Below are 110,494 nucleotides of genomic sequence, written 5' to 3' on the forward strand. Positions count from 1 at the left end.
GATTACTGTTTGTCTCCTGAGGTTAAGATATGAAAGTGTGTTACATTTCAGCAGGTCATTTCAACACTACAGCATTCTCAGTGTAGCATTTCTGAGGCCCGGAGCCAGTTGCACATTTGTGGATCCTCCAGAAGGGGGCGCCCAAGATATGAAGAATAGAAAAGGAGGCTCATACTTACATCCTCTATTCCAGCAACTTTTTCCAAAGCTCTGAGATTCATCTTGCTTTAGTCACCATATGACCTCTACCGTAATGGTGGGGTTTAATGAACAGATTAGCTTTAGAGGGAGGTTTACAGTTTGTTCATGCACTTTTTGTGTGGTAAAACTAGCCTGAACTGGTCCTGCCCATCTGCTGCCACTGTTTCTCTGATTGGGAACAATCTATGAGGCTTCTGCCCTATCTTTTCTATAACCATTCTAGAGAACAGCTTCTAATGCTGTCATCTAACAAATTTTTAAGCCTCCATTTTGTTAGATTTAACGCTTAGATGCTGCTAGATGGGGGAAAAAAACACAACAAAAGTGGCATTATTTTTAATAAATGTCAATAATGATGTTTCTTGGATTAGAAAATTGCCCAGCGCAGCTGTCTAAAATGGGCAGGATATATCAAAGTTGTACTACAGATTTATTTGTGTGAATTTACTCTATTCAGGTGTAGTTTCAGTTATAATAATGTGGGTTTAGAGTACTCTAGATGTGGCCGTCTTCAGTCCACAGACTATGCTAAGAAAAGAAGAGAGAGAAAGGAGTAGAAAAGGAGTGTGTTACCTTGTGTGTGTCTCTGAATTTGCTAATCTCTCTGGAAATCAGGTCTCGCTTGTCATCCTCCAGCTCCATGGCATTTATATCATCCTGGGGAAAAATATTATAGCAAGATCTGTTAGTCCATCTTAGCAGAAACAGATAGATTCAACCTTTAAGAGCAATAATCAGAATTAGTTTTCCAGACATTCCTAAATACATCTAGAATGGATTAGTTCAACCATAAACTAAAATTGTCACCATTTATTTACTCTCATGTTGCTCAAGACAGATATGACTTTCTTTCATCCATGTAACAAAAAATAAAATATTCTTAATAATTTACCATTTGATCTTTTCCATACAATTATAATAAAGGGAACTTTCAACCTTAAAAAAAGAGACACTAAACACCTTAAAATAATCATAAACTCAGTCCATATGATTTAAGTGCTATATTCCAAGTCTGAGAAAGTAAGTGTTATGGGATTGGAACAACATATGGGTGAATAAATGATGTCAAAATATTTTCTGCAAAAACTTTCTGCAAAATGTCCCAGCATTTCAGTGATGTCATTGTGACAGGCCTACCAGGTCAGTGTGGTCATATACATAGTGAGAGCAAAATACCTCCTTCTTCTCTTTACGTTTCTTGCGTTGATGGGCTTCAGCATCCTGTGAAGAAGCTGAGAGCTCACTGGAGTATTCCCGGATCAGACTGTCTATGGCACCCTTCACCATCTGATCACGCCGCTTCGTCTCCTCGTCCAGAACCTCTTCTTCCTCTTCGTCTTTAGGCTCTTCTCCAGACTGAGTAGCCTGTATAGAGGAGATATGCACATCTGCCAATTATCACTTTTTACAAACTCCTCTAAACAGGCAAAATCTCTGGACAACTTTAGACTGACATGATCCACAAAAGCTCTTTCAATCAATGAAGCAAATAGAAATCTCAGAGGAAAAACACTGGAAAAAGAAGGGCTAGGATCAGGCAAGAGCTTTAGGACCTGCGTTAATATTATCTGTTCGTTCGTCACCTCCTTCGCTTTATTTTTTTGCAAATATTTTTGCTTTGCTTCTGCTATGATAAAAGAGACACTCTTGCATTGCGTGTTTGTGCATTTTGGGGGCGGAGCAATGAAGGGAGGGGTTTATTTGTTTGGGTTGATTTCAATTATCAACAGTGTTCAACAACAATTTTGAGAAGTTGCATACTGCACCTTTAATATTAGAAATTAATATCTTTAATAATATTATATATATATATACAAACCCGATTCCAAAAAAGTCCAAAAAAGGACACTGTACAAATTGTGAATAAAAAAGGAATGCAATAATTTACAAATCTCATAAACTTATATTTTATTCACAATAGAATATAGATAACATATCAAATGTTGAAAGTGAGACATTTTGAAATGTCATGCCAAATATTGGCTCATTTTGGATTTCATGAGAGCTACACATTCCAAAAAAGAATCTGGAACAATCTCTGTGCGTAAGGGTCAAAGCCGGAAAACCATACTGGATGCCCGTGATCTTCGGGCCCTTAGACGGCACTGCATCACATACAGGAATGCTACTGTAATGGAAATCACAACATGGGCTCAGGAATACTTTCAGAAAACATTGTCGGTGAACACAATCCAATGTGCCATTCGCCGTTGCCGGCTAAAACTCTATAGGTCAAAAAAGAAGCCACATCTAAACATGATCCAGAAGCGCAGGCGTTTTCTCTGGGTCAAGGCTCATTTAAAATGGACTGTGGCAAAGTGGAAAACTGTTCTGTGGTCAGACGAATCAAAATTTGAAGTTCTTTTTGGAAAACTGGGACGCCATGTCATCCAGACTAAAGAGGACAAGGACAACCCAAGTTGTTATCAGCTCTCAGTTCAGAAGCCTGCATCTCTGATGGTATGGGGTTGCATGAGTGCGTGTGGCATGGGCAGCTTACACATCTGGAAAGGCACCATCAATGCTGAAAGGTATATCCAAGTTCTAGAACAACATATGCTCCCATCCAGACATCATCTCTTTCAGGGAAGACCTTGCATTTTCCAACTTGACAATGCCAGACCACATACTGCATCAATTACAACATCATGGCTGCTTAGAAGAAGGATCCGGGTACTGAAATGGCCAGCCTGCAGTCCAGATCTTTCACCCATAGAAAACATTTGGCGCATCATAAAGAGGAAGATGCGACAAAGAAGACCTAAGACAGTTGAGCAACTAGAAGCCTGTATTAGACAAGAATGGGACAACATTCCTATTCCTAAACTTGAGCAACTTGTCTCCTCAGTCCCCAGACGTTTGCAGACTGTTATAAAAAGAAGAGGGGATGCCACACAGTGGTAAACATGGCCTTGTCCCAACTTTTTTGAGATGTGTTGATGCCATGAAATTTAAAATCAACTTATTTTTCCCTTAAAATGATACATTTTCTCAGTTTAAACATTTGATATGTCATCTATGTTGTATTCTGAATAAAATACTGAAATTTGAAACTTCCACATCATTGCATTCCTTTTTTATTCACAATTTGTACAGTGTCCCAACTTTTTTGGAATCAGGTTTGTATATTAGTACACCACCATTCAAAAGTTTGGGGTCAGTAAGTGTCTCATTCTCACCAAAGCTGCATTTACTTGATCAAAAATAAGTTTTTACAATTATTACAATTTAAAATAACACTTTTCTATTTTAATACATGTTAAAATGTAATTTATTCCTGTGATGGCAACACAGCCATTACATCAGTCTTCAGTGTCACATGATTCTTCAGAAATCATTCTAACATGCTGATTTGGTGCACAAGAAACATTTTTTAGTATTATCAAATGTTGAACAGCTGCTTAATATTTTTGTGGAAATGCGATACATTTTTTCAGGATTCTTTGATGAATAGAAAGTTCAAAAGAACAGCATTTATTTGAAATATTTTGTACAATTTAATGTGCCCTTGTGGAATAAAAATATTAATTTCTTTAAAAAATATATATATTTTTTTTAATTACTGACCCCAAACTTTTTGAATGGTGGTGTATGTATTGTATCGATTTAGCAGTTAGTCCTGGAGGCAATCTTACCCCGTTTCGTCTCCTCTGACTGGCCTTCCAGGTCTCCAGCTGAGCTTTGGTCTTTGCATCCACCTTCACAAGTAACTTCTTATCACCCACTTGCAGCTCATGAAGCAGTCGGAGAGCTCTCAGCGTGGACTCTGGCTCTTTGTACTCACAGAAACCAAATGCTACAAACACAAGTAAGTTCAATATATAATAAGTTCACAACACCGGGTCAGACAGATGACAGCTAAAGGTCTGATCTTTTTAAACATATTACTGCTTTTTCTTTTCTAGGATAGAAAAACAGAGCAGAGGACACTTGTCTAAGAAATCACGTTTACAATTATAAAAATAACGATGGAGAGGGATTCTTCAGGAAAATTATTAAAAAGCAGTCAAAATCAATTTGAAAATAACCAAGTTTGTAAAAAATGGGTGCAAGTTGATAATTGTGGACTACAAAAGAAAAGACTGACAGGATATCCACTGAGAATTATTATAGTGTTACTTTATACCTTGCAGTTTTCCAGAAGCCCCCTGAACTCTTTTCCAGCTGAGGACTAAACCACATTTCTGCAGAAGAGAAGAAAATATGTTGAGACAAGCTAACTATGAAAAGATCCTGAGCTAAATGCTACATAACACCTAACATCAGGTCAAGTAATAGATGTGTTAATCAACTTAAAGCGATAGTTCACCCAAAAGTGAAAATTCAGTCATGATTTATCTTCCCTTGTCATCCCACACCCATAATTTTTTTATTCATCTTCAAAACCCAAATGAAGATATTTTTGATCAATGCACATACTATACATAGAGCACGTCAAATATTGTAAAGCTCAACTCTACCTGCTTGCTCGTACATCAAGCAAGCACATTTGAGCTTCCATTCTCCATATTTGATGTGCTCTATATACAGTATGTGCACCGATCAATGTTTATATATGAATGAAAGCATAAATTAAATCTGTTCATGATATAAAGCTCATGTCTCTTCAGAAGACTTGGAATAAACCGCTTGTTTCTTATGGATTACTTTTATGATGTCTTTATGAACTTTTGAAGCATCAAAGTTTTGGGTGAAAGGACTTTAAATGGAAGTATTACAAGATTTCATTAATTTGTGTTTCAAAGATGAACAAATGTCTTATGGGTTTGGAACAAAATAAGGGTGACTAAATGAGAGAACTAACCATTTAAAGGTGTCTAAAATATTTAATATAATTGTGCAGACAAAGTTGGTGAATAAAGTCCCCACACTTACCGCCAACAACTGCCGCACCAACATATCGGAGGCCTTCTCTGAGATGTTTCCCACAAACACTGTGGTGGTCGGCCCTGTGCTGGTTCCTGTACCTTCTTCTTGGTCCTTGTTACGGGTGGCAATGGTCTCCTTAGTCAACTTCTGAACCACTGGCACTGCAGTTTGAACCAAAACCTGTGATACATTTTAGGAACAATTAGTAGCGAGTAATTCACAGACAACAGACTATACCTGGCTCACAGATCCATGCATCTGAATTTGGAACCAGGCTTGATGTTTATTATTTGAAAATGTATGCATACTGCACCATGAGATCCTACATGGTCTCCCTGTAATTGGAACCTGTGAACTGAATAGCCTATAAGATGACATGCATTTTTTTTTTTTTTTTTTTTAAAGATTTGTTTATTGGGAATATACATACAAAATGTAAAATATGCAAATGCACAAGAAGTAACAGGTCATTCCCTTTTTTTCCATCATAACAATTAACAGGAAAATGAAGAGAGAAAAACTATATACAAACATAAATAAATAAAATAGAATAAAATTAAATAAATGAAATACACAATCATAAAAATTACCATTGGCCCCCACCCCCTCACCATCATCTGCATGGTTTGTTTAACACATCATTAACATTGTTAAAAGTAGAAATACAAATAATCAATGACAAAAAAATAAAAGAAAATAACAAAGTCCAGAAGTAAAACAAGAAAGAAGAGGAGGGAAAATGAATATGCAAATTAGTCATTAGGTTATCCAAAATTCTTATATAGCAGTAAACAGGACATTACACATATACAGCACAACATAACAGAATATTAGAAAAAGTTACACCTGCATGATCTCTCATTCTGGTTACAGGGTTAATATTCAAAACAGATATTTGGACTAAACTTTCGTTTACAGGAAACCAAAACAAACGTTTCAGCAGTGTTGGTACATACCGCTGGAGAGGGAGTCATCATTCCTACAGGGACTGGGATTATTGGACTTGCTGAGGAATAAATAAATAAAGATTAAGAACGCCATAAACACTTCATATGGCTATATGAATATACATCTCTCTCATCTTCATGACGTACCTGTAGGGACAGTGGCGGGAAACCCAGCAAACTGTGTGGGGGAAATGCCAGGGGGTAACTGGGCTATCTGGTTCAGGTGAGGAGGGAATGACATCTCTGCTGATACACCAATCTGTCAGAGAAATTTTTAAGTGTTTGGCCATACAAAGACTAACTGGGATTTCAATCTAGGTACATGCAGTAAACATAGGACCTATGCAGACTAAACATTCAATATTAAAACTGCCTGCTTGACAACTTATGCATGTTTTCATCTCTGTCCTACATCATATGAAAGCCAGTTGTCTTTCCACCTAAGATATTGTGCGGAAGAAATGCAATGCATCAACACTCATTGCATCCACATTTATTTTAAGAGCAAAATAAAATCACTACACTTCATTATATCCTAATTAAACTAGGAGGCCGGTTGGAATATTATTATTATTATTTGCCCTGTATTTACTATATTATTGATTAAGACTCACCAAATTCGGTTTTAGTATCAACTCCGCTTAAAATAATGTGACCTCCTATCAGCCACAGGAATGAATATACAGCTCCACGTTCAGTACAATAACTAATGTTTCTCTTTTGATTTGGTCATGCGTTCCTCTGATAATAACGAGCATCCATAGAAAACCCTAAGAAATATCGCCAGCGTCAGGAATGGAAATTTAGCATGAAACTGGGGTTATAGACGGGCGGGGCTTAGTGACCTGGTATGGTTATTTAAAATTATTATTCTCATGTTTTAAGTCTTCACTGAGAATTTTCAGTTTAGTGGTTATTAAAGGTTGTAAGTGTGATTATTTGGGTGAAAATTATTGTCAAGAATGCTGCTAAAATAACAGGATGACGGCCGTGGCGCGTGGTACCTGATACTTTTCTCAGCCCAAGTCAGGATTATTCCTGATTAAGGCCACGGTATTTATTCATCTTTTCGAGACAGATTATGCGGGTGTTTATTAGTGTCAGATATAAATCAATGAAATGAATTTATTTATTTGAATACCGTTTTTACATTAATAATGTGCTCAGTAGGACAAAACCACTATGAGATACTTTTTTGAGCCCACAAGCGCCCCCTAGAGGAATACACTTTTTGTGCATTGGGAAAAACCTAATAACATTCCGCTCAATGAGAACAATATCCCGGAACTGCTTTGACATACAAGGCACAACATCACATCATTACTACAGCGCCACCAAACCTCCAGCGGACTTTCCTTTATGCAGAAATAGTAATCTATTTCAAAGGAACAATAATATCTTCCAAATAATGCATTACCAAGGCATTCTGACATAAACACAGGCGAATTCAACATGAAATTAAATACCATGAAACTCTGCCATATGATTATAATAGCAATGTAGAGACCATAGGTAGAGACGTGTCTAAAACATATCTAAAAGAAAACCACCAGATGGAGCCAAAGTGCCAAATATGGACTACATCCACTGAACTCTATATATATTCCTTATTACAGTATCAGTGACTACATTAATGAGCTAACCAACTACCTAAACAATAAATCGACCATCTAAATTAACAGTATATGGTTATGTATTTGAGTCAACCTCGGTGCATTTGTTTTTGGTGGATACACTGAAAATAGGCCAAAGGACAATTTATGTTGGCACCCCCATCATACTAGGATTCCAGACGTTTCTATAGAACATAAATCTTAAGTCAAGCAGTCATGCTATGGACACTGGATCTGTTTTCCAATAAGCAAGATGGGAATTTGTTGACGAGACAGTAGGCAAGCAAAAAAAAACATATGCAGTCGGTAGTGCAGAGATGGAAATTTCCAACACCACAAAAAAGGCACCCCATCTCTCACGCCACTCATGTGTCGAAGCCACGCCCACCGAAACAAACCCACACTGGCAGAGCTTCTGATTAGCTGAGAGGAAGGTGTGTCATCGGGTGTGACGCAGGCTGTGGCCGCTCTATGAATAGAAAAACGTGGTTCGCGCCGATGTGAGCGAATGTATAACGAAGCTGCATAAGAAACAACTGGATGCTGGAGGACTCTTGGATTTTGGGGGGGCGGTCTTTATAAATTAATTGGAAGACTTAAATAAAAACGTCGTGCCAGTTCTTCGAGATTCAACAGCCAGATTCGAGCCAGAGGATTAAAAAGCCACACCGGTCGACAGACCATTTGTTTGAGACAAACCTTTTTTTTTTTATTTCGTTTCATAACTCTCCGGTTGAGTCAGCATGGCATTGAGAGGACCACTGTCCAGATTATTGAGATCCACGCTGAGTTCCTGCCAGCAGAACCGCTCGCATTCTGTTGCCATTTTGGGAGCTCCGTTTTCCAAAGGACAGGTAATACATAATTTATTTATTCAAGGAAAACTCTCATAAACTCACTGATGTATAACAAAATGATGTGACTGCATTTTTACGATTCTCAGAAAAGGAGAGGGGTGGAGCATGGACCCAAAGCCATCAGGGATGCGGGTTTGGTGGAGAGACTTTCAAATCTTGGTAAGTACATTATTAGTAGGCTATTTGTTTCATCTATCTGTCTCTCTCTATCTGTCTATATATATATATATCCATCTATTCAGATTTTTGAGACTATATAAAATTCTGTCATTTATGTACCCTCTGAACTTCAAAAAGATGTAAGCGACTGACAGCTTTAGTCACTTATTGCATCATTTTTCGTACAGTAATGAATGTCTAAGGTTGTCATTCTGCCTCATCAAATATTTAAAGGAATTCAATATATATTTAAGTTGAATATTCGATTTTAGCTGGGAGTGAAAATTGTAATTTTTGGGTGAACTATCTCTTTAAATAAATTCGTCGCGAGCTCACTGCTGAGAATCAAAAGGGGGCACTGAAATAGCTGTTACATCATCCAACGGTCAGATACCACAGACGTGAATGAATTTACAATGACGCATCACAATCTGTTTGTAGCAATAAAAATGTAATTGTATGTGTTTTTTAATACTTAAACTTTAAATTGGTCAATAAAGGAGTTTTGGATGTTGTCTGGCCGCAGAGAGAGGAGGAAGGGAAGGAGGGGTTAGATTTACAGTAAGTACGTGCGTCACTGCAGTTCACCATTCAGAGATGCCATGAGACGACCTGCCACATCACAACAATAGGGTATTATGTCATAAACAAAAGCCTGGGGATGGCTCAGTAGGGATCTTACATTTACATGTATTCATTTAGCAGAAGCTATTTTCACACAGAAGGCGTTTTTGCATTCAAAGAAGTACAGCAATGAGAAGTGACCCAAGAAAAAGAGTACGTGCTGGTAGAGATGCAAGACAGCAGCAAGGGTTGGAGAACGTTTTTTTGTTTTGTTTTATGGCCTTTGTGCTATTAGGTTTGTCGTAAGGATAACGTTTCAGAGGCGTTGACGGAGGCTACAGAGTCATGCAAAAATGATGTGAACCTGAATGTGTTTTTTCACCGGAGTGACACAGGCAGATGTTATTTTGGGTCTTTCCTCTGGCTAGTCAGGAATGAACCTGGTGAGGTAATGGGATTTCTGTCGTGGATTAACCACTGCCAGTAAAATGTGAAAGCGGTTCCCGCCGGAACGCTGTACAAAAAGCTCTGGGACGGCTGGCTTCAGACTACAGGGGAACATTAGTGGTTTTTAATTACAAGTTTCCATAATTAATTATTCCTTATAAACTAAATAAACAATGAATGCTGCATTCATTATTTCTCTTTGTCTGGAAATAAAGAGTTTGAAACGTTCACTGTCTACAGTTGTCACGATCCCAATATTTCTCGATTTTTCGATACCTAAGCAAAAACAATAATACTATAATAATAACAATAATATTTTTAAAGTACATGTTAAAGGCAAACCTTTAAGAGCATAGAGAGAGTTGTATCGTTACATCTTTTTTTAAACTTTAGTATCTACTTGCTACCAAAGCTTACTTTTGAAATGCTTATCGGGTACCACTACTAATAATAATAATTAAATAAAGGAATACAGTCAGTTGTTTCTTCTGAGTCATGAGATTCCAAAGTTGCTCGTCGGAATGTGCAAGTCACTTCATGAGTCTCGCAGACATTTAGTCAGCTGTTAATCACATAAACATCGTGCCGAGCTCAGTGTCGCTTTACGTAACTACATGTTCTCCATGTAATCCGATAGTTCCTGCTATCTTAAACCTGAACATTTTTCCGTCGGCGGTTATGTACAAATGGCATACTTATGACACAGCTTCGAAGACCCCGTTTCACCTTAGCTGTGGAGGTTTTTCACATGTTATCGCTGAAAATTTGTATACAATTTTAATATTGCATTTTTGTCTGTACTGGCTCACTATCTCTTTTAACAGAGAGATTTTTCTAGCATTTTGGGACGTTGAATTGCTTGAGAGAGGAAAAAATACCTAAATGTCCTTAAAGTTATACTTTTTTTTATTTATGACCAATGTTACTTTTTTATTATTATTTAAAAAAAAAAAAAAAATTTTAGAATCATAATTTTATTTCATCATGAATATTATTTATTTAATATAAAATATATTTATAACCTACTGATGCAATGTTGATTTGTTGCATCACTTTTACAGACGCTTGGCCGTTTGGAGCTATGGAAATAACCATACACCCTATATGGCAAGCATTCTTGACTAAACTATATCAGCGCTATATCCAATGCAACAAATATAGATGCTTGCTCCAGTTAGTAACTGTTGGTTGTGTATGTCATATGAACCTGCAGTTTTCAAATGCAGTTACAATCTAAACTTTAATCTCTGTCTTTGCTTATGACGACCAACCCCTTTGCTTCTATCATGGCCAAATCCCTAATTCCCTTGTAGTTTTCTTATTTTCAAGCAGAAAACGCATCTAGTATTTTAAATATACTTATTTAAACCTTAATCAGGTTCATCACGTTCACGTCTATTCCTGTTAAGAGGCCACTGTATGGTACACTGTACATCATATGTCGCTTTAAAATCTGAAGAGTAATTCAACACTTTCACTGAGGCTGGTCTGGTTCTGTCATGCTGGGCCCCATCAGCTGTTTATACCTTCAGTAGTGTCCTCCAATAGGAGTTTCAACCTACATTTCCATATGCCCACTACATGGCTTGGGCAGATTCATGCTGGGATTGAATGACAGAACTGTCACCTGCCAGCTTCGACCTGTCAGTCAAATAGTGTGGGGAAAGAAGCGAGCGTTTGGTCAGAGTTAGCAGAAAGTGTGGAAGCTTTAATGCCAGTGTTAGTTTATTTATATGTTCTGTCTTGTTGTAGACTACCCTGTACATGATTTTGGAGACCTGACCTTCAAGCATCTGGAAAAAGATGAGCACTTTATGCACGTGCCGTTCCCACGCACTGTTGGACGTGCCAATAAGCTGCTGTCGGGGGCTGTGAGCGGCGCAGTGGGGGCGGGACATACCTGCATCATGCTGGGGGGAGACCACAGGTACACAGTTTTACTGTGTATTTTTCCCATTTATCTTATAAACTAATCTAAAAAATCTGATTCATATATGATGGTCTTTATTGTTTGATAAACCTTCAATGAACAAAAAACTACAAAGCCTTTTATCTTGGTATATAGTTAAAGGATTAGTTTACCCAAAAATGAAAATTCTGTCATTAATTACTCACCCTCATGTCGTTCTACACCTGTAAGACCTTTGTTGATCTTCAGAACACAAATTAAGATATTTTTTAATAAATCCGATGGCTCAGTGAGGCCTCCATTGACAGCAAGATAATTAACACTTTCAATGCCCAGAAAGGTACTAAAGACATATTTAAAACAGTTCATGTGACTACAGTGGTTCAATCTTAATGTTATGAAGCGACGAGAATACTTTTTGTGCGCCAAAAAAACAAAATAACGACTCAACAATATCTAGTGATGGGTGATTTAAAAAAACTGCTTCATGAAGCTTCGAAGCTTTACGAATCTTTTGTTTTGAATCAGAGCGTGTATCAAACTGCCAAAGTCACGTGATTTCAGTAAACAAGGCTTCGTTACGTCATAAGTGTTTCGAAATGTTTTGAAATTTCAATGGTTCACGTGACTTTTGCAGTTTGATATGCGCTCCGAACCACTGTTTCAAAACAAAAGATTCGTAAAGCTTCGAAGCTTCATGAAGCAGTGTTTTGAAATGGCCCATCACTAGATATTGTTGAATAAAGTCGTTCTTTTGTTTGTTTGTTTTTTGGCTCACAAAAAGTATGCTTGTTGCTTCATAACATTAAGGTTGAACCACTGTACTCACATGAACTGATTTAAATATGTCTTTAGTAACTTTATGGGCATCTGAATGTGTTAATTATCTTGCTGGCAATGGAGGCCTCACTGAGCCATCCGATTTTATCAAAAATATCTTAATTTGTGTTCCGAAGGTTGTGTGGAATGACATGAGGGTGAGTAATTAATTACAGAATTTTCATTTTTGGGTGAACTAACCCTTTATGGGTCATTGCCAATGGAAAATGTCAGAGTTTATATTTAGTTACCTATTTCACAAGTCTTTCCATTTTTGTCTTTTTGGCACAAGCATGAAGTAATGTTTTGGCAGTCTGGCTAAGCTGAAGCCAGTTTTATCACTTCGCTTCTAAAAGGTCAAGGTTTTTCTTTTTGTTGCTGAAAGCTGTTTGCATTTCCAGCTAATTGAAGCCAAAATTTTCCAATCAAAACTAGTCTTAAAAAAAAAAAGTAATCTCAGACTGTTGAATTTGGTATACTAAAGGCCAAAATCAGCAAAGCAACGCTGCGTTTGTGACAAAATTTGTGATGATTTCATTCCCACAGCCTAGCGATTGGTTCAGTGGAAGGCCACGCTCAGCAGTGCCCTGACCTGTGTCTGATTTGGGTGGACGCTCATGCGGATATCAACACTCCTCTGACTTCACCTTCTGGAAACCTCCATGGGCAGTCTGTAGCATTCTTACTTAAGGACCTGCAGAACAAGGTGATTAACATTCATGCACAAAAGATATGTTGATATTGTGCAATCTCTGACATGACTTTAATACCTTTATCTCAAAGAAGGTAATACTTGTAGATGACTTTTTTTCCATTTGTCTCCAGAAATATCTGATAAGCTTTGTCCTTTAGAACATCTAAACTTAAAGCTGTTATATTCTTTGTAACTTGCAGATGCCAGAGGTTCCTGGATTTTCCTGGATGAAGCCTTTCCTGTCTGCCAGAGATCTGGTCTACATTGGCCTCAGAGATGTGGATCCAGGCGAGCAGTAAGCACACTATGTTCTGTCCCAAAATGACATCCAGGATTTACCACCATACCCTGTTCTTTAAAGCCTATGCTACTAAATCACCAATTGTCATTCCATAGGCTATTTATATAACTGACATTACCTGTAACCGCCAGCAGGGCACAAAAAACAGAAACTGTTTCTATTTTAGTGTATTAAAATATAATTAATTCCTGTGATGGCAAAGCTGAATTTTCAGCATCATTACTCCAGTCTTCAGTGTCACATGATCCTTCAGAAATCATTCTAATTTGCTGCTCAAGAAAGATGTATTATTATTATTGTGAGAGAGAGAGAAATTAGTTTAAAACTGCATTAATACTTATTGTTGCTAATTTGATTTTATTCATCTCAGTATAATCCTGAAGACCCTGGGAATTCAGTACTTCTCCATGCGGGATATTGACAGAATGGGCATTCAGAGAGTAATGGAGGTCACTTTGGATCACCTCTTGGCAAGGTACAGTGATATTGTGCAAAAACATACACACTTATTTAACTAGTAGTGGTGCTTCTGTAAACAACCAGCAACAGATTGCATGATCCTTGTGTACTGTAAAACTCTTTAAATGGGGGCTGAATAGTTTTCTGGGTGAACCAATGTCATACAAGATCACAAGCTGATTTATTTACCCTGACTTTTATGTCACCTTTAAATACAATGTGGCACTTTCTCTCAGTTTAATATGTGTATGCTACCTCACAATCAGACAACCAATGTAATTTGTCACTGTTACTTGTTTTTTATATCAGGAAACAAAGGCCGATCCACTTGAGCTTTGACATTGATGCATTTGACCCATCCCTGGCTCCCGCCACTGGAACTCCTGTTAATGGAGGACTGACATATAGAGAGGGCATCTATGTAACAGAAGAGATCCACAACACAGGTACAGATCTACTTTTCACAAATTAAATTAAATAAATCCTAAAACTGATGCTAATACAACCTTTACCAAACCACACAGGTTTACTCTCTGTAATGGACGTGGTTGAAGTGAACCCCACACTAGGAGCCACGCCGGAGGCTGTGGAGGCCACAACCAGCCTAGCCGTTGACGTCATCGCATCTGCTCTGGGTCAGACACGTGAAGGTGCACATGTTGCCTTCCCAAAGATTCCAGAACCAAAAGAGGACACTGAGCTGCGGTTGTAAAACACCAGCTAATCAAGGACTTTGACAAATGAACCACTTTGCATTCCAAAGTCTAAAAGAACAACACTGAAGGATTTGCAGAGAATGAGCACCAGACTAAAGATTGAATTTGAGCGTTACTGTAGTCTTGGTCAGAAAAAATTGATACCTCACTGGTAAAGTCCTGCTTTAAGCGCATGGGTGAGATTTATTATATACAGTACCTGCCACTAATTTTGGCTTAGCTTAAAAAAAGACAGCTGAGATCTGAATTCTTATATTTTGAGGACTAATATGTCTGAAAATTAAATGTTTTTAATGTTTGTCAGCTGTCATGGGATTAGTGGGTAACCCCTGATCACGCTCTGGGATTTGCTGCAGGAAAAAGTGGCATAAAAGAAAATGTGCATAACACATTTTTAAAGGCTGAGGTGACTCTTTACTGTGGTGGACTTTTACTTTCATTTGAGACATGTTTGCACTTTTGGACCAGAACTGGTTTATGTTGTATTTCTACGTTTGTTTGTTTCTTTGTTTTGTATTGTAGACTGCTTTTAATGGCTAATCTAATCCCACGGGTTTGGTTAGGTTGAGACAGAATGTTTTTTTTTTTTTAAATAGTAGATTTGAAATAAGTTATTTTAGTCATTTTCATATGTATTTAATTAAACCTTCTGAAAAATCATGTATGAATGCATTTCGTACAACTTTTCAGATCTGAATTCATCACCAGTACCAGTATCTTCTTAAGGAAGGGAGGGTTGATTTGTTGTATTTCTCTGTTTTGATGCAATAAATGAATGTACTGGAGAAAAACTGTAACTTGTCCTTGATTGAGTTGTTTTTAATACTCCTGATGACCTGTCAATAACTACATTAAATAAGAGAATCTTCTTAAGGATAAAATAATATTTAATGCTCTGCCTATGATTAGAATCCAGAAATATTAGGGTTTTTTGATTGTCAATTGGCATATAAAAACACTAACCCCCAGTTTCACAGACCAGGCTTAAGAAAATCCTAGACTAAAATGCATATTTGAGCTGTTTTATCTGAAAGGAACTTTCACTGATGCATCTTAAAATATGTCAGTGCTATTGTTGTGTCTCAAGATGCACCACAGTAATGTTTTTTTTTTTTTTTCTAGGGTACGTTTATAAAAGCTACTTAAATGCCCTAATTGAACTAAAGCCTAATCCTGCCTTAATCTAAGCCCTTTCTGTGAAACCGGGCCTAAGACACTTGTATCATAATAAGCCCACTAAGCTCAGAACCCCCTGAACCTCAGCCTGAGAAAAGAGTAATAGAGAAACTGCAGACTTTCTTAAAATAAGACATAAAAAAACAAGTTAAAGGAACCATGATCAAATTAAATAAACGTATTGGGGCGTTTTCCTGGACAGGGTTTAAATTAAGACTTAATCTAAAATAGTTAATCGTGGTTTAAAAATGGCTTTCTGAAACACAGATTAGGTACAGATTACTAACACCTGGACTACAGAGTCCTGAACTAAAATAAACAAGATTAATTTAAAACCAACTGTGCATGACACAGGTTGCCTATAAAACATGTAATGAACCAAGAAAAGCTTAAAATTGCATGGAACTGACAAGCAAATCCCATCAGAAAAAGACTGCAAAAAAAAAACGAGAAAAATATTTTCAAGCAAGCAAAATAAACTGCACACATTAGCTGCGGAATAAAAGAAAAGGAATGCCTGGAAATATATATATATATAGTTACTTTATTTGTCATATAGCCTGAAATCAAAACCCATTTTCCAGCTTTATTTCAAATTTTGCCTAACAACAACAAAGTAATGAAAGAAAAAGCAGCAATACTGAAAATTTATAAAAAACTGAAAAACAAGAATAACAGGGTTGGAAAAGTCATCAGTCTCCTGATTTAATACTTCATAGAGCTACATTTTGCTTTAATTCCATCCATGAATCTTTTTGGATATGTCTGTACTAGCTTTGCACACCTAGAATGAGGAATATTTGCCCATTCTTCCTTGCAGAATTGCTCAAGTTCAGTCAAATTCCATGGCACGCAGCAATACACTGCTCTCTTCAAGTTCATCCACATATTTTCTGTCAGATTTAAGTCAGGGCTCTGACTTGCCCACTCAAGGGCATTCACCTTCCTGTCCTTAAGCCATTGTGTTGTTCTTTTGGCGGTGTTTAAAATCATTGTTGCGCTGGAAGGTGAATGACCTGCCCATCTTCAGTTGTCTAGCAGAGGGACGAAGGTTTTCCTCAAGAATTTGGATGTAGGCTACTTGGCAGCATCCATTGTCCCTTCAATCCTGACCAATTGCCCAGTCCCAGCTAAAGAGAAACACCCCCACACTTCACAGTAGGTATGGTGTGTTTTGGGTGGTGTGCTGTGTTTGCTTTTCGCCAAACATGGCACTGAAATAAAGAAGCATTTCCTGAAAAAGTGCCACGCTTGGTCTCGTTTGCGCTATGCGAAAACACACCTGGAAGACTCTGATCATGCCATCTGGCAAAAGCTGCTATGGTCTGATGAGACCAAAATTGACCTTTTTGGACTGAACTCCAAGCAATATGTTTGGCCCCAATCTAGGTGTGCAAAGCTAGAACAGACATATCCAAACAGATTAAAGGCTGTTATTAAAACAAGAGGTGGCTCTACAAAGTATTAAATCAGGGGACTGATGACTTTTCCAAACCTGTTTTTCTAGTTTTTCCGTTTTTTATTAATTCTCGGATCTGTTGATTTTTCTTTCATTACTTTGTTGCTGCAAGGCAAAACTTGTAAATATAGCTGGAAAAGTTTTTTTTTTGGAATGGGTTTTGATTTCAGGCTGTACGACAAATAAGGTAACTATTTTAAAGGGGTATGATGATTTTCTATATATATATATACAGTGCTTAACAAATTTATTAGACCACCACCCAACGTAAGGTTTGTGCCACAGCTGACCTAAACTAACAGTATTGGTGATTACCAAAATCATTTTTTATGTTTCTGTAACGGTTAATCCACACCAGTATGTGTAAGCTCTTTAGTCACAGTTGTGTTTCTAATGCTATAAAATATAATTATTGTTGGGATTTAATGGATTCAAAGATAGACCTTACAAAAGTTTCATCAAAAGCAAGTCTTTGGGAACAACTAGAAACTATCTGGAAGTCAATAACAAAATAGACTGTGGAAAGGTACATAAAAACAATGCTTGCAAGAATGCAAGCTGTTATCAAAGCCAAAGAAGGCCATACAAAATAAAAATAAAATTTATATATTTTTTGGGTTATGTGTGAATAAAGACTATTTAGTTGTTTCAGTTTGTTATTTGTCTAATAAACAAGTTTTAAAAAAGTTTTTGACAGATTCCTAAAATATTTGTGGTCTAATAAATTTGTTAAGCACTGTATATATATATATATATATATATATATATGGTCAGATTTATTAGCACCCTTGATAAATATGTTCAAAGAAGGCTGTGAAAATAAATCTGTATTGTTTATCCTTTTGTTCTTTCATTCAAAAAACAAAAATCTAACCCTTTAACAAGTAAAACAAATAAACGTGTCACATTATGAAATAAATGTTTTTCTCTAATACACATTCCCCACATTTATTGGTATCCCTAGAACTTATTATGAGTAAAATCTCTGAAGATCTCAGAAGTATATTACCATTCATATTTACAATTTTTAGCATACCAGGGTGAAATTGTCCAGCCATGGCTTCCTGTTTCATGGGACAATTAATATGAGGAAACAAAAAAGTCAAATTTCCTTGATCATCCATCACAATGAGTAAAACCAAAGAATATAGTTCTGATGTGCAGCAAAAGATTGTTGAGCTTCACAAATTACAATGTCAAGAAATAGAAAATCAAAAAAATGTGTATGTATATATTTATTTCATGACAACTCTCAGAGAGATTGCAGACTGCCAATACATTCATAGACATGCTGTTGCTGCTGCACATATAATAACATACATGAAATGACCCCTGGCCGTAGCAGGTCTATACAGGTGGAGCTGGGGAAGGAGGAGGGTTCTGAAAGCTCGCTGCAGACTGCTAACAACAAACAATGCCAAGTATTTGAATGTTAAGCAGCAAGTTCATTGGCCACTGATGCAACAGCAACCAATCAGCTGTGCTATGTAGTTAATGATGTGACTGGTACCAAATAGTTAAGGATCTATCAGTCTGCGCCATCTAGAGTTTCATGACAGAACTTGGTATGTGTATATATATATATATACACACACATATATGTATGTGTGTATATATATATATATATATATATATATATATAATACATGTGTCTTCTTTGAAACAACAATAATCTGAAGTTAAACCTGCCACCTGGTGGGTTTACTTTAAGCCTCAATTTAGTCCTGGAGTAGCTCTAGTCTTCCTCCAGGAAATCAGCTTATTAAACTCTGGACTATACTAAGTCCAGGACTATTTAAAACCATGACAGAGAAAGCAGATTTCTGTTAATCTGGTTTAAAGTGCCATTTTGGTCTAGGACTAGGCTTAATCTCTGTCCAGGAAACCGCCCCCAACATTTAGAATAAACATTTATGCGTTGTTTTTCTTAGATGGATGATAAATAATAAAACTGAATCTGGCTAATATATGATCAGCAGTTTTTAATCAGTTAGGCTAAGCAATCAAACATTAATCAAAATTTTATTTACAAAATTTATGTTTGCATTTTTTTAATTAATCGTTTTTGTCATTTTATGCATTTCGATAAGGGATTAATCTTGATTTAATACTCAATTCATTGTAAGACTATTCAAGTTAGGTTAGGTTTACTAATTTGATAAAATTAACCGTTCAAATCCCTCACCCTGAGTATTGGTAACAATGACGTTTATTTTGGTAAGCGCCATTAACAAATCCGCCTAATGCAATTACAAAAAGACCTTTTGATTGGGTTTGTGATTGATTTGAAAGGGTAATCAACTGATTCACCTGTTATGCCCCTTTTATAATCCTATCAACACATCATAACATCTGTGTATGACTGCGGAATGTGATGGGGATTATAGATGGAGATTATAAACAACATGTAAAAGGTGAATCACCTGCTCACACCTCAAATCACTCACAAACATGATTGCGAATGACTGGTCTCCACTGATACTTCTGCTGTTTTGTCCTAAAATGACAAGAAATACCAACAGTCAGCTGGCAAAATGTCAGTGTGTCAAGGTGACCTGATAGCCATGGACATTGCTATTTCCACTATAACAGGTGTTCGTGTCACTTTATTCTCAGTCATGTTTATAGTAATGTCTACCCCCGTATCTGACAGGCTAAACACACCCCTTTCTCCACCAACCAAGGCTTATGAAGCAAGTGACGTGCATGTTTATAGCTGTCATTCTCTTGGCCTGGAGTACCCTCAGCTTTGTTGTGACAGATTGGTGGAAAAACTAAAGGAAAACACACACCCATTTAAGGAACGAACGAGAGCTGTTACATTTAATGCCTTGTTATCACTTGTCTCAAAAAAAGTCTAATACACAATGTAATTCTGATCACAGTTAAAAGTTCAGTAATAGTTAGAGGGAGAGTTCACTCAAAAATAGAAATTCTGTCCTATGGCATTCCAAACCTTTAAGACTTAATTTCTTTTATGAAAAACAAAAGAAGGTATTCTGAAGAATGTTTCAACCATTTTTTATCCATACAATGAAAGTCAATGGGGTCCAATGTTGTTTTTACATGAGGTTTGGAACAACATGAGGGTGATTACATTATGACAGAATTATATATATTTTTTAAATTGAACTATCCCTTTAAAGTGATTGATGTGTATAAAAATGCAGATAGATTGCATATATATTCTTTTTCCACTCTTTTCACTGGTTGCTTCATTTACACCATTCATCTGTCCATACATCTACATCTACACCTTGGCACCCTGAATAAGCCAAGGAGGGAGTAAGGCCATCTCTCGTCTTTATACAGGTCCTGATCCTCCAGCAGTCTGAATGCACAATAGTCACCATCTTCTTTTCACCCTGAGAGCACTACTTATGCTAATACAGTTTAGCGCTTAAAATAACCGCCCATACATGTCCATGTGACAAGTCACGAAAGCATCCAGTACACTGTCACCGGGCCAGACACCAGTGAACATCAGGAAGAAGAAAAGGAAGAAGTGGAGTCTTTTACAGCCTTGTGTGTCTCTTTGCCTACTTGCGAAAGAACTTCAAGTAAACCACCGCCCCTAAGATGGCCAGCTCCATGATGATAATGACTGATAGTAGGAGTTTGTTCGTCACCAGTCTGAAATGACGGGAAAGGAAGCTTGATTGAGTATATTCTCAGAAAGAGATTTGGAAATAATTCTAGTGATGTAAAATGTGTTTCACAAGTGTGCAAGTCTCACCGTCTGGACATTGTGCGCAGGATTTTCCTGCTGCGGCTCAAGTTCTCTCCAGTGTGAACCAACTGAAGAGAAAAAGAGAAGAAGTGAATTCATTCTAGACATTTCACTTGTGCAGTTTATTATCTGCTCGTTCAACAGTAACAATAATGGGGAATGGTCTAGATATCTCTTGCTTACTCTGTCTCTTGTGCGGTCCAGTTGTTCTCTCTGTTCTCCAAGCTCCTCAATGATGTCTGTGCCAATCTGGTCGGTCTCTGCCGCAATCTGTTGACTTCGCTCGATACTTTTTGACGCATTATTTAGAGACTCTGTCCCCTGGATGAGCAAAGCACGCTGGGACTGAAGATGAGTCTGCAAAAACAAACATAACAATTCGACAATTAGTAACTCTTTAACTAAGACCTGCTGCATACTCACTTATAATACCAGTGTCTGTCTTTAGCCAAAATTACTGATCTGGTTAAATGACATCAAATACAGATAATACTACAAAAGAGCACAACTTTTAGTTCATTTTTAAGACACTGTATAATCCTTAATAACATAATATAAGTCTATTATAGAATATACGTAATTGATTAAATAGTATATTACAACATAATAATGAATTATAATACATTGTTTCATCAATTACTTATATTGTATAATTGACTAATACTATATAATAATTTTATATAACAAATTTAATTTAATTACTTGATTCACAATACTTCATGAGATGAGTCTTTGTATTTTTGTCTGATTTTCAAACACTTTTTAGCTTAGACTTAAATGCTGTAATGTTGTATTTAATCTCAGTGCTGGTTGGTTTGGTTCCAGGCTTAGAACGACAGAAGCCGGAAAAAATGAATGGGAAAAATATATATGGAGCTGAAGATGGATGAAAAAGTGAGCAGGAACTGTTCCTCACTATTGCTCTTTTGACTGTCACTGAATCAAACAAGTGCCTCATGAATCCCTCATAAAGTCCACTCAAATGGAAGCATACGCTATTCTTTTCAGGTCTTTCTTGTTGACCTTCACTTGCTCAGTTTCAGAGAGTTCAGAAACAGGACTCTTGGGACATACTGCATGACCTTGCTCAAGGCAACCTCCTGTGTGCGCAACAAAAAAAAATCATTCCACTCTAGCGCAACAGGCATCTTTGTTTGTATAGTGGTAGGGAGTTAACCAGCATCTCATACTGTTGATTTGTGTGTGTATGTAATGACAAACTGGGTGGATTTGTTTTTGTTTTGTTTTTTAATTACAGGATAAGTAAAATGACAATTATTTTGAATGCATATTTAAGACTCCCCTCAATCAATCAATCAATCAATCAAATAAAACAACAAACCGAACGAATACCGTCTTTTGTTGAAGAACACACTATACATCATATGTCTGATTTCAGTTTACAAGCTTACGTATCACTTCTGGAATGCTAGCAAGGTGTGTCATTAAAAAACACGCAGGGAAGATAAGAGATCTGTGGTGTACTTAAGGAATTTCCTGTAGGAATACCCATTTGTTGAGGTGGGTTGTAGCCAGTTCTAGCCTGATGAAAACTAGATCCAACTGGAGAGATGTAGAAATTCTCTATCATCATTGTACCATTGAGCAAGACTTGTGTGTAATCATGGAAGAGTAGCTTGAATTTAAACACAACAGCCTCTCTAAGTACAAGGCAGTGTGTTTTCTTTCTTAATCCAAATCAAACAGAGATGCTAAAATTTGTCCATCCTCAGTAACACCAAGGTCACTATGATATAAACATGTTCTCTGCTGTCAAAAAGAAAACCATTTCATCAGCTGATCTTATTCCTACCATGAACATTTTTTCCACAACAAACAGACTTTCTAAGCCTAACCTTTGCAAAATGCATGTGAATGTGTGTAATTCATGACAGAATCTTCTACTTCTTTCTAATGAAGGATTGGCAAGACTTTACTTACACTCTGGTCATTCTGTGCAGCATATATCCCTTGTCTGCTGTCCCCAAGGTGACTTGAAAACCCTGGTGTTGCTGAGAGTCGTATGTCTCTCTGCAGTTTTGCCAAATCTCGCCGGTACAGTCGAATCTTTGTTGACATGGGGGTTCGAAAGGATGACGGAGCACCAAACAGCTCCTGTTCCATGCCCTGAAGCTGGGAGAGACATCACACATTCATTATTCTTTGATGAATAGAAAGAACAACACTTATTTGAAATAGAAATCTTTTGTAACATTATAAATGTCGTTACTGTCACTTTCAATCAATGAATTTCTTTCTTGTGCTGAACACAAAAGATATTTTGAAGAATGTCGGTAACCAAACAGCTGATGGGCCACACTGACTTAAAAAAAATACTATGGAAGTCAATGGGGTCCTATCAACTGTTTGGTTACCGACATTCTTCAAAATATCTTCTTTTGTGTTCAGCACAAGAAAGAAATTCATACAGGTTTGGAACAACTTGAGGGTAAGTAAATGATGACAGAATTTTCCATTTTTGGCGAGCTATCGCTTTAATGCGGGTTTGCATGTTCTAACAAGGCAGACTGTCACCGGTTGTCTGAAGCACTACTGCCACCTGGTGTCTCAAACTGGTCCAAAAAAAATTATTTTTGCAATGCAAATCATCAAAGCTTTCTGCCCTGTCCAAACACCCACACTTGCGGTCTTTGCACTTGACCACTTGTCTACTTACATGACGTATTTCCTGTATTTGGCTCAAGTGTTCAAGTAGGCGTAAAGACCGCAAGTGTGTATAGAACTTTTGATTACCTGATGGGACACACTTATAGTCTTGCAAAAAATGCAAGTTTACAGAGCTTTTTTATTTTCAATACTTTGTATTTTAAAATAAACTTCTAAATGTTTGTCCAGTAGTTGCTATGTAACTAGAGTAGATGCAATTATAAAATTGTGGTGCTTCTAATTAAGTGATAAAAAGCAGTTGCAAATGTTGTACAAAATACACAAACCCTACCCATATTTGCACCAATAAAATGTGCACCACTTTATGTTTTACTACCAAATTATATGCAAAATCTAATTAATTTAACTTACAGTGGAATGTTTTCCTCAACATCTTGCGATTTCGGGGCACATGAACTCCCGAACATAATGCATAATGGGATACGCTTAGCCTCGAACACTGCTCTGAAGCAGTATTCGATATAGTGTGGGTTTAGTGTGCATTAAGGGCACTGCACTTAGGCATTTTTAAGACATGGGACAGTCTTGCGCACTTACTTCCTGTCACGTGCACAAGCTCTCAAGTGGCCAAGATCGCAAGTGTGGGTATCTGGACACGGCATTCGTGAGAATTATGAAACTCTTCAAACCCTTCACCCTCTAGTGGAATGAGCTGCCAACCTCCACCCTATCTGCTGAGAGCATCATACATTTTTTACTAATATAAATTTCTAAGAAACCTTGCTTGGTTTGCATTAAAATACAAATGTAATGTAAATGTCATCAGGGTTCCCACTCTTAGTACATTTTTATGCAACAGTACTGTGTCAATGCCAAAAAAATTTCAATATCAGAATATCATAAAACTTTCCCATCGTTAACTATTGCTTGAAGGTAATGATAGCTGCCAAATCAAATGTCATTTGTTTTTGTTTTTTTATATTTGATAGAAATTGCATTTCTAAAAGAAAAAGGAAAAAAAAAAGCTTTTTCTAGCCTATTATTTATATAATAATATAAATTATATATTTATTTATTCATGATTTAATGCCATATTAGCAACAAAGGCTATATTCATGGCAATATTACCAGTATTTAAAAATTATCATTACAATATAATTTCAATGTATTATTTACAATAATATTAAGTCTTAAGGAACAATCAATATACAAAAACATACATAAATAACAATAACAACAATAGCAATAATAATAATAATAATAATAATATCATATAGAATTTTTTTAATTTAATTTGTGATAAAAAAAAAATTCTAGAATTCTTCCAGGAGAGACCTTTTTAAAAATGTCTATTAATACATTTTCTGAATAAAAACGCTGTGTAATAAAGACATTCTATTAAAATATGTTTTACACTTAAGACATTCTTACACAAGTCACAAACCAGTTTCTCTTCTCCTTTTAATAAATATGAATGAGTGAATGACCAATTCGACATCTTGTATACACAACCTGATCATGTCTATTTTCAAAATAATAACAGTGATTAATTCCTTGATTTATGACTGGATTCACCTCATATAATTTGTTATGTATACACTCATTCCATTCTATTTGCAATAAATATAAATTATATAAGAATTATAATATAAATTATATAAGAGGTTTAGAATTTACTATAGAAATTAACATGACTCTTTAATTTGACTTTTCTAGGACTAGTAATCACAGTTTTAAGATTGTGTCCAAACTTTCCTCTATAGTGTGAATTATAGGGTTAGTTCACCCAAAAATGAAATTTCTGTCATTAAGTACTGTGCGCAAAAACAAAACAAAAATAATGACTTTATTTGACAATTTCTTGTCTTCTATGTCAGTCCCCTATGCTGTTGACGTAGTGAACACAGTGCAGTCACTGTAGTAACGTGGACAATTTTAACAATGTCTTTACTACCTTTCTAGACCTCAAAAGGAGCAAAGACATTGCTGCCTATGTGTGGCTCAGAAAGCTCTTGGATTTCATCAAAAATATCTTAATTTGTGTTTTGAAGTCTTATGGGTTTGGGATGACATGAGGATGAGCACTTAATGACAGAAATTTCATTTTTGGGTGAACTAACCCTTTAAGATTGAGATTAAAGTTAACATTGTAACATACCACTTCTTCAGCCTCTGAAACACGCTCATCAAAGTCCCTGACAATCCTCTTCCTTTCCTCTGGAAAACAAAATTGGGTTTAGTCAGGTTGAGTCCAGAAAGCCACCTTATTTATATATATATATATATATATATATATATATATATATTATAACACAAGGCAGACAACTGACATTGGGGGACATCGGGGGTAGACTGACATCTTACTGTTTCCAGTAGCCTCCTGAGATATAATAATGATAATAATAATAATAATAATAATAATAATTTTGAGTAAAATAACATTGAAAAGCAAAAACGTATGCTAAAAAAATACCAAAACCGTATTTCTGTCCTGCTCTCATAAACACACTTGTACCTGCACTCAACTGTCCGAATACTCTGTGGGGAACCATTCTGCTGTCATTATTCAGTTCTAGATATAAAGAGTTTATTCACCTCCCTGGCACCTCTGCGCCCGTTCAGGTATCAACTTCACTTCGGCATATAGAGATTTATACATCTCGTGCAGCTTTTCAAACTCCTCAGAAGACATATTAGGAGCGATTTTAACGAAGCCTTAAGCAAACAAACGTGACTTTTCGATATCAATAAGAATGTAATAAAACAACAGTGAATTTGACATTTGCTGTGATCTGAAAATAATGAGAAAAATCGGCTTTTCAGGCAATAACAAGATCCTCGGGACAGCAGCTGAAGCTTCCGTGTCGGACCTCGTGATTATAGGTGGTTTTGATTTTGCCTGAAAACAAAAAGGGAGCGAAAGACCCAAGACATAGTTTTTTAAAAATTCTAACACCTAAAAAGCAGATATTTAGTAATATTTACGTGTATCACTTATACTTTAAGATGCGTTATATTGCAAAATTTAACAAAAATGTGCAACAGTTCAACAAGGCAAATCTATAGACAGCTAGTGTCACGAATACATTGTGGGATCTGTAGTTTACATTATCCAGAAAACCCAAATAAACTGGTTTTGAAAATTTGATCGGCCAGTCGAAACTTCAGCAGAAAAAGCGTACATATATCCGTAATTAACTTGCATAAACGACTTATTAAGATTGTACCACGGCTTTACCCAAATTAAACAAGAATCAGGTGTTCACAGTTGTTTTTATGATTTTAGTTCCTGAAAAAGTTTTATTTCAAAGTTTCATTTTCAAGACATTTTATTGCCATGTTTTGTTTATTTTACAATACTACAAAAACATAATCTCTCTCTCTCTCTCTCTCTCTCTCCTCTCGTGTGTGTGTGTGTGTGTGTGTGTGTGTGTGTGTGTGTGAGAGAGAGAGAGAGAGAGAGAGAGAGAATAATTATATAATAATAAAAAATAAAGTGCTAGTAAATGTAAATAAAATAATTTTAAAATAACATATTTTTTCACCAAGACATTAATGAATATTCATAATATATTGTCCAGACAATGGAAACTACAATCCCATCATTCCCTGGGACCACAGCTGTAGATGTGAGTGGGAGGCTGAACACATTCACACCGACAGAGACAGACGGGAGTAAAGCACACGGTTTCATGATGCTTATGCTCGTAGTTATCGCGGCTGGTTTAGGGTTGGTCGCGATGATTTTAAGGCTGCTGTCCCCTCAAATCAGGTAAGCAATTCTGCCTTTTTTGGAGAGAAAGATTTGAAAATGCTATTCAGTCTTATTTATTCTAAAAGGACTTTGCATGGAAACCTTCATTCTTTCTGTAAAACAAGAGCACAATGTGCGTAAGGGATGAGAGCATCATGATGACAGAAACATCAGTCTATGGAGGTAAAGCATTGCAGCCACTGAAGCGTGCAGCCCAGTGCAGTGTCTTAAATAGTCACAAGTGTTAATATAACCGAACTCGACCTTTTAATAATGGAAATCACATTCTACATACGACACGATATTATTTATCGATTGTAAAATGAGCGCTGTAATCGGCACTATATTGATGAAGGTTGGCGCTTGGTGGAAACGCCTCCTCTTGACATGAGCTGCTCTAGAAACTAACCAATAGAATGACAGCATGGGCGGATCACCCCGCCCCTTCGCGTAACCGCGCTACCTCATTGGCTGAAGTCTGACGGATCCCTTGACAGCTTTAAGTGTTGGATAAATGCATACTGTATAATCATAGTTTAGGACTATGGAATGCTAAATCAAGAATATAGAATATAAATCTATGAAATATAAATCAAGATTTTAGGATTTTTTTCTTATTGGTTATGGATGGATTACTGTGATTATAGTGAACTCACTGTCATTTTTAAGAAACCAGTTTGAGATGATTTGAGCTTGAGCGTCACATCCTGCTAAAAGTAGCCATCAGAAGATGGGGTACTGTGTGGTCATAAATGGATGGACATGGTCAGCAACAATACTCAGGTAGGCTGTGGTGTTTAAACAATGCTCAGTTGGTACTAAGGGACCCAAAGTGTGCCAAGAAAATATCCCCAACACCACCAGCCAGCAGCCTGAACCGTTGATACAAGGCAGGATGGATCTATGGTTTCATGTTGTTTATGCCAGATTCTGACCCTACCATCTGAATGTTGCAACAGAAATCAACACACATTAGACCAGGCAACGTTTTTTCCAATCTACTATTGTCCAATTTTGGTGAGCCCGTGTGAATTGTAGGCTCAGTTTCCTGTTCTTAGCTGACAGGAGTGGCACCTGGTGTGGTCTTCTGCTGCTGTAGCCCATCTGCTTCAAGGTTCGACGTGTTGTGAGTTCAAATACGCTCTTCTGCAGACCTCAGATGTAACGAGTGGATATTTGAGTTACTGTTGCCTTTCTATCAGCTCAAACCAGTCTGGCCATTCTCCTCTGACATCAACAAGGCATTTTCGCCCACAGAACTGCATATAACTAGATATTTTCTCTTTTTTGGACCATTCTCTGTAAACTCTAGAGATGGTTGAGCGTGAAAATCCCAGTAGATCAGCAGTTTCTGAAAGACCAGACCAGCCCGTCTGGCACCAACAACTATGCCATGTTCAAAGCCACTTAAATCATGCCTAAATGCATTGAGTTTCTGCCATGTGATTGGCTGATTAGATATTTGCGTTTACGAGCAGTTGAACAGACGTACCTAATAAAGTGGCTGGTAAGTATACACTTGTAGAGACTTGTTGAGTGCATCTCAATCAGCTGCCTAGTTCAGTAGTCAGGGCACTGATCAGGGAGTCCATTTTAAGGGCTGTCTCAATCACAAAGTCCTTCCAGTGCACTAAAACATTTGCTCCCTAAAAAGTCCCATAATGCACCATGAAAACCAGGGAGCATCGATGCTCACTAATGTTCCCTTGACGGAAGTTCTAAAGTGCAAAACATAAATCACGTGAGCCAGTAGTGACGTACAGTGAGGATGTTGTCATGTAACCAACAGTGTCCTAATGTGTAGTGAGCCAGGGTCCTTACTGTCCTTACCAGTGACTGAATTTGTACATGTGATATACTGATTCACAAACTAGGGAGCTGATTGAGACCATGAGACTCCATGAGACCATGGAGAAACAGATTCCTGATCAGTTACACACTGTTGCCACGGACAACAGTCCTTATTCAGATATTTGATATCTGAATGCCGTGATTAACCATAAATAAATCTATTTATATTAAATTGCAATGTCTGTGCAGGAAATATGCAGCAGGAGGAATGTGTCGATCCACAGCACGGTTAGATGGAAAAGTTGCCTTGATCACAGGAGCAAACTCAGGAATTGGGAAGGAAACCGCTTTGGATTTGGCCTCTCGAGGTCTGTCCAACTCCTCAACACCTTTACTAAATACCTTTTATCTTATATCTTTGGAAATGTCTAATGAAATTATTTTATTAAATCAGTTTAAATAAACCGTGAAAGGCTTACTGAAGTAACAGTTCAGACCTGTTTGCCAACAGGTGCACGTGTGATTCTGGCATGTCGTGATGTGGAGAAAGGTGAAGAGGCGGCGACAGAGATCCGTACACGAGTGGGAGGAGCTAAAGTGGAGGTGAGGGAACTGGACCTGGCCGACACCTGCTCCATCCGAGCCTTCGCTCAGAGATTCCTGCGAGGTACTGCCTTATGATATCTGATGCAATTCAACCACCTTCTGTGCAGAGCAACCACCAAAAAAAAAAAAAAAAAAGATATTTTTGATTTTTATTAATGATTTTTGTCTCTTCATTTAGAGGTAGATCACCTGCACATCCTCGTCAACAATGCCGGTGTCATGATGTGTCCTTATATGAAAACGGCTGATGGCTTTGAGATGCAGATTGGTGTTAATCATCTGGGTGAGTGTAAATAATACTTGTATTTATATTAAAGGGGGTCATGACATGCGAAATTAAATTTGCCTTGATTTTTTGACATATAAGAGGTCTTTGTACCATTACATTACATCCTGCAAGTTTCATAGCTTAAAATATCCTCATTATAAACAAAGCATGTATTTAATTAAGCTCCAAAAATAGCTTGTTTGGATATTGGGGGATCTGTGACGTCACATGGGCAAATACATTTGCATATGACTGCCTCTAGAGCAAGACATCGACGAATAGTTATACATCATCGCACCATAGGCTCCGCCTACTGGTGTTCAGTCGCTTAATGGCTGATATTTGCCTACAGTGGATGTGAGCGCTGCATCAGAAGCAAATAGAATGGCTCGAGTCTGCCAACAAGATGACAAATGAAGAGTGAAAGAACATTTGCTTTGACACGTCCATTTTAAACAGCTCATTTGCATCTCTGTACAGACTTAAGAAGGATCCCAGCGTCAGAAACAAGTGGATTTATTTATTCCCCTGAAACCTGTGTCAGGGGAATAAATGTTTGTTCGGAGTATTTTGTTTTGTAAATGAGGCACAGTATAATGGAGAGTTCACAAAGAAACTTGTGTTAAAGGATGAAGCAGTCAGTTGTATTGGACAGCAGCATCACAAACCGCAAGTAAATGATTTCATAATTCTTTATCTGTATATTATGGTTATATATGGATAATGTTTTCAAGACACTCATGTGCAATAGCGAGTGGGTGTTGAAATGACATTAGCCAATCATAACAGTGGCCGTTTATTGACAAGATTTAAAGGAGCTGCTCCTTAAAAATTGATAATTTCAGAAAGAGGGTCAGAATGTATGTTGAAAATAATCGTTTTTTCATATATATATTTGTTTTTTGTGCAAAAAAAACCCTTTAATAACATTATAAGTGAACCTCAAGGAACATATTAAAATGAAAAAAATTAGACGTCATGACCCCTTTAAGACATTTCACCAAACCAGAACATGAAAAAACAAAAGATCTTTTCTTACTCTCAAAAAAAGCATATGTAGCCCCCTGACAGGTATTATTTCGGGACATATTTTAGCAATATCTGTCAGTTAATAGGCATGTTTTATTAAAATATCAGAAGAAATAATAAAAACGTTTAGAAGGTGTTATTGTTAACTAAAATCATTAACATTTTTTATTGTTAACTGAAATAAGGCTGAAATAAAATATAAATATTAGCTGAAAAACTTACTGAACTAACTGATCTAACTAAAATAAATTAAGTTGAAGTACTAAAAATGCTAAAACAAACAAAAATAAAGCTAAATAAAAATTTAAAAAAAAAAAATTAAAATATAAAAATGAAATCTAATCGTCTAATTACTACTATAGTAAATAATAATAAAATAACACTGATGTTTTAACTCACGTCTGCGCCTCTTTTCATTCAGGTCACTTCCTGCTGACATATCTCCTCATTGGTCTGCTGAAGCGTAGCGCACCATCACGAATCGTGGTTGTTTCTTCCCTGGCACATAATTTCGGTTGGATTCGATTCCACGACCTGCACAGTCAGGGCAGCTACAACAGCGGCCTTGCCTACTGCCAAAGCAAGTTGGCTAACGTGCTTTTCACACGCGAGCTAGCGCGCAGGCTCCACGGTGAGTACTGTTGTGTTTCAAACATGGATCTAAAATGAAAAAAGAAATAGTACATTCTGAATCCTGTCTTGCAGCAAAAGTCAGTTTGACTTGTATTTCATCAGGGTCAAATGTGACTGTGAATTCTCTGCACCCGGGGACGGTGAGGTCAGAGCTGGTGCGTCATTCTACTGCAATGTCGCTGCTGTTTGCGGTCTTCTCCATGTTCCTGAAGACCCCGAAGGAAGGAGCTCAAACTTCTGTCTATTGCGCCATCGCTGAGGAGCTCGAGTCAATCTCAGGCAAACATTTCAGGTACAGCACACTTAAGGTTATTTTTTCAAGATATCCTGACCATTGTTATTCATATAAAAAAGTGGATGGGGGCAGGTGCGGTCAAACACCATAAAAGAATCATTAAAGGGTTAGTTCACCCCCAAAAATGAAATTGATCACTTCCTCACTCTTGTGTCATTCCAAACCTGTAAGTCTTTCTTCTCTGGAACGCAAAAGAATATATTTTCAAGATTTTTTTTTAAACCAAAAAAAAGCATTGGTTACCAATGACTTTCGTTGTATGGACTGAGACATTTCTCAAAGTACATTCTTTTGTGTTCCATAGAAAGTCATACAGGTTTGGAATGACATGAGGGTGAGCAAATGATGACAGAATTTTCATTTTTGGGTGAACTATGCCTTTAAACAAAGACTATAGTTATAGAAAGATGGTTTATTCCTGTTACTTGTGAATGGGAGAAATTGCAACGCGCAATATGGCAGAATACATCCCGCCTTCTAAGTAAAAGAGCCAATCGCTGACTGGTAAAGTCATTGCGTCACTGCAGCTGGCGTTAGAACAAAGCCACTGGAAGGCAAGCCTGCAACCTATAGCCAAAAAAGTGTAACGGCTAATGCTAACGCTCCGCCTCTGGCGGTACACAGGGAAGGAGACCAGAGGCTGTTTTTTTGAATGGATGTCAATGGATGAGAGGCTTCACTATGCTGATTAAACAGCTTTTGTGGGGAAATAGCTAATCATTTAATTAATCAACAGCCTGTTTGCTAATCTTCAGCATGTTTTACACTAAAAAATACTTTCGTTGGGAACTATATGTAGATTTTAGCTTGATAAAAGTGTATTTTTTTAAGAGAAGGCAGACTAGGGAATGTTGCGACTGATGTCACTGTCATTACATGATAGGCTGAGAGGTGCCGCACGTGATTAAGTTAGCCATTACGCTTTCTCCAATGGTAAGAGATACAGACCCTCTCATCTCCCTATAATATACAATCTCTGGTTAGAAGCTCCGGTTTCCATAGAAACCTGAGACTCACGCTTAGGACTGCACATGCACATTGGCTGGTCTAGCCTGAAAAATAAGCCTTTTTAACACTTTGAGCATAAGAAACAACATTTATGCAAAAGTTCATGTCAGATTTTGCTGCTGATTTTAAATATGTTATTTAATTGTGAGTTCGGCAAGCAGTTTTGGAGATTTCAGGATTCCCCCATTCAAATATATAGGACTTGGTCTTGGATGCACCAAATAGCTGCCCGGAGGCGTTGCAAATATGGCCTGCCGAGTGAACACTTTCATTGAAAGGGACTTTGCTTTAAAGCAGTCCATGCAATGTGTTCACTATATTCCAACTCTTCTGAAGTCATATTATAGCTTTTTATGTTAAAACAGACTAAAATTGAAATCATTATTTAATAAAAATTTGCCCTCTACTGTAGCTCTTACATCATGCATTGTTTGTTTGGTACTGGCATATTATTAAACATCTCTCGCTCTTTGTCTCTCCCACACAGTGATTGTGCCCCTGCTTTTGTGGCCCCACAGGGACGGAGTGAGGAGACGGCACGGAAACTGTGGGATGTAAGCTGTGAATTGTTAGGCATCGAATGGGACTGAAACATTCATTTGACACACTTAATATCTCTTCTTTTTTCTTAAATGTTTTCAGTGATCACTTCTTATGTATTTCTTGGTTTAGTTTGAAACACTTAATCACTCAAATCTATGCTTTTAATAGCACAATCCACCTTGTTCTGCCTTTTTGACAATTTTCTCCTATCATGCCCTTGTGACAAGCAAGTGAGTTTTTTTTACTCTAGAACAAATCTGTGAAGAATTTTGATTTCACTGTTTTATTCTGTTTGTATTTTGAACGTTGCTTTAACTCCCATCTCAGTATTCTCACATGAAGCTGCATATTGAAGTCTTTTATACAGATGTGCTTTTAACTACTGTGATACATTCATGACCAGAGATAAATATTTAAATATATACAGTGAAAAAAAAATGTATCATTTTTGAATTTTTCTTTATTTGCTAAAAGATACAAATACACAAGGAAATGTTGCAAATGATATTAAAGAGAATTTATACTATGATCAGGAGGTTCATTATTAAAACAAAGATTTAAAAAATTAACTCAATCTAAAAAACAGACTCCGTTAGACTGAAGTCAGTATTTTTTTTTAGCAAAATAGCTTTTTTTGTATAGCTAAATATATTTAATAACTCATTTTAATTAATATCTCATTTCTTTGTCACTCTAATTGGATTCAGACATGAGTACATCCGTCTCTTTGGCAACGTCTCTGTAACAGTTTTATTAATTTTAATACGCGCATAGGTTGTGTAAACAGAATTTGTTCAGGTTTTTTTTTCTGTCCTCAGAAGAAAAAATGAAATCTCATGATTCACTCACATTTGTGTCATTCCAAACCTGTATGATTTTCTTTCTTTTGTGGAACATAAAAGATGATATTTTTTAATATCTTGGTGTTTTATTTGTCCATACAATTGAAGTCAATTAGCTCCGGTGTTGTTTGTTTACTAGTGTTCTTCAAAATATCTTCTTTAATGTTTTGCAGAATAAAGAAAGTCATACAGGTTTGGAATGACATGAAGTAAATGATGACAGGATTTTCATTTTTTGGGTAAACTTGGGTAACATATCACTACACAAAAACATTTATACACATTATACACAGATTCCACATTATAAAACATATTACAGGAGGGTCAGAGACAGTTTAATCTGATTAACATATATACACACACACTCTCTCTCTCTCTCACACATGCATTAAGAGTGCACATAATTTCAGGTTGTGAATTGTAGGGTAATTTGAATTATAGACAAAGACGTAAGCAATGTTTCACTGATACAGTATATTTCAAATTGCCATGTTATACCCAGAATCCCTTACTTTCCTGTTGTAACTTTTAGTTTAGAGTTTTGCAATATCTAAGATACTGCTTATGTTAGTTCTCAGAACTCACTTATCATAATGCCTGTAAATCACACCTTCCCTTTTAATAACACGTCTTTTGTAGTTCAACCACATGACAGTGCAATCTCTCAGTGAGGACCAAAATAAACAGCCTTGGTTTTTTGTTTTTTAGAAGAGACACAATCTGAAGAGACACTAAATTTATAGTAACACCATTGTAAACTTGTCAAGAACTCAAATAAGAATTAATTTCATGGCAGATGCAGAGTAATTTCACTACCATATGACCTTGTTCCATCAGGATGAGATTTAGACACAGTGATTAGTTTTTGTTTTTTTGTTTGTTTTTTGTTTTGACATAGATGAGAAGAAAAATCCCTTTTCCTGAGGTAGGAGAATAAGCCCAGTCAAATACTGAAGATGTATGCAGATGTGAACATTGTTCTATCTGTAAAATTTTGTCTCAGGCCCTGTGAAAGATAACCTGGCACAGTTTTCGGCAGATTGGTAGGCCTTGTTCCCCTTTCATCACACCCTCCACGGATGAGGTTTTTGTTCTGGGATGGGAGTTGGACTGCTCCCAAACTGAGCTTGAATGTGAATGGACATCATGTTACAAAAGTGGCACGATGGTGGTTCATTTCCTGGCATATTATTATTTCACTCTAACCAATCAAAGCAGAGCAGGATAACTCGGTGACCAACTGGAATTAGAGTTCACAATGGGGACTGGTCGTGGTTATCAGTTATTGCTGTGTCGTTGCCTTGACGATTGTTCCTGATGCTCCGAGAGCCATTGGCGGCAGATGTTGTGCATGACAGAGTCACCTGAGTTTTCAGCGGCCCGCATCACGTCCTGTACTAATGGAGCCGCCTTTACAAGCTCAAGCTTCACAGCCTGGAGATACGCTGCCCGCAGCTTACTGCACTGGAGATATGCCTTTATCTACAGAGAGAGAGAGAGAAAGAAAATAATGTGAATGATGGTAAGAAAGTGTGAGAGAAAAAAAAAAAAAAATAGAATGAGAAAAAGAGAAACCTAACCTTGTTTTCTGCACTCTTACACTCCAGAATCAGGGTCTCTAGTTCTTTAGCCTGAGGAAAAAAAAAATATATACTTAATTATTATATAATATAAATTATAAACTTTCATATTTAATTATTTATTGATATAAAATTATATATAAAAATGTATACATAGCAGCAACACCAACTGAACAGAAAGAGATCATTAGGTTGGGGACTCACATCTGCAGGACTCTTATCAGCCACAGAGACACAGCTGAGCACAATGGCGTCACAGTCGTGTTTAGAGGCCGTTCCAGACTCCCCTACACACTTCAGCAGCTGCCGCACAGAATAGTACTGGCGCTGCCGGACCAGGCGCTGTCCAACCCGTATGTACACTGCCAGTGCCTCCAGCTGGAAGTCCTGCACCATGTGAAAGAAAACGAGAATCAGAGTCAGATGTGAATGAGACAAGGACTCAAACTGTAACAGCGGTGTCATAAATGCTTACCTGTATTACTCGATATGCAATGCCAAAACCTTCCTCAATGTTCTTTCCTCCCAGCATCGCCTGTTCAAAATGCAGCCAAATTTGTTAATACCGTAGTTTGTTTAAATCAGATTTCATCTAGTCTCTATTAGATTTATGCCACATTGCACTGTCAACCAGTTTTGACTGATGTATGTAAAAGTGTGGGGTCAATAAGTTTTTTTGTTTAGTTTTTTTGAAGGAAAATAATACTTTTATTCAGCAATTATGCATTAATTGATCAAAAGTGACAGTAAAAACCTTTACAATGTTAAAAAAGATATCTATTTAAATGCTATTCTTATGAACTTTGAATGTGGTAATTTCATTGCTTTCTATGGGATATTTTTTCATCAGGCCTCACTGAGCCATCAGATTTTATCAAAAATATCTTAATTTGTGTTCTGAAGATGAACGAAGGTCTTACAGGTTTGGAACAACATGAGGGTGAGTAATAAATGAAAGAAATTTCATTTTTGGGTGAACTAATATCCTAATGATTTTTGGCATAAAAGAAAAATCTATAATTTTGATCCAAACAATGTATTGTTGGCTATTGCTACAAATATACCTGTGCGACTTATGACTGATTTTGTGGTCCAGGGTCACATATAGTCTGTGCCAAATATCTACACAACACTACCATTTAAAAGTTTGGGGTCGGTAAGATTTTTTTTTTTTTTTTTGAAGGAAGTCTCTTATATTTTAAAATGTAATTTATTCCTGTGATGACAAAGCTGAATTTTCAGCAGACATTACTCCAGTCCTCAGTGTCACATGATCCTTCAGAAATCATTTTGATATGATTTGGTGCTCAAGACACATTTCTTATTAATACCAATGTTGAAAACAGTTTTGCTGCTTAAAGGGTTAGGTAAAGATCATGTTCCATGAAGATATTTTGTAAATTTCCTACTGTAAATATAAAAATTATTTTTGTGAGTGGATATGCGTTGCTAAGGACTTCATTTGAACAACTTTAAAGGCGATTTTCTCAATATTTTAATTTTTTTGCACCCTCAGATTCCAGATTTTCAAATAGTTTTACCTTGGGCAAATATTGTCCTATCCTAAAAAACATTCATCAATGGAAAGCTTATTTATTCAGCTTTCAGATGATTTATAAATCTCAGTTTAAAATATCTTGTTGCATGCATGTAAACAACAAAAACATCTGAATTTTTGGCATCTGATATGAGCCACTTGCAAATGTGGTTTCAAAAATGATACATTATATCTCAGCATACTGAAAAATAATCAAATCAGGCAGTGTAAAATGCAACCCTAGAGTACAGAACTTTAAGCATGATATGCAGTTAAAATGTGAGGAAAATTTTCCAGTTGATGCATATAACACTGCTTCTATTTCAGTATTCTGTAAAGTTAATGCTGTTAACCACACATGCATACATTATCTCTTTTCCTACAAAATGCATGACGCACACACTCTTAGTCTTGCGTGATTGAAAACAAGCAATCAGCTCAAACTGAAATGTGTGGAATCCATTCATGGAAATACTTACAGTTAAACACTTACAAACAGAATATACACACATAAGACAGACCAGAAAAGAACAAAAATGTATTGATTTATATTAATCATAAATTTTGATGGTATATTGAAATACGTGAAAGATCACTTATTTTCATTTGAATAGATATGCATCATTTCCTCTCGCCCCTTGGATTGATTCGATCTTATAAATGAAGATGCCAAGAACTGTCTTAAATGTACCCTACAAAATGAAGGTGTGGTCGTTTACCGCAGAACATTAACTGTTGTTCTGATTTCACAGGTGAAATCCAGTCATTTCAATATGACTCCACACGATTGAGAAGTTGCGTGAGTGAAAGATTTTCCCACACAGATTGCACAATGGGTTCCAGTTGGTCACACAGATTTGGCGTGCTGATAAGCAGAAAGACTTCTGTGTGAGCAGGCTTCATACATCGCTGCACTATTGATAATAGACAATGGACCTTTCTTGCCTTTGAAATTTTGCAGAAATTTCACTCATGTAATCACACCTTTAGCAATAAAAGGACTAAACTGTGTGTACAGAAGAGCATGTTTTCCTAGCTCACCTTGCAGGCCACATCCACCTTCATGGGGCTGTTTCCAAACAGAGTGGGTGGGCCACTGTTCCCTGTGGGGGTGGGGCCTAAAGCTGTCTTGGATGGTGAGCTTTCACAGCGGTGTAAGAACCGTGTCACTTCCAACTGCAGCTCGATTGTGTGGACGTGTCTGCAACATTCAGTACATGTTCTGTTACCACATCAAAACAGCCCGAAGCCAAAATAACGAGGAACTTCAGTATTTCAGTATCTGACTATATAATATTGTATGATATTATACTTATGTTATTATACATAATGAAAATTTGGATAGTGTATAGTATATAATGTTCATTTCCCCCCTTTTAATACCTTGAGACATCAGTGGAGCTCATTTTCTTCCTGAAAGAGGAGCTATGTGATTTCCTGCGGCTCTGCTGTTCCTGTAGGTAAGTTCTCAGGTGCTCTTTGGCTCGGATCAGCCAGCGCTGCTGTTCTCCCAGCTGCAGGTAGGACCGAGCACCATGAGAAAAGAAGCGAATGCACGTCATAGCGGCGCGAACGTGATCCTACAAAGAGAGAAGAGGAGAAATTTATTAACAGCATGCTGATGCAGACCTCACAGAGAGAGAGAGAGGGAGAAAGTGTGTGGATGTGGTCCTGGTATTCCATACGTTAGAGGGACCAAACGTCCCCACAATTATAGTAATACCAGTAAATTTTGGGGACATTTTTTTTTTATCCCCATGAGGAAACAAGCTTATAAAACATATATAATGATCTTTTTTGAAAATCTAAAATTGCAGAAAGTTCTCTGTAATGGGTAGGTTAGAAGGGGGAGAGTGTGTTAGTGTAGGGGGAGAGAATATACAGTTTGTACAGTATAAAAACCATTACGTCTATTGAATGTCCCCAAAAAACATGGAAATCCAACTTGTATGTATGTTTGTGTGTGTTAAGTACCATCATGAACTGTTGGAGTTGGTACAGAGAGTGGTAGTGTCCCCTGCGCTGCAGTAACTGACAGGCTGAAAGAAGGTAACAGCCCCAGGTCTCCAGTGTGGGGTCCAGAGTTTCTAACAGACCCTGCAAAGTTCCCAACCGCCCACGTTCAAGACAGGGCTGAAAGATGCCCTCCAGAAACACATCCTCTGAACACTTCTAGAAACATACAGACAGAGATGAAGAGAGAGAGAAGCTTTATAAACATAAACATACATGTTTCTCTATCATATACAGGAACATCAAACCTCTAAATAAAATCAAATCTGAAATATTATTATAATTTAAAATAACTCTTTTCTATTTTTTAATACATTTTAAAATGTAATTTATTTCTTTGATGGCAAAGCTGAATTTTCAGCATCATTACTCCAGTCTTCAGCACCACATGATCCTTCAGATCCTTTCTTATTATCATCAACGTTGGGAACAATTTTTATATTTATATTTCTGTGAAAACTGTGATACATTTATTCTTTCTATACTTTGATGAATAGAAAGGAACAAAAGATTGGCATTAATTTGAAATAAACATTATGAATGTCTTTACTGTCACTTTTGTTCAAATGAATGAATTCTTGCTAAATAAAATTTGAAAAAAATCTAATAAATGTGCAAATGTGTAAAGTGCTCTGTAACTTTGCAGAACCTTGGTCTGTACGTGGGTGAGTGCGTCTTTCAGACAGTCGTGGCGCAGGTAAAAGCTGATGAGGCTCAAGTGTGTGCCGTAAGTGAGCAGGTAAAACAGGCACTCCTGATAGTAGGCGGACCGCTGAACTCTGCTCTCTGTGGCATCTGGAGGGGCAGAATCAGAGAGAGCCTCTTCCAGCTCACGCAAAGAGGCCAAGATATCCTCATCCACCGTCTATTAAAAAAAAAAAAAAAAAAAAAAAAAAAAAAAATAAATACACACACACATATTTATATATATATATATATATATATATATATATATATATATATATATACACACACACACACACACACACACACACACACAATGTGTTTAGAAACATCCTGTAAGAAAAGTCAAGAATCCTGTCAAGTCTTTAGGGTCTGGATGTAGCATTACCGTGCTTAGAGTAGGTTTGACTGTGGACTCCAGGTGCTGAACAATCTCCTGCAGAAGTCTCACTCCATGGTTTAGCTGGTTTCGATCTACTGGTGCTTTTAGACAGCGGGCAAACTTCTCTCTGGCCCCGCTCAGATTTCCAGCCTTCAAAGACGCCATACCCCACGCCTGCCAAACTCCGTTCGGGTCCAGTCCACTCTTAGTCGACACCTGAGCATTATAAACAGATTGCAAAAAGACAGCTAAACCCAAAATCAAGACGTGATTAGATTAGTAATTGCTATTTATTTTGTGCTATTTAAACTTCATTCACTTATTTGTTGGAAAAGACAGGCATGAAAATTCTGCCTAACATCTGCTTTTGTGTTCCACAGAAGCAAGAAAATCTGTGAGTTTATCATTGCTTGAAGTATTACTTTGAATCTTAAGTAAATAGTCTCACCTCCACGGCCAGCTGGTAGTGCTCGGCCTCTAGCAGCTGGTTGCGCAGGCGCGTCACTGCAGTCGTTTCCTGAATATCGTCCAGAGATGGAATGTATTTGTAGTTTGCACTGACCAGAATCTTTAACACATCCACCTTACTGATGTAGCTATGAATGAAGAGAGAGGAATAAATTAAAGGCAAGTGAAGTAAATACACTACCATTCAAAAGTTTGGGGTTGGTAAAAGTAATTTTAATTTAAAGTAAAAATAAAAATACTTTTATGCAAAAAAGGACACATTAAACAGATCAAGAATGTATAATGTTACAAATGATTTCTATTTCAAATAAATGCTGTTCATTTCAACTTCCTATTCAAAATAAAGAATCCTGAAAAAAATGTATTATTTACACAAAAATATTAAGAAGCACAACTGTTTTCAACATTGATGATTATAATAATTTTCTTTTAAAAAGTTTGACCACCAAATCAGCATATATGATTTCTAAAGGATCATGTGACTGAAGACTGGAGTAATGATGCTGAAAATCCAGCTTTGCATCACAGGAATAAATTACATTTCATAATTTTTTCTGCATTTTTGATCAAATAAATGCAGCCTGGATGAGCAAAAGAGACTTTTTACCAATTTAATAAATGCAATCCCATAATGGGAATACATGTTGGTAAATACACATTGTCAGTCAGTAACTACAATGATTTAAGTAAATTGTAAGATGTATGTGTTTGATTCACTAAAAAGAATGGCTCAAAAGAGTCAAGCAATTGGGAATTGTACTACTTTTGAACAATCGATTTTCAGTTCCCAACACAATTAACATCTACAAATTCTGTAATTCTGCATTTTTGATCAAATAAATGCAGCCTGAATGAGCAAAAGAGACTTTTTACCAATTTTATTCTGTCTCACTCTCAGAGTTTATGCTTTTAAAACTAAAATGCAAAACAGATTACATTCAGATTACTCAAGTAAAGGTGTGTGTGTCTAACCTGTCGCAGAGTGCCGGCTCTTGGGTGCATCCTGCGTTTACAAACATGAGTTTGGCACTGAACAGCAGCTGCCGCATCACATCTGTCAGCAGACGAGCATCCACCTCAGGATTGGTCAGTTTGCGTGAGAGTAAGCGGCAGTGGCCAATCAACTGCTGCCCGCAGGCTGCGTGATCACTGTGTAGTGTCAGTATAGCAACACATAGGGATGCGCTGGGTGCCTTTAACACACAGAGTGACCATTTTTAAGAAATGTAAGTGGAAATACAAGAGATTTCTTTTACTGTCCTTCCTTAAAAACAAGCAATAGTTCAGTAAAGAATCACACCTGTTCATAGTAGAACTCGCTCTTCAGCTGCTGGTTCTCTGCTGGGTTTGGACTCAGGCGATACTGCTTTCGTGGAACCTCAGGCAGACTGAGAACCCCATTCAGGACTCCATCAATGGACGCAGGGCTGCCAGCTACTAAGAAAAGTTTAGTTTGTCATCTTGTAATCATCATCTGAGTAAAGGCATTAACGTTCTGCCATTTCAATGAGAAGAAAGATATGTAAACTTCATGAGATGGGAATGAAAAATTGTTTGTGTGTGACATGACAGTGACAAGTTTACCTTCCCCCTGATCAAGCTCCTCATCTGAGCTGCAATAAACACAACATAAGAGAAAAATGTACAAAAAAACTGATTAGAAAAATATTTAGCTATGCTACAACTAGAAATGGAATCATATAAAAAACAGATAATGTTCTGATTCCTTAATGGTTCTTTAAATTCTTAAAGAAAAGTGTGGAAAGCACAAATCACTTTATTTTGATAGTCCACTTTAAAAGTTCTTCTATTAACTAGTAACTTTGCAACTACATGTACACTAACTCTCATTAGAGTATTAGTAGACTGTCTGCTTAATATCTGCTAACACTTTATTTTGATGGTCACCCAACAGACATTCTACTGACTATAAAAAAACTTTGCAAGTACATGTGAAATTATTCCATTAATCCAAACCCTAACATTTTACCCTAACATAACAGTCTACTAATACTCTAATGAGAGTTTGTTGACATGTAGTTGCAAAGTTACTTATAGTAAGTAGAGTGTCTAAAGTGGACCATCGAAATAAAAAGTAACCAAACATTTTACTGACCCCAAACTTTTGAATGGTAGTGTATTTGTAAAAAAATAGAAATGTAACTCCATTGTTATGAGATCATTTAGATAATAAACACATTTAAAACAATTATTGTTTACCCAGACTTTATAATGACTTTTCAGTCTTTTTAAAGGTGGCATAAATGCAATCCCATAATGGGAATACATGTTGTTAAATACACATTGTCAGTCAGTAACTGCACTGATTTAAGTAAATTGTAAGATGTATGTGTTTGATTCACTAAAAAGAAAGGCTCAAAAGAGTCAAGCAATTGGGAATCGTACGACTTTTGAACAAACGGTTTTCAGTTCCCAACACTATTAACATCTACAAGCTCTGTAAACCTTGAGCACTTCTGCTTTTAACAGGTATGTGTGCATCTGTCTTACTCTGTGTGGAAGAAGTTGTAGCATTGGTCACAGACTCTGACAGGCTCTTCAGAGCCCTCTACAGCCATCTTCCTGCTGGAGCAGGAATGACACACCAGCCTGCCACAGCGTCTGCAGTGATGCCGTCTGTTAAACTGAAACAGGATAAGGTTTATGTTTAGACTCAAATTCTTATAGAGATGCCTAACTAACAGAACAGGAAATCACAGCAGGAGCTTATCCCATCACATAAGCTTAGCTTATTCACAACCCATCTCACACTCTGTCTCTCTCACCATGGTGAATCTCTCCCTCTGGCAGACCATACAGATGTGCTGTTTGTGGTCTGGGATCCAGTCCTTGCGGTCAGGGGTTTTCTCCGGAGGGGTGAAAGGTGTGGCCAGCTGCCGGATCCTTTTCCCACTGGGGCGTCTATCACTGGAGGGTGTGTGCATGGGTGTGCTGCCTGAAAAAACAAAACAAAAATGTGTGCAAACATGACTTCTGAACTCTGACTTCTGAGGTCATCATAGAATAATGATAACAATAAGCATTTCCAGTGTACTGAGTCTGTAAATAGCAAGACTGCTTTGGAGTAAATATTTCGAGTAATATTAGTTATATTATATAAATATTAATATGTCCCAAAACTTGTCTACTCTTCTGCTACACACTCAAAAGTATGTACTTGTATGTACTTTTAGGCTGTAGTATAAGTAGGCAAATAGGGACACAGCATTACTTTCTGGCTACCTATATACTAATTGGACCCACACTCCACCCAGTGTCAAAAAATGGAATTACAACAAACATTCAAGGGTTAGTTCACACAAAAATGAAAATTCTGTCATTATTTACTCATCCTCATGTCGTTCCACACCCGTAAGACCTTTGTTCATCTTCAGAACACAAATTAAGATATTTTTGATAAATATTTGGTAGATATTTTTATTTTTGATCCGATGGCTCAGTGAGGCCTCTATTGCCAGCAAGATAATTAACACTTAAATGCCCAGAAAGGTACTAAAAACATATTTAAAACAGTTCATGTGAGTACAGTGGTTCAACCTTAATATTATAAAGCGACGAGAATACTTTTTGTGCACCAAAAAAACTAAATAATGACTTTTCAACAATATCTAGTGACAGGATTTCAAAACACGGCTTCATGAAGCTTCGAAGCTTTACAAATCTTTTATTTCGGATCGCGTATCAAACTCTCAAAGTCACGTGAACTATTGAAATTTCGAAACACTTATGATGTAATGAAGCCTCGTTTACTGAAATCACGTGACTTTGGCGCTGCGAACCACTGATTCGAAGCAAAAGATTTGTGAAATTTTGAAATCGGCCATAACTAGATATTGTTGAAAAGTTGTTATTTTGTTTTTTTGGCGCACAGAAAGTATTCTCGTTGCTTTATAATATTAAGGTTGAACCACTGTAGTCACATGAACTTTTATTTTAACTTTTACCTTTCTGGGCATCTGAAAGTGTTAATTATCTTGCTGACAATAGGAGGCCTTACTGAGCCATCGGATTTTATCAAAAATATCTTAATTTGTGTTCTGAAGATGAATGAAGGTCTTACGGGTGTAGAACAACATGAGGGTGAGTAATAAATGACAGAATTTTCATTCTTGGCTGAACTAACCCTTTCAATACAACATGCTCTTACAGATTTCACAGATATTTTGTGTAATGTGTGATGGGCACCGCATTTTCAACTTCAGACTATGATTCCATTGGAGGATATCAAATGCGTTTGATATTTTGAGCGATTTTAGAACATACGCTGCGTCCGAAATCGAATACTTCCGTACTATATAGTATGCAAAAAATAGTATGACAACAGAGTAGCATGCCCGATCACACAGTACTAGAAAAACAGTAGGCGAAAAGTAGCCGGATGAACTACTACTTCCACCGAGATTCTGATGTGCATTTTCGATGAACAGTTTGCATCAACTTTTGGGCAGCAAGAATTTGAGCAAAAGTCATGTAGTGTATTCCAGCACTTAGGAACGACTGGAAAGTCTGTTAGTGTGTGCATGATTTCCAGTTTTTCTCTGTAACTAAATGGTGAGTCTATGATGCGTAGTGTTTTAAAATCTGTCACAATTTCAAATGGTGTGTATGTATTCCAGCCTCTAGTGCCACATACTCAACTATTTTACTATTATCAGTAATTAAAAACTAGATGTGCTGTTACATGCTAAATGGGGTGTGGCTGAGAAAGAAACGGTGTGGTCAAGGAAAGAGGTGTGGCTTATACCTGCTGATGGAGGAGGGGTGTGGCTTGGAGAAGATGGGCAGCTCTCCTGGGCTGGACACTGCAGAAATGCATCCTGCAGACTAATGACAGAGTCTGAGACAGACGAAGAGAAGGAGAGAAATAGATTAGTGAAAAGAGAGGTGCAATGCTTCATATAATGATCTCAAACCTCTAATAACACAAAGTATTGACAGAAATGTTTGTTTTCAGCTAGCAATATAACAATGAATGGCATATATTGGCAATGAATAACACTTTATTTTACAGTGCCGTAGTTACCCATTACTACATGTACTTACTGTAGTAATAACAGTAAATTATGTATAATTGCAAGTAACTAACCCTAAACCAAACCCTAACCCTAACTGTAACTCTATAGTAAGTACATGTAGTTAATTAATAGTACTCAGTACTTATTTGAGTAATTACAATGTAACTACGGCACTGTAAAATAAAGTGTAACCCAATGAATTGATCCATTGCTCCAACTCACCAGAACGTGACCACTCTCTGGGTGCATAAGGAAAATCAAGAGCCTTCCGGGCGTAATCTGCAAGTAGGGTGTCAATGTGTTGGTTGGTGATACCAGCGTCTTGAGCCGGCAGAAGGCTCCGTAGAGTGCTGATGGCAACGGTGGCCCAGTCTACCTTCAGATTCATCAGTAGCTGCTCCAGCATGAGCAGTGGATCAGACAGCAGTGAAAAATAATCCTGACGAGATGCTTCCGGCAAAGTCAGTAGAACCTGCGACAGGCACACACTATTGTGTCTAGAGTATTTCTTTTGGCAAGTGAATCAATGTGTTATTTGATTAGGTCAAACATTGTTACCTTCGAGCCAAGGTGCAGGGCATGTATGTGGCGTCTCCGAGCAAGTGTCATCTGACTCTGAAAGTGTAGGGTGAGGTAATCTGACAGGAAATGGCAGGCAGCCAATCCAGGTCTTCGATCCAGAGCTTGCTCACTAACCTCCAAACCCATCGAATCAGAAAGAGCTTCCAAAAGCTGGGTACAGAGAGACGTAGAGTACAGTCTCTTTTTTTTTCCCACAGTCTATTTTGTTTGGATTGAGTCAGTAAGTTTTAACTAAGTCTGTCAACTTAAAGGGTTAGTTCACCAAAAAATGAAAATTCTGTCATTAATTACTCGCCTTCATGTCGTTCCACACCTGTAAGACCTTCATTCATCTTTGCAAACAGAAATTCAACTTCATAAAATTGAGGTTAAACCACTGGAGTCACATGGATTACTTTTATGAGGTTTATACTACCTTTCTGGGGCTTGAAAGTGGTAGTTGCAAAGGCTGTCAATGGAGCAACAGAAAGCTTTCTGATTTCATTAAAATATCTTCATTTGTGTTCCGAAGATGAACGGACTTACGGGTTTGGAATGACATGAGGATGAGTATTTAATGACAGAAATTTCATTTTTGGGTGAACGAACCCTTTAATACAGATTCAGTACAATCATATGTTTCTATACAACAACTGAGGACAACAGAAATCATAAAACATACACACCTGGAAAGCATCTTCTGTGTAATTCTGTTCTAGGAGGTATAGCAGGTGTTCGGTCTGCAGCTGCATTCGAGACTGATCAGAAACTGAATACAGCTGCACCCACTGACCACACAACTCAAACTCCTGAAAGCACAAATTTACTCAAAAAGTGAATATATTCCTGGGTCTTCATCACAGTTGCGGGATTTTCAGCACCACATCATTTTCAAATGATTTCATTTGAACAAAGACTTTGATTCCCAAACTTGTTGTTATTGAAAATAAGTTTACCCTGCAGTCTCTGCAATTGTAGTACAGTTAAGTCAATACTACAATTTAACCATAATTCAGATGCAATCGGACATCTCAATCGTAGCTCTGAGTGATGCCCATTTTCAAAACTCACTTGTACTAATAATTCAGACATTGTTTTATTTAATGGTTCTATAGTCTCACCCTGGCCTCCAGCATTAGATTGAATAGAGGTTCAGGATTCTTCGTAGACTCCTCCCTCAACTCCTGCCACGTCTCACATGGCAACGGAGGCTGCAAACTCAGCATCTAAACAACAAAAGATGCCATCAGCCAACTTCTAAAATATGGCCATTACAGTTGTGTGCATGTGTGTGCATAAACTGGCACTGATTGCAATCTAAAAACAAAACAAAACAGTAATTTCAGTCTCTGTCTTGAGCTTATAAATACAGACAGAAAATGACATGGTACCACAGTTTTTTATTGTTAATTCATGCTGACATGTTTATGCACAGCAAATTTTGATTTTTTTTAATTATGCAACCTAGTAACACCTAAAATTATAAGCAAACTGCAAAACAGAGAATTGCTTTTGCCACAAGAGTAAATAAGGTTTCAAGTAGAGAATTGGTGTGTCAGACTGACCCGCTGGTACATGTCCAGCTCCTGTTTCCTCTGCTGAAGCTGATCTCTGAGAGGATCCTGGGTGTTCTGGTCGCTGAGACAGAACTGCAGCAACTCTAAACAGTGTTGTAAAGGCCAGCGGTCCAAACCCTGCAGAACCACACGTCCACGCAGCTCCCAGTCCCTTACACGAAACAACTGCTCCACACTGCTGCTTTCTATACAAAAAGACATAGTTACCTGTTAAACTTCCTTATTTATGGTCTTGTCAAAGACTGTCTGAATTGTATTATTATAATTATTTATGGGATAACGCCTGTAAGAAATGTATTTTCAGGGGCATTTTGTACCTTCAAGGAATATTTACATAATTGTCAAATATTTCAGCTGAATTAACTGCACCAACTAATTTAAATGAATTCTCAATTTAATTTTTTTTTTTTTTTTTAAATTAAAATAAAAACAAAAGATGTTGTAAGTAATGCACATGATATCATAGCAATCAAGGTATAATCTAAGGTGTATTTTTTCCCTAATCAAAAAAAAAAAACTTTTTGGTAACACTTTACAATAAGGTTCATTAGTTATCATTAGTTAACTACATTAGTTAACATGAACTAACAATGAACTGCACTTCTACAGAATTTATTCATCTTTGTTAATGTTAATTTCAACATTTACTAACACATTATTGAAATCTTGTTAACATTAGTTCATGCACTGTAAACTAACATGAACAAACAATGAACAACTGTATTTTCATTCACTAATGTTAACAAAGATTAGTAAATACTGTAACAAATGTATTGCTCATGGTTAGTTCATGTTAGTTAATACATTAACTAATGTTTAACTAATTAATCTTATTGTAAAGTGTTACCCACTTTGTATTAGCTGCACATTTAAATTCGGCATCAAATTGAAATTCACCCCATCTATTTTCTAAATGTATATTATAGATCATATTATGAAAAATTCATCCGTGCAAATGTTTTATTTTAATACATATGCATAATATTACTTTTTTTTTGACCTCGTAGCGTTTAATCAAAATGTCATAACTGAAAACAAAAGACTCTCTGGTGACGTGTACAGGACTTCATTTAGTCCAGTTAAACCATGCCCTTGCAACCATCTGCCTCCATTTGAGTGCCACACCCACATCTCAACATCCAATCAACAACCAGTGCAGAGAACCAATTCCTCACTCTATAGATTTTCTTTTTTGATAATCCATTTACATGACAATATGGATGAAAAGATGTCCCTACTTTATTGCGACTTTAACAACACTCACCTAAAAGACGGTGAATAAAGGCAATACAGACAAAAAATATAACTTGCAATTACAGGTCATTAAAATGTCACAAAACCCAGAGTAGAATAGACTAGTCATTTTCTGCCTTGAAATTTTACATTCAGTATCTGAGGTATTTTTGTCACATTTAATTCCTGATTCTGTTGCAGGTACTGTAAATCTGAGAGGAATCTTACCTTGCAGAGCAGTGCATGCCAGTAGTTTGTCCCGGAGTGCCCCCTCCTGGCTGCACGGTTGTGCATAAAGCTCTAGGAGCTCTAAGGCTCTGTTCAGATCGCCAGCGTTTAGGGATTGCTGGAATGCTTCAGCAGCCATTGCTTGCGCTGCACTTCCCTGCAGGCCAGAAAACAGCATTCCCACCACAGGCTTCCCACAGAGATTCAGCCCAAGACCTTCTTCTGCTTCCAACGAGACCCCCAGAACTGGCTCAGCCATGGACCGCAGGTACATTCTCAGGATAGGGAAGTTTTTAAGCAGAGCTTCCCCTTCTCTTGAGATCTGGTCTCCATCCAAAACTGCCTCTTTACGCCCAGATCCGCGAAAATATGAAGGTAAGCCTGACCAGCCAGAGGAAGTTGCCCGGATCACGCCACCCCGACTGGCGCTGAGGCATGCCAGGGCGGCAACAAGGGGGGAACGGGACTTCAGAAAAGACAGTGCAGAAGGAGTGAGGAGAAAAGAAGAAGGAGGACTTGAAGATGGCGAGGGTGGAGAGGTGGAGAGGTTGGTGGATGTAGAAGATGTGTCCTCCACTGAGACCTCAGACTCAGAGCTGGGGTCAGAGATTGTGGCAAGGTCAGAGAGGTCAAGGGAAGGGGCGCACTCCTGAGCGTGCTGCTGGAAAATTGAGGCGATGCTGGCCGGGCAGAATGCCCCACTGTTGAACCCTGCGATCCTCGGTTGCCCTTGAGAAAATGTCATAGCCCTAGAATCCCAGAGAGGGAGAGTTTCACAACAGCGCTGAACTACAACCTGCTGCACACTCAAACGCAACTGCTCCTGCTGCAAGAGAGAAAGAACCCTGCAAAGAGAGAAGGATATGACTGATTATAAATATTAGTACATTTATAAAGTCCAGCACTTTCAGGAAGACAGATCCTTGATTACCTGTCAGGTGACACCTGTCTGTCAAACAGAAGGAGAGAGAGGAGCTGGGTAGGCGACTGAAGCAACAGTAAAAGAGGATTTCCCAATTTCACCTCCATGGACTGATCTGAGATCAGATCACAAATATCAGAGTCAGAGCTCTTCATACTTTATAGACATGACATTTTAATAATTCTGTTTATTAGGGCTGGGACAATACATCGATGCATCACAAATCGAGAGATGATTCTGGATCGATTCTGATATTTTCAGTATGTATCGCGATTTTCTCTCGAATCGATTCTGAGCTTAGTTTTAACAGCAGATGGTACTGCGTGCTTTAGAAACAGACGTACTCTGCTTCCTTCCAATTCCTTACACACACCACTTGAACTTTCTATAAAATAATCATAATGTTAGAAAAGTTTGAAGCGAATTACAAGGGTGTTTGCAGTGGGCTGTTTACATTAATCTCGCGTCATAAAAGCATTCTGGAGGTGCAAATACACTGTTAGACTCAGCCGAACGCACAAGCGGACTTCTGCTGTTAAAAACTAAGCTCAGAATTGATTTGCGATGCATTTGGAAAATATCAGAAGTGATCCACGAATCACGATGCATCGATAGTATTGTCCCAGCCCTACTGTTTATTGGAATCTTTGATCTTACCCTCTGACCACAAACTGCGCACCAGTACTGAAGCCAACACGTTGACGTAATCAAGGAAGTTGCGTATGTAATCTGGCCTGCCAGGGGCACTGTCAGGCTCAAACGGGCAGAGCTGGTCCAGATAGTGTAGGAGTTGTTTCATAGCAGTTCGTACCGGGTGGGAATCCAGTTCAGACTGCTTGAGACCAGCCTGTTCGGCCAGCGCTGTCAGGAGAGAGCTCCCCGTCAAAGCGTCTACTGCATGGGAACAAAAGATGCCAAAATGAATAACAAATTAAATTCAAAGGGCTCACGCCATAGAAAAAGAAGAATAAAAAAGCCCCTCCCCATTTACTGGAAATATGCTGCACAAACATCTAATTTCTGAGTCAATGAAAATCTATGAAAGAAAAAAAATTGAGGAGAAAGTGCCATAAAGTTTCAGGGAATGCTGAAACAAGCACAAAAACAATGGCTAGCTCATATTGCTAGTACCTGAGGTGTTGGTGGCAGAGGTCAGGGTTTGAAGTGTGACCTCTAAGCGCTGATTCAGGTTTAGACGGGAGGCGATACTCTCTTCTGTTAATGTTGAATGACAAGACAGCAGCACTTCCTGGGCACTACAGCCAAAGGGGCTGTAAACAGCATTCTCCTCTCCATTACAGTCTAGAGAAAGGTAAGACGTAAAAATAAAAATGTTATGTAAGGTCAAGTTAAAAATATCAATGTGAGTGGATCATTCAGACGTGTTTTACTTGTGCCTTTGCTGACGGAGGTTCTGTTAAGGACCTTGCTGATTTGTTGTAGTACTGAAGGGAAGCCTCTAATACCGTTGGCGTGAGGAACCTTTGCATCAACTCGTACACCTGCGGCAGGAAAAATAAGTCAGGGCTCACCAATAAGGATGGCCTAAATAAAGCTGACTGATGTAATCACACCTCTGGCCTCCAGAAAGCTGCTGAGTCTTCTCTCTGCAGTCTCAAGCAGCTGCCGCGACGTTTTCCACAGTTGGCACTGACAGCAGGCGAGGTCAAAGGCTGCCATAGCTGCAGGGCTCAACTCTTCCACCAGGGGTCGCACAAGGTCTGGGGAGTCTATAGAGCACTGGGAGAGCCAGTAGCTGTCCTCTAAACAGGGTATCGCCCTGCTCGGGGTACTAAGTAAACGATCAGCCACATCAGAAATGGAATAAAAAGCCACGCCTGAGGAAAGAAAGATGGCAAGGTGGTCTATAAATATCCCTAATTCACAAAAATGTCCACTTTATTCTTTTAAGGGGTTAGCCTTAAGATATAGCATTATAGAAAAATAGAAGTACGGTATGGAAGCATGGCATTTTCTCCTTAGATTTATAAATGTGTGTGTGTGTGTAATACCTGCGGCTGCTGCACTCCCAATACTCTTGAGTGTTAATCTGCTGCTACTACCCATTCTGGTCCTTCCCCCTGGAACAACACCCACTGTGACCAGACCCTCTGAAGATGAGGATGATGAAGAAAGTGACTGGCTCTCTATCTTCTGCTCCACCTGAGCCAGCTCGTTCAGTACCTCCCGGTACCGGTCCATAAAGACCAGTTCGCCTGCACACTCAGAGTTCTCCAAACCATACATTGCAATCACCTAATAAACACAAACACACGCCATTAAAGAAGCCCAAAAACTCAACAAAACTGACTAATAAGTAGGCCCACACAGAATAAGTTAGTGCAGAAAGTGCTAAAAATGTATTCTTAACAGATATTCACTTTGTCAATAAACAGTGACTACATCATCATTGGAATGACATCATCTCTCTGGTGTGTTATGTTAGGAAATGACATCATTTATCACCTGCTGGGCTTCTATGTAGTTGCCTCTGCGAATGCATGTGATGAGGAGAGACTCAGGAGGGGAGAGCATCGCAGGAACCAGCCAGCTGTGAGGTCCACCACACGGACACACTTCACTCCCACGGCACGTGGCTCCAACACACACACCACCGTCTGCTAGGCAGCATGAACAATTATCAACATTAGCATTCAGCTATGATATGGGAAGGAAACTTGTGTAGGTGTGTGTGTGTACTGACCTGAGGTGCTGGTGCTGACCTCCCCGTTTTGTCGTTCAGATGAGACGTGGCGTTCAGAGCGATGCCGGTGGTTTTTTCTCCTCCTCCGAACACCTGAATTGCTGCTGCCGCTACCCTGGCGCTTCAGAGGAAGTGCCGGACTGGGGAGTGGAGATGGGAGGTACAAGTCATCTATAAACACAAACACACACATGAGTAAATACAAAGATTTCTGTTAAAAAAAATCAGAAATCATTCTAATATGCTGATTTGGAGCTCAAGAAACATTATTATAATTATTATCAATGTTGAAAACAGTTGTGCTGCTTATTACTGTGATACATTTTTTCATGATTCTTTGATAAATAGAAAGTTCAAAAGTACACCATTTATCTTGAATATTTTTTGTAACATTATAAATGTTGTTACTGTCACTTTTGATCAAAATAAACAATTGCAGAATGAATATCAATATCCTACATAATATTGCTCACCATTCCCGTTGCCATGGTTACTAGTAACAATCTGCAGTCTCCATTGGGCCTCTGCTGTGTATTTAGACAATCTCTGTAACCGGGCACTGAACGTTTCAGTGGTAACAGAACATCCCAGACTCTCTGCCAACTCCACATCGGCTGCAAGCGCCCTGCCGTCCTCCTGCCCGACCCCACACACACCCTCCAAGCCCTCCCTCACCAGCCGTAGAATCCGCTCCATCACACTCAAATCCACCAGAAACCCCCGACACCCTGATGTCAGGTGGCCCAGTTCAGGGTTTATCTGATCAGACTCTCCATCCTGGACCTTCAATCCCTCCACCTTTCCACCATTTTCTACTTTTAAGATGCTCTCAGCCGTACTCACACCTTTGGTACTGTTTGATTTAATTCTCTCAGTGTCTGGTTGGGCTTCTGTGGCAGTGCTCGCCTGATCTGTTTGTGGGCTGAAGTCAGTGTCGGACAGGAAGAGGAGGGAGAAAATGTTCTCCAAGAGCTCCAAACGAAATAATGGCGGAACAGCTTCTAGGTACAGCTGACATTCCGAAAGGTAGTGCTGAAACAGATCAGAGCATCCTGGGAAGAGTAAGGAATAAAATGAAAACTAAGTCATCACATTTTGCTTGTCCATTTTCTTATAAAAATAAACTTGAGAAAAAAAGTTCTCATGCAAAAAGTGGTACAATGATGTATATCATGGTACTGAATAATTACCAAATTGCTGCACATTGGTATTTAGTAAATTATCGAAACCATAATAAAAACTAACATAATGCCATGGAATCTTTTTGTTAATGTTTAAAAAAATATTTATAAAATTAATAAAGTAAATATAAATAAAGCCATAAATAAAAAAAAAGACACTACCAGTCAAAGTTTGGACACACCTATTCAATCTTTCATCAAAATCAAGTCATCAAAACTATGAAATAACACAAATAAGAATATGGGAAGTAGCAAAAAAGTTAGCAAAAATTGTGATTAAATGATTTTGCTCACTAAATGTGAGAATTAAATGGAAAGATCATATTAAATCACTTTAATGTTAGTTCACTTTATTGTGTGCAAGTTTTTAAACTGGTATAGTGTATATTATCAAGAGCTTATTCAGGTTCATATAACAATGGGAATAGACATTATTTCTGTTTTCCTAGAGGAAAAAAGCAGCACGGTCACCTTCAGGTGGCTCCTCCCCCTGACCCGCCTCTGTCTGCTGCTGATGCCGAGGCTCACAGCCCAGGCAGCCGGTGTGCATGTGTGCGTTCACGCAGATGGCGTACAGGGCATACTTCATGGCACAGAAGCCTTGAAACAGAGTGATGTTTCGCTGGACAGAGCAGCTGGGTGAGTCCGCTAATGAAGGATCTCCTACAAATGAAAAAACAAAGATTTAAAAGTTCAGCAGATCTGTGTGAATTTGAATGAACCCCCTGTGACAGTGTGAGTCTTATACCTGTTCTTTGCAGCAGTTCAAGCACTTTGTGCTCCTCATACTTGGCAAGAGGTATCAGGCAGTGTAGCACATACAGGGCAGAGTGATGGTCCAGCATGTGTAAGTGACTCAGCAAGGCATCATGGGATATCCCTCTGTGTAAGTATGCATACCAATTAGCAACAAAAACATATACTCTACCATTCAAAAGTTTGGGGTCAGTAAGATTTTTTTATTCTGAAAAGAAGCATTAAATTGATCAAAAGTGACACTTAAGGCATTTATAATATTACAAAAGACTTTTATTTTAAATAAATGCTCTTTGAAAAATTCTCTGAAAAATTGTAAAATGTTTTCAACATTGATATTGCAAATGCACTCAAATCAGCATATTAGAATGATTTACTAGATAAATCATATTAGCATGATTTCTGAAAGATCATGTGACACTGAAGGCTGCTGAAAATTCAGCTTTGCCATCACAGAAATAAATAAAGATAGAAAACAGTTATTTTAAACTGTAATAATATTTCACAATATTATTGTTTTGCTGTACTTTTAATCAAATAAATTCAGCCTTGATGAGCATAAGAGACTTCTTGCAAAAACATTTAAAAAAATCTTACAGACCCCAAACTTTTAAATGGTGAACAAATAGCTATTAATCCATACATTTTATGTGAAAATGTACAAACAGTGTTTTAACTCACGGATTGTTCTGATCGCACCATTCCAGCACAGCAAGTTGAGAGGACAGAGTGCAGGCCAACTCACTCAATACTGAATCAGTGGTCTGGGGCTACAAGAAAGAAAGGCTTATTCATTTATTTGCATACACATTTACATACACTAAAGTGTAATTCACATATGGCACATAAATAAACAGACAGAGTTTGCAAAAACAAATTGTATCATCTGCAGGCTTTGAAATGGAGACAAACTAATTAACGCTCACACTCATGAGTCACTCATGAGTCACACCTCAGCTGGAGGGGATTTTTGAAGTATATGTTCTTGTAAAGTTAGGGTTATTATATAAAACCTTTCAGAAATTGAAAGTCATTAAATGAGGTTATTTTATAAAAAAAGAAACTGACAAAATCTAGCTGAAATTGCCATTTTCAGGCTCTCTGTCCAAGTCAGTGTTTTTATTTACAACGTTGTGTTACTAAGATACTGGGTTGCTACAATGAGTGTTTTTTAGTGTTTACTGTGTAGCTGGTCACAGGCCAACATTTCTGTGCAACTATGTGAATGAGTTGTTTGCCACACCAGCCTATTATTGTTCTATCAACTCATACATATTAATAAAACATCCCAAATAAGTAGGTTGTTCTTGGCCAGAATGAGCAGCAGAGTGGACCAGACTTAGTCAGATAGTCAGATATCTGTCTACTAACCTGTTGGTGATGCAGGACTCTAAGAAGGGACTTGGCAGAATCCAGGCTTTGACAATGCATCCAGCCCAGCAACAACAAGAGTCGGGACAAAGGCTGAAACTCAGTCTGCAATAGTGTTTCTAGTTTGGAGAATTCCTCCCTCTTTATGAGATCTAAACCAGTAAGCTGCAAACAACAGAGGAATGATCACTGCAATTATAAGACTAAAGGAAACTTTGTGTTGATTTCATCTATACACTTTTATACGTGTTTTTTAAAGGAATGAAACTTGATTAAGTTAGTCTCACTGACTAACTATAAGAGGTGATAGTGCAGAAAAAGAATGACAAATTACATTTTAATGATGCAGATACTGTTTGCCTGATTGTGTACACCTACCAAGACCTGCTCAAGAAAGTGCTTTCCACTGCTCAAACACTCAAAGTAAATGGCTTTCCACACCAAACGCTTGTTGTCATGACAGCACAGGCCAAGCATGACCCTTTCCAGATCAGGCAAGTCAACTGGATGGGAATAGAATTTCAGACATGCATCAAAAATACAAACAATGATGTCTGCTCAAAAAACAATATCACATGCAAATGGTGTGACAACTGAGAACATTTTGGGAGGGACTTGTAACCACATGAGCAGAAGTGTGAAAAGTAAAGGCAGTGGTACACACTTCCTTAAAACATAACACACACACACACTGAAACCAATACCAGTATTTTTGATTGTTCAGATTTGCCTTTTTATACTTCAAATAATATTTGAGCTAGTTTTTGGTTCCAGATACAATGCTGTTCAAAAGTGTGGGGTCAGTAAGTTTTTTTTTTTTTTTTAAAGAAATTAATACTAAAGTTAATACTTCGATCAAAAGAGACAGTTAAGACATTTATTTCAAATAAATGCTGTTCTTTTGAGCTTTCTATTTATCAAAGAATCCTGAAAAAAGTATCACAAAAAAATATTAAAGGGTTGGTTCACCCAAAAATGAAAATAATGTCATTTATTACTCCCCCTCATGTCGTTCTACACCCGTAAGACCTTCATTCATCTTCGGAACACAAATTAAGATATTTTTGATGAAATCCGATGGCTCAGTGAGGCCTCCATTGACAGCAATAGTGACGGCCGATTTCAAAACACTGCTTTGAAGCTTTACAAATCTTTTGTTTCGAATCAGCTGTTCAGAGCGCCAAAGTCACGTGATTTCAGCAGTTTGGCAGTTTGATATGAGATCCGAATCACTGATTCAAAACAAAAGATTCGTAAAGCTTCGAAGCAGTGTTTTGAAATCGGCCATCACTAGATATTGTTTAAAAGTCGTTATTTTGTTTTTTTGGCACACAAAAAGTATTCTCATCGCTTTATAATATTAAGGTTAAACCACTGTACTCACATGAACTGTTTTAAATATGTTTTGAGTACCTTTCTGGATCTTGAGAGGTTCGGTGACATTGCTGGCAATGGAGGCCTCACTGAGCCATCGGATTTCATCAAAAATATCTTAATTTGTGTTCCAAAGATGAACAAAGGTCTTACGGGTGTAGAACGACATGAGGGTGAGTAATTAATGACAGAATTTTCATTTTTGGGTGAACTAATCCTTTAGGCAGCAAATGTTTTTCAACATTGATTATAGTAAGATTTTTTTTTCCATTAGCAGCAAATCAGCATTTTAGAATTATTTCTGAAGAATCATGTGACACTGAAGACTGGAGTAATGATGCTGAAAATTCAGCTTTGCCATCACATAAATTACATTTTAAAATATATCAAAACCGAAAACAGTTATTTTAAATTGCAATAATCATTTTTAATAATATTACTGTTTTTACAGTATTTTTGATCACAAAAGAGCAGTTTTTAAACATTTAAAAAATGTTACCAACCCCAAACTTTTGAACAGTAGTGTAGATTTACTGTTATTCTGTCAATATGTATCTGTAAATATATATATGTTGTTCTACAATTTAAAAGCTCACAATTTTCTTTTTGTGAAATATTTAGTTTAAAAAGTGTGCTTTCACTATATTTGTTTAAAAGAAATGACCTGGTTTTATATTTTGTTATGTAATCCAACAACATTCATGCATTTCACATGTGGCGTAGGTTTCCAAATGCTTTTTGGGGCCACTTTAGGCATTCAACACATTAATCATTAACAAAACAGACAAATCTATTACTAGTGGTACAGTGTCAGGATTTGGCTACACGATTCATAGGGGGGAAAAAATGACATTATTATGGAAACAAAATGTGTTTCTTTACCTGGTTGTTCATATGACTACAGTAAACTTATCAGACTCACCCTGTGTGTGTGGAGCCTCTTCCAGCAGCTTCTCTTTGAGCAGTCTGAGTGCAGTAGAGCTGTATGCAGTCAACAGAGCTTGGCTCTGTGGCCTCAGTAGACATCCCAGAATCCTCTCCTCCGTCATAAGCCCTTCTCTAGCCGACCACAATCCCTTCCACAGGGTCTCTAGCTCAGCACCTGACCTCTCTGGCCCCCATGGTGCTAAGGCCAGCACTGCACACACCTGCTCCACCCATTCCTCGTTCCTCTCTTCCACAGGCACATTCACTCTCGTGGTGAGGTGCTGGATGAAGACGTCCTGTAAGGCATGGTCTCTGGAGTGGTCCGCGTGCTGAAGGAAGCTGATGAGAGAGTGGCAGAGCCGCGGCTGCTGGCGGGTTAAAAGAGAACGGAGGCAGGATAGAACAGCAGCACTCAGTGGAGGAGTAGAATCACCTGGAATCTTTCCCTTTACTTCCTCAGAGTACAGGAAGGCTTCATGCAGCTCCTATGGAAGATATAGAAGTGGATAAACAAAATGCACTGTTTTGGAAGTTAAAGATGGCATGAAATGAAAATTGTGATTGTCTTTTCTTCCCTATTGTGATGTATAACTGAGTGAAACGGCTTTTTTTCCCCCTTTGTAATCCGCTGTAACAGTATGAAAAAGATAACATATACTGCGCATTTGTGGTCTGCGATATATATCCCATGAATAAATCACTGGAATGCACTAAGAAGCTCTTGTTTTTCTCCCCAAATCCTCACATATCTTTCCAGGTTTGTTTTCACATGGATGACTTAAAATGCAATTGTCTCCCCTTTTCACTTCTAATCCCTATAAACAGCGTGGAATGTATAATACTGGAATGTTTCTAAATGCAGGTAAATACAATATTTATTGTCTCTCACCATGACGGAAATCACTTTGAATTATCACTCAATGTTCCAGTTAATTAACATTTTTCATTATGGCAACGTATGTTACATTATACAGACATATTACTACAGTAATATTTAACGTGTCCGTGATATTGCTGTGGAAATAATCAAGCATTTTCATCTCATTGTACCAAATTTTTGAAAATGCTTATTATTGCGTTTATAGAGCAAACTTTTCGCTGATTGTTTAGTTTAACGGATGTTACTCCCATAATTTGTGCAAAGCTTCATGGGGCATGGAATGGATAACCTTATTGGCCAGCCCTTGCGCCGGCGCACACGTCATTAGAGAGGAGATGTTGTGAGGTACGGGCTCGTTAATGTTTTTGCTTAAATATTATGAGGGCATTTTTACACAAAAAATTATATGCACAGATAAATAATTTATAAAAAAAAAAAAAAAAAACACTGCAACATTTTATAAACAAACAACTGTTACTTATGGAATTCAGTTAGCTAAATGAAGCGTAGATGATTGATTGCTAAACCAATGACACAAAACTCTAATAATCACAAAAACACAAGTACTATAATGGACTTTTTTTCAACTGGTATGCCATTTTGGATTTTTTTTTTTTTTTTAATAACCTTATTGCAGTGCATTCTGGGATTTCCATCTCCACAAAGGATACATGCAATTTTGCCTTAAGGTACAGTCACATTTGTCATTGTTTTTTTTTTTATTGTTTTTTTATGATTTGTACTTTATTGATGATCTTATTTGCAGACAAATGTGATATAAACAATCAAGTACTTGACATATAAACAATCCACAAAAACAACAGTATAAATAGTAAATACAACAGTATAAAGTGAAAAGACAGAAAGAAGGAAAAAAAAAAAAAGGCAGGGGTATTGCCAGCACCACAAAGTTCCACGATAAGCTAAATCATATTCACCATGATAACATTTGTCATTGTTTAATTTAATAGGATTTCGCACAACCTGGAATTTCGCTTGAGTGGGATTTTGTAACAGGTTTAAGTTGGACATGCAGATTTGCAGCACTGACCAATAGAAAGCTTCTTGGTTTGAAAGCGACTTCTCTGTGAGCTGTGCTTCATACATCACTACACTATTTCAAGAAATTTTGCCAAAATACGACCTTTAGAATTTTTGACAAAAATAAGCATTTTTTTTTTTTATTGTTGTTTCATTTGAATTTGGCTTTGGTGAATTTTGCAATGCAAATGAGATTAGTAGATTGTTGCTTCATAAAAAAAAAATAATAAAAAAAAAATAATAATTGTTTTCCATATTTTCTTTTTGGCATCAAATTAAATCTCAAAGTGTTTTATCTCAAAGTTGGTAGATTTGGGTCAAAGATTATCACTCTGGAAACATGAAAAATGCATTCAATATTTGTTAAAATGGAAAAAGGAGAGCAAAAAGAAAGCAGTATAACATGTCTTGCTCAATCGTGCACACGTGCAAAATAGCAACTGATAGTGTAGAACCTTATCAGAGTTCAAAGCAAAGGAAATAATCTGTGCTTTGTCAACATAAAGCCATAAAGTTGTGACAGGGTCAGGGTTATCTACATGCATGTGAAGGCAACATACAGTAGTTGGAGTTAGTCTTACCTTAAGTACAGACTGTGGGACGTCTTCAAGTTCCTCTAAGAGCAACAAGAACTCCAGTTCCCTCTTCACAGACCCGCTCACCTACACAGAGGGTAACCATAGTCTGCATTAGGAAAAGGAAGTACTGATAATAGCGATAAGTGCAATCTGCTTGAAGCACCAAAGAGAAATTATATGCAACAGAAAACACACCTTTATTTTAGTACGTTTCTCCAGGACTTGAAGCCAATACCAAGCCAATCTGTGAGGGCTGCCCACTGTTTCCCACCTGTGTATAAACAGAAGAATAACATATGTCTCTCTTAAAATCTCTTAGCTTCTTAAACTCTCTCGATAATGAAATGTTGAGTACCACATCTATACATTTACCGATGCAACCTCAGTTTCCGCCAAAACACCATAGATACTATAACTAGCGTAAGCAACGTCCACAGAAAGAGGAACATTTATTTGTTTATGTGGTTTATTATGACTTGAACAAGCATTCCTGCTCATTTCTGTCAGGGTTTCACTCACATGAGCGGATATGGGTGAGTAACGATGGCTTTAACGATGTCCTGCGGGATTTGGGGATCATCTCCGCGCTCATCGCCGAGCTGACACACGCAGGCTGCCGCGAGCTCCCACTCTCCGCGCTGCAAACACCGCGTGAAGAAACCGAAGAGCTCCCGCCTGGAGGTCTCTTCTTCACGGCCAAACGGATGCATGATAGACAGTCCGCTTAGTTTAATTAAGCAGTCTGTTGAGGTCCACGGAAAGATTACTGGCCTCGATGTGTGTTATTAAGTGTTCCACATCTAAGATGGATGAGAAATGAAAGAAAAAAAATTATGACCAGTTTTGTAACCATCTCATAAATGAGATAAAATTAAAAGCACTTTTTTGATAAGACTCCACAGTTATTTAAATATGTTAAATATGTATACATGTATTCGATAACTTATAATAAATAAAAATAATTCCAAAATCCAAGATTCATGTGAGGAGAGCAGAACAGGTTTGTAAGATTAAAAACTTTAAAAGTTACAGAAGACATGTCAGCATTTAGGCTCTTAACGACTTCCATAACGTGTTTACATAACCATCAGTGTGATTCAAACTTTCTTTTATGCATCATCTCTAAAAAGTGAAATACCGACAACAAAACAACAGACACTGCCCACCTAATATAGTTTAGGAAAGGGAGAGGGAATCGACTACACTATCAAGAATCTGTACATGGCTTTACGCTAGTGTACAAAAAAAAGTTATTAATTAAATTAGCACTTACGATTTGGGTTTGTCCTTTTTATCTCACACTAGAGATCAGCGCGTTCGAACGCGCTTCCCATCAGCTGTATGTGGCCATGAGCGAGCAGAGTCATGTGACTCAATCAGCTGATCCAGGAGCTGTCAGTTCAAGGGTCAAAATAATAGAAATGACATAAGAGGTAGAATGGCAATTGCTATGAAATTGTGTGGACTGGACTTCTAATTAAAATAATAATTCTCCGTTTTGGTGACATTACAATTCAACTTCTAGTTTATTAGTGTCATTATTCAGATGTAACTCTTCCTTTCCTGTCTATTGCTGATAGTCACCTGATACTTTTCTAAGCGCTGGAAGGATGGGCCAATCACAGTCGTTTGTGATAAGGAATTTTAAAAGCCATTTTATAGATATTCCTGTAGATGATTTCCACTTAAATTTCAGGTACAAAAGAGATTTAAATTATTACACTTTATATTCTGTACAAATGATTTGACAAAAAGATTTGAATGCGACTCAAAGTAGGGTTCACTTTTCTGATCCGCTATAGCGCCATCTGGCGGAAGACACCTTTATTGAAATATTTGACTCCCAGTGGTCCAAATGAAGTCATCTCTCACTTTCTATTTTTGTTTATTTTCTGGTGTATAGTGACTTAAATCTTATGGGTTTATTGTGAAAATATTTTTGATAGTGACGCGTCTAAACGCAGATGTAAAGTCATTCTGTAATGATTTAAAAAAAAATTGGTTTATGAAATCGGTGTCATGAACGTCTGAACAGTCATGTCACGTGGTGTTACATGGTGACGACTTAGTCAACTCAAATATCTTAATATGTTAATATGTATGCCACAATTTTTCATATTTGGCAAGAAAAAAGATTAAATTATTTTAATTCGAAAGTGTACTAAGAGACAGAATTAAACATGCTTGTGTAAGACAACCTTGAGACTGACGCAGGGAAATTTGATCAGTAATTTGGAGCTTTATAAACCCTGGAAACTCTCTCTGGGTGGTAAAAACATATGCAGAAACATGGTGCTGGACTGGTTAGATGGGAATGTGAAACAATACACCTGATGGGACTTGGGAGCTAATTATGTCTCTTGAGTGTGTTGTCCATGTTTGTGATTCACATTATATAAGCTTATTCCCAAGTGAATTAGTGTTTATCTTGATATAATTTACTCCTTTAATGTGTGAGCTTAAGCATTGTAATTATTCAAATGCAGAATTCAAATAAAACTTAAGTTACCCAGTTTTACATATGTTCATTTGTAGGCTACTTCTGGAATTACGTGACTTGGACTCAGATTTATTTTGGCCCATGGCGACTTGTTCTCAGAACAGTAGACTTTATTCACTCATTTATTTTGAAATTTCCTGAAGTCACTACTGTATTTTTGTCATCATCACTCCCTGCCTCTGATGGTTTCTATGGAAACGCGGAGGCGCGAGGCGCGGTTCTCAGATTCAACTCCGGTCTCGCGCTCTGCCATGATCAATTCCGTGCATGACAGCTATTGTCCTCGCGCTTGAAACGTAACACCTGCACGAATAAACTAAAGCCATTGCGACAGAAGAAAGCATGACAGATAAGGAGAACATCCGAAACGTAAGTATGATGGACGGTTATTTTATAGCTTATCAGCCACTGAGATTATAGATTTTGTTGTAACAGTGACGTACGCACTGGGCTTATTTATTTGACTCTACACTGATTAATATGAATATAAATGACTTACATGGATAGGCTAAATGATGCGACTCGGTAATCTGCATAAATAAACTGTAAACTGAGAAAAGGTTGAAGAATGGTCTGAGGACCCTTTCTTTTCCTTCTTGTCTCGCAGCACTGGGTTTAAGAAATCGTGATGATTTTAAAACAGTAGGCTATACATTAATAAATACTTATTTGAATTTTGCCTGGCCTGCATAGCATGAGATGTTTGAATGACTGTAAAACACTATTCCTGCAGGAGGAGGACTATGTTGGGGAGATCAAAGGGGGTCTCCGGCCGACCATGAGGCTGATAGTGATGGGTATTGTTCACAAGCAGCCCAAAAGGTTCGTATCAGACACACCTGTCTGTGTTTCGCGTTCATTTGTCCACTGTCACATCGCGCATCCTAAATGACTCGGTTCATTGAGAACGAGACGCGCCTTCGGTGCGGCGAAACAATGAGCCAGTTGTATCGGGGATTCAACCGTTTTTACGTCTCCAGCTCACACAGAACCAGAAGAAAACATGGGTGCCAACCGAGAATACACAGTGTTTTGTAGTGCATTGTAGTGAGCTATGTTGCATTTTATGTCATATATAGTATAGTATTTATAAAACATATCTAACATTTTAAATAAAATCTAAACAAATGTCATGGTTTGAGCAGGGAAATCTGGCAGAAATGAACATTTTCTCCACAGATTAAGGTAATTTATACTTTTTTACTTCTAAAAAGCATACTTATATGTAAAGTTACTTTGAAAATTAATGCATTACAATATTGTGTTACTCCCTTGAAAAGTAACTAATTGCGTCACTTAGTTACTTTATAATAAAAGTAATGCCTTACGTTACTTGTGCATTACTTTTTCCTCACTTGGGCTGGGCTTGTCTGTTTTTTGTTTTGTTTTTAATAACAAAAAAAAAAAAGATTTTGGGGCAATCGTAAAAACCCTTTCACACCGAAATCCAGCATTAGCGTCAGTTCTGGCAGGTCACGTCAGTCATCAGCTGACTCCCAGGTAACTCCCGTCTACCTATAGGAATACGACGCCTATCACATCATCTATATATAAGCTCCTCAGTATTATCAGCAGCTATTGCATTTCTCAGGAACTAATTACCCTCCTCCATCCCCAGCTCCTCCTCTATTCAGTCAGGATTGGCCTTATGATTCCCCTGAATCAAACTATTTCTTGAAATATGTGTACATGATAAATTATTGACATTAATTATATCTGCATATATTCGTTCTGTTCCGTTACCCTAGGGGGATTATTGCTGCTCTCCCTGCTCTTATCCATGCTAGGCTGCACGGATGCGCAGGGAGTTCTTGCCCAGAACAGAACCATACCACCAATACAAACTCTATGCAATTATCAATCATATTTGACTACAGTGGTCCTGACAGAAGTTGAAATAATATGCCTCAGGCTGAAGAAAATGCAAATTCACGCCTGTACAGTGTCAAATAAACCTTTCAGCTGTGCGGCCATTCTGGATAATGGAAGAATAGGACACAGGAGAAAAACTTTAATACTTACTTCATCAGTAAAAACAAAAAAAAATCTAAAGTCATTTTTGCTTATGGTTTAACTGAATCATCGAAGGTCAGCACCAAGTACATTGGTCAATAAAGTGAGATTAAATGCATAAAAATATTTGTTTAACTTTATTGGTGGTTTGCATAGTATTCTGATTTTGCATTTGACTGATTTTATTCATTTTGAGGAATATTGAATCTTTTTTGTGCAAGTGAGATTAGTAAATGCATGCTCACATTTAGTCTAGAACTATGATAACCATCATGTTTGCACACAATGACTCTACACTTACGATTTTTCTCCACATTGGGATGAGAGCTGCAGTCAATAAATGGAAAGTAACTTACTTGAAAAAGTAATCTGATTATGTAACTCAAGTTACTTGTAATGCGTTATATGCGTTTATATGTATTGTCTTTTAAAATATGTATATGGTAAGGAACGTTGCAATTAACAGGTTTTTACTGTATAACTTTTTTTTTTTTTCATTTTTAATTAAAATTACTAACTTTTACAGTACAGTGCAAATACATGTGGTTTTCCAGCTGTTGTTGTCCACTTCTGTTTTGTCAGCGTGGGAAAAGATCAATTCCCATGAAGGCTTAGCCAGCCAGATCTAGAAAACAAAAAAAAACAAAAAACAGATTGGATAATTCTGGCCATATTTGGCAAGGGTTATCCAGAGACTAACGGTTCATAATGTGATTTGATATAGAGCGTCATAGATCAAAAGTGCAGGACGTAAAATTCCATGCAGTTGACTCAGTCTGTTAAAATGAGCCGATGCAAGAGCCGATGTTAAAAATGCCTAAATCTTTTTTTCTGTCTGACTCTTTAGTATGGTAGTGTTAGTGTCATGCCAGTCTAAAGGAGAGGGGGATGAGGAAATCGAGGGTGATGTGGGTCTGGAGTTGAAGGTGAACTTTCCAGAAAAGGCTGTGCTTCGTAACGCTCGTCTGTCAGGACAGTGGGGCGCTTCAGAGACTGCCCTGTCTTTCTTCCCCTTTGCTCCAGGAGAGCCTTTTAAGGTAGAGAGTGTGTGTTTGGAGGGTGTGATCACATCTGATAAAGCTAAAATCTTTGGTAATGTCACACCTTTCTGTCACAATAATGTTGTTTCCTTCTTTATCTCTCTCAGATGGAGATTGTGTGCGAGCACCAGCAGTTCCGTATTCTGGTGGATGGGCAGCCGTTGTGTGGTTTTGCTCACAGATTGACTCAGCTAGCGTCTCTCACTGCTCTTAGAGTTCATGGAGACCTACAGCTCACCAAAGTGGCTTGAGAAAGAGAGGAATTGACTATTCATTGAAGCAACAAAACTAAGGTTTTAGAATCCTGAGCGTACTGTACACTAATTGCCTGTTTTTTAACAGTTTCTCCAGTGATTTTTATTTGCAGTGGCAAACGAGCCTGTTCATTTTAAAATGATTTTGTGTGTGTTTGGACACATTTGTAGAAGAAAATCTCTGAAGGAGCTGTGTTACCCGATGTGCAACCAGCTTTAACCTACAAAACAGTGGAGTTCCAATCAAGGTTTTTTTAAATTAAGAACGATTTGCCATTAACTAGCTCAGACAGAAGATAGTTTTTAAAATACATAATGTACTACCTAACTTTTTTGTTTGCTTTGTGTTTAGATATGATTAGTTTATTTGGCTCTTTGATACAGAAGCAAAAGTGCCTTCATTTGTTCCATTAGATGCACTTATACAGTAGAGGTCTTTAGGTGTGCTGTAGCAGTAATTGTTGATGTTCAAATTCATTTGTATTTACATTTACACATTTGGCAGATGCTAAATTATACATTTGATCAGTTCATGCCTTCCGTGGGAATTGAACACAGGATGTTAGCATTGCTAACGGCATGCCCGACTGGGGTACAGGAATGTATCAACAACAACATGTTTTTGTTTGCCTGTCTGAAAAATTGGTCATTTCAACAGAATAACTCAGAATCGTAAGAGAATAATTTTTTGTTAATCTTTTGTTCATGTGAATGTACCGCATAACAGTTTAGATGGCATTGGGAACCTAAGCATTCATAACTGACACCCGAATGTTCACTTTAAAATGCTGCAGTTGAATTGATTTGAGGAAAGAGGACTCAAAGTCCATCTGAAGTCTGTACTTGGTGCTGTTAATCTACTCACTTAATGCTGCAAATGAAGCATGTATTAAATAACTTTAATGATTAGGTTCAGGTTTACTTGAATATCTGTTAACAATAATTGCAATATGTACTGTAAACAGTAAACGTTTCTTAAAGAACTTTTAAGAAGATCTGATTATTGGAGTTATTTTGTGTGTGTGTTCTTGTATATATGGTTTATGAGGACACAAATGTGCATAATGACATGGGTATTACAATGTAAACATGGTTTAAAAAAACATACTAAACTATTTTTTGTTTTTTAATTCAAAAAATGCCAAAAGCTTTTTGTGATGAGAAGGTTTAGGGGTAGGGTTAGTGTAGTAAAGGCCAATTCACACCGCACAGACAAACATTAACAAACACGTCTGTTGGCATCTGTTGGAGTTGATCGGAGTTTGTTTTCACCTGACTGACCATAGTCAGTCAGTGTTTGTTGGTGTCTGTTGGGGCAGTGTGAACATGGCCTTTAGGGGATAGAATATAGTTTGTACAGTATAAAAAACATTGTGGGGATATTTTTGGTCCATGAGGAAAACAGCTTATACTGTAAATCAAGTGATGTTTTTTAAAAATGTAAAAATGCAGAAAGTTTTCTGTGATGGGTAGGATTTGGTTTAGGGGATAGAATATGCAGTTTGTACTGTATAAAAATCATTATGTCTATGGAATGTCCCCATAAATCACAAAAACCCAATATGTGTTTTTGGGCATTTGAGAGAGAGAAACATACACATAGGCACAGTGTGTGTTTTTAAACCATAGCAACAAACCAACAGACTTGTGCAAGACATGAAGTCATTTCTGTTAATTAACAACTTGGTAGACAAACGGAAGGCAGGTAAAAACATGCTAACGGTTCATAACAAAACTCCAGGCATGCACATCAAAGTAAAATAAACATTTATTTTGCAAAATTTGACATAAAAAACATTCACACTGATCATCATCATGCTTTCATAGTACATTCACTGAATGTATAAGCTTTACCACCTTACAATATATCAAACAAACTCATGCACAAAATACAGACTGAACTTTTGGAAAATCAGAATTATATTAAAATATTCTATGTGCTAACTAGAATGAGGCCTCATGCTGGCCCCATGTGTATTATTATTATTATTTAATATATATTTTATAATAATATTTATTTTTTTATCAGCTGTACAACACATTATATTTTATTTTGTTTGCACATAACCAACATAAAAAATGTATAATTAGTTAACAATACTGATACTAACAATGTTAACAATAAAGCTGATCCCGCGTTCGGACATAAACACTGAAGTTCTGCAACGAAAATAGCATAGCAGTATGACAGGGGACAGATGAATTTGTTGAATAAAGATGTTATTTTTGTTTTGTTTTTTTGCACAAAAAGTATTCTCGTCGCTTCATAATATTAAGGTTGATCCACTGCAGTCACGTCGACGGTTTCAACAATGTCTTTAGTACCTTTCTGGACCTCAAAAGGTGCAATGTTATTGCTGCCTATGTGTGGATCAGATACCCTCGTATTTCATCAAAAATATCTTAATTTGTGTTCCGAAGACAAACTAAGGTCTTGGTTTGGAACGACATGAGGGTGAGTAATTAATGACAGAAATTTCATTTTTGGGTGAACTAACCCAAAGTGTGTAGCATAATTAAGTCACTTTTCTAATAGCTTGGATCCAGTCCATCCTCTCCTCGTGTGTTGGAGCCTGCATGTAATAGTGTGTCTCCGTCTGAGTGATGATTTTAAAGAGGTTCCCCTGCACTTTACCTTTAACACCTGAAGATTACAAGAAAGCGACCATTAGTTTCTGTGTATATACCAGTAAATATTACTGCTACCAAGACAACAAGACCTAAATCATTGATTACTAGGATTTTCAGTCAGTGGCAAAGTCTTTCCTTAATTCTGATTAATATGTGTGATTATTTTGTAAATGGGAACAGGCAATCATCACACCTGGGCAATCATGAAAAAAGGAACAGGCAATCATCAAAGTCTGACTCACCTGACGGTACACCGTTATCATCGAGGGCAGACACCAGACAGCCACGCAGAGATATACCGCCAACTGGAGTGATGTCATCCTGAGAAAGGTGGCCATTAGGAAGTAAACAAGTCATTACAAAAATAAACACATGATTTCTTTAGACTTTAGCATAAATATACTTGTAAGTCTGTAAAATTGCACATCAGCGTTCTTCTCACCTTGCTGGGGTCATAGTAGTGCAGGAAACAAGGCTCTGCCCTCAGAACAAACAATCTCACCTTCCAGTTCTTCACCTTGTGCCCCTGACACACAGATAAACAGGTAAGTTAACACACAGAATGCTAGCATCACAAATAAGTATATTTCAGTTCAAAAACTCCAATTATAGCATAGTGCTCACCTGTTTGAGCAGGTAACCTCTCTTCACCACCTTTCCACTCAGCTCTACCGCAGACCGAGACTTTTCTGCTTTCACACTGCCTCGCTTCTGGAAGCTTTGGGACTGTTTGAGAAATCATATTTGTTCAGTTTAATTAGGACATCTTATTTTTATATCTAGTATATAATATGATTACAAAAGAGGAAAAATCAAAAAGAAAGAGATTTGGTACTTACAAAGCAGTAGAGTGCAGTGGAGTCATCGAGGAACTGTTCTCCTAGAGCAGCGTTACGGAGAGCGTCTGCGCTCCTGACCCCGATGGGCCGCAGGGAGGTCTCATCCAGCAGTGCAGAGGCTAACGTTACTGCCTCCGCACGGGTCAAAGTCAACTTATTAAACACAAGCCAATCCACCACTGCTGAGCCTGCACACACACACACATACAAGTAAGAAACAGTTACGATCTTCAAATTTGATTGACCGGAGCTGATACGGTTCATTGTTTGATTCACTGTGCTTGTCTGTGTTTGCACGTTCCAGGCAGACTGTCAGTATGTGTACAGTGAGTAGTGACAATGGCTCTTTCTGCAGGTTATATTGTATCGCCAGAAGGTGGCGACAAGTGACTGTCTTTAGGAGTGAATCATTCACTCAACAGATTTGTTCAAAGCGACAGGAACAAAACAAGTGACTTGTTGGCAGAAGAAAAAACATTGACTAAGTAACTGCCGATATTATGTCTAAAATGTAGGTGAACGTGATTTCACCAAGTAAAACATCCTTGTTGGTCCTGGAACAACATTCCAATCATCAGATTTGAGGGATAGGTCAAATTTAGTCTTACAACAAGGGTTAGGGGCTTCTACACCATTCTTATTCACCTATCATTTCCCTCTGATTTTAGGGATATGTTATGGGTAGGGTTAGGTTTAAGGGTAGGGATAAGGTTTGGACTATGTTTTTGGACATGAATGTTGTTCCAGGATCAACAAAAGTTGATCCAGGAACACGTCATACTTGGCAAAACCACTAAAAGGTAAGGGATCATTTACAGTCAAATATATATTTGTACATTGCACACATACTTTTCAAATGTTTGGGGCTAGTAAGATTATTTTTGTTGACAGAAATTAATACTTTTATTCAGCAAGGATTCAATGACAGCAAAGCCTATTTTATTTCAATAGGCAAAATTCTATTTCAAATTAATGCTGTTCTTTTGAACTAAAATTCAGCAAATCAGTATGATTTCTGAAGGATCATGTGAAACTGAAGAGTGGAGTAATGGATGCTGAAGATTCAGCTTTGTCATCACAGGAATAAATTACATTTTTATACATATTAAAATAGAAAATAGTTATTTTAAACTGAAAATATTACTGTTTTTACTGTATTTAAAACCAAACAGTTTAAATTAATTAAACGAAATAAGTTTGTTTCACTCAAATACTACTGAAAGTTTATTGTACTTAATAGAAAAAAAGTTATGTGAACTCAAAATCTGATATTAGTAAGCGGAACTTAAACTGACTGAGTTGCAGAACATTTCTAGTTCCCAGCATGCTTTGCGTCAGATGGTGTAAGGAGAATAAATGTTGAAATTAAGTATTATTTTGTGTGTTTTTACACAAGATTAATTTAGGGTGAGATGTGTTATTGTTTAATGCTCTGTTATTTTGGTATTTAAAAGTGTTTCTGTTATGTTAAGTTTTGTAGGGTTACCATCGTGGTGAAGAGTAGTGCCCACAGTTAGGTTGAGAATGTGCTGCAAAACTTCAAAGCTATATATTCTCACTGTTGACTGACAATTCATGCAAGTAAATTGTGATAGGTTCTTTGATAGTTACATTAGTTGCTAGTGTGCTGTTGCTAACTAGCACTTAACCATAAAGTTTATGAGTTTGTTTATTCAATATTTTAATTAAATTGTAATTAACACGTTTGTGTAGTACAAAATAATATTAAGTTCTACTAACATAATGTTTGAGTTAGTTAACTTAAAAAATTGAGTTGGTATACTTAAATGTTTTGAGGTAATCGGTGTCCACAAAAGTTCTGAACTTATCGGGTTTTACAGCGTGCAGGTGAGCATAAAAGTCTTCTTTCAAAAACATTTTTAAAAAAATCTTACCAACCCTAAACTTTTGAACAGCAGTGTAAAAAAACTTTAACATTATCAAGAGAGAACGTAATTTCTTTAATAACGCACATTGATGCTTTATTGTGTGTTTTTGAGTGTCTGACCTGAGAAACAGTTGGTGTAAGAGCTGCCCTGCTCAACATGACTGCATAGCCGGATACCACTGTGCACATCATACATGGAGTCCACCACCTGACTGATATACAGATACATGTTTAGATATGGAGTCACAAACACATATTCGCATATATTGACAAACTGCACACATAACTACCTGAGGTTGACATTGTGAAGTTGGAGTGACGTAGAACCTTTCATTTGTGACGGGGAGGGGGTCTGTGCATCATGTGGGTTAAGCTTCTGTACTGCTGCACCAATCGCTGCAGCCCATTCGTCACGTTCCTCCCTCATGCAAGCCTCCAGAAAATGCTCCTCTGAAGTGTTGGTCTGCAGCTTCAGCACCAACTACAGGGTGTAAAATGAGGTAATAATATGACAACAGCCTTCAGTCACAGCCCTAATCAAACATTTTAAGTTGTTGGTGATAAATGCAGCACTTTTTGTATAAGAAGAACGTATAAAGGAATTGCCACAAACATGCCAAACTCGATCACTCTGAACCTGGCATTGGCTGCAGCTGTTACACAATGTGGAATAAATCAAAGACATTGCAAAGATTTACTGGGGGAAATAAAAGTGGTGTTCCTGACATGTTAGTGCATGTGAGTAATCCAAAACAAAATAATGAAAGGTTAATTCATATGAAGCATAACCTGAGGCTGTGAACATTTAAAGCACAGAGCCACTCCCAGTGTTTGGTTTAGTGTTCAAGGTGTAATCTTAACGACACCACTGATAAGAAATGTCCCAATGATATCTGTTTGTAGACTGTGGATATAACCAAATGAATGTTGAAATGAAATAATAATGTTAATTAATAACGTCTGCAGAGTAAAATGTATAATCTTAAAAGCACAAAATACTGCTTTGCTGTAAACTCCTTAACAGAGGACTATAAAATTGCACTATATAACTTTGTGATCATTTATACAGTAGGCTACACAACGAATAAATAAAAATAACGTCAATGTTTTAACATAAAAATGACATTATCAGTTTTAAAATTGTACTTTATTGATCTAAACGAAACGCCCTCGATCATCGCGCTGTTGCTATGGCTACAGCGAACGTGACCTATGTACAAAAGCGTATGTAGCGCATTTAACATAACGTGTAATTTTTTTTGGTTTCTGACATGTTGGAAAACGTATAGCCTACGTTGAAAACGTCTATATATTTATATGAATATCCTCGTGTCTTTATTTCATATTTTGTTGCTGGTCAGAATGTTTTAGTTACATAATACTTTGACTGTCCTCACTTACCGGTCTGTTTTCGTACTCCAGGTAAGGACAGATGATTTTGCAGTTGCTCAACGGTATCGTCCCTCGATGACAGGAATCCCGTTTGCCGCCTTCATATTTATAATACATAAGTTTGTCCGATTTAAGTACAAACCAACGAACTTTCCAGTTTTGAACAACATGTCCCTAAAAATGAACATCATTTGTTAATAACCCAATAACAATTAGGAATTAATTTGCCATATGGGTATGAATAAAAACTTTTTTTCTCTCACCTTTTTCACTAAAAATCCCTCTTTAAGGACGCCGTTATTTTCTGACTCAGTGCCCATGTTAACTTCACCAGTGTAGATCTACTAAGCGCTTCAGGTGTTTTATAGCTGCCGCAGAAATTCCTCGGAATGTGCGTCACATCCTATCGGCGCCCCAGGTTTTAAGGCACACCGAGCAAGAAAACTTTGCCTGGGCATGGGTTTGATGAGAATTAAATTAATTCAAATTTAAATAAATAATTAAATAATACGCACCTGTGAAGTTTGATGAAAATCCAATAGAATAAAATTAATATGTTTCTATTAAATCTTACAATTCACAGACAATTTGGAAATTCCTGTAGGGGTTTCGTGAGTCACCAAGACAGACGCTAGTCAGACTGAGTCATGGATCTAATTCAGGTGAGATTCATCGATTCAGTGACAGGATGTTTGTTGCCATGGCAGTGCAACTGCGATGAAAATAACTTCGAAAAGACAAATTTTGACAATCTTATGTACTATTTTGTTCCATTAGTCAAAACTAATTCAAGGCCAGGATTGTATTATGTACATAGAATAATTCTGTTCACACTTTATAATAGCCTAATTCTGTTAGTATTGAATCCTACTTCAAATTGTTTTTAAGCTATTCTGTAGGCTACATATTATTCTTTGAACATTTCTTCAGCATATTACATTCTGTACACGGACTGTAAAGAAAAGTAGCCTATCACTGACTAAAAAAACAAATTGGTCTACACTCTTAAAAACAAAGGTTCTTTATTGGCATATGGCTCCATACCTTTAACGTCCATGGAACAGTCTAAAAATTAAAAAACAAAACAAAACAGTTCTTTATAGTGTAAAAAGTTTATTTAGATTTCAAAATGTTCTTCACACTAAGAAAAAAAAATGGTTCTTTTAAAAACTGTTAATTAAACAGCTCTTTCTATGGCATCACTGTAAAACCCCTTTTGGAACCATTATTTTTAAGAGTGTTGGCTACATACAAAAACTAAATACATTTTTTATTCACAAAAATAAACAGACATGTTTCGACATAGCTAACTGGAATTTGCCAGCAGGCTGACATATTTGAGCCGAGACATTCTTACACAATTTGTGTGTTGATCATATGCTTAGAAATCATCGGCCATGTTCCTACATGAACTGTGTAAAGATGGTAAACTATGGTGGGAACACGGCCAAACCTCAGTCACCTTCTTCACTGTTCACACACTTCTACTGCAGAGCACTAGATGGTGATCTCGTGCAGCAGTTGAGTAGGACCAGTTGAGTAGGATGTAGTTGTTCTCTGTTATTTGTGGGAGAATGATTTGAAAATGAAAACATCTCATGAAGTAAAATAAACTATATGGCAGTACACAGAATTTTATGATTGACATCTCAGAACACATACACCAGAATATAGTTATACCAGATAACACTGCAAAGCCTTGGTTAACACACACACACACACACACACACACACACACACACACACAGAGGTTTGTTTTGCTATCAAAGTGAGGATGTTCCATAGGCGTAATGGTTTTTATACTGTACAAACTGTACATTTTATCCCCCTACACTACCCCTACCCCTAAACCTACCCATCACAGAAATCCCATCTGCATTTATACATTTTTAATAAAACATTGTTTAGTATATTTTTAAAGCTATTTTAAATATGAGGACTCATGAAATGTCCTCATATTTCATGTTTACGACGTAATACCAGTGTAAAACCCATGTCATTATACAAAATTGTGTCCTCGTAAATTACAAAAACACACGCACACACACACACACACACACACACACACACACACACACGTTGGGGTTCCATGTTTTATGTGGACTTTCCATAGATATGATTTTTATACTGTACAAACTGTATATTCTATCCTAAACCTACCCATCACAGAAAACATTCTGCATCTTTACATCTAATAAAAAATATCACTACATATATATATACACTGCGTGCATAATTATTATGCAAGTTGATTTTCTGATCATTTTACCAATTCCAAACCACATCAGTCTTAGTAACTACTATTAATTTTGTATTTAATCATTTATAAGTGGTATATAATTGTTCATGAAGGCTGAAAAATGAAAAACACCTTATATTCAGGTGTGCATAATTATTACGCAGATTTTCTTTTACAGATAAAATGAGCCAAAAAAAGAGATTTAACTCAGACTGAAAAGTCAAATTATTAAATGCCCATGAGAAGGATGCAATACTAAAAATTGCAGTTAAGGCATGACCATTGGACAGCAAAATGCTCATTGGATCAGCAGGGTCAGACAAAAACAGGTGGAGGAGAAAAGAGACATGTTAACCACAAAATAATTGAGAATTAAGGTGTAGAATTAAGTGTGAACCATCAGGAACCCTTTAGTCTCCAGCGCCACCGTTTTCCAGAACTGCAACCTACCTGGAGTCTCCAGAAGTGCAAGGTGTCAGGTTCTCAGAGACTGCTAAGATACGAATCCTGAAACATGACACCCAATTAATAAGAATCACAAGCTGAAGTTGTGAAATAAATGAAGACTGTTTTTTTTTATAGGCTTTATAGACAGATAGTTTGGGAGTGACTCTTAAAGGACCGGCACCTCTTGTACCACTGTTTGAAGAATTCATCTTCCAGAATCTGGCAGTAAGTTTTGGAAGATAATTTTTATCTCTGCAAAATGGACTTTTCAGGATATGAGATGTACTAAAAATGAACGCCTAAAACTTACTGCCAGATTCTGGAAGATAATTTTCATTTCCAGCCTTCATGAACAATTATATATCACTTATAAATGATTAAATACAAAATTAATAGTAGTTATTAAGATTGACATGATTTGGAATTGGTAAAATGTGCCTGGAAAAAAATTATGATCAGAAAATCAACTTGCATAATAATTATGCACACAGTGTGTGTATATATATGCTGTATACTAATGAAAACATAACTTCAATATGTTGATTAAACGCTGTTAATAATTGTAAATGAGTAGGGGAAGTAGTGGTGTTATGATGAAGATGTGTAAATTTGTAGTTTGAAGAAGTTTTTGTGAGGATTTCAGATCCTGGATACTGAGCTAAAATCCCGGACCTGCTGATCCACTTTTAATTGAAACACACTGCACACACAAAGCCCTAATGGTCACAGCTGTTTGTGGGTGAGTGCTAGAGAGAAGAGTTACTGATACAACCATACACTGAAAAACATTCCTGCCATATTGACTTTAATTAATGCCATATTGACTTTTTTTCTATTAATTTTATTATTATTTATTTTGTCACTTGACTATTGCAGCTAAGGGTGTTTGAGGTTCTCTATTACATGGACAATTTTTATTAATTGATTGTATGGTTGCTATTGATACGAAACACAAATAGCTTCACACACAACGATCAGCTGCAGGGAGCTGGAGGTGTGTCTGCAGAAATAACCATTAACACTGTTCAAACAGCGATCCCGAAAGTTATGACGTAAATGAAAATCACACCCGGATGTAGAGGAACCTGTTAAAGGCCTTTAAAAGAGCCGCACAATCACTGAGGTTAAGAAGCGCAAACACTCAGACCCACACAAACATTTGTCTGTTTATAGTATTTCCTCTGGGTTTGGAGAGCGATGCCAATAAATTACCATACTACTATCAAGTCATAGTACAGCTGTCAAATCATATAAAACATAAATTAAAGTGTCTTTACACAAAGTCCCATTACAATTTCTGACAAAGAAATTACATTACAAAGTTACAAAGACCCATTACCCATTACAAAGTATCCATTACAAAACTGATTCTTTTCCAGCAATTTTATTTATTTATTTTTATTATTATTTCTGTAACATCAGGATGCCAGACTGTGATCAAACAATGTTTATGTATACGCATAAAATATAGTCGATACGAACAAAATATATGCTTTTTAAATATCTGTCTTATATAATATCACATGTCCACTGAACTACAGCATTACTTAACACAATGTAATTAAACATGAATACAATGAACACTCTTAGACAAGCTAATGACACCTGTGCAAAAATAAATTCATAGAAATGACAAGGCCTAGAAAGTTAGGTCACCTTGAATTAAGGGCAGCACAAAGGATGCAGGGAAGTGAAATGTTAACAATAGTCTCTTTGTTGCATTCTCTTGCGGTCTTTCCCTTTTTCTTGTGCTTGTGAAAGGAAATGGGGGACAAATTGAAGGATTGAATTCCATTTGAATGGGAATGTAATTCAAACCCTTCTAAACTTCTAAAAATAAAAGCTTTTTTCCCAATAACACCAACACAGAGTTTTTACTGCACTTAAAAACTTGTTTTTCTTCTTCAGAGAGCTAGCAAAAGTGCAATAATCATCACCAAACTGCTCAGAAAATGCAAATATCTGTTTCTATACACAGAGACATTAACAGATTGACATTAACTCAGCAGTACTGCAGTTGTATGAAGATGATAGAGAAGAATACTGAATATAATACTTGATTAATGAATTCTGTAATTAAAGTAATTAAAAAGTTGCTATACTGACAGTTGTAGAGATCTGTATAATACATTTTATTGCACATAATGGTATTTTGTATGTTTCCTGGTCCTGTATCTGTGCTATTTATGTTGTACATGGACAATTGCATGTTCTCAAAGTTACATACACCAATGAAGAACAGAGAATGTTAAATCTACAAACAGCTTTAACACATGATTAACTACACTAGGATCTGCAGAGGGTGAGACTCATTTGGACTCACACAGTTTAGACATTTAAATTGATGATTTCTTCTCCAGCATTTTAGATACTTTTTTCACCTACAAAAACCATACTTAATTAACCAAAGATTTAAAAAAAAAAAATATTTTTTTTTTTTTTTTTTGGAAGCTGCATTTAAAATCCACTTGGCTCACAAATCAAATTTCTTCATCCTCTCTCTTTTAGAGACGACTAACTCTGTGCCATGACATCACCACTTTTTCAGGATTAGTCATGGAATCCCTCCATTGTTCCACTGCCTCAGGAGAACTGCCATCAAATCCCAAGAGGACCTAAAAATGAAGGAATACATACAAAGACTGGAACTCATGGAATATACTCTTCTGTTCAAACATTGGGGTTAGTAAAATTGAGAAAAGAAATTTATACTTATGTTCAGCAAGGGCACATTTGATTGGTAAAAAGTTACAGTAAAGCTATTTATAATGTTACAAAAAAAATATTATTTTAAATAAATGCTGTTATTTTGAACTTTCTATTAAAGGCGCAATATGTAATTTTTTGCTACTAGAGGTCGCTTATCTAAAACAAAGGCGTAGCTTGATGATGCCTTGATTTCGTGGAATCATGGGAGGTGTTGTCTTTAAGTCTACAGCCGGTGGAAAAGAATCCGACCGGACTTGGGCAGAAATCATATTCATGGATGAGCTAATGTATTTAAGATTTATTAACATTACTGTAGTATGAAGCAGGGTGTGGCTGAAAGCCGTTGGAGCTGAATGAGGCCGCTGGAGCGATTGCTACTGAGAGACGAGCGCAACGCACGGCTCGAGAGCAGTGGAGCTTTTATTATGCCTCAGACAACTGCTTCCGCTTCTTCCGGTCAAGCGTATTTGGGGAAACGCAGCGCTGTTTTATCACATTAAATACATTTATGCGTTGAAAGTTGTTATAATGCTACTGTGTGCGTTCGCTCGGCAGCAGCTATGAGACAATTGTTGCACACTGCAGTAAGCTAGATCGATATTAGGCATGGTAAAACATGGTACTCACGGTAAATCAAGAAAACGAGATTTTTAAACAAGACTTGCTGGGTTGAGCTATATAACATGATTTGTTTTTTGTCAATGATTGTATCCATCCTAACAGTTGCTCACCTTTCTATTAAAACACATAATATATTAAAGCGTCTTTGGTGTTTCCATGGTTTCTACAAAATAAAACTGGAAATCGAGGGTAACGCGGGTATGATGTCATTGATAGGTGACACACGGACACTGTCCGTGTCCTGGTTAAAATTGCTTGTTTCTCTGGATTTAAACATTCTTGGAAACATTTCGGATAATGTAAGTACACAAGTCAACAAAATATATAACACTGTTCTAGTAGCTTTTGGCAGGGTTGGGGAGTAACGGAATACATGTAACGGCGTTACGTAATCAGGATACAAAAATCCAGTAACTAATTCGTTACAGTTACGTCAAAAAATGTAGTAATCAGATTACAGTTACAGTACATTTTGAAAAAAGGGGGAATACTATCAGGATTACAATGGTTTCATTTAAAACTAAATCATTATTTTGCCATAATAACACTATATTAAGCGCTGCTTGATTATACAGTAGTTCCTGGTTCTGTTGCCAGTGATGACTCACGCGAGCCACCCGCTGGTGCATGCGCAAATCACACCCGTCTACAATCTCCTCAGACGCAGATTGAATCACTGCTGCTAGTTGAAACGATGCTGCCCGCGGGGAAAACGCTTTCAATTCATGGAAATTTCGCTGCTATTTTGTTTTCGAAGAAGAAAATGCAAACAACATAGTTGTACAGTGCAAACTCTGTCTTCCAGCTACAAAAACACTTTCTTTTTCACTAAAAAAATAATCTGTAATACCATAATGTAGCCACTAGATGTCTGAATAGCCCTTTACATATATATTCAGGGCTGTGTATTCCCAAGTTGTGGAAATGAGACATGATTGCTTAGTTTTAAAAGTAACCAAAATGCTAAACATTAAAATTAAAGCAGAACAAACATGAACAGAAATGTTTGATCCGAGCTTGTTCAGTTTGGTTATGATCTGATCTTTTATAGGCCTATTTTTAAGCTCTAAATAACAACAATGATATTAATATTGCAATAGATAATTTATCAGATTTTTTATAAAATTTCTATTGTTGAGACCCATTCAAAAGTATGGAAAGTGTAACATTTAAACACTTGCAAAAGTTGAAAAGAAATAATTAAAATTGAATTTAAAAATGCAATTTATTTACAGTAAAGTTGACCCCTTTCTTTCTTTATATATGTGACCTTAAAGTAATCCAAAAGTAATCAGATTACATTACTTTCATATTGTGGCACTTGGATACTGAATACTTTTTTTATGAAGTAATTTGTAACTGTAACGGAATACAAAGTAACCCTCCCAAGCCTGGTTTTTGGATATTTTAATCCAAAAATCTTACATATTGTGCCTTTAATAAAAGAATCCTGAGAAAAATATGTATTACGGTTTCTACAAAAATAATACTGTGTCGTGATAATAAGAAATGTTTCTTGAGCAGCAAATCAGAATATTAGAATGATTTCTGAAGGAGCATGTGACACTGAAGACTGGAGTAATGATGCTGAAAATTCAGCTTTGCCATTAAAGAATAAATTAAATTTTTACAGTATATTACAATATAAAAGTTTTTTTTATTTGTAATAATATTTCACAATATCAGTGTCTTTGATGTATTTTCTAACATATAAATTAACTTTAAATTTAAATGTGTTGATATGTATACTAAAGTGTGTTGTAGTATGTATTTTGCTCCAAACTGACCTGTCCAAGCAGGTGTTTTCTCCGAACAGATCCACGGCTGTAGAGTTTGACTGCCAGCTGCACATTCTGGTCCTGATTGGTGATGGGCAAGTGAAGCACCTCCTCCCATTGAACATGTCCCCCAGATGACTTCATCACCTTCGTCTTCCTCTTCAGTAAGAACTTACCCTCACTCAGCAAGTCAACCTTCACAAAGAAACCTAAAGAGAACATCCATTTGCACAGTTAATTTCACCAACATTGTCATATTTGTCATATTCCTTCTTCCACAACAATTAACTACAGTATGTAGGAATATAAATAAAAAAAAATTAAAAAAAGGAAGAAGGCTTTCGGGAGGTGAACTTAACTAAAGATGCAAATATATTTAAAACAGACTAGGATGTAAAGTTATGTTAAAAAAGGCCATATTAAGGCCTTTTACAAAGTCTTAATTGTGTTTTTGGGGTCTACTAGAATAGGTTTTCATTCTTGAATGTTCAAAAACATTATTTTTCACATATCTTACATTGTTGCAGCACCTCTCTTCCCAGCCTGTCAGTAACTCTCTGTTTAGTTCCTGTGCTCTGATTGGTCAGCTGGACCAGCGTATAGTTATTGGTCAGCTGCTTTGAGCACGTTTCGGAAATGTCGCACACCTTACCATAACCGCGAGTTTCAACACACTAACACAATTCAACCAGGCTTTGACCCCTTTAATTTGCGTATGCCTTGGGCAGGAATTGTTTAAGTGAGAAATATTGAGACGTTCCCGGAAGAAAACTGAAAACAGTTGGAGTGGACTTTGTGCTTTGTAACTTTGCAGTCCTTTTTGAAAATGTTTTGAAAAAAAGCATAATAGGACTCACACTGCGTGAGCGGTGAGGAAGATGATGGAAGGTTTTGAGCACTAAGGATCTGGAGTTGCATTCGACTGCTCACTGGCTGGAAGCACAAGGCCAGCTGAAGCTCAGCATGACACACCTGCAGAAACACACACACACAAAATAATCCCTGTTTAGGTGCTGACTGTGTATGATTGCATATGTGTGCGTGTATGTGTTTTAGGGCAGACTACCTGCTGCGACTCATTCACTGATTTATAGTTGAGACACAAATCAATTTCTGACCCAGTAACACACAAACAACCATTACTGATTTGAAATAACTTCCTCTAGACCAGGTTCCTCTGATCTTCATTCTGGAGCACAGTTCAATCCATTTCAAACACTCCACTAGTGAAAAAACATCTTTGTACTCAAAAAAAAGCAATTTTCACTGTTAAGTTTTGATTTCAGTCACATGCTGAACACACAATCAAAACACACAAATCACATTTTCAAAATGTTCACAAATAGTACAAAGTTATAGCTGTCAGACACAGCAAATAGTTATAAACTGTGCCAAATCTGATACCTATTTGTGTGTATGGCAGCTTTCAGTAGGCTGAACAAAGTTTTAATGGGGCCTAACCTACTTACAGTGAGATGATGTATAAAGATGATAATGTGACACATTCTGTTATATATATTATATTACAGAGGTATTTAGATGATACTAATGATCAATTTCAAAATTTTTACCTATATAAATATATGAAATATAAATAAATAATATATAAAGTGTAAGTATATGTGTATTTATGTATACTAACACATTTTTAATGTTTTATTCTCACCAATGCTGCATTTATTTGATTAAAAAATACAGTAAAAATGGCAATATTGTTAAATATTATTACAATTTAAAATAAATGTTTTATATTTTAATATATTTCAAAATGTAATTTATTCCTGTGATGGCAAAGCTGAATGTTCAGCAGCATTATAAATGTCTCTACTGTCACCTTTGATCACCCCATATACACTTGATCAAAAAAAAAAAAAGTATTTCTTAAATTTTTTTCTTTAAAATCTTACTGACCACACATTTTTGAATATATGTGTGTGTGTGTGTGTATGTACACATTCTAAATCGAATTCAGGAATTTTAAAAGGCATTCTCAATTAAATTCTGAATTGCCCACAATACTTGAAAAAATATAGTAAACATTTTGTTTCTGTGGGTGTTAACAGGAAGCTTCGGAGAGATCAGCATTTTAAGGGTCTAGTTAATTCTTTCAAAAGGGGCTTACAGCAGTATTGAAATGGCTGGTTTTAATATATTGATTTCTTCCTCTCTGAGAGCTCTGCCTGTCTGTCTCAGCCTCGGTGACCTAAATATCACAGAAGAGGCTTGAGCAGAACTAGAGCGGCAGTTTAATGTGGAACAATGGGTGAGTGCAGGATTGAGGGTAACTGCAGGTAGAAGTTTAGGATTTTTTTCAAAGGACCTTACAGTCAAAACCAGGAAGCACCTGTAAAGGAGAAAAATTTGGGACTAGACATGCAGTCAAAATGACATGTAGCAGGTGAGGACTCACATGTGTTTTAGAGTGAGGCCTGAACTCCAGCCAGTGCTCTGTTTCCTGCGGTCCGAGGGTTCGCAGAGATAACACACACTCTCCCAGTGTCCGTTTACGGGGTGTGTGAGCCTGCAGGCGCAGCACTAGTGCTGATCTGCGGATTTGCTCTAAGTTCAGAGTGAACACAAATGTCTCCATGAAGTCAGTGTCCTAAAAGAGAGATAGAGAGACAATAAACTGAGGGATAACTAGTTACAAACTTAATCTGTGAAGCAAAGCAAAATAAAACAATACTGCATGCTCTACATGTTTTTACTTATCTGATGAAGTATGTTTTTTTATGTATCTTTGGTTCTGTGGGACTTTTCATTCTCACTGGAATGGGCATTAATCAAGAAATCCAGGAGGAACTCAAGGGAGAGCTGAATAATTCATCACAATTAATTTGAATGATGACAGCCAATCTCAAACTTTTTGTGTTATATCGAACAAGGAGGTCTATGATTCCTGGAAAAAGTTAATATTATTATTGCAATTTAAAATTACTTTTTTTCTATTTGAATGTATTTTAAAATGTAATTTATTTCTGTGATACAAAGCTGAATTTTCAGCATCATTACTCCAGTCTTCAGTGTCTCATGATCCTTCAGAAATCATTCTAATATGATGATTTGCTGCTCAAGAAACATTTTTATTATCAATGTTGAAAACACTTGTGCTGCTTAATTTTTTTTTTTTTTTTTGGGAAAGTGATTTTTTTTTTTAGGATTCTCTGATTGATAAAAAAGTTCAAAAGAACAGCATATATTTTAAATAAAAATTTACTCTCACTTTTGATTAATTTAATGCTTTCTTGCTGAATAAAAATGGTAAATTCTTTAAAATAAAAATCTTACTGAGCCCTCACTTTTAAATGGTAGTGCATATTGCTTGCAAAATATTTTATTTAGTCAGAATACATGGCTTATTTTGAATGGCTGTCAATGAAGAAATGCACTTTATAGAAGCAGATGTTGTAGTTCCAGCATCTACCAGTAGGGGCTAACTGATCTATGCTAATCATTTAAGCCTCTTCATATCAACAATGCTGAAGCCTAAATTGAATCTTGGGTGTTGTAGTTTTATGACTGCTGGATTTTACTCACTGCTGATGCTTCCTTGACTGTGCTCTTAAATTGCACTGGCTTTGTCATGGTGATGACCCCTTTGACCCCAATCTTCTGCAGCTCCACCCCTTCAGAAAACACACTCAAGTCTGTACACTAAGAGAGAGAAAGTACCAAAAAAAAAAAAAAAGGAGGAAATTTGAGAAACAGTAAGTGAAGCTGAAAACAACATGTATGCCTACTGTTTATGAGCTTTTATAACCACTAAAACCACTATGTCAACAAGGGGATTTTTCTCAGAGGAGGAAAGGGAGCCAGGGCCTTTTTAAAAAAATACTATTAGAAAATAATAGACTGAAATAAAAGAATTATTATGAAATATGTGATCAAACAGTGTGTTAACGATATATGATGCTTGATTTCAGTATTCCACCACACACCCATGATATCAAATTATGTGTAAAATAAAGAGGCAAAGACAGACCGTTACACACATAGAGAGTTTTTTTCAATTATTTGAAAACGAAAGATTAAAAATAGCTTGTTGGAAATGTGATCGTTTGTTAAAGGTCTCTTACAGCAACACAGAGGCTCCATTCAGCTTGTCTCTAAATGAGACACAATGGTCTGTTGTAGACTAGCAAAGCCTCTTCTGGTTGAAATCATACCTTCACTAAGGTGATCCACACCTGCTCCACCTCCTCCTCATACTTCAGGTGCACACACACTTTTCCCGGCTCACGGTCCCGCTCATCACCAGACAGAGTGATGGACTCTATGCACACAAACATATAAATGTTATCACTCCAAAATATTGTCCACATGTCTGTTTATTACTGCTGTCAATAAAGAAAAATAGGGACAAACCAAATTTTTAATCCAACTTTTTGGATCAAATTATTTATAATTAACTTCATTGTTAGTTAAAACCACAAATATATTAGAAAAATGCAAAATAGAAGCATTTCAGTTTTGTTTGTGTGTAAAGATCCACTCTACATTCTGAGAGTTATATGAGGACTTGTGTACTGGACCTCAGGGAAAACATTTGGAAGTGATTACTGTCTGCCCTTTACGATTTCACAATCTAAATGATCTGAGTCTGTCCTGTGTGTGTGTGTGTTGTGCGAGTGTGTGTTTGAGAATCTGTGTGTATATGTACACGGGGTGAGGAGAGAGGGAGTAAGATTGTTGAGAAATAAAGAGCCCAAAAAGACCCTGACAAAAAACAAAAGGAAAACCAAACAAATGAAACTATATTGGAAATTCCAGGTAACAGTGGAGCAGAACCCTTTCCAGAGAGTTCTATTGGAAGGGAACTTTGAGGGTTCTTTTGGAATGCGCTCGTCTGCAGTTACGACTTCAGTGTTCCGTCATGAATGGTTACCTAGACTACGGCTGCTCCCAAAGGAATCCTGAATGGAGGATGTGCTGCTCTGGACACTGGATACAGAATCATAACGCTTGGAGGAACAAGAGAGGAAAAAATGTTACTGAACAACAGCACTGCTAATCATTAAACAGCAAAGTATTAGTGTATATACACCACACATAATGCAGGAATCAGCTCTGATTGATGCAAATGCAAGAGATCGTAAACTGACTCTTCATTTAACTTGAACAATAATAGAAACTTCACCCGGCTCAAATCAAACTCCTGCTTAATAGTGCCATGACTGATTTGTAATTCATAGAGTTCTCAAACATAAATTTGAACTTTCTATTCATCAAAGAATCCTGAAAAAAATGATTGTGATTTCCACAAAATATTAAGCAGCACAGCCATCTTCAATATTGATGATAATAAAACATGTTTCTTAAGCAGCAAATCATCATATTAATACGGTGGCCGAGAGAGCTCAACGCGCTGCAACTGAAGAAAACACATGCAAACAGAAAAAAACACCAGCAAATAAAGAAAACATCTTCATCAGTTTGACAACATATGTGCTGCAAAAGTTCACAACACAACCAAATACAGAAACGCACTGCAAAAGTTCACAACACAACCAAAAACAGAAACACGCTGCAAAAGTTCACAACACATTCAAATACAGAAAGAAACGCGCTGCAAAATATGGAAGGGAAGGCCAAAAGGGCCAAAAACATGTGAATTTTTTTTACACGTCAACAACACGTTAAATATGTGTATTTCATGCGTATTTAACATGTATTTCACACGTATTTCAAACGTATTTCACGAGTTAAATATGTGTTGTTTGCACGTGAAAAAATCAGCGCGTTAAATACGTGTATTTCACATGTATTTCAAAAATGTGTGAAATACGTGTGAAATACTCTCATCATCTCCGCAGAGTTGCACATTTCATTTGGATTACATAATCAGAGAGCAGCCTATTTCTTTTCGTTTTGAATAATTTCGTTTAAAAGTAGACATTTCAAGCTTTCTTTAGATATATTTCTCATGTCTGCGAGGCAAGCAGCCTATACACTGAGTTTCAGTTCATTTAGCCTATAAAATGCGCTCCAGTTCACGTGCAAGTGATCGCGCCGGCGCATCCACGCTCTGACACAGACACACACACAGAGAAAAAACTTTGCAGGTCCTATGGCTAAGAGAGAGCATACTCGGATTCAGTGAGCTTATAGTAATGTGTTGCAAAAAAAAAAAAAAAAGGGGCATAAGTGGAAAAATTAAAAATAATTTTTCATAAAACAGCAATTTAAATATATTATTTCTATAGGTTATACAAAAAAGACAAAATAAAAAGGCTGAATAAGCTGATCTAGCATGTTAAATGGTGGCATCCTAGTAAATGAATAGTACACCCCCTTAAGCTCACAGAAATGGTTTGACCCAAGTTTTCAGCAGCCAATGACACTGACCCGTTCAAACAGATTTTTAACACATATTTCACGCATACTAACGTGAAACACACGTGAAAAACCCATATTTAACGCGCTGATTTTTCACGCACAACCAACACGTATTTAACGTGTGAAATACGTGTTAAATACCTGTTAAATACGCGTGAAATACACGTATTTAACGTGTTGTTGATGTGTTAAAATTCACGTGTTTTTGGCCCTTTTGGCCTTCCATAGCAAAAGTTCACAACACAAACAAATACAGAAACGCGCTGCAAATACAACACAAACAAATACAGAAACGCGCTGCAAATACAACACATGCAAATACAGAAACGCGCTGCAAATACTCAAAACACAAGCAAATACAGAAACGCGCTGCAAATCTGCGATGATCTGAATGATGATGATGATGAGGCTACTTTTAGAATTAAATTAATATTTTAATTTGCCCCGCAATAATTTATAGCGCATCACGCATAACCGACGCGCTGCAATATGTTAGCTAACTCCTCGTTTAAAAAAACAACTTGTTTAACACCTACATCTCTTCTCATTTTTTTCACTACGTATGGGCCACAAGAGAAATATTAAGAAATAAATTAAGGTTAAATAGTGTTATCAGAACATGTTGAAGTAGAGCTCTCATTGCTCAGTTTTTAGTTTCACTTTCTGCAGTGAATAATTGACTGGGATTTGAGACATAAAATCAAGTAAATTATTAAAAAAAAAAGATTATTTATTATTAATAATTTATTAATAATATTTTTTTACGCAAAATAATACCCCCCCCAAATTGTTTGTCCTGGTGCCGGGACTGGCACAGACCACAACGAAAATGTTTTAAGGGAACACCAACAAGTGACGTACCTGGCTGGGACCGCTTATTGTTCAATGTTTACTCGTCAGTGGTGTGCACCTGAAAGGTGAGTTTTGTTTATCTTAACATCCTGATCGTATGTGCATTGTGAGCAGGCCTATTTGTTGCGCGTTTCTGTATTTGCTTGTGTTGTGAACTTTTGCAGCGCGTTTCTGTATTTGCATGTGTTGTGAACTTTTGCAGCACGTTTCTGTATTTGCATGTGTTGTGAACTTTTGCAGTGCGTTTCTGTTATTTGCATGTGTTGTGAACTTTTGCAGCGCGTTTCTGTATTTGCATGTGTTGTGAACTTTTGCAGCACATGTGTTGTCAAACTGATGAAGATGTTTTCTTTATTTGCTGGTGTTTTTTCTATTTGCATGTGTTTTCTTCATTTGCAGCGCGTTGAGCTCTCTCGGCCACCGTAATACTAGAATGATTTCTCAAGGATCATGTGAATCTGAAGACTGAAAATTCAGTTTTGCCGTCACAGCAATAAATTACATTTCTTATCTAAATAATAATATGTGAACAGGTGTACAGGATCTCAGCTGCATGTGAAAGCTGCAGTTTCAATTACAATACAGTTTTATGGAATGGGTTGTTAAATCAGTGTTTGTGTGCGTGTGTGTGTGTGTCTCAGGTATTCCCTAATGTGGGGACAAAATGTCTCCATAAGGATAGTAATACCAGAAATTTGTGATTTTGTTGGGATATTTTTGGTCCCCATGAGGAAAACAAAATCATCCTAAATGATGCTTTTTGAAAAATATTTATAAAAAATTTTAAAAATGCAGGAAGTTTTCCATTTCCTGGGTAGGGTATAGAATATGCAGTTTGCACAGTATAAAAAATCATTATGTCTACGGAATGTCCGCATAAAACGTGGAAACCAAAGTGTGTGTGTGCTCACCTGTACATGGCCCTGAGGGTTTGACAAATCGAACATGGAGAGACTGAGTCTCTCTTTGCCACTGTGTTCCAAACCTGTGAAAGACAAATAATTTTACTGATTTGACTTTTAGGAAGAGTCTTGTTGATTCAGTACATCACATTATTTTGTCATGTAACAAAAGTGATTCCATTTAAAATGTCTTCATCAGTGTGATATTTACAATTGTGTCATGCTCAGCCACTGAAAACAAAGCATTAGAATCATCTGAATGTGGCCTCTTAACAACATGATCTGGGACATTGTCAGAGCAAATCTGCCATGAACAATAGGGGATTTAGGAGCAGGAATAAAACAGAAGGATTATGCAAAGGTGTGTAGGAACGTAAATATTTGAGGTTGCATGCTGAGAAGTTACGTGCTAAATGATGCTATGAGGAAGTGAAACTGGACAGTAAATCCACTCTTTAAACATCACGCACAGATAATAAATAGAAGGAAAATTGCCCCATGGAACATCTGGGTTGGTGTTTTAGGCAGATCTAAAGGTATCTCACCTGTGCCAGGGCTGTTGTTGGGTTTGTTTTTCAGAGTGGGGCGTCTCAGTGAGCCTGGTGATATGTAGCTGATCATATGACTGCTGTTTAAGTTCAAATCTGGATCATACATCATTTGACTGGCTCCTGCGAGCTCTGCCTTCCTTTCTGCATAAGTGGTCCTCGTGGTACCTGAAATCATTTGTATCAAATTTGTACACATAATTTATATTTAATAAAATAAGTTAAATTATGTCATTAACTTAACATATAAATCTCATCTGAGTAATATTGCCTACTCTGTTGCCCGATGTTGTAGCCAGAGTACTGTGCCCCTTTTGGCTGGATGTAAGAGGGTTTGAAGGTTGGGATGATGAACGGAACATCCCGGCCGTCCGGAGGCAGTTTAGACAGGAGATAATCCTCTGATACGCCAACGTTCCTCTTTACATTAGACTCAACAGTTAATTTACCTGGAGGTCGAACCTTAATCACTAAAAAACATATATACAAATACATCTTTCATAATTTGTATATGTATTCATATTTATATATATTGTGTGTATGCATAATACAAACACCAATCATGAGGAAGTGATGGAGAGAGAGAGAGAGAGAGAGAGAGAACCAAATTTTATGGCATCTTCAAATACAGAAAAAAATAAATCATATTCTGGGAGAAAACTCCAAATTGATTGCAACAGCAGCAAAATACATAACAGCTTGCCACAATCTAAGAGAGTCAGCAGCCAGTGGACAAAACTAGAATCAGAAATATTCTTAATGTATGTACGTTTTTTTTTTTTTTTTTACATTGTCTTATTCTTTTTTGTTGTTATTTCTTGTATATATATATATATATATAATGTATATGTTTATTCTTATTTTGTTTATGCATTATATAATCATTATTTGTTCTTTGCTTATGTAATGGCCACTACTTTGGCAATACTGTGTAAGTCATGCCAATAAAGCAAATTTGAATTGAAAAAAATTAAATTGAGAGAGAGAGAGAGAGAGAGAGAGAGAGAGAGAGAGAGAGAGAGAGAGAGACTCACTCTGAATCTCTGGTTCGTTTTTCTTGGACATAAATGTCCTGCAGCAGTTTTTGATACATTCTGTCATGTTGAGGATCTGCACAAACTAATCACATAAAAAGAATTGGTTACACTTTATTCTGATAGTCCATTTTAGACTAAGTAACTTTGCAACTACATGTGAACTACCAGTCATCAGAGTGTTAATAGACTGTCTGCTTAATTTTTGCTAACACTTTATTTTGATGGTCTCACGACAGACAGATGGTCCCTCCAATGACTATAAGTAACTTTGCAAGTACATGTCAACTTATCCTACTAACCCTAACCTAAAAGTCTACTAATATTGAGAGTAAGTTGACATATAGCCAAAGTAACCAAAGAATTATATAACAACGTTCAACAGCTGACGACTGAATTCACAGCATTTCCATCACGTGTTCTGTGATTAATACAATTTTGTGGTGGAAATGATTGTGATATAATTTTTTTTAGAATAAAACATCCGACTCAAGAATTAAATTTTGAATGGAAATGATGCACAATGCAAATATATTTTGTTCAATTTCATTCAATCACTTGTGATTTTTACCTTGGTTTTTCATATTTCAGTTTTTTTTAAACTTGATGTCTTCACCTCATAAACATTTTTTCACTGGCAGTTATTTCCTTGGTAAATAAGTACAATAAAGTTTGAGAAAACCTTATGGCAAAATTGGTTGTTGTGGTGAAAATGACGCCACAATAAGCACATTCATAATTACTGAAAATGAAAATCATTTTCACACAATAAATATTTCACTCTATATTTAGATTATCGACGTCTTAATTGCAATTTTTATAATGAATTTTCATAGTAAGATCGAAAATTTTGTCTAAGACAAAGGCAAAACATTACAATCGATTCATAAGACATTAAAATTATCTTAATAAAACTTAGTAAGGAAGAGCAAAAAAGTTTCCCCCAGTTTTATTGTGACCTTCATTTAACAACAGAAAAAAAGCGGAGGTAAGTGCCCGTAACAGACCGAAGTTAAAGAAATAGGCAACATATAAGCTATATAATAAAGTTATAATTATTTCAACAATTAAGATTAATACAATTTTTCCTTTATATCAAATAAACATTATGATTGCGTTTAATGAATCATGTTGTACATACCTGTGCTGCTGTTCGCAAGGAGCTGAAATCTGTGAGCTCGCGAGTGCAGCAGCAGGTGCGTCTGAACTGAAGCCTCCAGTGAGCGAGAAAACTTCTGACTACTGTTGGGTCCTAGTGCCCGCCGGCGCCATTCTATATACAGCAATGAAACACTCACAATTATCCTGAATAAGCCATATATAAAACTTGTGTAAATCGCTCCAAACCCAACCCCCCTCTCTATGTTTTTGTTATAATTGTCTCATTTCATTAAGCACCTTACTGTTAATTATAATCACTTAATGCCCATTATAAACTTTCTATGCATCAGTCTATATTTGCTAAAAGTGAACACAAACAAACACAATTTCAGGTCATCAAATTTTTGTTTATTGATTGACCAGGCTCTCTTTACCTGTCAAATAAAAAACAGATACACAGAGGAAATTCTGCACAGATGCAATGATAAGAAATTCTGAGCCAAACCAATGACTTTTTCCTAGACTTTCCTGGGTAACGGGTGGTGAAGATCCACTGCAGTCTCCTGTCTGAGTTATTTAGAACATTTTTAAAAACGTGATTTTGTAGCATGTGCAAGCCTAGCAGCTCTCTCATTGCTTGGGGTGTTCAAAGGTCAAGAACAAATGAAAGCAGCGCTCAAAAACTCAGATTCACATTGAGACAATGTGACACAAGTGCCACTAAAATTATCGACAAACAAATCCAGCTTAAAAAAAAAAAAAATTCAATTGGAGGAAGAAAATGCACAATAATGGGAAACACAAACAAATGAGACCAAAGAAACACAACATAAATATTCTTCTGTTTACGGGTACATATGTGTGACTGCGACAGCCAGGCAGCCTAATTAAAAACCTGCATTATGAAATATTAAAGATCAACACAAGCTCCGCCCACGAGACAGCAGACAGAGAGGGTGATGACCACACGAGAGTCCAGGACCACAGAACAAAAAAAAATGAAGAAATGCAGCTGCCTGACGGGTAGTGCAGTAACAGGAAGTCCATGATGGAGGTATGGGGCCATGAAGAGGTGAGAGGTCAGAGGTTCATTTGTAAAGCCTCAGAATGGATGTTCGGAGACAAATATTGTGAGGCGGATGATTGAACTGCCTCGGAAGTTGATGACGTTATTAACGGTAACCATCTCTAGGTCTAGAACAACGGTCTTTGGTCCTTTAATGGGCCGGGCCAGAACCAAAGTTGCACTGATATTACTGGTTTGCTGTGGTGGAAAGAAAAAATGTCAAATTAAAAAAATAAGAAAAGTTTTTTTATTTTATTTCACAGGACAGGCATTTAAAAAAAAAAACAGTAAATAATTCATGTTTTATAAATGAATGCTGGTTTTGACAATCTTTCTCTTCACAGATGAATTCTTTCAATAATTTCATCAGCTTATTCATTAAGGGACATATAGGACCAATAAAGACTTTGTGGTTTGGCTCCAGAGTATTTCTGACAGAAAGTTTCAAAGAAATCCTACAGCTCCCTCTAGTGGTCACTTTTATATATATGCTACTCTTCAAAAGTTTGTGGTTGGTAATATTTTCGTCAAAAATACAATGTTTTTGAAATAAAACTTCTCTTATGCTCACCAACACTGCGTTCATTTGATCAGAAACACAGTAAAAATGGTAACATTGTGAAATATTATTACAATTTAATTTTCAGCATCATTACTCCAGTCTTCAGTGTCACATGATCCTTCATTCAAATCATTCTAATATGCTGATTTTGGGTGCTCAAGAAGCATTTTTTTATTACCAGTGGTGAAAACAGTTGTGCTGCTTAATATTTTTTTTGGAAACCTGGATACATTTTGTTTTCAGGAATCTTTAATGAATAGAAAGTTCAGAATAGGAATCTTTTGTAACATCATAAATGTTTTTAATGCATTCTTGCTGAATATATGCAGGGGAAAAAAACAAAAAAACAAAACTGACCCCAAACTTTTGAATGGTAGTGTGAGTGTGAGTGTTTTACAACAGGCATCAGATATATCGACCCGATCTCACAGCAAATCGTACGTATTTTTACGAAGAGGCTAATTTGTACGACCTCACTCGTACAAATTAGTAAGTTTTTTGCCAAATCGTACGTATTTTACAAGTTGCCAAATTCGTATGAATTCGTACGAATGACCTACCCCTAATCCCGCCCCTAAATCTACCAGTCACTGGGGTTTAGACAAATCGTATGAATTTGTACGAATGAGGTCGTACGAATTAGCCACCTCGTAAAATACGTAGGAATTGGTCGTGAGATAACGTTGGATATATATAGACAGAAGCCCACTCACTCACCCGCATGTAAAACTCTCTCCCCTGGTTGCCAGACTTGATCTGAAAGATGTAAAATGCTCCAGGGTAACGTGTGGTGGCCTGCATCTGAAATATGTCGGCAGGAACACTGCGGCCAGAAGACAAATCCATATGCCTATAGAGGATAGTAAAGGGTCTTTCCCGACATGCGGGATTCTCCGCAGAACACATGCACTGACTGAGAGAGAAAGAGAAATGTAACAACATGTTGCATCTGTTCAACAATAAACCAATAATCAAATGGCTGACTTCATGCTTTAACTACAGCAAACAAGTTGTCTACTGCCAGCATTCATGAACTCACTTGTCACTGAGCTCTATGTAAGGTGGATCACATCTAAGAGGGTCCAGACATGTGTAACCTCCCTGGAAATTGAAACACACTTGTGCTGTTGTACAGGTGTTGTTACCAGACTCACATTCATTGAGATCTTCAAAATCAAACACACAACAGAGTCAGGTTATCATCATGTTCATCATTAACAGCAGAAACAATAACAAAAGCATCAATGTAAAGGAAACTAAATGGTGCATATTAGTAGATATTATTACATATTCTTGTGTTCAGGGTCCAAAAGTAATTTGCTAATGCCAGTGGTGGATGAACTGAGAAAATGTAGCCATAAATGTGTCATACTGGGCATGAAACTGTATTTTTCATTTTATATATACACCGATCAGGCATAACATTATGACCACTGACAGGTGAAGTGAATAACACTGATTATCTCTTCATCACGGCACCTGTTAGTAGGTGGGATATATTAGGCAGCAAGTGAACAATTTGTCCTCAAAGTTGATGTGTTAAAAGCAGTAAAATGGGCAAGCGTAAGGATTTGAGCGAGTTTGACAAGGGCCAAACTGTGATGGCTAGACGACTGGGTCAGAGCATCTCCAAAACTGCAGCTCTTGTGGGGTGTTCCCGGTCTGCAGTGGTCAGTATCTATCAAAAGTGGTCCAAGGAAGGAACAGTGGTGAACCAGTGACAGGGTCACGGGTGGCCAAGGCTCATTGATGCACGTGGGGAGCGAAGGCTGGCCCGTGTGGTCCGATCCAACAGACGAGCTACTATAGCTCAGATTGCTCAAGAAGTTAAATGTTGGTTCTGATAGAAAGGTGTCAGAATACACAGTGCATCGCAGTTTGTTGCGTATGGGGCTGCATAGCCGCAGACCAGTCAGGGTGCCCATGCTGACCCCTGTCCACTGCAGAAAGCGTCAATAGTGGGCACGTGAGCATCAGAAATGGACCACGGAGCAATGGAAGAAGGTGGCCTGGTCTGATGAATCACATTTTCTTTTACATCACGTTGATGACCGGGTGCGTATACGTTGCTTACCTGGAGAACACATGGCACCAGGATGCACTATGGGAAGAAGGCAAGCCGGCAGAGGCAGTGTGATGCTTTGGGTAATGTTCTGCTGGGAAACCTTGGGTCCTGCCATCCATGTGGATGTTATTTTGACACATTCCACCTACATAAGCATTGTTGCAAACCATGTACACCCTTTCATGGAAACGGTATTCCCTGGTGGCTGTGGCCTCTTTCAGCAGGATAATGCGCCCTGCCACAAAGCAAAAATGGTTCAGGAATGGTTTGAGGAGCACAACAACGAGTTTGAGGTGTTGACATGGCCTCCACATTCCCCATATCCCAATCCATCTGTGGGATGTGCTGAACAAACAAGTCCGATCCATGGAGGCCCCACCTTGCAACTTACAGGACTTAAAGGATCTGCTGCTAATATCTTGGTGCCAGATACCACAGCACACCGTCAGGAGTCTAGTGGAGTCCATGCCTCGATGGGTCAGGGCTGTTTTGGCAGCAAAAGAGGGACCAACACAATATTTGGAAGGTGGTCATAATGTTATGCCTGATCAGTGTGTATATATATATATATATATATATATGTATGTATGTGTGTGTGTGTGTGTGTGTGTTTGTAAAACTGCGCTTGTCATAAAATTGTGAAGACGTATTTTCATTTTGTTGGTTTAATGTGAGAAATATTTTCCCCGAGTGCACCTCGAAAGAAAGAAACATTTATAAAAATATGCACAATGCATAGAGGGGAAGCACATTATATAAATATGTACTGATACCTTCACAGCTCCTTCCATCCTCATACACATAATATCCAGGCGGACACACGCAGGAGAATGATCCTGGCGTGTTCACACACGTGTGCTGACAAAGGAAGTCTGAGAAACTGCACTCGTCCAGATCTGAGAACAGGTATTGATGAAGGTAAACACATTACACACAACTCACACATACAAATACAGGCAACACGCATCCTAAACCTGTCTCTAAAATCTCTAAACTGTGGACCGTCCTGTTTTCTGTCCCCTATCTTCCTCCTTTCCAATCATCTCTTCCCCTGTTTACCGTTACAGGTCGTCCCATCAGAGGCGAGCTCGAACCCCTCGTCACAGGTGCACATGAATGAGCCGTATGTATTTAAACAGCCGTGAGAGCAAGGGTTTGTCTCACACTCGTCCACATCTGGCGAGAGAGAAAAAGGAAGAATGAAGGAAGATGATGGCATATGTCAAGATTTTCAGTGAATAACAACTCTACTTTAAGCTAAACTGTAATGATCAAAACAATATGAGTATGTTCAAGTGTATGTGTGCACCTTGGCATGTCCTGCTATCTGTATTAAGAAGGAACCCCGGACTACAGGAGCAGGAATATGAGCCAGGGACATTAGCGCACAGCTGCTGGCAGTAACCATAGCGACACTCATCAATGTCTAAAGAAAGGTGAGTTAGAGAGCACTAAATACACAAAACAACAGTCAAAACTGAATTAAGAGATTGTTTAGTGTCAAATAAGAACAACTGAATTATTGCATTATGTAACTAATGAAATAACTGAATTGTCATATAATCAAACTGTTAAACAAGTAACTTGATTTATAATTTATACTACTGTTCAAAAGTTTGAGATCAGTATGTTTTTTTTAATGTTTTTGAAAGAAGTCTCTTATGATCACCAAGGCTGATCAAAAATAAAAGTAATATTGTGAAATATTACAATTAAAAATAACTGTTATTTATTTTAAAATATGTTAAATGTAATTAATTCCTGTGATGCAAAGCTGAATTTACAGTATCACTACTTGTTTTCAGTGTCACATGATCCTTCAGAAATCATTCTAATATGCTGATTTGCTGTTCAGGAAACATTTCTTATTATTATCAATGTTGAAAATAGTTTTGCTGTCTAATATTTCTGTGAAAACTGAAGCAATAACTGTGTAATGTAATGTGTTGCTTGGTATATAGACTGTACTCATTAATTAAAGCATGTAACATCAAACTAGGGCCTAGGCATTCGTAATCTTACCTTGGCACTGTCCACCCACCAGCCAATAGCCCTCAGTACATGAGCAGGTATATCCACCGGCTGTATTTATACACACCTGAGTCGGGTTACACTGGTGTGACTCTGTCTCGCATTCATCGACATCTAAAAAATACAAAAAAACCCACTGTCAGTTCAGTTCACTTGTGCTTTTCCCTAGCTGTCCACTTTAGAAACTCACCTGAAACAATCCATCTGTTTCCCTTGGTGAATGTAACTTACAATGAGCTCTTCTGATTTATGAAGTTGCATTAATCTATCCTACCGATAGCTTGCCCTATGTGGACAGATGTTCTTTACTTCACGCTTAGCAAGTCTGTTACAACTCAAACTCCATCCCTGACCTCATAAATCTTACCTGACTATCACATCTTACAAAAATAACTAGTCTTACACAACACATTTCCAAAACTGGAATTCATATCTCCCCGTTCCACTCTCGCTAGCTCATTATCAGCACAAGTCCTTATGAGGGCATTATATGCCTTAAATACCCGAACGAGCACCCTTGGTTCTCAGACTATGAAGTCACATGTTTTAAAAGAAAGCAAATGTTACTATGAAAGTGATGATGGCATGATGGAGTCGGGGGGTTGGGGGACCGTGTGAAAGCCAGATAATTATAGTTTCTTTGGTCAAAGCTGCCAACAGTCCCACTGTTACTATATGGGTAGAATGATGCAATGGATCCTGGCAAACGGAGCTGAAATTCCATAATAAGATACTTCATAATGCCTGAAATGTCCAAAAAGTCTAGGTGCATAAGCCACAATAATCCAAATAGGCAAAAGTTGCAAAAAGGCCTGTACACTATGAAGGTTAAAAAGAGACAACAAAAAAGCAAATGCAAGATAAAAAGAGCACATGACCTTCTTCAGTGCCTAATTTTAAATGAGTTTTAAATGACCCATTCACTTGCATTTGACATTTCAATAAAAGTTCCTTACTGTACAGTAATCACAAAGGCAGTCACATGTTTTGCATTACATCTACCTGGAACTGAAACTTTGTGTTATCAGCTCAGATCCTTGACAATTACATAGCTTGTTGGTAATAGGCATCACAAAGCATTATTATGAGGTGGATTCATTACAGCCAGGTCTGATAGCAAAGATGCAGGCCACATGAGACAGAAAACCCGCTCAGGCCCACAGCTGGACCCCAGAGAGCGAAGGAGAGCATCTGGATTACATGTGTACAATCACACACGTCTGATCTGAGGTAAAAGGATCTGGGGCATTCTGGGAATGAAAGCATTTTTGGGATCAGATCTGATCCCAAAACAGCAAAGGAGACTTCAGTAAATTTTGCACATGATTTAAATGAGGGTCAAAGGAAAGACATGTTGTGTAAATGAAAGAGCGATAAACATGCCTGCATGATGTAAAAGAGGAAAAGAGATCAATTATATTATTTGTCGGCGGATGATATCATTCATGTGAGTCAAGACTTTAACTGCACCTTTAACAAGTTTACTATGGTACAATTCGTTAAACTTAACAAGAGGTCCAAATAACAGATGTTGTTGAGGTCATTAATCTTCACATCGGAGATATCCAATCCCTTAAAAGTAAACCCAGGTGGAATCTGAAGACTTTAATTGTATTTGGAAAATCTGTGCAATTCTATGAAATGGATTTACACTTGCTAAAATGTGTTAAAGTGTGTTAAAACAACACTCTAAATTGAGGTGAAAGCAAAATCAAATTAGCAAAAATATATAATAAACACAGAAGAGGGTGGGGAAATTGTAGAATCGTTTGAATGACGGGTATTAGAATTCATACTCATAAGTTAGGACATGCTTGTAACATTAAAGCAAAACAATTAAACAAAAAAGAAACATGCAAGTCTAAACTTTTCAGCCATGGAAAACTTGTAGATGATTAACATGAACAAACAGGTTGAGGTCAATCCAGGACCCAAGAATCTGGCATCAACTCAAAGCTCTTGCTTCTATATGCACATCTTCATTCCAGAGATTTAATGCCCGTGATCTGTTGCCACACACTGGTTGTTTAAATTATATCAAAGGCATTTACAATCCACCACTGCAGTAGTTCAAGCAGCCCGGTCAAGCAACACTTCACACAGCATATGTGAATTAGCTAGAATCATTATACTAATGTGCGGTGTACAGCAAGGTAATAATTACGTTTTGTGTGGAATGTCTAGTGCAAGAGGTCAGCCACAAGAAGAGTCTTTTTTGAAGGGAAAATAATAGCAGAAAGTACCATTAGTGTGTGAGCAACTGTCTTCCTATGGTTCCCTGTGGTGAAAATCAAGTTTTTAATGTTGTTTATATGTCTATCTGGTGTTTTTAACATGTTTTAAGTCAAACCATGTGTAAATTCATAAGTCAACACCATTGCTGAGTATTTTCTCTTTAAAACTGCAGTAAATCAAAGACAGTCTCAAACCCGCGGTTTGAAATCGCTGGTGTTTCTGATGTCACAAACTACCTTGTAACCAATCACGTCAACGTGCTGACAGGCTTTAGCATATCATTAACTGACCGTGCAAGGGAGTCTCAAAAGAAGGTTATCCCGGTATATTTTTCTGTTGATATGAAAAATCAGGTAGATTTAGCAATATGGCGGGTGTATGATGCATATTACGATGTTATGATGACCTATATGCCTTTCTCTACTGACGTTCTGAGTTGTTCAAAGCGTTTCTAAGGATACTGATTGTTAGAAGGCAGCTGTCAGACTTGTAATGTGAACATGGTTTGTGTAACATTAGCAACATATTATTATCTGTCTTGAGCTCATGCGAGTGAGTGGAGGCGGGGCTAATTAGCATATTCATAGATCCGTGTATATTAAATGAGGCAAGGGTGTAGAGTTACATTCAAGCTAAGGCTTTTTCACAGGAAAATGGTTATGGTTCACAGGTTAAATATGTAATTTTGGTGATCAAAGATGAGTTTTAAGCGATAAAATAATTGACTACAGTTGGACTTTAAGAGCTTACACCGTTTACACTGACTTCACACAGAAAGTACAAAATGCATGGTTGATATGAGTAAATGAATGAAATCTTTACAGTTTGGGGTCAGTAAAAATGTAATACTTTTTTAATACTTTTTTCAGTAAGGATGCATTAAATAGATCAAAAGTGACAGTAAAGATATTTATAATTACAAAAGATTTACAAAAGAGATTCAAAAGATTCTATTTCAAATCAATGCATTCGTCATAGAATCCTGGAAAAAAGTACCACGGTTTCTTAAGAACAATGTTTTCAATGCTGATTAAAATAAGAAATGTTTCTTGAGCACCAAATCAGCATATTAGAATGATTTTTGAAAGATCATATGACACTGAAGACTGGAGTAATTCAGCAAAGGAATACATTTTAAAATATATTAAAATAGAAAACAGCTTTCAAATTTATTAAAAAAAAATTCACAGTATTATTGTTTTTACTGTATTTTTGATCAAATAAATGCAGCCTTGTTGAGAATAAGTGACTTCTTTTAAAAACAAACAAGCTTACCAACCCCAAACTTTTGAATGGTGTTTTTTTAAATAGCATTACAGTTAAGTTACAGTACAGTTACGTTCAGTGACTCAGTACTAATAATGACATCAATTTCCAGACGTCCCACTAAGCTAAAACACATTAATTAGTCTGTGGTACTAGAGCTACTCTCCATTTGCTGACAGACACCAGTTACAGTCCCACAGCCTGAATAGGCAAGTTTCAACTTGACAAATCAACATTTTGGAACCGTTTCAAGTTCCCACCTAGAATAAGATCATTTAAGCTCTTGAATTTTGATGCAAAGCATTCACATTCCAGAATCATAAGTGAGCTTTAGATCTTATTTTCTCAAGTTTCACCTGAACTGAACTGTCTTTCAGAAGTTTGCATGGGTTTATAAGTACAGAGGCTAAACACAGGATTGATGGGAGTTATGATGGACACATTTCAGGTACTGACAGGGTTGACTGATTTGGTCCATCATATCTTAGCGCCACTGGCAGGGAGAGGGCATTCCCTTGTTTTTACAAATACACATGCCAACACCACAGCAATACCTGTAGGATGAATGATGGAATGGTTTAACACACTTCCTGTACAGTTTCTCTTCCATAACATAAATACTGAACACACTGTACAAAGGAAGCTTACAAATTGCACAGCTGGTCAATGACAGATTTCATTCAACAACCAATGACCTCAGATGCTGAGAAACCGCAATGGTTTGTATTTATGATTTTTCACAATTTATCCAAGCTTAAAATGCTGTCTCAGTGGCTCTACAAGACCTTTCTCTGTGTCCAAAATCTGGCACAGAACATAACATTCATCTTCATTACTAAATCCAAGTATTTCCCAGGTCAGGACATGTGCGTGTGTGCAAAAGCGCATTCATGAGCGCATCTGTGCGTCAATCTTCTTTATAACACGACTGTCTTGGGCTCAAAAGGTAACAAATCTATCACTGTGTGTTTCTGCAGAGGAGTAAGAGAAGACTGGAGAATGCATTAACTGCAAAGACTGGCACCAACTCGAGACAAATCCGCAGACCATATCGAAAAAATAGAGCGCAGTTATTTGTGCTACCATTTATCAAATGGCACGTGAAATAGGTCAACATGCTGACACACATAAAGACTCCAACAACACAATATATAACACCCATCTAGATGGAAGCAATAAAACACAGGAGATATCACCGACACCACATTCAGCTCAACAACTTCAACAGAAGCAGACCACATAGAGCCGGTTACAAACTGATGATTTACGACAGTGAATGAGAAACTCAAAAACCGTCTCGTTGTATTTGTAAAGTTGGATCAGTGAGCAGGGCTGAATGCCAGGTCCTGTGTGTCTTCCTGCCTCTTCACAAGATGTAGTTTGTTCTGAGGTTCCACGGTATTTTGTGGTTCCACACTAATGACTGATCCAGTCCAAATTACGAGATTCATTCTGCTGAAGTCTTTAAGATGCCACTCAGCCCACCGCAGCCGTTACTAAATTACAGTCCAGCACAGAACTGAGTCTTTGCTTCATTTCAAAGCGAGAAGACCCATGGCCCATTGCAGAAAATGAAGTAAACATAAGACCACAACCTGATGTGACCCAGAGTGAGTACTGACCACGTCTCAAAGAGTCTTGCAATATAAAAAAAATACTGTACATATGCCAGAATGTATGAAGTTCTTCTTGGGTGCTAAACTTGAATTTGGTACTTTAAAAGAATATGTAAACCAATTATTTGCACATGATGGCATTTTGTGATGTCACAAAATGCCTAGGCCCCGCCCACGACTCCAGACGGACTCTGCCCTATTTGTATAGACCCCGCCCTCAGTGAGCTGTACACAGTCCGCCATGTTTATCTCCTCGCCACAGCATTTAACAGCAGCATTCAAGTAAGAAATGTATTCTTATTAAAGCTACTAAGTTATTCAATCAAGAGCAGTGAGTGATTTTCTGTTTTTCCTTTGTTGTTTGATTCATATTAACAGCAGTAGGTACTGTAAATTACACTGCTTTCACACAGATCTAATATACACGTACGATTTCTTTACTTGCTGTTTACGTTCACAGACATAACCAACTGTGTTTATGTGAACTTTGTGTGTTTTTGACATATCCTTGTGTGTATTTGGCAGTTTAAGTGCAATAGCATGTGAAAGAGAACTTAGTTTAATACTGACGGGAAGCGCCGTCTGACAGCCAGCTTTCTGTGTGCGTGCAGCTAGAAAACCATATATCAGAAGTTTACACTGATATGGCTTTAAAACTCATGCAGATAATAAACTTTCATGATGATGAAGAACTGCAATGTCGTGAGAGTGACCGCAATAGAGATGATAATCAAAACTAAACAGATGTTTTGTTAGTTTTTGGCAGAGTATCCAAGGCACAAGCTGTACAGGCTCCGCCCTCTTCTGGAAAGGGAGCAGCAGCTCATTTGCATTTAAAGATACATGCACGAAAACAGCATGTTTTTCCTTCCACTCTAAAATTGGCATTAGAGCATGGTATAATAAATTATTTGTGGGGTATTTTGAGCTGAAACTTCACAGACATATTCTGGGGGACACCTGTGACTTATATTACATCTTGTAAAAAGGGGCATTATAGGTTCCCTTTAAAACTAACTAGTATCTGTTTTGTTACTAGTTCTTATTTTCTAGTAAACAATCCAATAGTGACTAATATATATTCCAGTTGTTACTAGTAGAGCCTTCTTGTTCATTAGACACTAGTACTGTAATTAGATAATAGTAGTTTCTATTCAGTTAGTGCCTAGTACATGTTCATTAGATAAAATTTTTCTTTTGTACTAGTCACCATCCCAATTCATATATAACTAATATATAATTTGTTGACATATATTATTACACTGACTGCATCTCTGGAGTACTATGGCAAAATATTTGTCATATATGGTAATTTACACTACCAGCCAAAAATTTGCACACACCTGACTGACTGAATTTATGTTTCTCATTACTTCAAAAGCCTTTTGATCTAAAGTATTAAATTACATTTTTGAAGATAGTAATTGTCCATGCATATATATTTCTGTACAAAACTAAAATTTAAAACATTTTTTAAATGACAATTTTTTAAAGACAATCCAGGCATGTGTTCAAATCTTGTGAGTCTGAATCTACAACCTTTTCTGGTACCATCTTTAACCAACACCTCCATGATCAACAAGGTTGTATAGGATGCTGAAATGTAAAGGACCATGAGGCAAACTTACCAACACAAGTGCCATCAATACCAAGCGTATATCCGAGGAGGCAGGGAGTGGACCGGCTCACTATTGGGTAGCTCGGGCCGGGGCCTGGACCAGGGCCTGCTCCCACAGGAGGACCGCCTGGAATGAACGGTTCAGAATATCCCAGCGATCTGTCAGGGTAGGACTCTTCAGGATAGGAAGACTCAGGGTAGGAGCGTGGGCTGTTGCGGGCGTAAGATTGGGAGTAGAGTCCACGGGGGATGCACAGGTATCCACCGTTTTGATTTACACACTGCATGTCACCCCGACATGGGTCTGGCAGTGTCCGGCATTCATCAATGTCTGAAAGTATATGTGAGAAAATGTTAACAGCTGTATTTGAAATATAAGTTCTTGATGAACATATTAATATCATGACAGCCACTAACCGATACACTGTCTGGCACGGCGGTCATAAGTAAATCCATCTGTGCATGACTGGAGAGAAATAGGGATTTCATAATCAATCCAATAGTTAAACAACATTTTATAGAGTTCATTCTGTGAAGCATGAAGGATTTTTGAAGAAGTTTGGCATTGCTATCATGTTTATGTATACTAAAGATGTACAACAGCACCAGAAAAGCAAAGAAAAAGTGAAACTATTCAAAAAAGAACAAGTGAGACACTCTTATTATGACACACATCAAACAATGCCAAGTTTGAATGACACAAAAAAAAAAAAAAAAAAAACTGAAATTCTCTTACCTGACTTGTCCCAGAGTGAATGCAGCATATGATACATATTAAAACTGACAACATTCTACAAATAAAAAACAAAATATCTCAGTAAATCATTTTGAAAACAAAAAACACATTAAAATTCTTAAAGGGTTCATTCACTGAAATAAGCACTAAATTGTCACCCAAAACCAAGAATATTTACAAACACTCACTAAAGTTGGATCATTTTTACAAACTTATTACCATGGTTCACATATTCTACTGAAGCACTATGACAAAGCACAATAACATTTAATCGTTACAAATATCTAGTATCTGTTTTGTTACTAGTTCTTATTTTCTAGCAAAAAATACAACAGTGACTAGTATCTATTCAGTTAGTCACTAGTAAGCTACATATTCATTGTATACTAGCACTTATTTACTTGCTGCTAGTTACCATCCCAATAGTAATAAGGTTAATAGTAATACTTTAAATTATACTAGTAAGATTTTGAATTGCATTATAAAGTAGCCATTCTGACTAGTCAGTACATACAGTATGACACACAAAATGCAATTGTAACTAGTTGGATGTTACTAGTAACAATTGGTATAGATACTAGGGTATCACTTTATTTTACAGTACTGTTCCCCATGTACATACTATGTACTTACTATAGTAATTACAATACCCTAAACCTAACCTTAACCCATGTAGTTACCTTATATTACCCAGTACTTTCTTACACGTAAGTGCATATATTGTAAAATAAAGTGCAACTGATACCAGTCTATAATAAATAAACTGGAATAGATCATTTTAACATCTAGAATAGTTACTAGTACTAAGAAATGAAGCACAAATCCCCAGTGGCAATTAGCAACTTGTCACCAGTAACAATGGAATATATACTTGTCACTACTGGAATGGTGACTAAGCAAATGAATAAGTACTATTGACCAACTGAATAGATAGGTCACACTAGTATCTAATGAACAGTCAGTGAAAAGATACCAGTCAATATAGGATGACTTAGCAAATCATAAACAATTGGCATTAAGTAAGTTGTAAGTAATGCATGCTAAGGCAGCTTGCCATAAAGCACCAGCTGACTAATTAAACTCACCTTTTGTTGGTCGACCAACTCAAGCCACGTAGTTCAAATAACATGTTTATGTGGATCCTTGTGGTTCCCTTGGAAAGAACGTCACACCACCAACCCGTAAACTCCTCGCAATGGGAAAAGAGTTGATCTTTGTGGTTTTACTACCTTTACGGGCTCGCAGGACCCAATGCGCAAAACGGAGTACCCAAAACGCCCCCTCCGCGTACGCGCGTTCACTTGAATGTCGAGACACTTGGCTTTGGTCACCCGCTGCGGCCGCCCTGTCGACCAAAGGCAAGAACGTGTGAGAACATTGACCAATAGTAAGAGGAGGGTCTTACTATATAAAAAATAGAAAACTTGCTGTGTTTCTCCGTACTCGAACCACTCCACGGATTGTTTAGCAATGCAAATAAACGGGCCCCCAGAGCACTTGGCCAACAGCTGGATCCCATCAAAGATAGACAGCCCCCTTTGGAACGAAAGCGCGCACAGGGAGCCGCCAGAGACTCAAAACGAGGAGAAGGAAGACGGCAATGAGGAAAACCGAGCAAAGAATCTATAAAATGACGCATAATTAACTTGTAAGGCTCACCAGCCTTCTTAAATTCACAGGGAGCTACTGTAGCCTACGTACTGGTGTCGAGTCATCACGTCAGGCGGACCCCATCAACCATATTCACTATTAAATAGAGTCGTTCAGGCTGCTAGTAAAGTAAAACAGTAGTTTATTTAACGAATTATCGAATTATCAATTCGACTAGGTGTGTAAAACGATGTCAGAGAAACATCTTTTGGACCAAATGAAGTCAAAACAAAGGGTGGGGGTCTTTAACAAATAGAAGTAAAAAGTTCGCCCCACACACAACACACACACACACACACACACAAACAAACACAAAGCTAGTCAAAGACAGAGCACGTATTTATATCAAACAAATGCTTGCGAATGGACGTAGTCGTAAGTAACCATAGCAACAGTAGGCTGCTCTCGCGCTTGCCGGTGCGACAAGTAGTAGCTGCACGTCGATAAGTATAATTATTTTTCACTTGTAATTATCAAAAATGTACATATCACAATTAACATTTGTTACCAAAAAATAGCCTATATCACAAAAAAAAGTTTTTAATTAACATAAACATAACTGACCTTTAGCGGTGTTAGTGAAATTAATATAGAAATGAATTTTAAAAGTTGACTGCAGCCCAGTGATTGGACAGCAGACCATAACCACCACGGTAAGTGTCACCTTGACCTGCATCTTATTAGCTATTGCCCTAGTGTAAATATTCTGAAGTAACCTTGTACTACTAACCTTTGAGCTGTTAACACACTCGGCCCACACACTTGACTGGAAGGCTGCACATACACAGTCAAACTTTGTTTTTATTGTATCCTTTTATATCAACTAGCTTTGCTTTTGCTTTTGTCTATTGATTAATTGGGTTTAGAGTAGGTTTGGCAGCATCTAGCAAGCCAGATGTGGACTGAATTCATTGGGGAAGACTTCTGGGAGACTGAGACACTTTATCAGAGCTTTTTGGCATGAATAAAGGAAAGAAGATGGAGTCAATGGTCACATCACCAGGCAACACACTGCCACACTTACTCGAAATAACTAAAACTCAACTGTTCAGTGTCAACAGTAAACTTGGGCAGTAGGCTTACCACAGTGTGGCTGAAGAGAAAAAGTTTTTCGAGAGTTACATCAGCTAATAGTTCAGTGAGCCACTGAATGCATCAGTGATGTTACTGAACATTTCTTTAATGACTCAGACATTCATTAGACTCTGAAATACAAATATTTTCAGGCTCGGGGTGATCAAAGCCTGCCAGATTAACACACCCTCTAGGCAAAAGCCCATTTGGGTGGAGATCTTGAGATATAAAAAAGGTTTAGACTTGATCTGACGCTGATAAAACAGACAGCAGAGTTATGACAGTTCAAGTGTACACAATCTAACAGCGGGAAAAATGGCAGCAAAGAATGTAGGAGGCTGAAGCAGGTGTTCCCTGGTGAGGGCAGGGTTATTTTGTCTGGCTTTGTGAGTGCTGTGTGAGCAGCATTCGCATTAAAATCTGACACCTGCTTACATTTACTATATCCAACACCTTGAAAGTGTTTCCACCATCTAGTGCAACGGATTTGCTTCAGAGCACCAGTTAATTTTTACAATTCAAATGTGCCATTACAGCATAGTAATTGTTTACATAGTGTACATTTGTATGAAATAGCAATAATACACCATGATAACAGTGTCAAATCTTTACTTACACTACCATTCAAAAGTTTGGGTAAGATGTACCTGTAATACATATACAATGTTTTTGAATACTGAGTCTCTTATACTCACTAAGACTGCATTTATTTAATCTATTGGAATATATTTTAAAACAATTTATTCCTGTGATGCCAAAGCTGAATTATCAGCAGCATCTACAACATTCTATGTGCTGATTTGGTGCTCAAGTAACATTTCTTATTAATATCAGAGTTAGAAACAGTTGTGCTGATTAATGTTTTTGTGGAAACCATCATACTTTTTTCTGGATTCATTTGGAACATTTATTTGAAATAGAACTTATTTTAAAATAGAAAGTCTTTAATGTCACTTTTGATCAATATAATGCATCCTTGCTGAATTTCTAAAAAAAAAAAAAAAAAAAAAAAAAAAAAAAAATATATATATATATATATATATATTCAATGATAGTTTATGTACAGTACTGGCCAAAAGTGATGTCCAGCCTAGAAAAACTGACATCTTCACCATTCAACATCATTCAAATATGATTTAAAAAATTGTTTGCAGATTGCATAATTGTGCTTGGAGTCAATTGTTTTATTTATGACACATGGCCAGGCTCTCATACAAAGAAATTATGAGCATATGCAAAAACAAGAGAGAAACAACAAAATATTAATAACTATGTTGTAGTCTATGTATGCTTTTCATGTGAACTTTGTTTTTTTTATGGATTTTTTTTTTGCATAGTAAAATAAAACCTGCAGTTTGCCTTTTTCTGCCAAATAATTTTGTCAGATAAATGTGCTAACTGAGTTTAGGGTTTTGTTCTTTCCTCATATTTAAAAAATATAAAATATTTTCCTCATATTTTGATGGTTTAATCAAACTTGTAAGGTCATAAAATATCCCCTCCGGACATCACTTTTGGCCACTACCGTATATCCACAGCTGGATGTCAATATCAATATAGATTTAAACTGGATAAATGTTCCAAGAATCTACACACCAGATTACAGAGAACAGACAGCTGTATTAGACGCGGTTACAATACAATTGGAATTCCAGACGGGGTTTTCCCTAGAGACATATTGGGAGAGACGGACATTCCCTTTTGAGGTTAATCTGGTCTGATAATGCTCTAGACCACTGCCTCCATAAGCACTTTTAAATTACAGCCTTGTGATAGAAAAAAAGAAAAACAGAAAAGATCAACAAACCCCTATAAGTCTCATAGAATGCAATTTCAGGATTAGATGATTTACTAATTAAGTACCAAACAGCTGGATTTCCTTTTGCATAGTTATCATGAGATGTATTTCTAAAGAAAAACACCAAATATTAGAATGGAACCATAACAACTTATCGAAAAGTGTAAGTGACGTGATGTAGCCAAATATGGTGTCCCATACTCAGAATCTGTGCTCTGCATTTCACCCATCTAACACACAGCAGTGAGTTTTGAACACACACCGTAAACACACACCTGGAGCAGCGGGCAGCCACTTTTGCTG

The 110,494-nt window shown here is 37.2% G+C and overlaps 9 protein-coding genes and 1 long non-coding RNA gene across 16 annotated transcripts in view; 4 read left to right on the forward strand and 6 right to left on the reverse strand.

The window, feature by feature from the left end:
- Positions 1 to 6,810, reverse strand: part of rbm25a (RNA binding motif protein 25a) — a 17,990-nt gene extending 11,180 nt beyond the window's left edge. The window contains exons 1-9 of one of the 2 annotated variants that reach the window (XM_051915941.1): positions 6,632 to 6,810; positions 6,165 to 6,276; positions 6,027 to 6,076; positions 5,661 to 5,687; positions 5,077 to 5,250; positions 4,328 to 4,385; positions 3,837 to 3,997; positions 1,378 to 1,566; positions 775 to 858 (exon numbers count right to left, since the gene is read on the reverse strand). In XM_051915941.1, coding sequence (XP_051771901.1) covers positions 775 to 858; positions 1,378 to 1,566; positions 3,837 to 3,997; positions 4,328 to 4,385; positions 5,077 to 5,250; positions 5,661 to 5,687; positions 6,027 to 6,076; positions 6,165 to 6,258 — 837 coding nt within the window. In that variant the 5' untranslated portion in view covers positions 6,259 to 6,276; positions 6,632 to 6,810. The remainder of the gene's footprint in view (positions 1 to 774; positions 859 to 1,377; positions 1,567 to 3,836; positions 3,998 to 4,327; positions 4,386 to 5,076; positions 5,251 to 5,660; positions 5,688 to 6,026; positions 6,077 to 6,164; positions 6,277 to 6,631) is intronic. The other variant, XM_051915942.1, reaches the window with a different exon arrangement.
- A 1,295-nt stretch (positions 6,811 to 8,105) lies between these two features.
- arg2 (arginase 2) lies at positions 8,106 to 15,352 on the forward strand. Its single transcript, XM_051915945.1, has 8 exons — positions 8,106 to 8,484; positions 8,574 to 8,646; positions 11,410 to 11,584; positions 12,932 to 13,091; positions 13,280 to 13,374; positions 13,751 to 13,855; positions 14,149 to 14,285; positions 14,364 to 15,352. Exons 1-8 carry the CDS (start codon positions 8,374 to 8,376, stop codon positions 14,549 to 14,551), a joined length of 1,044 nt encoding a protein of 347 aa, XP_051771905.1. The 5' UTR covers positions 8,106 to 8,373; the 3' UTR covers positions 14,552 to 15,352.
- A 4,633-nt stretch (positions 15,353 to 19,985) lies between these two features.
- On the reverse strand, positions 19,986 to 26,431 carry vti1b (vesicle transport through interaction with t-SNAREs 1B). Its single transcript, XM_051916253.1, has 6 exons — positions 26,144 to 26,431; positions 25,707 to 25,765; positions 22,862 to 23,053; positions 21,104 to 21,277; positions 20,927 to 20,988; positions 19,986 to 20,823 (listed from the first exon to the last, which is right to left on the reverse strand). The coding sequence occupies exons 1-6, from the start codon at positions 26,238 to 26,240 to the stop codon at positions 20,730 to 20,732; spliced, it is 678 nt and encodes a 225-aa protein (XP_051772213.1). The 5' UTR covers positions 26,241 to 26,431; the 3' UTR covers positions 19,986 to 20,729.
- A 720-nt stretch (positions 26,432 to 27,151) lies between these two features.
- rdh12 (retinol dehydrogenase 12) lies at positions 27,152 to 34,004 on the forward strand. The gene is made up of 7 exons (XM_051916252.1): positions 27,152 to 27,320; positions 29,343 to 29,461; positions 29,605 to 29,760; positions 29,878 to 29,982; positions 31,418 to 31,627; positions 31,732 to 31,921; positions 33,420 to 34,004. Exons 1-7 carry the CDS (start codon positions 27,241 to 27,243, stop codon positions 33,520 to 33,522), a joined length of 963 nt encoding a protein of 320 aa, XP_051772212.1. The 5' UTR covers positions 27,152 to 27,240; the 3' UTR covers positions 33,523 to 34,004.
- zfyve26 (zinc finger, FYVE domain containing 26) lies at positions 33,918 to 62,735 on the reverse strand. Of its 6 annotated transcripts, none has more exons than XM_051916251.1 (41): positions 62,624 to 62,735; positions 61,870 to 62,150; positions 61,546 to 61,621; positions 61,354 to 61,434; positions 58,847 to 59,336; positions 56,929 to 57,053; positions 56,551 to 56,715; positions 55,861 to 55,949; positions 55,172 to 55,305; positions 54,895 to 55,086; positions 53,716 to 54,294; positions 53,243 to 53,413; positions 53,005 to 53,156; positions 52,551 to 52,794; positions 52,113 to 52,376; positions 51,930 to 52,040; positions 51,670 to 51,840; positions 51,196 to 51,432; positions 50,548 to 50,653; positions 49,617 to 50,461; positions 48,144 to 48,340; positions 47,700 to 47,804; positions 47,265 to 47,387; positions 46,576 to 46,749; positions 46,240 to 46,489; positions 45,747 to 45,839; positions 43,768 to 43,937; positions 43,493 to 43,626; positions 42,566 to 42,594; positions 42,282 to 42,415; positions 41,954 to 42,174; positions 40,962 to 41,109; positions 40,520 to 40,729; positions 40,097 to 40,312; positions 39,409 to 39,606; positions 38,818 to 39,014; positions 38,476 to 38,635; positions 36,373 to 36,432; positions 36,102 to 36,284; positions 35,898 to 35,948; positions 33,918 to 35,799 (listed from the first exon to the last, which is right to left on the reverse strand). In XM_051916251.1, the coding sequence occupies exons 2-41, from the start codon at positions 62,058 to 62,060 to the stop codon at positions 35,596 to 35,598; spliced, it is 7,680 nt and encodes a 2,559-aa protein (XP_051772211.1). In that variant the 5' UTR covers positions 62,061 to 62,150; positions 62,624 to 62,735; the 3' UTR covers positions 33,918 to 35,595. The 6 variants fall into 6 exon arrangements, with proteins under 6 accessions (XP_051772211.1, XP_051772208.1, XP_051772210.1 ...); XM_051916248.1 differs by having other exon boundaries at positions 42,282 to 42,418; XM_051916250.1 differs by having other exon boundaries at positions 42,282 to 42,418; positions 51,936 to 52,040; positions 53,005 to 53,159.
- On the forward strand, positions 57,076 to 59,568 carry LOC127524600 (uncharacterized). Its single transcript, XR_007933105.1, has 2 exons — positions 57,076 to 57,349; positions 59,108 to 59,568. It is a non-coding gene; the product is annotated as an uncharacterized LOC127524600 (long non-coding RNA).
- A 1,316-nt stretch (positions 62,736 to 64,051) lies between the features above and the next one.
- On the forward strand, positions 64,052 to 68,141 carry si:ch211-10a23.2 (Galectin-related protein A-like). Its single transcript, XM_051917142.1, has 4 exons — positions 64,052 to 64,219; positions 64,584 to 64,672; positions 66,711 to 66,900; positions 67,011 to 68,141. The coding sequence occupies exons 1-4, from the start codon at positions 64,193 to 64,195 to the stop codon at positions 67,152 to 67,154; spliced, it is 450 nt and encodes a 149-aa protein (XP_051773102.1). The 5' UTR covers positions 64,052 to 64,192; the 3' UTR covers positions 67,155 to 68,141.
- Positions 68,142 to 68,907: 766 nt separating this feature from the next.
- Positions 68,908 to 74,323, reverse strand: plek2 (pleckstrin 2). Its single transcript, XM_051917479.1, has 9 exons — positions 74,171 to 74,323; positions 73,917 to 74,081; positions 72,806 to 72,996; positions 72,636 to 72,727; positions 70,628 to 70,815; positions 70,413 to 70,514; positions 70,231 to 70,314; positions 70,031 to 70,109; positions 68,908 to 69,801 (listed from the first exon to the last, which is right to left on the reverse strand). The coding sequence occupies exons 1-9, from the start codon at positions 74,225 to 74,227 to the stop codon at positions 69,674 to 69,676; spliced, it is 1,086 nt and encodes a 361-aa protein (XP_051773439.1). The 5' UTR covers positions 74,228 to 74,323; the 3' UTR covers positions 68,908 to 69,673.
- Positions 74,324 to 77,976: 3,653 nt separating this feature from the next.
- Positions 77,977 to 92,757, reverse strand: LOC127525167 (tandem C2 domains nuclear protein). The gene is made up of 12 exons (XM_051917523.1): positions 92,515 to 92,757; positions 91,374 to 91,458; positions 90,615 to 90,809; positions 90,337 to 90,507; positions 89,801 to 89,874; positions 86,587 to 86,662; positions 85,868 to 85,974; positions 85,239 to 85,355; positions 84,112 to 84,303; positions 82,559 to 82,673; positions 81,711 to 81,910; positions 77,977 to 79,208 (listed from the first exon to the last, which is right to left on the reverse strand). Exons 2-12 carry the CDS (start codon positions 91,438 to 91,440, stop codon positions 79,098 to 79,100), a joined length of 1,425 nt encoding a protein of 474 aa, XP_051773483.1. The 5' UTR covers positions 91,441 to 91,458; positions 92,515 to 92,757; the 3' UTR covers positions 77,977 to 79,097.
- A 103-nt stretch (positions 92,758 to 92,860) lies between these two features.
- fbln5 (fibulin 5) lies at positions 92,861 to 107,109 on the reverse strand. The gene is made up of 11 exons (XM_051917522.1): positions 106,755 to 107,109; positions 105,670 to 105,724; positions 105,351 to 105,399; positions 104,944 to 105,264; positions 98,190 to 98,312; positions 97,477 to 97,593; positions 97,227 to 97,343; positions 96,941 to 97,063; positions 95,142 to 95,268; positions 94,820 to 95,015; positions 92,861 to 93,738 (listed from the first exon to the last, which is right to left on the reverse strand). The coding sequence occupies exons 1-11, from the start codon at positions 106,796 to 106,798 to the stop codon at positions 93,577 to 93,579; spliced, it is 1,434 nt and encodes a 477-aa protein (XP_051773482.1). The 5' UTR covers positions 106,799 to 107,109; the 3' UTR covers positions 92,861 to 93,576.
- Between the last annotated feature and the right edge of the window lie 3,385 nt (positions 107,110 to 110,494).

This window comes from Ctenopharyngodon idella, chromosome 13, assembly GCF_019924925.1.
Source record: "Ctenopharyngodon idella isolate HZGC_01 chromosome 13, HZGC01, whole genome shotgun sequence".
Taxonomy (NCBI): domain Eukaryota; kingdom Metazoa; phylum Chordata; class Actinopteri; order Cypriniformes; family Xenocyprididae; genus Ctenopharyngodon; species Ctenopharyngodon idella.

Coding starts and splice junctions, on each gene's coding strand:
- arg2 (XM_051915945.1), top strand. CDS start 8,374: ATGGCATTGAGAGGACCACTGTCCAGATTATTGAGATCCACGCTGAGT. Junction 8,485..8,573: donor CTCCGTTTTCCAAAGGACAG/GTAATACATAAT, acceptor TACGATTCTCAG/AAAAGGAGAGGGGTGGAGCA. Junction 13,092..13,279: donor TTAAGGACCTGCAGAACAAG/GTGATTAACATT, acceptor TGTAACTTGCAG/ATGCCAGAGGTTCCTGGATT.
- vti1b (XM_051916253.1), bottom strand. CDS start 26,240: ATGTCTTCTGAGGAGTTTGAAAAGCTGCACGAGATGTATAAATCTCTA. Junction 20,989..21,103: donor TGGACCGCACAAGAGACAGA/GTAAGCAAGAGA, acceptor TTTTCTCTTCAG/TTGGTTCACACTGGAGAGAA. Junction 20,824..20,926: donor CTGCGCACAATGTCCAGACG/GTGAGACTTGCA, acceptor CCGTCATTTCAG/ACTGGTGACGAACAAACTCC.
- rdh12 (XM_051916252.1), top strand. CDS start 27,241: ATGATGCTTATGCTCGTAGTTATCGCGGCTGGTTTAGGGTTGGTCGCG. Junction 27,321..29,342: donor CTGCTGTCCCCTCAAATCAG/GTAAGCAATTCT, acceptor ATGTCTGTGCAG/GAAATATGCAGCAGGAGGAA. Junction 29,462..29,604: donor TTTGGATTTGGCCTCTCGAG/GTCTGTCCAACT, acceptor GTTTGCCAACAG/GTGCACGTGTGATTCTGGCA.
- zfyve26 (XM_051916246.1), bottom strand. CDS start 62,060: ATGCATCCGTTTGGCCGTGAAGAAGAGACCTCCAGGCGGGAGCTCTTC. Junction 36,285..36,372: donor TTGCATATCGAGTAATACAG/GTAAGCATTTAT, acceptor CACATGGTGCAG/GACTTCCAGCTGGAGGCACT. Junction 35,800..35,897: donor GTAAGAGTGCAGAAAACAAG/GTTAGGTTTCTC, acceptor CTCTCTCTGTAG/ATAAAGGCATATCTCCAGTG.
- si:ch211-10a23.2 (XM_051917142.1), top strand. CDS start 64,193: ATGACAGATAAGGAGAACATCCGAAAC. Junction 64,673..66,710: donor GTTCACAAGCAGCCCAAAAG/GTTCGTATCAGA, acceptor CTGACTCTTTAG/TATGGTAGTGTTAGTGTCAT. Junction 66,901..67,010: donor CTCCAGGAGAGCCTTTTAAG/GTAGAGAGTGTG, acceptor TATCTCTCTCAG/ATGGAGATTGTGTGCGAGCA.
- plek2 (XM_051917479.1), bottom strand. CDS start 74,227: ATGGGCACTGAGTCAGAAAATAACGGCGTCCTTAAAGAGGGATTTTTA. Junction 74,082..74,170: donor AGGGATTTTTAGTGAAAAAG/GTGAGAGAAAAA, acceptor GTTCATTTTTAG/GGACATGTTGTTCAAAACTG. Junction 70,110..70,230: donor ACTACTATGACCCCAGCAAG/GTGAGAAGAACG, acceptor CACCTTTCTCAG/GATGACATCACTCCAGTTGG.
- LOC127525167 (XM_051917523.1), bottom strand. CDS start 91,440: ATGACAGAATGTATCAAAAACTGCTGCAGGACATTTATGTCCAAGAAA. Junction 86,663..89,800: donor ACCCTCAGGGCCATGTACAG/GTGAGCACACAC, acceptor TGTTCCTCCAAG/CGTTATGATTCTGTATCCAG. Junction 81,911..82,558: donor TTCCTCACCGCTCACGCAGT/GTGAGTCCTATT, acceptor TGTTCTCTTTAG/GTTTCTTTGTGAAGGTTGAC.
- fbln5 (XM_051917522.1), bottom strand. CDS start 106,798: ATGTTATTTGAACTACGTGGCTTGAGTTGGTCGACCAACAAAAG. Junction 105,265..105,350: donor CCGTGCCAGACAGTGTATCG/GTTAGTGGCTGT, acceptor ATATACTTTCAG/ACATTGATGAATGCCGGACA. Junction 97,344..97,476: donor AGATAGCAGGACATGCCAAG/GTGCACACATAC, acceptor CTCTCTCGCCAG/ATGTGGACGAGTGTGAGACA.